Source organism: Phalacrocorax carbo, chromosome 5, assembly GCF_963921805.1.
Source record: "Phalacrocorax carbo chromosome 5, bPhaCar2.1, whole genome shotgun sequence".
NCBI classification, from domain to species: Eukaryota; Metazoa; Chordata; class Aves; order Suliformes; family Phalacrocoracidae; genus Phalacrocorax; species Phalacrocorax carbo.
The window spans coordinates 62,099,800-62,243,978 of NC_087517.1; positions in this window are offsets into that span (position 1 = coordinate 62,099,800).

The window sequence follows — 144,179 nt, forward strand, 5'->3', positions numbered from 1 at the left end:
TGGAGAGTTTGCTTTTTTCCTCTAAGAGCAATACCTCACAGCTAAGCTCAGAATACCCTTTACCACAGGATATTTCTCTGGAAGTTGTCAGGGAAACGGGAAGAATGAGAAGAATATGAGACAAAGAGAACATAGCTAAGTCCTAAAATGCCATCTTATTCAAAGTGAACACAACTAAAACGTCAGTTGCAATTGTATTGAAGACCTAAAGGAGTTACAAGAAAGTGGTAAAGAACCAGTTAAAATAAATTCAGAAAGTCTTGATTAAAAAAATTGAAGGCACAAGCACAGACTCCAAGCCATAAGGCCAGTAAAAAAAGTCAAGGAATAATCACTGTTCTTCCCTTTGGAGACTTCCATTATTGTTTCAAGACATCCTTATTCATAATGAAAATATAAGAACAGCTCCAGCTTTCAGGTACCCTCTTTAATAAAGAGCCTAGATTAAGAGGAAACTGGAATGTAAAAGAAATATACTTCAAAAGGCAACTCGTATCACCTAGGCATACCTCACTCCATTTTTTGGCTGCTCCAGATACTTGACAGTGAACACATCTTCATCCCTGACACTCAGCATGTTGTACAAAGTAAAATCTCCCAGATTAATTGTCTTAATTTACTTGCTTACTGATATCTGCATCTGTACGATGGTAAGTCTGGATGAAATGTAATGGACTGTGCTGTGTAAAAAAATCACACTGGATAAACCTAATGGTTCTTTCTGCTTTTGAGCTACAAAAAGAGGAATAGTCTAATCATCACTGTTTACAAGGCCTATTTAGAAATACTTTGGCAGCACAGACATATTTTAGAGTACTAGCAAAGTGTATACCTGTATAACCGCAGGTATTAAAGGTTCAACATAAGCTAATAGTAAGGATACTACAAGTTTAGAACTACAGATTAATCCTATACCCCTTCAAACCGGCAACGTAGATAGGAGCAGAACTGTCATAATCTGAAAGTAGGAAAACTTGTGTTTTGTTCATTGGCCACTGTCTCTTCTTTCCCCTTTCTCACAGTGTAACAAGCACTTACATAAAACCTCTCTTTGAACCTTTTCTTGTTTCAGTATTCTCATCAGTTTTCTTTCAGATTTCATTTGACTACCTGTCCTTAGCAGCCACTGAGGTATACGTTGAATAGAACGTCAATTTTACTTTCCTCCTCACATCACCCCAGCTGAAGAATGTCCCTCAGGCATAGAATTTGTTTCTGCACATTCATAAAAGTGAGACAGACAGGGTAAGGATCTGCAATAATGCAAATAAGGTAATCAGCCTATGCCTCAAGAATTCATTTAAAACAACAGCAAAATTTACTTTTTCTCAGTGATTTTGACATCAGGACTAAAGCGTTTCACTGGATATATACATATTCTATGAATATGTATATTCTTTAAACATCTGCTTTAATTTTCTTATATTCAGTCATCATGTCTGAAACAAGTATGTAACTACAAAAAGTTAGCATTTGGATTTACAGTACAACCAGTAAGAACAATTAATTGAAGAAAAAGTACCAGGCACTAATTAAGAACTACTGTTTTGAAGTAACTGACAGTATAAATGCTTTTCCTGAATTTCTGTGAGACTGTTTGAAAATTCATCAAAGCACTTCCACATAAAGTTGGGCTTTGAAATATATAATCAAACTCAACATTGGTATAGATCTCCCTGCCCATTTTTAGCCTGATTGCCTAAGGAAGCAAAGATAATGTAACCACCCTGTGTGTCAGCCTCCCTCTTCCAGCCCCTACACTTCAAAACTGTTGACCAGTTTCCTTCAAAGACAGAAAAGTGTTAATAAAGAATAACAGTATTTTCTCAAGCTTGAAAAATTCTTTTCCAGGTAGAGAAGAGATAAATTATTGGCTCTTCTGAGAGAAACCTGGGCTTTATATATTCTGTTTAATCAGTAGCTGGGAAGACAATCAGCTTCCACAAAGCTGCAGCACACACTGCCATGTGTGTGGGTTTCTTAGAAGGATTAGTGATACCCAGTGCTCTAGTTTAGAAACACACACTTCTTAGATCAGCATCACTTAGCTCAATAGCTCAGGCAAAAACTTGCCTATTTATAAACACTACAGAGATCACTTTTAGTAAAAAGCCCAGGCTAAAACATCTTAGAGCTTCAGCAGTTGTTGAGAAACCCCATGTTGAGTCAGGGTTTGAACTTTATAAAAGCCTCAGTTAATGCTGTAGACTAGATTACACCCTGAGGTGCAAGCGTCTTTTATCTCTAATTGCCTGAAGGGCACGATTTCCATTTAGAGTACAGAATTACAGAATGGTGGGGTTGGACGGGACCTCTTGATCATCTTGTCCAAACCTCCTGCTGCCTGCCGTCTGTACCTGAAATTTGTGGAATGAGTCTATCTTTGACTCGGCTACCTTCATATTTGCTTTGTTAGATATTTAAGTGAAACCATAAATATGTAGATTAAAAAGAAGCAGCTCACTTTATGCTTGGCACTTCTGCAAAGACAGCCAACAAAACAAATTCTAGAACGGTCTATTCTCTAGAAATAACCCAACATGAAAAAGTACTGAAAAAAAAATTTAAATTCTGCAGGACAAAAAAAAAAATCCCTATTTCCACATAACAACAGAGTGTAAAAACTCTTCATCTTTTAGATGAAACTCCTGCAATCCATGCAATTCAGCTACCACACATTAGCTTTTCAGTGCATGAGTACCTTGAAGCACACACTTGAAGGCAAGTGCAGCTGCCTTGGATGTTTGATAAACAATGTTTTTAGCAGGACAGGGGGAAAGGTATATTTTAAAATGTAAGTGACAATTGCTTTACTTTAGAGGAGCTCTCAGGATTTAAGCATCATCTTTCCAATTTTTGCAGACAAGAAAGAGGACCAAACAATCTTTCAAAACCCTTTATCTATTCCACTTTTTCCATAAGTCTACTGAAAACTCAACAATAATAACTTGTGGCTCAAACTGAAAAACACCACAAAGAGGACTCTCCATTGTAACGGAGTGGAAAAACTGAAGATACTCGAACATTGTCCAACATTCAGCACAGCTGTAATACTTAATAAAACATTAATAGCTTGATGCAATTAATCACATCCATATTTTCAGAATTAAACTCTTGACTGAGTTCAGAGGCACTTGGGTTCCACCTTAAATATTCACTCACTGTTAATTTAAAAACCAATTATCTAACCTGTAAAAACTTACAAATTAGCTTTGGTAGAAGATTACATTAGTTCGATTTTTATACAATTCCTGTTCCACAGAAGTTAGATTCCCACAGAAGCTGCCTGAAACTATTTGCAAGGTGACTCATGTATCTGGTTTGCATTAGAATTGGAACACATCAGCTGCCTTAGCTGGTACACAGCTGAAGCAATGAAGAAGAAAGCAAACGAAAGAGAGGTACAAAGAAGGCACTCCTTTGGCTCTGACGTTCTTCCTTGAATTCCGTGAATTAAGGGACCAAATCCTATGAAAACAAAAACCACTGAGTTCATAAAATCTGTTCACATTTAGCTTCAGCTGACTACACAGCTGTGTCCATTAACGTCCAATAGACTACACAGTCTGGGACTTGTGGACAGTGACAGTGCTACATTACAAAGCTTTTTTATCCAAACAAACAGAGATTTCCTCAGCCCACTTGTTTAGATAGGCATTGCCAATCAGTTCAGAAGTTTCTCCAGACACAGCACTACTGACAAGAACATGGGAAAGAACATGGGAAAAATTTTCACCCTCAGGGACTTGCCTGTGACTGGCGGCTGATAAAAGACTTTGTGAGAATTACTGAAGCAACATGTACTGCGTGTGGCAATCTGTCCCCTTCATGTTTTACTGAAATAAAACAGGCACTCAGTAGGTTTTCACAGAACTTATTGTACTTTTTTTTTCCTTAAGCTTAGATTCTTTAGCTACAGGTTTATGCAACTTCCCTGTCAACAGTCATTGTAAAGTCCAAGAGTAATGCACTTCCATGACCGAGGTCTTGCAGTGACAATAAAATGATGTACTACTTTTTGTCACCTCCTCCTGAAAAGTATATGCTTTGACTTGGTAGATAAGCTGTAGCAAACTGATTGCTGATGTATGAAATGAGAGCAATTTTTTGATGAACAAAGGGAAAACAGAGCACCCTGCAAGTTTGCTGCTCTGCTGAGCTATTCACTGGGCACAACACAGAAAAAGTAACATGACTTTTCAGCAGCATTTTAAATTAATAGTTTTTGTTTTAAATAATGTCATCTATTTCTCTCAGAGTTAGTCATTTACGGTTTTCACAGCCAGCCTCGGGGTAGCTCCAGTTCTGAAGACCCTACTCAGGCAAAACAGTATTCTGTTTCAATAAGGACTTTATCTTCCACCCTGAAACTCTGAGTCCCACCGCTACAGCCACTGTATATTGTTATTACATGAAACATACATTCTACAGTACTAGACCATCTTACTGCCTACTATGAGTAAAGCTGCAGGCCTAGGCCATTTGTATTTTGCCTTGCCCTGCTTGAAAAGATTTCAATCAGAACTTGCATATTGCCTTCTGATATGAACATGGAAAAACGCCTAAAGCTATCTGAATTAAATTTGGCACAAAACATTGCTCTGAAAGTATTATTTAACTAGTTTTTGCCTACAGCAAGGTTTTACAGCCAAGCTATAAACTGCGTAATAATAAGATGCCTAATAAAAGTGCTGACAGACCATTCACAGCTTCAGCAGTGCTCATTAAAATGCACTAGAATAGAACATTCTCAGGATGAGGGATTCTCAGTGCCAAGGAACACCTGACATCTTAATAAACATGCGCATTTCTCGGCATGTGCACTACATGCTCACTTTTCCTCTCTGGACAGCATGAAATTACATTACTTTCTGCAAAAATAACAACTTTGGAACAGAATATTAAAGACCTGTTTAGTACTAACATAAAATCATAACCTACCTTTACAGAAGAACACACAACTTTAACCAATATTTCCATAAAAATTAACTTCAAATGAATACTTTACTGAAGGATTTCATAATGGATTACTATGCCTCAGGGCTTTATTTTTTCTGGGTGTCCTAACTCTTCCTTTTTTCATAAATTCATTTAATTTTGAAAATACGCCCATGTGCTACAGTATTTCCTTTTAGTCATACAAGCCATTCCCCTGAAATAGTGTGAAAGGGCATAAGTATTGTTTTCTTGTCTAGAAGTCATATGTTCAAGTATTTGGGATACACAAAAGAACTTTGCTACTTGCTCCCAGGAATAGCAGAATAGCATCCAGGCTCAGATTACTAGTCTGAAAACACAAAGGCTGGGAGAATTTTAGCTCCTATGGAGGGAATTCCCAAAAAGCAGCAAACACAAATCTCATAGATGACTATGAGATTTATGAAATTATTATGGAATTATACAATCATATCATAATTAATACTTTTGCTTAACTCAACCTCTGCCTTACAGCAGGACTAACTTCAAGGATAAGTCAGCTTGCTTAGGGCCTTGTCCTGTTAAATTTTGAGTGTCTCGAGGGAGGAGGTCCTACACCCTCCTTTGGGCAACTCTGTGGGAGATTCACATCCCCATTTTCCCCCCTTAAACCACAGAGGTGCTCCTAATCCTCTTGAAAATAGCTCTGACATACGTGTAATCACTAAACATTTACTGGGCTCTAGTGCAAGAGCTAAACAGGTCTAAGCAAACCTTTCACAGGAGAGAGCACAGGCCCAGCTATCCTCCTTGTTCCAGTGCCTGTGAGCAGTTTGTATTACACACAATTTAATAAAAGAGGCATTGGAACAAGAACTGGAATCCCAGCCTACTCCTGGAATGGAATGAACACCACCCTCCGGAAACATACCTCATCCCTTCATACTGGTGGTTTTTTATTCAGAGCAGAACATAACACAAAGAATGTCCACTGACTCCTGAAATTCAGTCACAAATCCCTCCCATGTAATGATTACCTTAATACAGAAATAGAAGTTTGATACAAAGCCTTGCTGGCAGAACGCTGTTCAGAGAAGTGCTTCAATCCAATAACAGAAAGATACAGTAGATATAGTAGAAAGATCAGAAGAAGAATATTGGCTAAAGAGCACAGATAAAAGTGTACAACCTGGATATTAACAGTTAAATGAATTATTTAATTGAAATGTAAAAAAATATATTTTTGTTAAAAATTTTCCCAAATTCTAAAAAATTTTTTTATTTTTAATTGCCTACGAAGCATCTGGTTTCTAGCATGAAAACACAATTTTTCATACCAACTATTTATCTCTAGAGAACCTCTAATTGGACTGGCGGTCACAGAACAACACAATTTTCAACATTTGTAATGCAGGTGCAGGAAATCTGCTTTTACACGGCACTCTAGTCTGAAGTGGCAGGTTATTGAAACATCATTTCTAAAAGAGAAATAGGTACAACACATAAGGATGAGGACTGGAGCACCTCTCCTTTGAAGAAAGGCTGAGAGAATTGGGGTTGTTCAGCCTAGAGAAGAGAAGGCTGAAGGGAGACCTGATTGTGGCCTTCCAGTACTTAAAGGAAGCTTATAAGAAAGATACTTTACATATCAAAAGACAAAGCATTAATCCAGTTGAAACAAAAATCTCATTCTAAATCCTAGGGTTCATATATTGGTACACAATTTTTAATATACTGGAGTTTATAAATACAGGAACTTAAGGATATCCCTGTTGGGTCAGAGCAGCATCTGTCTCCAAAAGTGGCACAAGCAAATGCTATCTGCTGGAAATCAGACAAGCCCAGTCTTTGTATTTCACTTCTTCCATGCTTCCTGGTGTTTTATTAGGTGAAGGATATTAGAAAGAACATCCCTGCTTATTCACTTGTAATCTCTGTATGGACATGTTGCCCATGAATTTGAATCTGCCTCCACATCCTCCTTTAGCAACTAATTACAGAAGTCCCAGAAGTGCTTTCTTCTATGCTTTAAACCAAACTCCTAATAGTTTCATCAATACACTGCAGCTCAAACATTGCAGGATTTGGGAAATAACAGCTTGGTATTCCCCATGACCTTCATGATTTTGTGAACATTCATCATATCAACACTCAGCATTATTATGTCCCAGCTGCCTTTTTTCCAGCCTTGTCTCTTCCTTATAAGGTGACTGCTCTGTTCCATTAGTCATTTTGGTTCCCATAGACAAATATGTTGTGAAAATAATTCTTACAGACAGACATAAATAATGCAGGAGTTTCCTCAATAGCTCTTGATCAAGACTCAACTTCAACGCTTGGTAAATATGGAGATGAATTCTACTAAACCTAACCTTGATCCTGTGGCAGGATTACATCATTGATTTACCGTGTAAAACATAACAAGAAATATGAGAGGATCATACCACAGGTCAGGAGAACCCTAGAAATTTTAAGTCTGATCCCATCTTTGCCACCGTTTTCAGCAGGAAAAATTTAAAACTATCCTATGACAAATGCCATCTGGTTCTTCTTTTACTCATCATACAATTCTTTGATTAGTTCCCCAGATCACCACCATTTAGACTAATAGTTTTCCACTTAACAATAAATATTTTACAAAAACCTGTACATGTTCCTTTCTAATTCCTTTTCCTTTATGAAGGCGTCGTGGTTCAGCCCCAGTTGGCAACTAAACACCGCGCAGACGCACACTTGCTCGCTCCCCCCACCCCTGTGGGATGGGGAAGAGAATCAGAAGAGCAAAAGCAAAAGAAAAAAAAAGCTTGTGGCTTAAGATAAGAACAGTTTAATAATTAAAAATAATAATAATGATTATTATAATAATATTATAATAAAAAGGAAAAGGGAAAAAGGGAAAAAGCCAAAACACAAATGATACAACCACTCACCACCCATCGACTGCTGCCTCCCCAGCCAGCTCCTCCCAGGTAACATACTGGGCATGATGTTACATGATATGGAATATCCCTTTGACCAGCTTGAATCCGCCCTCTTAGTTGTGCCCCCTCCCCTCCTGGCTTCTTGTGCACCCGGCAGAGCATGGGAAGCTAGAAAAGTCCTTGGATAAGTGTAAGCACTACCTAGCAAAAACTAAAACATCAGTTTCTTATCAACATTATTTTCATACTAAGTCCAAAGCACAGCACTATGCCAGCTGCAGTGAAGAAAATTAACTCTATCCCAGCTAAAACCATGACAGAAGGTCTTCAATTGTTCTTTCTTTCAAAATTTCTCTGAAAATATTACATGTAATGCAGATCATACTACAGAACTACTCCAGAAAATACTACCTGTTGCCCTGAGACTCAGAGATACTAAATCAATACAGCCCTGGCCCCCTCTGCTCCGTGCATTTTGCCAGTGGGCAGGAGGACGTGGCTCCTAGGTCTGAAGTATCCAAGGTTGAGCCAGGAGGTCAGGCAAGGTGAGGATCAGCAAGGTAAAAAGGTGCACCCAGGGTCCTGACAGCCCAGAGGTCTTTGCTCCAAGCAGGTATGAGTCAAAGGACAGCAGCTGTGTTTTACAAGGAGCTCTTGCAGTCCCCGTAAAGGAGTTCCCCATTTTAAATGCCACGATCATGGATTTGTCACCATACAGTTTTACACAGGGCTTCTCCACAGTGCATGTAATTATAGCTTCAGAGAAAAGATATCAGTATTTTTCCATTTTCCCCAGTTCTATTACTTTAATTTTTAATTCAATATTTTTTGAATATTTAATTTGCTCTTGTCTTCACAAGACATTACTACAACTTAAAGTTCATTTTAAGTGCCTAAAAGCAAACCTGGTGGTTCTGTCAATGGCCCCCAATAAGGCCTCTGTTCCATATCATGCGCAGAAAACATTCTCATCATACACTATAATTTTTGTGTATGACGACCTTATATACAAATGGAAGATTTACTGGTGTTAGGAAAGACGGTTTTGTAAGGAGGCTATGCAAGCACAGACTTCGTTGTTTAATCAGGTGTTTCCTGCTCTCGTTTTTTTTTTTTTTCCTTCTATGAAATTTTCCTCATTCACTGTCCTAAAGGGATCCAAAAGGGCAGTGGACACTTCTCAGAACTACCTTTAACTGAGAATAATTTCTAAACAAAAGTGAGGTTAACATCAGTTCAAAGCATTTACAAAAATAGAGCCCAAGCCCAGAAATGTGAATACAAAAAAATAAAAAAAAAAAAAAAAAGAGGTGCACAGGAGGTGTACGGAAATCAATGCACCTCTGGAATTTGTAGTGTTGCAATTTCCCTGTGGTTTAAATGACAAAACTTTTCGACCAGTTTTGAGTACTGCACTGTATTGTGTAAGACAGTGTCCCTATACACTTCCTCCATATTTCAAAAGAGGGGTTTTGCCATTTATTGCCATTTCTCTGAAAAAAGAATAAATTTGGAAATTCTTGTCTTGCAGAATTTGAGTCTCAGCAGACCATCTTGCTTTTTTCTTTATTATATAATTTCTTCATTGCTTTAAAGAACAAAAATCTGCATACTAGCTATGCTTCACTTCAAAATAAATAAGTGATCATTTGAACTGCCAGAAAGAAAATACCAAAATGTTACTTACTTCCAAGCCTGTAAGCTGGATTTTCTTAATAGTACAGTTGCATTTTAGTTTGTCACAAATTTCTTTGCAGAAATATATCTACAATTCTGGAGCTTAGATTCTGATGAATACCCCATAAGTGACAGTGCTTAGACAGCAGGTCAGGCTATTCATGTCTCTGAGAATGCCTCTTCAGACTTCAGAAGCAGTACCAGTGATGTCTTCACTGTAAGCAATGTCTGTACTCTATAAGAAGCAATCACAGAAAATTAAAGCCATAATGACACATGCAAAAGAAAGTTTTTTGTGATACAAAAAAGTCAACTAGAAATACGTGGAAGCATTATGTCAACTGAACCAAATACCTCCATTTTATTTGCATTTCAGATTACCTGTTTATATATTCTTGCTCACCAAAAACCCACCACCACAACCAATAAAAAGCACGTAGCTATTTATAATTGGGAAGAGATGTTTGTTCTCATGTACTTTAGAACCTTTCTTGCATAAATTTTCTTCTGCTTGCAGAAAGCAGTTTGCTGTAAAGCCTGCTTGCCAAAAGATCAAATTGTGTAGTTTTCATTCAAGCAAAAGTCCCAGTGAGAATTCTACTTGATCAAGGACTGATTAAAGACTACAACTTAAAACCAAAAGGCTAAAATTTTCAAAATGTGCAGAGAATTTAGCTACTCTTTTTCTTTCAATGTTAATCAATGAAGTGCTTTGAAAGCCTCAGTCCAATTGGAAGATGCAGCTACTGAGATAATTCATAACTGCACTTACAAATTTAAACAATACCAAATAGACAAGGAACTGGCCTAAAGGGACAGGGCTTTCAGGAGTGTTTACCCATGTTCTTCATTGAATTTCACCACAGAATTTCCCCTAATTTTAATGGAGCAGAGTTCAGACAACATTTTCTATGCTTTTACAATATTAGCTGATTTATAATGGCTATCCCTTGCAGGATATATCTTCTAACTCGTTGTTTCAATCTACTGTTTTCCTTGGTTTACAGCATTTCATAGGTTCATAGGCCAATATATATTACACTTTAAAATTACTAATAGCAGAGCAGTACGAACCCCTATGCAATTATTGCCTCGATCAGAGCTGGTTTTGGTGCAAAGCCATCGATGGCACATCCATACACAGCCACCACAAGCTGAAATACACTGATAATGTGTAACAATCTGAAAACAATTAAGTTCGGCAAGAGTTTTTTATGCTGTCCTATACAGTCACCTAGACCTCTGCCACCCTAGAAGCAGCACAGTACTCCAATTCCTGATTTGAATCTATCTTAATGTGTTCTTTCAACCAACTGTGAAATGACACAAGTTAAACGAAGATTTTAATTCCAAGTGTTTCCCTAGTAAACAAACAGCACTTTCTCATTTCATTTTGTACCCTAGAGGCAAAATCTCTTTAACCAAATAGCTTTAAAGAAATGTAACTTACTGGCATTCTAGGTTCACAGAGGTTAAGTAAAAGCAAATTCTCAGTCAGGGCTATCAAAAGCTGAAGAAAACTCCTTAGTAAAATTTGCTCTTCCAGAAAATATTATAATACTTTCCTTCTACAGGAATCTTTGCATTCTAAGACAGGTCATAAGAGCTTACACACAAACTTTAACACTTACATGGTAAGCAGCAGCAGCAAAGCATATACTCCCACTCAGCTGCTCACGAAAGACAAAACACACTTTTCCAGTCATCCAAATGTGAAGAATTGCAACAGTCATTACTTACTGCCAACCCAAATGCATATATATTACTCACACAGTACTTGAGCCTCATGTGTTTTGTGCCATTTGTAACTAATTTATACACACAGACACCTGAGTCCTGGAGCCAGAGGTGTTGCAGGTGTTACTGATAGGCACACATTTTTAAAGCTGTGGGAGAAACAGGCTTGTTACTTCTTTCCTGAGTTGTTCCCAGAATAATGGAACCGAGTTGTACAAAGCTGAGAGGTTGTACGCAATGCTCTATTAAAAGTAACACACAAGGAATCATAAAGACTAGATAAATATTTCCTCAATTTCTACTAAGCATAAGCAGTTCTTGGGGCAATCAGTTTCCAAATCCTGGATGAATGTGATTACTATTAGATACTTTTGATTTTGGGATTGTGATTACAACTGATATATTTTTTTGGTAATCATCACCTTGCAGAGAGACAATGCATTGGTTCTCTTACTTGAATGTATTAAAATCATTCTCTGGAACACATTTCTGAACTAAGAGCCCTTGAAGAAAAAAAAATTAAAGGGAAAGAAAAGGAGCTTTGTGATTACAATTCTAAAAGTCAAGCAACTCTGAAAAGCTTTCTGTAAACTATTTTGTATTTCTAAGGTCTGAGACATCAGCTTCAACTCAAGATTACAAGTCCTGGCTCACTTGAGGCAAGTCTAAACAAGAGAATTTTCAGTGAATTTAGCAGTTTTTGGTCAGTCATTCCATAGCTACTTGAAAGGCTAAACCCTAAGCCATGGGAAGAAGTCTGTGAATGTAGCCTGGGACAGGCACAGGGACAGAAAAGTCATTTCACCAGTGTCCATCCTAACACACAGCTTCATATACCCTCACAGATAGCTTTCAAAGTTCATAGAATTTTACATCATTTAAAGATACCCCGGCCTTCTGGGAACAGTCCTTTACATAGCTGAAGTGGCATGAAGTAGCATTCATTCATGCACAGTTGTATCAACCAACCAGGAAGCATGAAAAAATTTAGGAATATTTTCCTACAACCTTCTTTTATAAATATTTACAAAATCAGGCTTGGCTAGTAAAATTATCCATTTTTCAGTAAAGAGTGCTTTTTGAATCATTATCAGTGGTTTTAATTTCTTTCATGGGCACATCAGTTTCAGTGCTTTTTATATCAGCAATTCAGTTTCAATATGAATTTCTTTCAACCTTATTGATGATACTATGAAATATCTGTACATCTCATCCAACTCTAGTCAGTGACAAAGTATCACAATTTTCTTTTTGTCTGCTCTACACTATTTATTAAGGAGTTTGTATTAACAGCTGTTTCAGTATATTTATGTATGAAGAATTATCTACTCCGTCGTCCTTTTTTCCCACCTTGCAATTGTACCACCACTTGTACTACTATTAAAGAGGAAACCTTGTGGCCTCTCTTGCACCAAGTTTATACAGATATTCAGTCATGAAACTTGCATATCACATAAGGCTGAACATAAGCCTAGAAAGGAAGACCCTTTGTGTTTAAGGATAACCACTAAACAAAGGAGACTAACTGTATCCTACACTTCTGGGGAAAAAGATCCCACTTCTCTGATCCCATATAGACCCTTCAGCCTCTGAAGTCCTTAGCAAGTTCACTCCTTATTGCAGTCAGCGGAGTCAGTCTAAAATATCGAGCAGCTCACAAGACTGGAATAAAAGTCTTCTACTGATGTAAAAACAGACTTTTCTAAGTAATACACCAATACCTTACCTATGAAACAGCTTTACTGTATGAAACACATGATTTGGATGGACTTTCTGTTTGATTATAAGCAGAATCTAAAATCTTGACTCCAATCCATTCCTGGATACCTGGAAGCCACCTTTCTTCTACTTGCCTTGAACTGCCATTGCAGATGAGGTCAAAATTCTTCTGCTAAAGCTCTACTGTTCAAGTTTTTAGTGTTTCCTTTTTGCAATGCAGGTATTCTAATGCTCATATTCCCTTTGTAGTTTTAGTTGGAAAGACAACATATTAAACCAAACTCCCAACTCTTGAACTTGATAATGTCCCTGATTAACTATTTGTCCTGAACTGCTCCCTCCAAGCAAAGTAAACCTGACCTGAATAAAATAATTTTTCTAGTTTTGCATGATGTAACAGCATCCATTACTCTATACACTGCTACAGACAGGCTTGCAAGGGCCTTTGCACTCCTAGAGCACTCATAAAGTAACACTTTCAAGAGGATATTTCAGCTGTGCTTGTGATTCTGACATACCTTTTAACACCTAAGCGTTCCTGGAAATTTTCTGAATATGTTATAGCAGAAAAGTTTATTTGGTCCTAGGGATTTCAGAAATTCTGTATGTGACAGGGAAGCAAAAAAGCAGATTATCTGTGAGCAACTGGCAAATGGGAGACTCAACTCTTTTTACCTATCTGGTATTTTTCCTATTTGGGCTCAAGGATAAAAAACTCTGGACACTTTTGTAATACTGTATTTACAAAGACAAGAGGGGATCTATATATGATGGACCTGCTAAAAACCACCAACACCCATTGACAGTGATTTTTTAACCAAAACATTAACAATCATCAAAGCTGATACAAACCATAAAAGTTAAATCTTGTAAGCTTAAAATAGGCAAGAACTCTTGCCTTGCCTTAAACATTTCACAAAGTCTCTTTTAGCAATATCTCTAAAGAAGGGGTTCTTCATGTTGCAGACACAAATGCATCAAAGGAAAAATAAGATAAGAATACGTAGTTTTCAAACAGAGGGAAAACATTCAAATTAAGTTATGAACACTTCAGTTCAAGCACACCAGGAAAGCACTCAGAGAGAGACATGAAACCAGCACACAGATTTTCTTTCACATTTGAAGGTGATCAAAGGTAACTGTACAAAGCTATATGTAAGCTAAGTGGCAGAAGATTAAACAACCTCTGGAACAAAAGGAGACACGGTTTTCCTGAGCTGCTTTGTCTGACCAGAACGTTTTTTCATTAAGCCTTTTTCCAATTTCTAGTTCAATCACATCATTGCCAGAGTAACTAACTGAAGCTACGCCTTCAGAGCACTCTGAAGAAACTGATGCCGTTGTTACAGCTCAGCTGCAAATCATGCATCTAAGGCAGCGTTATGATTAGGTATAAGGGAACGATGAGGAAAGACAGCTAATATATCCATATTTTAATATGTATCTATGGTACCTAATGATAACATGTTGATTTGAACAGCTACTCACTTCAATCTTCTAATTTACTGGCTGATGGAAGGACTAATTTATATTATGTAAAATTCAAAGGAAAGTTCAGGAAGACATCCAGAGAAGTACTGTATAAAAAGATACCCTCTTTCAAATGATTCACACTGATGCAGCTATCTGCAAGGCATCTCAAACAACTACCGATTTTGTTGATAGAAGTGCAGTTCATGGATCAATGCTGCTCCACAGAACACCCTGTTTACCGAATTTTCTGAGACCACGAAGAAAAAACTTTTTGATAAAGTAAATGACTTAGTAACAAATGTTGTTTTGAGAAAATAACCAGAACGTGTTTCATATGATTGCCTGCTTAATTGAAACATGGAACTGGTAAATTCAAACCGAATAAAGTAAATGCTTTTTCCTAGAAAGTCAAAATCAACAGTGAATTCTTTTTGCTATAGAACGTGAAGGCTAAGACTTCCCCAAATTTGTACAGGAGAAAAAAAATACAGGTTTAAATATTTTTTATTTTCCTGGGTTTTGTTTATTTGTTTGGTATTTTTTTTGTTTGGGGTTTGGGGTTGGTTTGGTTTTTTTTTGGGGGTGTGTGTGTTTCTTTGTTTTTTTAAGATGAAAGAAGAGCCACTCCCTCTCCACCCCAACAAGGGTATAGGCCCTGATGGTTCAAGGCTGATGCAGATCTCCCCTTGTAGTTTCTGTCAGAGGGAGCGAGAAATGAAGCACTCTGAGGCATCATCTGTTCAATCCAAAATATGGCAATTCCAAACTTCATAAGATCATAACTCCACAACTGCTTATTTCAAGCAGCATCATTGCAGACAGAAAACGGAGTACGAGTGATTGCTCTGTTTCATAGAAAAAGAAGACATCAACTTTTGCGGTTTTAAGTAAAGGCCTAAAAAATCAAATTTCATTAATTTATAGAAATTTGTGGATCAAAGAGCAGACTTTCTTTTTCCTTTTTAATCTCTGGAGTGGAACTCAAAGAATGGTTTCAATTTCATACAAGACTTTTTAGCACATTCTTCTAAGAACGGGAGAGTACCAGGAATGCAAGGTGTACCCTTTTGCAAGATATCACATATGTCTCTGAAAACTTATCAGTAGTTAGATGAGTTTGCAAGCGTGTTGTTTTAATTAGTCCACAGAATGCAGCAGTGCACCAGGCAGAGGTGCCCAGGCGCTGGCAGCGAGGCCTGTGGGGCGGCCGCCGTGAGCAAGGCGGGGGCTGGCCCGAGCCGGACAGGGCCGGTTCCAGCCGGCCCCAACCGCCCCGCCGCAGGGCACAGCCCGGACCCTCAGCCACGGCACGGGGCGCCGCAGGGAGAACTAATTTAAGAAAGGGCACTGAGGGGTGGGGGAAAAAGTGTGAAGAACAGCCCTATGACACTGTGTCAGAGGAAATGGATGGGAAGAGGTGCTCCAGGCACGCGAGCAGGGATTCCCCTGGCCCAGGCAGGAGACCACGCTGCAGCAGGGGAAAAGCGTGAAGAAAAAGGAACAACAGAGACAAATCATCATGGACTGACCCCATTCCCCTGCAATTCTCAGAGGGAAGCTGTTGTTTTAATCTATTTTAATTGGAAATAATTTAATTTCCCCAAATTGAGGCTGCTTTGCCCATGAGACTAATTGGTAAATTATCTCCCTGTCCTTATTTTGACCCACAAGCTTTTTCACCTTATTTTCTACCCCTATTCTGTTGACGAGGAGGGTGAGGGAGCAGCTGGGTGGGCACCCAGGAGCCAGCCAAGGCCCATCCACCACAGACAGATTGCTCTCTTTGATTCAGATGATAGAGAACCTTAGATGCACAGAAAGGAAAAAGTTAGCGGAAGAGAGCTTAAATGTAATAACAAATGTAGAAGAGCTTTCTAGCTCCACAGATGTGTGACCTAAAGTGACCTTATCAGTCCACTACTCTGAGGCATGACTAATTTAGATGTCCGTCTTGTGTATTATTTGAAAATGTTGGTGCCCTTCCAGCAGCAGTACTTCAAAGAAGCCTTGCTTCTTTCACAAAAGAGTATGTTCAGATTTGACAGGAATGCTTTAAAATAGTATCATCAAGGAATAAAGAAAGTTATTAAATCTTTCTCATGAACAAACTTCACTTTAACATGTGTACTATGTCTTTTAAAAATAGTTTAATCAACACTCAGAATAATGTGTTGTGAATCTGCAGGAGCTCTAGTTAAAAGCAATGCTTTACGTTTTATTTATTCTGTTTTGTTTTTTACCTTGGTAAACTTTTTATTTAACAGCTAAATGGAGCCATGTTAAGGGTACAGTCCCAGTATGCCCTTTTGGCCAGTTTGCTTCCCTACGACTGTTTAAGCAATATTTTATAAAAGATTATAATTGACATGTACGTAACTACCCTTTGACATGAATTTCAAAGCACTTAATATTTGTCTTGCTTTAGAAGTCAATAATAAAACTCTCACTGCTATCAATATCAGCAGAGCTAGGACAGCATTTAAAATATTCTTACTGATCCAAAAGTGATTTTTCTATCACAGTGTACAGCAATTAAAATCGACAAAAGAAATATCTGTTCTAAAGGATAAATGGATAACTCTGTTAGCCCTGATTTGCTTCCAGTGAGAATGTCCACTCTCTCTCACATTTGAAATGTAGCAACAAGTTGGTGCAGAAGGTAGAAATGCCTCTCCCAGTTGTATTAACTCCAAACACACAGAGAGGGGGGCAATCTCCAGAGTCTGGGGACAATTTTAACATGCATCAAAATCCCATTAAGAACAATTTGAAGCCAAAGTCCTGGAAGTTAGGCCCGTGATTTATTTTATTGTCAGTAATTGCATTTTAAAGTAATGTTATTAAGATGAAATTGCTAGGCACATGAGCCTGTCTTTGAAGACCTGGAAGCTCTGAAGAAGAGACAAGTATTTTCCCTTTTCCCTTTGTTCCTTGCTATACATAATTCAGACAAGAAGCCAATTGCTCTGAGAAGAAAAAAAAAAAAACACAAAACCCAAACAGCAACCTTTATAAGCACAGCCTTATATTAAAAATGTAAATTGAAATTCAACTGCCCATGTAACCTTTACCTCCCACTGCTAAAGTATCTGTTAAGCTACTGTCTGATGGAATAACCAAAAGGCTTGTTTCTCATTTACTGGGTGACTGGCTAGCAGTACATACATTTTCACTGTAATGGCAGTGTTGGAGTTTTTGGTTTGGTGTGGGTTTTTTTCTTTGAGGGGCAGGGGTTTTTTTTGGGGTGGTGGGGTGGTTGGGTTTTCTTGTGTTTTTTTGGTTTGTTTGTTTGTTTTTTAAACAATGCAATGATATGTCAGCCACATTAGAAAGCAAACTCTAACATAAATGTTTGCATAACTGTACTAAATTTAATTTTAATTAATTTACTACAATAAAGTTCAAAAGGATGACAGTACACATAAAATACAAAGTATTCTTCTCATGCTGCTCTTGATCGGGGGAGTATCACACAGCAATGGAAATTTCAAGCTTCAAAGTCACGTGTGAAGTTTGGAATATTTCTCTTAGACGTAACATGGTCCTGAGGAGTTTATCTCCTAGCTATCAAGTGCAAACTCAGGAAATAAAGCACATCATCAGTTCTTTGGCTTACATATTTCAGCTTGAGGTTATGCTGTTCTTGAGCAAAAATCATGTTACATTCTTCACAAACTCGGGCAAAATAACAGGAACTTTTGTATTTGATTTGGTGTTTTAATGGATAATTAATCCAAATCAGATGTTTTAAAGCAAGGAACACTTATTTCAGCTATGTATTTGATATGTTGACAAGTCACTATTCTAACTAGGCTTGCTTGGAAAAAAATCAACCTGCTGTGCTGACATGTACAAAAATCCAAACTTTCTGCCTATGAAGTTTCATTTTAGCTTTCGATTTTTAAATGTTAGCACTAAAGTGTTGTTACACAGATGAACATAACAGCTAAATTTGTCACTAAGCAAACTTTACAAACACTGAAAGATTTGAAACATACTGTCAGTATGAAGATGCCAGGAAACTGACAATGCATTTCTGAAAAGAAAATGTTGTCTCATTTTATATTTTTCTAATTTGCAAAAGAATACAGCTGTATAGAGTGGGCTGTGGCAGAAAAGCTGTGAAACAGAGATATGATTTTTTTTAATCAATAACTCATATAAATCGATGCTAGAAATGTAATTTTTAAAGGGTGATGATAATGGCAGTGAAGATGTTTTGATTAAGGAGCTTAGGATCTATTCCACAGCAGATAGGCAAAACTAACACTAGATGTACAGGCCACTTCCCATGACAAGTTAGGGGTAAAACAGTGAGAAAAGGCAAAGCAATTAATTTGCAGTCAACTTCTCGTTGCTAATATGCATCTGTGAAAGGAAAGAACACAAAGGAGGAGGACAGACATTCAGAGGCAGATACTGCCTGTGAAAATACCCTGGGAAACAAACTCTCTTCATTGTGAGTTCCTGCTACAAGAGAACTTTCTTCCCTGGCTGGGATCCTCTAGATGAAAATGTGACAAGATTTAGATAAATATATACCAACATTGTATGACATCACTGAATTGCAAGTCATTCTCTGTAGGATATCAAGGAGGAAAAACGAAACAAAACCACAGTGTTTATCCCTTTTAGAAGTAGGACACTATGACCTAGTCAAAAAATAAAACAAGAGCAGAGAGGGTAAACTGTCTAGTTTGTCTACATAAAATGAATGTCAACTTAGATTCAGAAACACTAATAGCCAAAGCTGTAAGGCTGTTTCTTGAAATGAGTTGCAAAATCATGTGATAGTACAAAAAGTACTGAAGGTCTCTGAGAGTTTAATGTCACTGTTATTCCTTTATGCACCTAACAGTTTTAAATTTCATTATCAAACTAACTTTCGTAGTATTGTCAAAGTTATTGGAACATGAGTACTACTTAAAGTTCAAAAGCAGCAGGATGCTTTCTAAGAAGTTTTGATTTTTTTGTTCCACGTTTGAAAATCTGTGTCTTAAAAGAGTTCACTCACCTCTAATATCTTCTAACACAATACAGGTTTTCACAGCCTAGAAGGAATTCTAAACATAAATTGGTATTAAAAAAAATAGTGAAATTGAGAAAAATTTCTTGAAACCACAAAACAAAAACAACCCCACCAAGAAGTCATTAAAGCATTTTTTTTCTGTTAACCACCTGCAAGAGCTGAAGAATTCAGTATTTACAACTACCGATGCTTACTTAAACAGACAAAGCAGTAACTATTCTTGTATGTAAGTGTTCTGAAAATTCAACTTTCGAGTGGCAAAAAAACCCACCCAAAAAACCCAAGGACTTGGTAAATACTGATTCAGCTCCTCAAACATTCCTGTAACATCCAATTTCAGACATTTTTCCCCATAGATTTTTTCAGAGATGGCAAGTATGATGATCACAGAATTTTACTTATTCAGATGTATTCATTCTACATTTAGTGGTTAGTACTTCAGAATGTTTATTCCAGGATTACTCTAGAAGACAGATCATTCTGGTTTCTCCTCCTTTCAGTCAGTAATATTTTGTTGAAATAGTTCTCTGTGAAAAACAGTGCAAGAATGATGAGATTTTGGGTTAGCTATTTCTGCCTCCAGGAAAACACATTGTATTAGAAAACATATTAACCATCAGTTAATGCTCTTGTGTCAGGGAAAGTCAATTATGATTTTGAAATAACATTTGCAGTGTGTTACACTAAAATGCGCAAAACCATCTCAAAGGCTTTTAAACCTGACTTGTTTCCCTGTTACAGTAGATGTGAATCACATTTAGCAACTTGTTTGTTAGCACGCTGTCTGATGGGATACATTTTGCCTGCAGAAACGTGCTAATGGATGTTCTTTAAATACCTGCTGTACACAAAGAACACCCTCATGGAGAAAGGTGCGATCTGAAAGTCATCCTCTACGGTCTCTTAGCAAAGCTTTGTAAAGCATCCTGCCTTTTATGCCCATACACCATATTTGCTATTTTTTACCCCCTGTTGTAATATATTTAGGAATGAATACATAGAAATAATGTCATGGGGTTTTCAATGCTTATTAGGAAGAGGGCTAAGTCTTTGCAGGTAATAAAGCAACCAGCTGCAGGCATGTAAACTAGCTCTTTTTCATCTATGCAAATATGCTCATCTATTGTTTCCAAACTCACATAAGAGTTTCTACAAATATATTGAACTGCAAGTCTAAATCTCAGTTCACTGCCAATATTTTTCACAACTTCATTGCCAACATTGTCTTAATGCCAGTATGGAAATTAAGAGAGAAAACCACAGTGGTGGCTGGGGCCGTCCTGGAGATGAACTCCTCCACAAATGCCTGGTAACAGAGACAAAAGTAGTCACATTTTCACAGAGGAACAGAAGAAAGAAGGTAGCCAGGAACTATGAAAAAAAAAAAGAAAAGGAACTCCGCCATAGCACCTGTGAGGACTGCAGTACAGTCAATATTTAGCCTCTGAGATGGAAGTCTGAACCCTAGCCCTCCCATCACAGAACACCTGAACAGCTATTTTGGAGACAGACCTAGCAAGTTAAGATGTTAGTTCCAACCAACTTCCCAACAGTTTACTATCACATGAGATTACACTGAAGACAACCAGATTATTTTATATTGCCACTTAAGGTATTCCATGCTCATCTTGCTCATTTTGGTTTTGACTCAAAAGACGTTAGAAACATTCAAACAATTGGTCAACAGTAATTTGGCTGCTCAGAGACGAGCATCCAGTTCAGCAGCAGAAATGAAAAGCTTTTCCAGCTATGCTCCAAAAAAATATCTGTAAGCCTTCAGAAATGGATCCACAAAAACTCATATGCTGAGTGGAAATTTCCTAATGCCAGTACACTGAGTAAGGAGGTGTGTAGTCTTACCAAGAAAGAAAATACACAGGAAAAGAGTATTTCTGAAATCCTGACTCTCTTCAAACACTTGGCAACAGTAGAGGCCTCTCTGTCACTCTGTGACTGCATCATGGAAATCCCTCTTATATCTGGTCACTTTAGACCTTCTTTCATTAACTGAGAGCAGTATCAGTCTTTGACTAAAAATATTGCCAGCGAAAAACCTGTTGACTCTCTGTTTTAAATGCCATAGCTTGAAAAGTAGAGTGCTATTCAAGATGTGAAATATATGTATCCAGTTGTCTCTGCTGTCAAGTGGAATAGGACAGTAGGGTAATTAAGGTTGGAATGGACCTCAGGAGGTCTCACAAAATAATCTCAGCTAGGAGATCAGATCAGGCTGCTCAGGACTTTACCCACTTGGGTCTTGAAAAGCTCCAGGGGTGGAGACCACACAACCTCTCTGCACAACCCATTTCACTGCTTTAGTATACTAATTGTAAAAAAGTGATACCCTTATGTCCAATACCTGTACTAAAAGAGAAGAGAAGGGAGGGACAGCAGAAAGCATACATTGTCACCATTGTGGTGAGTACTTTTAAGAGAAATTGATAACTATAACTGGATGCTATATAAATGCTAGTTTAAAAACTCATTATAAGACTAAGAAATAAAGTTATGCTAATAAATAAAGTTATCCTGAGTTTACAGAGCCCGAACAAGGCAGAAGCATGAATCAAGCACAAGACTGTTCAGCCCCATTAGTTCAAGAGACCACTTACAGAGACAGCTCTTCACGTACCAAACAAGGTGTATGCTAAAAGTACTGCAGCCTTTAAATAGTTGCCTTTGGATCATGCTGAAAAGTATTTTCAATATCTACCTCTTCTGCCTGCCTTCTGTGTCAGTCACTGTGGGTTGTATTCAGACTACTTCCTATAGATGCCTCACTCAATAGCCATGATTGCTGTGGATTTTTCGCAGAGTAGGCACTCTGCAAAAATAGGCCTAATTCTGAAAAAATAGGCCTAGTTCTGCCTGTATAGGCCTAATTGCAGACTTCTCAAAAAGCTTTCCATTTTTTTGCATTATTCTATGAAATATTGTCATTAGCATAAAACAGCCTTTAAATCTTTTGTTCATAAATCAAGATCTATGCTCCAAGGTGCAGTAAGTTTTCCAGACTTAGTGAGAAGACACAGTTTCATAAATGTATAGATTCTTTATGACAAGGGTACAAAAATTATAACTTTGCCTTATGCTACACATCATATAAGTGTGTGGGTAGAAACATAACTTAGGTACTTAAAATATGGAGTTCAAGAGAAAGTGCACCATATCACAAGAGTCTTGTATCAAGTTTCTCAGCAATTAGTCTAAATGGAATACATTTTCTCTGTTTATGTTAATGCTTCTCTCACAGAGCTTCTTTGATATGAGGACATTGATGAGGATGGTAAATGATAATATTTTATTTGCTCATGGTACAGAGTGAGAAAAACCTTTCAAGATTTGTAAGTACTATTCACATATTACAAGTAAGGTTTTTAAATCTTTAGAGAGATTACATGATTTCCCAAAGTCTCATAGTGAGATAATGGTTGAAACAAGAACAGAACTACATTACTTCATGCAGTATCCCCAGTTTTAACCTCTACTCTGATTTAACTCTTCCTCATCTAATATTAGATATTAAAAGTTAACAAGCTCAGAGAGTAATGACCAAGTTCCTGGAACAGAATCCAGTGAAGATGACTTAATACAAAGAAACCATTTCTGGATGAGGAAGTCTCGGAGACACAAGTGGTTGGGAGACAAGGAGAGGACTTTGGCAAAGTACATTCTTCCCTAGCCTCCCCCGTTCAGATGTCACTTGATAAAAGACACTGAGGAAGATGGATCTTTGGCCCGAGCAGTACAGCCATTTATAATGTACCTTCAGTATGTATGCATAAGAAGTATACAGAATTTCCTAACAGAGATTGCTAAATCACTAACAAAGGAGATAGTGGTGTAGAATTAGCACAATGGGACCATTTGTCTATTGGGAAGTTGCAAGAGGCCAACTGTTTAAAGTGTTTTGCCTCAGATTCCTAGACTTTTGTAGTTACTATAACAACACACCAGCACCACCTAAAAATGTTTTCTCTCCTTTCTTTCTTATATATGCACAAAACTAAAGTGTTTTAGAAAATGTGATCTAATTGCAGAACCTCTGAGCAAAGAATAATGTTGACCAAAGCTGGCACAAGTTGGCAATCTCACAGAGACAGGGCTGTATTGCACTGCTTTGTCACTTTATTTTCATTAAACAGTTTCAGCCTTGCCTTTTATTTCCCAGGATCCTCAAGAGCAGTGGAGATTTCTACCTAGACACAGATGAATTCACCGATAGACAGGCTTTGGACAGTATAGAAATAGTATCTTCACTCAGTAGCACAGGGAAAGCTTGGAGCTAAGAATGGACCAGAATAACAACTCCATATGGACAGGATTTGCATATTAACAAGAGTGTAAGTGGTTGCAGCCGTCTCGCCTTTGGAGGAGCCAGTTTCAGCCTCAGAGGAATAGGATATTACTCTACAAATCTGATTACATGTGGATTGTATCAATATGCCATAGATGGCAATGTTTTGCTGTCTAGGGAAATCAAGATGCTATTGAATATTTAATCTGATTATCTTATGGTGGTTTAAATAGAACTTCACTCTTCCAATAGTCCAATAAATAGCCTGGCTGATCTCCTGGAAATGGGAGAAGGAAAGACATGACAGTCTACCCACATTAATAAATGGCTCATGGGATCTGCAATGAATTGCCAAATTACAAAGAGTATTTTCCCACTTCCTAGCCCTTTTCTAGTATCCAGTCTCAGCTACACATTTGTTTAAGATCTTGACTAAAATGACAAGCATTATAAAGATGGAAGTATAGCAAAAATACTAGACACAAAGCTGACCTTTTCATGTGATAGTTACCTCTTATACCTGTGACAGTCTTTTTATCATGTAATATTTTAACCTATTGACCATAAAGAACTTCACAGTGTATATGGATAAATCAACTGATGCTTTAAAGGGGTTTTTGCTACAATATTTCTTATAACAAAAACCTCTAAATGCACATAGTCCAGTTTAGCACTGAGGCTAATCTGTTAAAAAGCAAGAAGGGAAAGAATAAGCTATTAAAGACAATACAGTACTAACATTCATTGTAAAGTTCTTGTGTTTATTTAAAGAAAAACATACTGCACTTGCCTCCTCCCCAGATACTGATATACCCTCAGAATTGAAAAATAAATTTTTAAGACATTTGATGTCTTACTGGTTGTGTTAGATATTCAGAGCAGGTAGTCTAAAGCAAAGAACAAAGGCTGCATAATTTGAACTTTAACTCATACTTCACAGGTTGATGCCTCACTCAGCCTGCAAGAAAAAGCAATTATTGCACTTGAGCTAACACCAGGAACAATATTATAAAAGGGGTCAGTGACACACGATTTCATTGGAGAAAATATGTGCAGTAAAAAATAGAATAAAAAGAATTAATTTTCTTAAAAGCACTGTAATTTCACCTCCCTGACTGAAGAACTGTTCAAAAGCAAAAAGGAACACAATGACATGACATTAGCTGCTTGAAATCTTACTCTGAAGTAATTCTGGAATACATTCATAATAAATGATTAAACTATTTTTTTTTTACTTAAATACCTCATTTTCCCCTATATGTTGTTAATGAAACGCTTTCTTAACAAAAACTTTAAGCAATGCTAGCTTCAAAACAAATAGTAAGGGTGATCTGTTCCTAAGCAATGCTAATTTAAAGTAATCGTATACAGTTCTGGTAGCTTCTGTTTTTAATAGTGGCTGCTTTTATTCTTTGAAACAATTGCTGTTCCTTTTGGAACAGGTAAATTGCTTCAGTGAGTGACAAGTTAGTCCTTTTGCTTTGAGACTGGAAGCTGTTCCTTCAATCAAAAGTAAGCTGGTTGGAAATAACTGATTTTATGCCTCACCGAGTTTGGTCTTGCCAGAATACAAGAGGACATTATCTTACTGCCTGCCACAGCTAAGGGGAAAGGCCCTATGTGACTGACGTACAAAGTGCTTAGCCAGAACTGGTGCCTGCTGCTTAATGAGGGGAACAGGGAAAGGGACAGAAATATCCTTTCAGCAGCTCATGCATGCTGTGGAGGCAATGACTCCAAAAGGCACCACAAAGTTTGGTTCTTGGTACACATAAGCAACCCCAGCCGTGTGACATTCTTTTCTTCAAAGTTCTTGAATCGAAGCATGTACTGGAAACATTTATGGATTATAGAAATATTTAACATAAAGTAAAATTATTTTAAAAAAAAACAACTCAAAACTTTCTCACTCACAATGCCCCTGCTTGCTCTTACTTTGTATTTTCATGTTTTCAGCAAAGTGAGTATCAAAGTACTTAGTTGAGCCCTTTGAAAAATCAAATTGTAACAGAAAGCATTTGCTTATGCTTACCCAGGTCTGACCCACTCTCCCATAAAGCACTGCTTTATTTATCAGGACAGACTAATTAGCTTCTAACTTGTGCTGTGTTCAGATTTGAGTGAAACAAAGAGCTGGAGAACTGCTAGAGACACATTCCAGCTACTGGAAAAGCAGCTGGGGCAGTTCTCATACAAATTCATCCACTGTGGGAAAAGAAAAGTTTAAGCCAGTAAATGCAGTATCAGACAGAGTTTGACCTTTGAAACTGTGTGTCAGCCTTGGTGGGAAAACAAATATACCACTTGTCATTAATGGGCATCTCTTCTACATGCGAACAACAGGCTATTGTATTACAGAAAAAAGCGATGTCCTCAACATCTTACACTAATACTCCTTGGGCGGGGGGACACACCAAAGCAAAAGCCCCAAAAGATCAATGCTCTAATTGTTTTAGTTTTTTAAAAAATAAATTCACTGTAACAACTTAAGTTTTAGGTTCTAGACCCCAGGAAACTGTAAAAGCATGTGTCCTTACAATATCGAAGCTTACTAATAAACGCATATAATAATCTAAAAATTGTGAGGGTGAAACAAGAATAGCTGGGAGCAGAGCAATGCAATGGTACAGCCTGTGCAAGAATAACATAGAAAAAACATCTAAAAACAAATATTGTCCTCTAATTTCTTACCCTCCCACATTTTAAATCTAATAATTTGTAGCTAATGATCAACACCTCAAATGATAATTTGATATACAATATTAGTTTGGAAGCTCAAAGGCTGCACAAGAATAGCTTGAGATGAAATATGTAAGAATGAGAATGTTATTCCAACTGTAATACATCTGCTGAAGCGTGTTTAGACACTAGACTGACTCTTGTCTTTTTAGAGGACACAACACTATGCTAATGTCAGGATAATGAATCATGTTGTATTATTAAACTAGCATTTTTAATAAATTTTTTTTTACTTACATCTTGATAAGAAAACTACTTGGAAAAATCATATTAACCAATATGTCCCTGTTGCCTTATCATAGGAAATAAAACAGTTTACTTCTGATATTAAACATGAAATATAAGTGTCTCAAATGATCGGTTGCCTGTATATATAATGGAATGTGTGTCTATTTAGATTACCTGATAGGTTATATGTATGCACTGGAGTAACTACATTAAGGAAAAAAATAAAATCAGAAAGTGGCAGCTCTACAACTGCTCTTATCTCTCACTTCCTAACTGCAGGCAGGCCAATCTGCTTAATCTAGAACAATCCGAAGTGACAGTCTTTCTTAGATCCTTCTAAGTCAGGTAAACTAATGAAGACACCCTTGCAGAAGCACAGTTTCTGCAATAACACACATGGGGAAAATGAACCTTATGTCCGGCTTTTGCAACAGTTGGAAAGAGAACAACAGAGATAAAAGCCTGCCTCACTATACAGATGCGATCCACTTCGTGTTCTGTTTTGTGTAACTACAGTATCTGCAGCATTTTGTGTCAGGGGATTCTTTGCTTGGCAACATTCATTAAGAGACTTTATATCAAGACACTGATGTACTCCATCTGTTTTGAGCATATTGCCAGTGTAAATCAGCTTAAAGCAAGTTTATACGTCCCTCGCAAGATTAGAAGAATTCTCATTTGGCATAAAAACATCAATTCTCATATGGTCCATTTTCAGGGATGCAAAGCAACTTGGAAAAAAGGCGAACAGATTACTTCAGAGTGCCAATGAGTTGCCTTCAGTACCCAACTCTCTAGTAGGTCAGTGGATCTACATGTCTGATCTGCTAGCAAAGATGTCGTTAAGGTCCTTTGATTCTTTGTCTCCAGAGATCTGTGATATCTGAACTACTGCCCTCTGTGAAGCTGAATTATATAATCCACCCATAAAAGAGAGGTTACTTGCTGAGTTTTCATACCTGTAATATGTCTAGTTTTGGGCCATTTACAAATCTAGCCAAATCACACTACACCACCATAGAAATCAAAACCTAGCATAAAAATATATCAACACAGACTCTACTTTTGAATCGAATGAAGTACCAGAATTAATCTTTTACCTTTACCTTTTATACTTTATCAGTTAAATTTAAACTGAGACTTAACACAAAGCATGCAGAAAGGAAACCCAGAGGAAAATTGTGTGTTTTCGTTCATATTTACTGAAGAAACCACACCACACTCTAAGGAGTGCTCAGACTCTGCAAAAGACAAAGACTACACCTTCAACAGCTAAGGTAAAGGATTAATGTCCACTTCTAATAGAAAGATGTTTTTAAGGTCTGTTCTTAAGAATTTTTGTTTTTATTTTGTATTTTTTTAAAGAACGAAGAATTATTAAGGACTAGCTAAATTGCTATTGGAGTTTTAAGAGCTGAAAAATGTGAACATTTTTTTTTCTTATAAAATTTAAGGGCAAACAACAAGTAAGTTTCTTCATTAATTAAAAAATTATTCACTATGTCTTCAGAAAACTCTACTGAAATAAAATATTCCTAATACAGATTTCTCTATTTGATTGATGACTGGGTATGTGTGGCAGAAAAGAGTCCAAATCCTTCTTTCCAGATGCCTGCCTAGTGTTTATTTTCGAAGTTACAAGATTTTTAAAGAGGAAGATGTCCTGCCCACCTCCAGTATTTCTGATTCGTATCAGACTTACTCCAAATCCCTTTGATATAGATAAAAGTGAACTAGAAAGATGTATTATTTTATTCAAGCTGAAAACAACAACAATCATTTAAATGGAAAGAAGAAAGGCAAATACAGGTAAGCATCTGCTTCACACAGGCTAACAGAGCAGTGGTGTATGTTCTATCTTCTCCCACCTGATGCAGAGATAGAAGGCAAACATTCATTTCTCAGATCACTAGTCCACGTGGATACAAAGGGCAATACTGTATCTTGCACTTGTAATAGCACGATCATGCCCTATTTTACAAATAAGCAACTTATCTCATTTCAAGCATCTACTAATTAAAATCTCCAATATAGATTTCCTTCAAGGAAAGTCTTCATACACCTACTACACTGCTGCTAACAGAATTCCAATTTATTCTTCAAGACCAGACCACAAAGCATAATCATCTATGTTTCTTTAAAAATCCAGTTATCTTCTCAGTTCATCATCCTTTTATAAATGACATTTTATTAGTTTTTTTAAAACCAATTTTTAAATATTCCTTTTTAAGTTGTCCAGGCATGTACATTTATTAATGTGATTAGACACCTAATAACCTCCAACACTTCTCATCTTTGATGGAAGGAATTAACAGCAAGGCAGAGATTCAGCAAGAGGCGTTCTTAGTTTCTTTGTGAGACCTCAAATTGGAGTTTAAATACTACTTGATCACTGAGCTGTCTGCACTGGGATAAATTCCATTGTAGGCAATAAACTTCATTCTTACAATGTTTTTTTTCCTCATATTCCTAGATTTACTTTCCCCCCCTGTTCTCTTACATAGTTTTTTATAGAACATCTTGCAAAAGACCTCAGTGGAGAGCCTTTGTTCATACCCATGTCTGAACTAAACTCTAATATTCTAATAGCTTGAACATTTTTTTCAAAAAGTGTTTTATGTCCATTGATACCCCATATTAAGTTAGAATAAATTAGTGTAAGCTTCTTGTCTACAGAACTATACTGGCTTGCATTTGCTGTAAATTTGGCGAACCCTTTCTTTGATGATATACAAAACTGAATCCAACTGCTGGAACTTGGATCTGCATAAAATGCAATGACCGTGCTGAGATTCCATGCTTCTCAGACTTATGATTGCTGTAGTTTAAACCTCTGAGTTTCAGGTCTGAAGTGTCCCCAAAGAATTCAGTGAAAATTTGGCTTAAAAAAAAAAAAAGGCAAGCTTCACATGACTTTCTGCCAAAAACTACATGGAAGTTTGAGTTTAATACAAGGTTAACATAAAAATATAATTTGGTGGATTTTTACCAACCTACTTATCCTCTATCAAAGAGAGAGGAAGGGAGACCAAGGACACAAAAAGCATTCATGATAACCCCATACAGCAGGAGACTGCCTGAGGTACAGAGCCCTTGGCATCAGACAGGCATGATCCCCTACGCCTGGAAACCTGAGGAAGAAAAAGGGATGGTGGTGGGTCTTCTCTGGGGCCGATATCCAAGAGGAGTAACAAGGCAGGGTAGGCTGTGCTATACGCACAGCAAAGGACTTGCATCAGAAAGAGCCATCCAACACATAGGAGACATTAATCTTTTCAAGTTGATGACAAATGCTGTAATGAAGAGCTCAAATTTGAGTCCCTCAGAGTAAAAGCCCTGGCAAACAAGGTGACCAGGGCTTGTAACAGGATCAGTTCCAGCTGCTGCCGTCTCTTTCCATTTGCATATTCATCTCTGGGATTTTAGTGTTTGTTGCTCTGATTAGTCCTGAGCCAGGAATTAGCATTAAAATTCACATTTGCAGAAAAACCAAGCACAAAACTGATAAACTAGTGAAGTGGTGCTTGTGTCCTGACTTTCAGAGTGTACAGACATACTGGCACTCTGGCCATTTCACATATTTCACCCACCTTGTTCAGACCACTAACCTTTGTCAGATCAGCCATAGTACCTTCAAAGCTGACTTCTGCTCTGAAATAACATTGAGTAGGACTCATGCCTGAGTTAGAAACTTATGGTCTTTTGCAGTTTCATAAATTCTTTAGTAAGGTCAGAGTAAATCAAGGAGAAACTGGAGTCACATATTAAGATTAGAATATAGTCCAATTACTATTCCCCTGGCTTGATTCCCTGTCTCCCCCTTTGATGTAGACAGTTGTAAATAAAGGTTTCTGCTTTGAGCAAGCTGGACTCAAAACCTTTAAGAGGTATGTTTCTCTGAGCTCAGCAGTTAGCGTGTGGAGTTGTGGGCTAGAAGCACAGTGTGTCTCAGATCCTCAAAAAATACAGAGGAAGGATGAAACTAGGATATATGGCAAAGAGAACAAACAGAAAAACAAGTGAAAAAACTGTAAAGGAAAGAACTCTTTGGAAAGAAATTTACAGAAATTGAAATAATATGCACTTGAATGGAAAGAAAAAAAAGTTTGGGGTCATAAAAGTGCTTCAAGATCCTTGGTTAATATAAAATGTCATAGGACTCACAAAAGTGAGTTATGCAACTGTCCCTATGTTTGCTCCACCTTCCACTCCTTCCAAGGTCCTATTCCTGCTCATGTAACCTCCACTTGGCCACTAAAAACATTTTACTGGGCAATTTTTTTGTTATACTTGCTGGTTTAAACACCATAATATTTCTACATATTACACACTATATATATATATACAGAGTGCATACGTATGCATACCAGATTAGGTAAAATCAATATATAAAACCCCTACCATTTTCCATTACAGAAATAACTTTTCAGCTCATTCCCGAGTATGTCACTGATGAAACCAGATACATAGACGCAGTTTATTTCTCCACTCAGCTCAAGAATTTGTGTGAACAATTTCATTATTTTTTTTTAACTTTGGAAAGAAGCATGGAACTAATTTATGTTTTTCATGAATAGTGCCTATTCAGAATAGACAAACTGAGAAATGTTGACACATCTGCCATTAATTTGTAGAAAAACAGACGATCTTTCTTCATCTTTCTTATTCTAAGTCTTATCACTGTTTATTATCAGACTTTTTCAACAGCTGATAATGACAACTAGTGAACATACTTTGCTGTGAACTTCTCAAGGGGTTTTGTTATTCTTGTTACTCAGCTATAATTTTTACAAGATCATTCACAGTGTTTTTCTGAATCACAGTTAACCATGGTTGATTAGTACAGTTGATTCCTGACAGATCATGTTCTAAAAAGGTCTAGCAAGCCACCACAGACAAGAAACCTTCTAGAGAAGGCTCCCATTAAAATCAACACAATACAAACCTATGCCCCCCATACTTAAATAAAATTAGATTTCAGCTTATAAATAAAAAAGTGTGACTTTGCAGATCGATTACTTGCAATGGGTCCGTTCCCAAAGATTGTGCCATTATGTATACTGCTGCTACCAAATTATCAATAAAACCCTTGTCCCTTACAATGGAACTAAAAAATCTTCCTCCTAAATATGACCTTTTTACACCTTATTCTCAAGTGGGCCACAAATACATCTGTCTTAGGAATCAGTTTGGCTTCAATCAAACTTAAAGCTTCAAGGACTGTATTTAAGCAGTATTGCAATTTAATAGTTCATAGAGAAAGAGCATCAAAATCACCTCTGGCATTTGCAGGTCTCCTGACATTATAGCTTGCAGACATGTACAGGCCTAAAACCTGTAGCACCATTTATTGAACTCTAGAAATTAAAATCTAAGCTTTCTTGAAAGAAAAACTCGATTCATACAACCTTTGAATAACATTTATTTTCAAATTGTAATTCTTACCAGAAGAAAATGTAAGAACACTGGGGCAAAATAAGTTCATTTCACTGGGTTTTTTCAGACTCAGGAGAATAGATAGATTATTTTTTCAGAAGAACGTGGGCTGCTTCTTCACAAAGAAGAATTACAGCAGGAAGGAAGCACTCCATGAGTTTCCCACTCAAGATGACAACTGTGTCTAAGTAATTATATGTCATTCCTATCTGTCAAACCCTCCTTTAAGTAATGCAAAGCCTCAGCTAAACAGTTCAAAAATAAGTCTTGGCCAGTCTAATACATAAGCAATCTTATTCTTCTTTATCAAGAATCAATGGCACAGAAAACATCTTGCCAACAGAAACAACCCACCCCTGAAATCCAAGAAAACAAATGAAGCCGAAGGCAACACACAACCACAGCATTAGTTTTCTGGGTCTTTCATTCCACAACAAATCCCTTTTCAATAGAAAGCTCTTTACTGCAGTGTGAAAAGGCAAGGAAAACAGCTTCCTTAAAATCTGTCTATCCACTTTGTTATCTACTTGTTATTCCTTTGCTTTTATGCTCAGTCTGAAATTTTGTCCTACTTAAAGGAAGGAACCATTTCTGGCAACAACGTGTCTTCTTACAACTCTGCAGAGACCTAAACCCATCCTGTCTTGTCATAGTAATGACAAAGCATAACAGTTTGATGCTGATGGGAAGGGACAAATTCTGTCTCTGCAGAAATATAACTGCACTGTTTTCAAAGAAACTCGGTGTATTGGGTTTATGTGGCAAGGCTTTGGTAGTGGGGGCTGTGGGGGTGGCTTCTGTATGAAGACACCAGGAACTGCCCCCATGTTGGACAGAGACAGTTCCAGCTGGCTCCAAAACAGGCAGCTGGCAGAAGCTGAGCCCATCAGTGGCACTGGTAGCACCTCTGTGATAACATATTTAAGGAAAGATGAAAAATGCTGGTCAGGAGTTATAAGAGAGAAGAATGTGAAAAGTGAGAGAAACAGCCCTGCAGACATGAAGGTCAGTGATGAAAAAGGGGGGTAGCAATGATCCTGGTGCCAGAGCAGCATTTCCTCTGCAGCCCATGGAGAAGACCATGGTGAAGGATGCTGTCTCCTTGCAGCCCATGGAGGACCAGGGTGGAGCAAATATCCACCCTGCAGCCCATGGAGGACCTCACACCGGAGCAGGAGGATATGGCCCCAAGGAAGATGCAGCCCATGGAGGGCCCACACAGGAATAGGCTCTTGGCAGGAACTGCAGCTGGTGGAGAGGAGCCCATGCAGGGGCAGGCTTTCAGGCAGGAACCGTAGTCTGTGGGGGACCCGTGCTGGAGTAGTCTGTTCCTGAAGGACTGTATGCAGTGAAAAAGGACCCATGCTGGAGCAGTTCTTGAAGAACCGCAGCCCATGGGAAGGATCCACATTGGAGGAGGGGAAAAGTGTGAGAAAGGAGAAGCAGAGGCAATGTGTTATGAATGGACCACAACCCCCATCCTGTGTGCACTGCTCAGGTTAGGGAAAGGAGTCGTCAGAAGAGTCAGGAAGAGAGGAGTGAAGTAGAGCCTGGGAAGAAGAGGGGTGGGTGGGAGCTGGTTTTAGTTTTGTTTCTCACTATCCTACTGTATTGTTAATTGGTAATAAATTTAATTAATCTCCTCAAGTCGAGTCTGGTTTGCCCATAACAGTAACTGGTAAACAATCTCCCTGTCCTTATCACAGCCCATATTTTTTTAGTTTTCTCCTCCTGCCTTCTGAGAATGGAGAGTGAGAGCACGGCTTGGTGGCAGCCAGCCAAGGTTAACCCACCACAGTTAGATGAGCATCTCAGCAAAAACAAGACCTAGAAATGCAGAGAACTTGAGAAGCTGGACTTCAAGCATCTTCTTTAGATTCATAGGAGAAACAAAGTGTGCAAACACCTCCACTCAGAGGTGTTCTGGCTCCTATAGCACAGACACAGCACAGAGTCTATGATATTCATATTGGGTTAGCAAAAGGCAATAGTTACACTGTGGCTCTATTTAAAATACCAGCACACTGCATTTTAGTCACAAAGAGCTGAATAAACACAGATTGAGCCTGACTTCCTAAAGAAATAAAAAAGTTCTGACTACTCAGTAAGACGGGCATATCACTAAATACACTTCTTTGTTTCTAGTAAACAGTTAACTGCATCTGGGTAAGAGAATGTGAATAAAAGAATGACTTTTGAAAAGTGATTGAAGCTGTCCTCTTCTTTGGCAAACACAAAGCATGAAAAGTAGTCACAGCATTTGCACTTTTTCCTCACTGGTATAGCCAGAAGTACTGTAATAACCTTTCTTGCAGGAGGAGACTACAAAAAGTATGTTTATTTTTATCAACAGGAAGATTAATACTCAGTTTGATGGTAACAAGCAGATATGTGGCCAGACAAGATTTCTGATACTTTGGGCTTGCTAATGACAGGGGAGAGGGGAACTAGACCAAACCCTACAGCATATCTTGCCAAAGATCCTGCAGTCTTCTTTCTTTAAATGATACCCTGTGAGATTTATTTGCTGAATACCAGCTAAAACTATGTATGTCCCTGGTTTTCATCAGCATAACAAAGCCTTTGGATTTCAAGCTCTTCAGGGAGAGAACGCATCTCTATGTGGTCTGTATACCTTGACATAAACTACATAAGTGAATAATAATCTGTGTTTCATAAGAGGCATTAGCAGATGAAAATCCCTCTATTTCAGAAAAGGTCTTTTGCTGAAAAAGCTCCTGTCGACAGTCAGTATGGTACTACAGAAAAACAAGACTTTGAAGGTTAAAGTTGTTATCTCAGGAAAACTATAGAAAGAAGAGTGATGTCAATGAAAGTAGTGCAGATTTTCAAAAGAGAAAAATGAGCAGAATCTAGCATAGTTTTATAAAAATACACACACAGTTTCCACCCTCTGATAAAATAGCATATTTTAATTCTATTCAGCAACAGTAATCACAAATCTTAGCATCCTGCCCACCACATTAGTAGTAGGAAAGCAGGTCTGAGGAGGTAGTGACAGATGTGTCATTAAAAATGTGAACTTGAGCGCTGGCCCCAAGCTGTCACTGGGTTGTGGCACTGAGGTCTCCTCTAATTGGTTATGCAGCTGCATTCAGATCACTGGGAGTGCATCTGCAGCAAAGCAGGTGGGGAAATCAGTCACATCACTCCTATCAGCAGTTGCTCCAGGTTGCACATTTACCGCAAAACTCTCCCTCTGAACTAACAAACCAAACAAACTAACAAAACCATGAAGCCAACACACACACCACCAACAAGAAATCTGAAGCACTGAATCCAATCTGGAATCACAGTGTTATAAGTCTCTAAGAGATTCATGCCGTGATCCTACTGCATTGAGATCAGAGTTGGGGCCCCAGGTTTCCTAATTCTTCCAAGTATTGTGCGTTAACATCCTTTTCACAAACAGAAACATTAAAAAAGATTAACAACAATTGGCAACAATTATGAAAGAATCAGAAAAAGTCCTATGAATGCATTACCAGATGAATTTTCAAATCAAATTGATGGTACCAAATCGAACAAAAATAGCATTATCAATGTCAGAAATGTCACAGGATTTTTGTGGGAGGTGTGGGGGAGCACAGCAGGTGAGGAGCGTGTTTGTTTTTGACAAGTCCCTTGAACTTAAGTTTACAGTGTGATTAAACAGTTACATGGATTACAGTTACTGTAAAAACAGTTACTGACCTCAGAAATGACTGAAGAAACTGTATCATACATTAAGGTGCAAATTTTAACGAAAACTTACCACACCTCATCATCTTAATGACAGGCTATACAAGTCTATGTCAAGCCCCTCAAAATTTTGCATGATATTAAACATGTATTTTAGCCATCATTACCTCCTGAATTTCAGGTAGTGACATTTATTCTTTGATTAGTCAAGACTCAGGCACACCTGATTTCCTGTATACAAACCACAAGACCTACTACCAGTAGATACTTCCCTGGGCACATGGTCTGGAATCAAACACTTGTTCAATTGTTTTGATTTATTTACTCTTGCCTCAGTTAGGTTTCAGTAATTGAGCTGCTTGTACTCTTACCGTGGGGAGATTAAAGTAATGGGTCACTTTGTTCAATCTCTTTAGTGCATCCAGAATTCAATGCTATGCAGTTCGGGCTGGGTGGGGGTGGGGGAATCAACCATTTTACCAATAGCATGCAACCAAAGACTGTACATAAACTTGTTGAGCTGCCTGAAAGCTATTTTATACTTGTTCAGCCAGTCTCAGGCTCCTGAAAACAATACCATAGTTCCAGTCTTGCTGTTCTGCCTTTGCACACGGTCCTACTGAAATACAAAAAAGAAAAACATATATCACTAACCATTTTCATTGTATATCCGTATTTTTCCAGAAAATACATGGATATATCTGAAATTCATCCTTTTCTCCCTCCCCCAACAATTGAATTCTTCAGATAATGATTTACTTGATTACAGATTGGAGTTTGGATATGGGTTCAGGTACAGCTTTAACCAAATTTACAATATGTGACTAGATGCCACAAGAAATAGTCCCCTCTGAATTTTCCCACCCCTTTTCTTTTTATTCTAAGTATGTGTAAAAGGAGTATGAGAATTGTCTCTTTTTTGTGCCAGTATGAACCTGTGGGTGGGGGAAGACCAGCGTGGAGGAACAGAGAAAAGAAAGAGCCAAAACTCCTAATACTAAGCACCTCCATACAGCTGGATGTATCCAGGCTACATATTCAGAGCTGTAACTGTTCTTACTGCATTTTCTGAGCCTTTGAAAGTAGGGTCAAAATCTCAGGTCTTAAGGCATTCTTAAGCATTAAGAATGCTTTATTTCAGCTTTGTTCCAGAAGCTAGTTAAAATTAATAGCACTTTTTGCTCATGGCAATTTTTTTTATTTATTTTATTACTTTATGAGTAAATTTGCTCTTAAGAATTTCCTCTGCAGGGGACAGGAAGACATTTTTTTTCCACAAGGAGCATTTTTCTTTCCTGAGGGTCCCAAGAACTAAATAAAAAATGAAAATTAAATCCCAAAGTGTTAAAAGAAGAATATAAAAAGTATTAAAAGAAGAATATATACATTTCTCTCACTGTGAAATACTATATTTTTTCCCAAGTTCAGTTCTTTCAATTCCCTAGCATTTCAAGAACAGCATGAGATTTGCAAAGGCAAGAGAAAACAATACAGAGTGAAAAGTACTGATTAACTTGTGGTGGCTCATTGAGTCAGAATGTGGTTCCCTACTGCGCTGTCTCTAAAAATCTTAAATCATCTTTCCCTCCCAGTAGCACCCAGAATAATTTGATCTCTCAAGGTAACAAAATTAATTCCTTTAATCCAAAGTAAAAGTTTAAAAAGTTTCTTATGGGTGGAGGATCTTGACACATTACATTTTTAATTGTGAAATCTAATTAAGGAGTCCACCTATAAATTACTAAACAATTGGGGTTTGTTTTTTTTCTTCTTAAGACAATCAGACACAGCTGTTTCTTACAAAACAGCCCCACGGGTTTATGCTAAGAAAACATTTTCTACCTGCTCTTATTTCACTGCTGTTTTCTCTATTACTGGTTCCAGTTTTAATTGCTAAATGGTATCTAGAGTGTGGTGGTCTGATAATTTTACTTCTTCCCCCACCCCCCACCCCTTTTCTTTTAGTACTGATCTAATTAACCCTAATTCATTAAATGAATATATATGGTATATATACACCACACATACATATACTAGAACAGGTATATTTACCAGAAAAGGGACAACAAAGGAACATTTGCGACACACAAATGGATTTCAGGAGATAAGGGTACCAAGTAATCATAGTATGTTTATGCAGTTTAAGGCACAGAGATGTAAATATCTAAATTGCTCACCAGGGCCATTAATTCACTCCCTTTACAGAAGTCTCTAATATCGTAACAATCTAGGTCCAACAACAATTCCAGGTATAGAATGGGGAACAGATCACACTTAAGTTATTCTAAGGCTTAGCTATTATCAGGACAGAGAAATGACTAACTGCTGTCTTGGGAATATGACATTAGAGCACATGTTTCTCTCCTGCTTAGATTAGAAGTTGTTACAGTCAGGATCCTTGAAGTATCACCACAAAGGAACATTCCCCACTAACTGGGAGCTCTCTCAGGATTTTCAGTATTTATTGTCTTGTTTCAACAGCAGTTGTTTACATTTCCACCAGTTTCTTGAGATCTTTATTACTTCCAAAAAATTAGGTATTGCTACTTTCATTACTTTATTAGTAGTATCATTAATCGGGGGGCTGGGGGGATGGGCGTGGCAGGTGGGCACTTGGAGGCAGTTCCATTACATCTTTCATGCATATTACCATGCCTGTTTTTCCCTTTCTCTGTTTCTTGATAACATGTTACGTATTTCTGTTTGGAAACTACTGTCATAGTGACTGTGTCTCCAAATCATCTGTATTAATCAGATTTTCTTCCATAACTGCCCCTCCCTTTTCCTCACTTTAGTCTTTCCTTCCTACAAAGTTTCTTCTCTTCATTCACTGTGGTTGTCTTCACTCTCTTTTCCAGGCATTTGGGTTTTGAGGAGTTTAACGCCAGCTCCTTCCCTGTTTCATTTAGTAGATGCACATAATCTCACCTGGCAGAGAAGGACCTGGGGGTGCTGGATGACAGCCAGCCAAACATGAGCCAGCATGTGCCCAGGTAGCCAAGAAGGCCAACAGCATCCTGGCTTGTATCAGGAATAGTGTGGCCAGCAGGAGCAGGGAGGGGATCGTGCCCCTGTACTCTGGCACTGGTGAGGCCACACCTCGAGTACTGTGTGCAGTTTTGGGCCCCTCAGTACAAGAAGGACATCAAGGTGCTGGAGTGTGCCCAGAGAAGAGCAACAAAGCTGGTGAGGGGTCTGGAGAGCAGGTCTTGTGAGGAGTGGCTGAGGGAGCTGGGGTTGTTTAGTCCGGAGAAGACGAGGCTGAGGGGAGACATTATCGCTCTCTACAACTACCTGGTTGTAGAGGTAGGCGTTGGTCTCTTCTCCCAGGTAACAAGTGATTGGACAAGAGGAAACAGCCTCAAGTTGTGCCAGGTGAGGTTTAGATTGGATATTAGGAAAAATTTCTTTACTGACAGAGTGGTCAGGCACTGGAACAGGCTGCCCAGAGAGGTGGTGGAGTCACCATCCCTGGAGGTGTTAAAAAAAATGTGTAGATGTGGCACTTCAGGACATGGTTTAGGAGACAAGGTGGTGTTGGGTTGACAGTTGGACTTGATAATCCTAGGGGTCTTTTCCAACCTTAATAATTCTATGATCTGTTATTTTTAAATTTATGGTTTTGTCAGTACCTCTCTTTGCATTCCTGTTAGTTGTTCAAATTCTGTCTTTTTGCTACCAGATGATTCTAAATTATTCAGCTATTCTAGAAATCCATTCCTAAGGTTTTCTTCATGTGTCCTACATGATGAACAAAAAAAATGAAAGCCAGAAAGAAGTAATAAAAGTCTCTCTGAGGGTCTCCATCTATTTTCCTGCAAGTTAGAAAGGACCATTAACAGATTTTTCCACTTTTAATTCTTCCTCCATCCAGCCTCCATTCCCTTTCCATTTCAAGTTTGCAAGTACTTTGCAATCTGTCCTGAACTAAACTCCAAACTCCACCACTCCAGAGTTGGGTTCATCCAGAGGAAGGGCTCAAAGTTGAGTGTAACCCTGACCCCTTTGAAGTAGAAGAGAGTTACAGACTTCAACAATCAAATCCTGCCATTTCCATGTCCATCCCTCATTATCATAATTCTCACACTGGTCAAACCTCGTTCCACACACCTTTTTTCACTTTTCTGCAGAGTTTTAACAAACACAAGATGGCACTTACAAAAAATGTGGCTTGCAAATGGATGCTGTAACACAGACCAACCTTATTTTGAAATGTCTTTCCATAACAGTGCAAGGCAATGTAACTTGCATCCTTGCTTTCTCAAGAGGAGACTGTTGCACAGCTACAGATCTTAGAAAATAATGTTGTTGCTCTCTTAGTTCAATCAACTTCTCATTGAAGACACATTCAAGATGGGGGAAACCTTACAAAATAATTCTATTTATTGAGACTTGTGCTACCTTATTTTTCATAACTTCTGGAGCTATAAGCTGAAAAAGCAAGCAAACAAACTTGCTTTAAGTCTCAAAATGTGTGTTTGCATATACACACATACATGTACACACATATACAAACATATGTATATGCAAGCATATATATGTGTGCGACACATACACATAGACATGCTTACTGATATAGCACTAATAAATACACAGTGATCCTGTACGGTCTCATTATTCGTGTAACCTAAATGCCCAGCTCTGCAGCTCCCCCTCTAATGTCAAGTACCATCTCTTACCTAGTCTTACTAATTTCAGTAGGTGTGCTCACAGTATAATACTTCACAAATAAAGGTCTAGAAATCAGGTACTAAAATAACATAACACTAATCAAGCTCAAATGCTAAAGAATGAAAGGAGTTTCTGAAGTTAGCTGTCATTAGCTATATCAGGAGACAGAAATGACAAACTGTTGTCTTGGGAATATGACATTAAAGCATAAAAATATTAAATTAAACATTGTTGTGCTTTAGTAAATGTCAACAACTACCTCAGTGGGAGAGTGACAGGCCTCTGGCAGTGGAATTCAGTATAAAGGAACAGATTTCAAAAAGAATCTGTTTTATTCTTTAAAAGGAACTGTCAATATAAGTCACAAAGGATGACAGACAGAAATGAGATTAGGAACAGCGTTTTAAAAAACCTGTCATCCTAGGAAATCAATAGGAACTCATTAACTAATAAACGATAACATCTGCTATCATGGGATTTAGTGTTATTATACAACCTTCTTTCCTGATTTCATTAAAAACAATAAAGATATTTAGCACTTTGGGAAGGCATGGAAGCAATGTTACTGAACTGTGCTCCACCCTCCATAAAAATATAAAAAAAAAACCCTAAAAAAAATCCAAACCCACAAAAACCTGAAAACCTTTCAATACAAATATATCGCAAAATAAGGATCATCTCAAAGAAAAAGATAGTAAGAACATTGTAGTCTTTAGGATTACTATTACCAGGGCAGTCAGTTTGGGTCTTATTCTGTGTCAGATTCTGTACAAAAATATATTAAATATATAGATATATATATAGGTCAACACTGGATACCTGAGGTGTGCAATGTACTTTATCCAGTTCAGGTATCTTCATAAAATAACTCAGGATGATAAGCAGAAATTCTGTATCTAACTTATTTCATTAGTTCAAATCAGAACTCACAACTGATCCCTTTATAATAGTGAGTCCTCAACAGAACATCACACTTCTGGACCTTATTATCATCTTTTCCAGCTGTAAATCTGCAGTGACATCCATAAATCTATAAAAGCTACTGAGCTTGAAACTAGTAACCCCAAACTATGTAAGTAATTTCTAGCTTGTCATTTTGCTCTGCATTTACTCAAAGTCTGCCTATGCCTAACTTTCTACTCTAGTTAGCTAAACTGACTTATATAAGCATATTGTTGGGGCGGGGAAACAAAGACTGCTTACCCAAAAACAAATTCTTAAGCTATGTATCTTAGTAGTGCCTATAGTTAGGCCCTATTTACCAGACCCACCTTTTGTGTTGCACATTTTCATGAGGTAGTACTGTTTTGATCATATACAGATCAGAAACCAACACAATAGAAAGACGGAGAGAGAAAATGAACGTTTAAGTGCATGTAAACAGAAATATCTTCTCTTCTTCACTACAGTTGTCAGTACTTTTTTACATGTACATACCCACCAAAAGACAGTAATACCAGCTAGAAAAACAAACAAACAAAAATATTCAAAGTGTGGATGCATCTAAAAGTTGTATTTTACAAAAAGCATTTACCACTTACATACTACCTTGTAATAATTTTTTTTCAATTTATACTTGAGCTACCAAATAATGTCCTATTAAAATACATAACAGTTTACTATATTCATAACACTGAACCAAGACCATTCTTGCATCGATACTAAATTAGGTGTTCTTTTTTCAGATTAGCTAGCAGATCTTTCAAACATGTAAGCTGAAGATGAAATTAAGAATATGTGGGGTAAATAGCCAAATGTTAGCTTTCACCTGTCAGGTTACAGGTACCAGGTAGAAAGTTCTGCCAATGCAAGGCATTTTGTGAGCACTAACTAGCCTACTTCATTTAAAATAATGTAATTGTTATGTGTTTTCATTAACAGCATAGATTTATTGAGGGGTTTTTCCTTTCATTGTATTAGGAAGAGGTCCCATGACCATTTCCAGTGTGGAATCTGTAGGAAGAGTGTCAAAGAGATGACAGACAGCAATAAGTGCTGTACTGTCAGTATTACCAACCTATGCAGCTGTTTCTATACGCCACCTCACATAAGAGCAAATGGCACTTTTTATTCAGGTTAGAGTTAACCTAGGCTACATATGCAAACATATTTTGCTTTTCTTTCCTCAGGCTATCTACTTTGGTGGCAAGTACAAAGGATGAGCTGAGGCAGATGAAAAGGGCCAATCACTAATGGTAGCCCATAATATTACAAAATACATATCTCATACACAAGACCTCGTAAAAGGAATGTCACTCTAAATGCAAGGTATCGTCAGCTAAATACCATTGTAATTGCTAATTTTGCAGACATATGGTTTTAACAAAGCTAGAAAAAAAAATCCTTATCTAATGGTGTAGTTGAAAACTATGAGCTGAGAAACAATTACTTAATCTGAAATGAGATTTGTTACATAAATCCATATAAAGCAGTTGCTAAAAGGGTTTCTACTTTACCCTCTATTAGTTCTCTTACATCAGTCTTCTTAGTGACCCTTTATAATGGAAGACATCATAACACCAGTGTAATTATCAAATGCTAAGGCCTTGGAAAATGCCCTGCTTCCTAAGATACCACTGATTTTAGTTTTAATTTTCTGTTTTGTTTCCTTTTCTCATGAACAATAATCAGTTTGCTGAATGAGACCTTTTCTCGCCCTTTCAAATTCCAGAGACATTTTGCTAATTACAGCATTCACCATGATGAGAAATGAATTTGCACTCTCCAGACCATTTTCATGTGTTATGAGAGGGAAGGATCAAAAGTTAGTTCCAGCTCATTACCTAACTAGAAGTTCAACCTAGAAAAAAGGAAACAGGAAGATGAGGGGTGGGGAGGAAAAAAATCCCCACATTGCTAGCTCACAGTGGTGAACCAAGCTAGAACACTCTAGCAAAAGGCTCTGTGAGAAATACTTCCCCCCAGTGTGCATGCTGAGTGAACCCCTGATGATAATAAAGCTCTCAGATCCACACAAATTCAAAAAGCTTATGCCGGCTCTCTTTTATCCTTACATCTGACAAAAATCAGCAGCATCTCTCTTAAGTGAAAGTCACATTTGCAAATAATGGAACAATTCTGCTTCTACAGTTTGTTTACTCTGGGAACCCTGAACAGTTCCTTGTCCTTGAATACTAAGGTCAAAGAGGTGTTATCCCTTTTTACAGTACACCGGATCATAAAATTTAAAAAATGAAATGTTCTTGTGTATGAAAATAGCATCTTAAAAGGCTGGCATCAATGAGCATCAGACGGTCTCCTGTTGTTTTTTTTTTTAATAAATCTTATAGAAGACAGGAAAATTATTTAAAGATTCAGTGGCAATGTTTCAAGATTGTTCAGATAGAGATCTGAAAGTCAGTTAAATTATCACAGGTGATCATTTTCATTATAGATTACAAAGAGGTTTTTATCATTGATATTGCTAACATACGTACATTCATACACAGGTAAAGTGACAGGGCAAAGGCTCCTCCTACTTGCTTTGACAGAGGACTAGTACACCAGGGTAATTTAAAAAAAAAAAATTGTGAAGGCGTTAGAAGGGGATGTGTACAACAACCTTCCCTGATAGACTACTGCCAGATGGAAAAGGTCTGGGTGCAGCAATGAGGCTTTGCACTTTGACAAAGCTCAGACAGGAGAAGACAATTCAATTTATATGTATTGCTCTGTGTGTGTTAAGAAAGAGGCACCAAAATTTAGTTTCCAGCAATACCCTACTAGAAATTCAACCTAAAGAGAGTAAAGAAGGAACAGTTATACAGCCCACCTCCTGCTACCACTGCACACGTGCACAGACACCTAGCATAATCCTCCAACTTTTTCCAGCTCCTTCAAAGCTCAGAGATCTTTGCACAAGCAGCACAAACGTGTAATCATTTTTCATACCAAATATATATTATTTTCTTTCAACTTTTCTTCAAAGGTCAGGTCTCCTAAAGTTCTCAGAATTCCTATTACAATCCTCTAAAGTCTTTTTACAATCCTTTAAAGTCTATGCATTCCTTCCAGTAAGGTGTTCACAAGCGAATGCAGCTGTACAGATAAGGCCCCATCAGTACACAGCATAAGAGGAAAAATTACTTCCCTCCTGGAACTTCTGTGACTACAGACCAGAACGATACCTACCTTTCTTTGCAATTGTAGCATATCCTCAACTTGTACTTTGGTGAGTAATCTAGGATAATCTACTGTGATGGTGATCTAGTGTAGTCTCTAAATCGGTGTCTAGCCAATTATCACTGTCTATTTGCTTTCCTAAGAGCAGCTTTTCACAGCATTCTTTTCAGAATTTCATCTTAATTTCAAGCCATTTCTCCAATTTATTATCTTCATTTTGAGCTATAATCTAAGACATTAGTAAAAATAACATTATATTATACATAGGACTGACCTCTGGTTTCATGTATTTGATTTTTTTAGAATAGCTAGAATAGTTATAGTTAGAATAGTTTTAATAATTCAATAATAGAATTCAGTATTTGGAATAATTCAGTAAATACCTCAATAGTTAGAAGAATAATTCAATAATTCAATAGTAAGAATAATTAGAGAATTAGAGTAGCTTTGATTTTCAGTACCCACAGCTGTGCATGGTCATGTCCAGGAATGCACACTACTTGGTGCTTTTACTATGACTCAGCTAAATAAGATCACCAAACAGGCAAAAACACTGATTCCCAAATGATATATGATTTGAGGGACCTCTTAAGGACACGCTGAGGGAAAACAGGATCCCGCTAGAGTCAGGGGATGTTCTGACAGTCAGGAGCGTCACAGTTTAGCCCTCTGGATTCAGCAAAACAGATTATATAACACAATGAGACAAATGCCATCCAACATTTTCAATGATGACAGATTAGAGAAGTTTCCACACATTTGTCCAAACTGTCTCTCTTGCCTGTGCTGTTTAGAACAAGTGAGACAAATCAGAAACAGGACAGCTAAAGGACAGAGGGAGAAAGTAAAGATAAAATTTTATTTTACCTGTAAAATACTTGAGGCTATTTTTATTATTACGTATTAAACCTAATGGCTGCACGGGTTCTTCTGGTTATCTCGGTGTTAAGTATTATGACAGTTTGGCACAGCAATGATTGATAAATGCTGTTTGTAGTCTCCTTGTGTACCCCCTACACAGAGGATGAGGAATCATACTTTTTTTCCCTACATTTCTACATAAACTTATTTAAAGCATAAAAGTAACTTTACCTTGGAAAATAGTAAATAAGACAAGACTCAATTTTATTTCAGTTGCAGACCCTGAAACTTGGTGTATTAATAAGAGTCTATCTATACCAGCAGACTCTTTTTAAGCCCTTAAAGCTGGGGTAAAAATTCTGGTTGTGTTCCAAAACACACCGATAAAACACCTGTTAATATCAGTGTGATTTAACTGAAGTCCCCCTGCATGAAAGTCACTGTCATTCTTCCTGATAAGACCAGAAATCATCCAGCAGTACATAAAGCTTTTGACATCTGTTATAACTATCCAAGAGCACAGGCTTTTTCAATATTTTGAACTAATTAATAACTTAGCTTATTTCACATATTATACATTAACTCCTTGCCATAGTTTGGGCACCTATAAAATTAGTACAAAGATTCCAAAACACTTCTCTACGGTGATAAGCAAACTAATTAAAATAGCTGATTCCTTCAAAAAGAAGAGCTGGAAAGTTCTAAACATCGATTGCGAGCCTTGATGTCAAAAACAGTTTTCAAATGTATTACGGGAACACTATGGTTGATTTTAGTTCTTGAGCCAGTATAAACCAGCCACAGATACAGAATGGAAAATGCTGAATAGAACATCTAGTACGGCCCTAAGCCTACACAACAATGTCCTCTGGGCTATATAAAAATATGACTTGAGTGAAAAGACAAAGTTTTCTATGGTTCAAAAAACTTAAGTATGTACGGTAACATAATGAAAGAGTAATGTGCCAAGCAAATTCAAAGATGGAATAATACACAATTTTTAGAACATAAAAACCCAACAAAAAAGCTTACACACATAACTCAATTCTCTTTCTGATATGTTTCATTTCTTTTTTACCTTTTTAAAATTATTTACATTTAGAAACACACAATTATTCTTTCAGCATATTTTCATCACAGACGATAGCACGGAGCCTTTACAATTCCCTTCACAGCATTCAGCCTACGGAACAAGGAATCAGGCATCACTCAAGACCACAATAGGGCCGCGTTCTGCTGTCCTTATACACACAAACGCTCAGTGAAGTCAGAGAAGAAATCTTTTGTATATCAGTATGAGGTACTGGAGCAGTAAACAGATATCTGGGAAAAAAATTAAAGTTGCCTTTGAAACAAGTTAATAGTCTGACATTGCATGCAATAAATATTAAAATGTTGCTTAAAAAAGAAATCCTGAAAGGAAGACTTTCTTCCCACTCACCAAAAAGTCAGACAACTTGTTGTGGTCTATGCACAGTCTGTAACATACGCGATTGCTAATGACTGGTGAGAAGTTCCATATTCTCACTAATTTTTTGCTAGTATCAAAGAAATTACTGAACTGAAAAAAAAAGATATTAAACTAAAAATTAAGTTCATCCATCACTCTTTATGAGCCATGAAGAAGTCTTCAGAGGGAATAAACCTTTGTGTGAGGGACTACTGCTATTGAAAGCTCTTCATGCTTGAAATACGTGAATACCTTAAAGCTTGTAAGCTGTTCTGTTGACATTTTGCTGTTTTGATTAAATTTCCTATGCTGCTGCATATAATGTGAAATGATAGTACATTACTGTTATATTTTAAAAGTACCTTTGCTGTATAAACCCATAAGTAGTCTACTTAAATTCTTAGATATATTATTACTGGCCTGGAGCTCATCTGAGTAGCAGTAATAGGCTTAAGAAGCATGTTCATTAGCACTACTATCATACAACAGTAATTAGCAATTACAGCACTCTCTTCAGGTTCAAAATATTCTAGGAGTTTCGAGGAAGATTTTATTTTTCAAGAAAGAAAGGGGAGTTTAATCTTTTCCTAATTTGAAAAAAAAAATACATCACAAAATACTACTGTGAGTTAGGCAAACAGAGGTATTTTAGAAACATGAGTTGAAGTGATTTGCCAAAGCCACAGCTGGAATCACCGTAAGAGTGGGATCTGAATTCAGGCTTCCTAGTTTTCAGTTCCTGTGTCAAGGTGGCAGGCAAGCCATGGCTGCATACTGGTCTTGGAGGAGTGAAAAAAAAAACCAAACCCACAACCAACCAAAACCCCGAGCATTATTTTTCCTAACACCTTGATCAGAAATCTGCATACAGTTAAGTTCTCAGTTTAGATGACCTGTGAAGCTGCCACGGCTGACAATCATATGGTATGTTTTGAATCTGTTCTGCATACAGAAGCTTTATTCTTGGTTAAAAGCCACGTATTTTTAAATATCAGTGATTCTTGATAGAAAAGGCATCCTGAAGATTTATTTCCATAGTAGCAATAATTATCAAAGCAAGCAGACAAGTTTCCTAAGAAAAACACAGCTAACACTCCTTTCAGAAGAGCAATTCACACACCCCCTTTGTTGAAGCTTCATTGGTATGCATTTTAGTATAGCAACACGGGCTAAATTCACAACTGGTGACTGTGGATCCTGACCTGTAACCTACTGTGCATCTCCAACTCTGACTAAGGTCAGTAGCAGCCCAGATTCTTTCAAGTGTTGCTGAGCATCTGGCAGGGTTGTGCCCAGTGAGAAGAAGAGTTTCAGAGAGTATCACCATCTACAGTTTCAGTAGACCAATATTGTTTGTGTGAAAGTGTTAGATGAATACTATCACTTCCATGGAAACGCTGAAGTAAACTTTTCTGAACTGAAACACCAGAGTTAGAGGGCTTTGGTCTCTTTCCAAACAAGAACTCCACTCTTTGTACACATCATTAGTTTGTTTTTCTTTGTGTTCCATGGGAAAGTTTCGTAAAAATATTTGTTTGTTTCCTAAAATGTTTCCCTTGATTGTTAAGACTGCAAGGTAAAACTACAGATTTTCCTAAAAACAGGTGTGGGCTTTGGGCACTTCCTTTCAAAAGAGAAGTGGGAGATGCTCTTCCTCAGTAGGTTGTTTTGCAAAAAGATGTGAAAGTTAACTGCCAAAGCAATTTACCATTTTAATAGCATTTGGCTCCAACAGATGCCTCATATACAAAAACAGATGAAGAACCGTTACAGTACTGCTCCTGACTTGTCTACAAACCTGAAGGAATAAAGAAAAAAGTGCCCTTATGTTTCACTGGCCTCTGCTCGGGATTTCCCAAGCTAACATATCCTAGCACCAGCTGCAGGATAAGAGTCCTTCAGGTACTTCATGTTTTAAGGTTCTCAAGACTGGTGACACAACATAAATGCCTGATAAATCCAGTCTCAGATTATGTATAAAGCTCAAGGAAACCATTACTTTACTAGGATAACAATCCATACTGTCAGTGCTCGAAAGAAGCCAAGCACTCTGCTTCTGAATTACATCTTCTAGAAGAAAAATGCACCAAATCAAAACTATTGCTCACTTCAAATCCTGATGGAAGAAATGTGTGTGTGGACTAAGGTATGGCTGTTGTAGGGTAAAGTTTAAGAAAAGTATACTTCAAGCAGAAGCGTGTGAATGAAGTTATTTTATTCAGCATTTTGAACCCACATCCTAGAACTAAAAATCCCACTTTGCATGGCAGATGACAGAAGTACTCTGCTAAAGTATAAAATATATTAAAAATTTTAAAAATCCTATTTCTACAAGCTACAGTAATAAATTACAGATATTTACAGCAATTTATCCCCCACCTCCTTTCAAAATTTAAGTTTGAACAGGGATAACAAACATATCTTAAGAAAAGCTGTAGAACTCCAAATCAGCTCTTGGTAACACTGTAACTGTCCCTCCCTTAATATACTAGGTGGCTTTGTGGTGATCCATTTCAGACATTTCCAGCAATCAAGAAGAAAGGAAAAGATGCTGCCAGCATCCCTTTGTGAGCTTCCAATGGATGACTTAGAATGATAAGAGGTGAACTCTAACTCATGCTGCCTGACATAGCAACTATCCTGTTAGGTAGTGTGAGACTCTCTCCTGTCAAACACAGAGAAGGAAGAATTGGAAAGAAACAGGCTACATTTTGTCAGCTTTAGAGTCCTTTCTGCCTTTAAACGGCTGCTAAAGAGCTTGTAAGTATGTTTGCCAGCAGTTCCAGTCAAGAAGTGTTCTTTGAAGGGAACACTGAAATCTGAGCCTGCATGTACATGACATAACTCTACTGCACAAACAGAGCAGAGGGTCATCTTCAATTTCAGAGACTGAATATAGGCTACTGGAGTGAGTCAGGTCCATCCAGGAATTCATCTTCTGTCTGCCAAAATATAACATAGCACCACTCTGACAGAGATGTTACAGGAAAGGGCACTTGCACATTCATCAAAATATTGTGAGTTAATGATTTTGGTGTACTTGAATTCAGTAATTCCTGCTGCAAGCTGCAGTGCAATAGAAGAAGCAGATGGACAGAGTTAATTATGGAATAACTTCACAAAAATAGTGGAATGAGACACGTTAGGTGCAATTTTTTCACAAGACACTGAGAAATCTTCCAATTCCAGCATTCTATTCCCTTGTCACCTTCTCAAAGATGGTCCTACTTTCACAGGAATAGATGACACATTTTCCTAGTATTTTAATTAAAAATAAGTTTTAATGAAAAAAATTATGCAAATGAAGTACTTTTAAAGTGTGTCCTGATATTGATCTCACTGACAATTGCTCTTAAATCAATAATTTTAGTTTCATGCAACATTCAACAAGTCACCTCCCAGAGAGCAGAGACAGAGAGAAGAGGTGGAAAATAGTGACAAAGAGGTCAAAGAAAGAAACAGAAGACAGAAATGGGGGGGGGGGGGGGAAACAAACTCAAAAACAAACCACCACACAAAAAAAACCCAAACAAACAAAAAATCGCAGCAATAACTTGCAGCCACCAATTATTACATCTATATAATCATAATGCTCTTGCTCTACTTTCGACAATAAACTTGTGCTTTCTGTGTCACACTATCCCAGCTCACTGCAAGCCCTACAAGAAACAAATTATATCTTGTTCTTCATCAATAAACAGCAGAGAGAAGGGAAAAGCTTCTTAGCATTCATTCAGTCATACCAGAAGAAAGTAAAAAAACGTGACCATGCTCTGCACAGGTGTTTTTTGTTTCACAATGTTTAAAGTTATACACATAACTGCAGTGTTTCTAGTTCCTACAGTGCATCTGCCATACAAAATTGGCTTCAGTTGTACTAGAATAAATTAAAGAACAGAATGCCTGAAAAGCATGTTCTCAGAAAAAAAAAAAAATAAATCTGATCATGAGTATTGTAGCTTTCTGTAAGAAAGCTAAAAAATATTTATAGCTTTATTTATTAATTTATATAATTTATTTATTTATTTATATAAAAATTATTTATATATATTATTGAATAGCTAATATTTTGGCAATAAAACACATAGTTAAAAATTCGCCGGTCTCAAAATTATATGCTGCCTATTTGATTTGTCATTTTTAATAAAGAATTTCTAAAAATTATCCTTGTGCAAAAAACTTTTTATCAATCTAGTTGTTAGAAATTTAATCTTATACAGCATATGAAAAAAATACTGTGCTGGAATTACACTAGTAGGTGGCAACTATGTAATGTGCTTGACCCTTTAAGGAAATCTATGCAGAGAATGTTCCTGGTCAAATATGGAGTACCATGGTTTAACCCCAGCCAGCAACTAAGCACCACACAGCCACTCACTCACTCACCCTGCAGTGGGATGGGGGAGAGAAGAGGAAGAGTGAAAGTGAGAAAACTCATGGGTTGAGATAAAGAGAGTTTAATGGATAAAGCAAAAGCCGCACGCACAAGCAAAGCAAAACAAGGAATTCATTCACTCCTTCCCATGGGCAGGCAGGAGTTCAGCCGTCTCCAGGAAAGCAGGGCTCCAGCACGCGTAACAGTTACTTGGGAAGACAAATGCCATCACTCTCAACATCCCCGCCTTCCTCCACCTTCATATGCTGAGCATGCCGCCATACGGTGTGGGACATCCCTGGGGTCAGTTGGGGCCAGCTGTCCTGGCTGTGCCACCTCCCAGCGTCTTGTGCCCCCCCAGCCCGCTCGCTGGTGGGGTGGGGTGAGGGGCAGGAAAGGCCTTGACTCTGTGTCAGCCCTGCTCAGCAGTAACTGAAACATCCCTGGGTTATCAACACTGTTTTCAGCACAAATCCAAAACACAGCCTCATACTATCCTCTATGAAGAAAATTAACTCCATCCCAGACAAAATGAGCACAGGAGACATACTTCAGCTTATAGACAATGTTGTACTTTTTAACCTAACCTAAAGGTAACAAGTAATCTTGAAAATGTTTCTAATTCCTGTGAAAAATTATTTTTAAAAAATTTACAATTTCCTGGTAATATCTCCATGCAGCACTTCATACAAAAGCAACTCAAAGCAGTAAGATATCTTCTTTGACTGTCAATATTAAAGAATACCTTCAAACTTCAACATTTGCCTGGTAGATGAGACAGTCCTCATACAATCTCTACCCCAAAACCAGAACAAAGCAGTCATGGTTATATTATGTGGTATTATAAAAATATTTGCCTACTTTTCATGTCATGTAATTTTAGACTGAATAAAATATTACAAGCCAAAAAATGTTTGAGTATAGATATGGGAAATTGACTACAAATATAAACTTAGTAAGACAATAATTGTCCTCTCTTTTTGTCTGATCATCACATTAAAACAAAACAGTATAGAAATACCTGGAAAACCCTCTGATGAAACTGTGAACAAATGTTTTTCTTCAAGCTGTAAAAGAAAAAAGAAATAGAAAAAAAGACAGGGGAGGGGAGGGGGAAGGCATCAGCAGTAGCATTAACCATTAAATATCTAGTTACAAGATATAAGAAAAGTCATGTTTAATTACCTTTTCATATGCAGCCTTGGATTTGACTGCATAATATGGGAATTATCTTGTATGGAACATCTGATCATCTTGGTGCAGCAATTTTAAGAAAGCCTAAATTCAGACTGGGTACTAGAGCATGAGACCATACCCTTAAAATAGTGCTAAAGGACTAAATGAATCCATCAAAAGTTGCTGCGAACGTTGTGACTTCTACTCCTTTGATGTTATTACATCAAGGACCTTCAGGGTTAGGCATGAGAACTATCACTTCAGGCATTTAGTATCTTCAGGTTGCCCAAATCAAGGGTAATTTCCAGGTCTTCTGCAATCATTTTTATAATGATCTCCAGGGGTAATCTACTTTCAGAACCAGAAGTCCATGCTACTTCCTTCAGAGTGCAAAAAGCTATTGACAGAGTATGCTCTGAAAAATACAGCTTTGTACATGAACTATTTTGCATCCTGTACATATTTACAACACAGCTCATTTATTCTTCTCAATGTGGAGCCAAAGCAGCTGAGTAAAAAAGAGGCTAGTTTTCCTATTCCATTTCATACACCAACACATTTTCTATTGAGGTCTAATTCCTGCCCCTAAAGATAATCACAAGAGTACAATTCCTCCCTATTTGTTATTATACTAACTTTTTAAGAATTTGCATTTTAATATGACCCCTTATTATTTTCAGTATCAACATAGTCTACGATTTAAAGATGGAAAAAGCCAATTCTGTATGCTTCTGTTCCTTTAGTACCAGCTCATTTTGTTCCACATCAGTTTTTGTTTTTAACTAGACATCTATACAGAAAGTCCAAGCAGCAATAAATTATTTGTTCCACCAGAGTTTTATCAGACAAGCTTTTCCAACTCATTGTATTATTCTGAGCTGAAGCTCAGTTTTTAAGATATGTGGCAAGAAGAGAGAATAAAAACACATGAAATGTCCTATCACTTAATTGGAAAGCAGCTCAAAGTTTGAAACAAAGAAAAATAAATTTCTTCCAGAATTTGTGCCTTTGTGGGTTGTTTGTGTTTGTGAGAACCAGGCCTACAGCTACATTATTATTTGTGTTCAAATTCTGGTTAGACACAGCAGAAATCAAATATGGCCACTTGATCATCTAATGCTCAATTCCAGCATTAATTAGAAGTCATAGGAAAACCTCTAGTTTATTCCACTCCCATAAAATCCTTTAGCTAGTTTTTGCCAGAAAAAAAGTTAAGCATGGCGAGCTTCTTTTCCGCTACCATCACCTACTGTGAGTCTTCCTATGTTTAGTTGTGGGCAGAAGCTTGAGCAAAGAGATCATTTCCACTTCTGCAGTCAGGTTTTGGATGGTTATTATAACAAAATAAAAAATGGAAAGGAAATTTTAGCCATTTCAACTGCAACAGTCTAAAATTTTAGGGGAAAATGTAGTAAAGTCTCCAAACAGAAAACAAATACCTTAATTTGTTTTCTGGTAAAGTTCAGGATACATCTGAATATCTTTTGAACATTCAGTTATCCTGTTCATCTTTTGTCTTTGTTTCAAAAGCATCCTAAGAATTATTTTGCATTATTTTAATATGCTAGCCTTATATTGGAAGACCCATGTTTCACACAGAAGACTTAAATGATCTTAGTGTAAGACTTGGGAGAGAGCTTCTCAGAGACATGATGTAACCAAAGACAATTAGAGGCTACTGTGTGATGCAGAAAAAAGCACGATTCCTTTTTCCTTCCCCAGCAGGTACAGGTAATAATTTGTAAGACTAGCCTGGAAATGTAAACCTGCAACAAAAGACCAATGACCAGTTCCCAACAGTTATGTCTGTATTAACATTAGCTTACTCCTGGGTTTGTGTCCAAGTCCTATTTCCCCAGTTTATACATCACTTCACACCAAGAAGGATATCTACCGGGACAATACAGGACAGAATAAAAGGAAAAAAAGCTAGGTGCAGTCCAGTGCCCTAGAGATGCTAAGGAATGAAGATTAAAAAAAAATTGACACAAATAGAGGAAAAAAACCACCAGAGCTTCCTCATGTTCTAGCTTTCTTGACCTTGACTTGGCAAGCACACGCACTGAGTGAAAGGTGGACATTGAGGGGGTCAGAGAGGTAGATTCCCAGGGTGCGCAAGACTATGCTGTAAAACTGTACAGCTGAATGCATGGGGAAAGGGTGCCATAAGTGGCATATGAACCAATTGTCAAGGATAATAGGGCATATAAACCAACCTTTGGTCCTGCTGAAGTGACACACAGATGGTGCTTGTGTGAGTGAGAGACAAGGTAAGACCAACATGGAAACAACAGTCTTATGGCACTTGGTTCGGCAAATTTAAGCCAAAGCTACCAAAACTATAGCTGATTTTATCTGAGAGATTACTTTTCTCCAAGGCCTCAGTCTACAAACTGGAGACAGTATAATACTTTCTTCCCCTTTCTCTTTTGGGCAATTACTGTTATAAAGTCTTCAAGCCAGTAACGGACTCTTCATGTTCCAGATTATTATTTTTTTAAACATGTCAACTTAAATAATATTTTGGGGCCAGATGCAATACACCTTCAAGGGAAAGGACTCTTTTCCTGACCTCAGGGGACTCTGAATGAGATCCTCTGTCTTCAGAAAACCTCAGGCAACTGCAGGAAACAGTAGGAAAGCAAAGCGAGCAGAAGAACAAAAGGGAAAAGAAGTCTCATTCCCCCAGATAAAAACAAAAACCCAAAACCAACAAAACCAAACAAAAACCAACAACCAACCAAACAAAAACCCCACACGCATGCAAAGCACAATGAGAAAAATCTCTGCAGACAACCCTAATTCTGCAAAAGCACTTTTACATTATTGAAAATCTATGTTGTAACAAATTGATCTGACTGAGAAGGTAAAATTCTAGGCTGAGGCAAGAGGGCAAGTCCCCCCTCTTCCTCAAATGAGCAAACAACTTTATTGTTTTACTAAAAATTACTTCTTATTACAAACACTTACAGTGTAAGATTTTAAAGCTATTGAATCTATACAATGAACAGGCATCCCCATTAACTTTTTTCAAGAGAAACAGCTATTAGTCTTTACTGTTTCATGCAGCATTCCAAAAATTGCTGTATTTCATCAACTTTGTCTATTTCAGAAATTTAGTCAATAACATCCTGAGTGAAAAAGACCTTAGCAGAAAAGAGGGTGGTTTTTTTTTTTTAAATCAGGCTGTTCAAGCTCTTAGGATCATTCACCTGCAAATAGAAAAAAAAACCTTTTTCTTCTGCATAATGCAGCTGGGCAAGCTACTGTCTAAGCACTAAAATTAACAATACAAGAACTAGGGCAGCACACATGGGAATGCATGGGGAGGCAGGTCACAAGATCATAAGAAAAGGACATCTGTTGCTCTTATTTAAGATTCAGGATTCACACCTGCCCTTCTACGCAAGAGCTAGGCTTCATTTTCATCCCTTTAGAATACAGTAACATAATATGCAGTTATTCCTCTTCCCACAAAATAAGTAATTGAGACTACCGTAAGTACAGTTAAAGAGCTTGCATGTTTCTGCTCCAGGCTCCCCCCACACACGCCTTTTAGAGTGTCAAAACCCTGACAAAATTTGTTTTACATAGTTCTATGCCGAGAAATTTGGTCTACTCTTCTAAATGAAGCTCAGTAAACAATACCAAAGGAAAAAACATCAAGAACAAAGCATTAGCCCAGCCTCTTCACAGCAATACATGGCGGGATGACAACAGGTAACAGGCACAAGTTGAAACAAAGTGAATCAGGCTGGCTATAAGGAAACACTTCAGCATTTTACCAGTAAAGCAGCGGAGCCTTCCAGCCTGAATTATTCAATGACCCTATGAAATTAATCATGATTCTGGGTTTGGTAGTTTTTGGTTTTAGCCTCATTTGTGACCTCACGTATTTTTGACCCTATACCATACAAACATGGAACTGCAGAAAGAATAATTTATTTCCTTAAGGGTTTTTAATGGATATCCTTGCTCCAGAATTAGTGTGTTATACACTTTAATTTATTTTTTCCCTATATTTGACAGATGGATGTACAGAAAGATTAAAATTAAAACTATCAATAATTTGAAATATCTAATCACGTTACAATAACACCTCATTTTATTAAGACAGAACTGTATATTTGAAGTACATCTATTCTTTTATTGCAACTACAACTGCAAGTCCAGACCAGATCTGGAGGGTCATAAAGTAACTATGCAGAAAAGGAAGACCACACAGTTAGTGGCTAACTGTGAAAACTGTGGTTTCGATACGGCAGTTGGTGATAAAGAAGAAACTGGAAGAAATTTAGAATTTTTGCTTGGAAACCAATTTTTTATGCAGCCTGTCTTTGAAAGTCTCAGTATCCGTGTTTAAAGTAAAAGGCTAAGCTTGGCATCCTGTCACAATCTAGCCCCAGCAATCACTGGGCAAAGTCCAACTCAGTGCATTTTTCCACAAGGCCACATTTAATCTTGCAAAGCCTTGCTTCATTTACTATAGTTCCAACTTCTTCATTAACTTTATTGTCCCACAGACATCAGTTTTCTTCACCATTCTTGATTTAAATCCAAGACATGTTCCCAGCCCTGATTTATCTGCAAAGCACCACAGTAGACAGCAATTCAGTGGAAACCAAAGTACATGCTTATTTAATTAGAGACAGTATCATAATGCATATGTATATGGACAAGGGAGCTAATTTGACATTGAACAAACAACAGGGAAGGAGAAGCCTGTGCATAATTTTCTGTGTTTTAAAGACCATGAATAACAGGAGTTTAATTATATCATGTCATATCTATATGCACATAGATCAGCAACAAGGCTGCTCCAGACAGCACTCTGCTCATTACATTAAAGATGTACTTTTATCTCATGCAATAAAAGCAGTAGGTTGTCATCTTTCTCATGGAATAACCCTGCCAAGAATAGCACATTCTAGCTGGAGAGTGTCACAGGTATATCTTGACAGGAATGGAAAAATACAGGAAACTCAGGTTCATTCCAGCTCTCAAACAAATTTTCTTCAATATGCACAGTTTTTCACACCAGCACAATCATTTCTGTCTTCGCAGCCAATATGTCCTTTAATACGCCTCTACTTCTCTCTCTTATTTGATTCTTTTTCCTAATCTCATTTCTTCATCTCCAGCTCTCATTCTTCTCATTCCAGTTCTACTCTCCTTCTCCAAGCACTAGTAATCTGGTCTCTCCAGGACACACAGTACCTCAGAGTACTTGCTCATTACCAGTCCCATTCTTTAGAACCCTCCTACTGAAATCAGACAGCATATATATATGTCCCTTATTTATTGCAGTTTCATATTTCCTACTCCCTCTGCTTCTTCCAGTCTATCAACATTTTTAGAATTCACATTGATAAGATTTTTGCATCTATAAAGCACAAAATTACCTCTAATGTGGAAATGAGACAGCAACAGCATGGGATGAGCCACGGAAGCACACAAGGGATCAGCATTCTGAAATATTTTCTCTCTCATGAATATTCAGGTTTTGTTCCCTATTTACCATAATTTAAAGTTGGGTGGCTTTTTTTTTTTTTTTAAATTTACCTATGAAAATAACTGTATTATCTATGGTTGCTGTAAAGCATGATTTAAAGAAAAGCAAGAAACATTATGTCCCCAATAAACCAGAACTTTTTCTTTAATTAATTTGTGCTTACAAATTTAAGAGTTCTTTTACATATCTAACATCCAGATGGTCCTGTAAATAAGTAAGAGCTTTGGATGCTGTTTTTAGAAACAAGTTGTATGAAAGATGCAAAGTAGAAATTGTACTGAGATGGGTGAGATAGTTTATTGACTATGCTGTAGAGAGGATCTTTTGTGATGCTAGTCACAAGCTAACCTACATTATTTCTAACACAGTTACTCTAATATTGTGGTATTTGATGGGAAGCCAAAGAAAGACACATGCCATCCAGGACTGCCAAGACTATTAAATACATAAGGAAAATTAAGCATTAATGTATTTGTCCTAATTAAAATAAAATATTATTAATATGTTATTGTTTTTTAATAAGGGAACACTCATTTATTTCTCGTCTCACACAGGCCACTGCTTGGGCTTGATCAATTCAGATGGATTTCTCTTCCTGGGAGAACTATTAGTAGAAAAGACTTCTATTTTTTCTTACGTAGCAAAGAAGGATTTATTAATTGATGATAATTCTATGCAAACAAGAAACAGTGAAGCAAAGTTATTACAGAGAACATTACATGTGGGGGTGGGGTGGGGTGTAGAAAAACTACAAACTTTTAAAGAAGCAATTTGTTTGAAAATCACCCAACTTACTCCTTTTGTACCCCACAAATCAAATAAAAGAACATTTTGGATGGCAATTCAAAGAGTTGCCTTCCAACAACCCATGCATTCCACAGTGAGGGTAGATTTTTGTAAAAAAAAAAAAAGATAAGAAAAAGATCTCTGCTTACCTATATCAGAGATATTTTTTCACAGTGAGCTTGCAAGATCACAAACTGTGAGCTTCAAAATAGCTGCAAAATAATTTTTTAACAATAAACAGAATACCTTATTTTGGATAAAACTGTCATAAACCATAAGGGAATCAGTATTTCAAATCTTTGAAAGTCTCTGTTTCCAGATTTCTTGTTTCTGGTGGAGCTTAACTTTTGGTTAATTTGAAAAGGCATTTCTTACTTATACGGGGAGATTTAATCTGTTGTGCAAATCGGTGGTCGTGCTCTCTTCCTCATGGTAGTACACCTGACCATGCACTAGAAACACAATAATGAGGTGATCAACATTTATCATGTATCAGTTTTTACTTATCCTATCTAGAAGAGACTGATATTAAACACATCAATCTCATAAAGGGGATACAGCATATGAGAAGAAAAACACAAGAGAAATCACCAATTTCCTACATTTGTGCAACAGCAAGGAAGCTCTTAGACAGGAATGCTCAGGTGATCTTTGGGAAGCAGGTACAGGAAATATGTTAAATATTTTTCCTGTCCCATATACATAGTTCCCTGGGTGTGACTAGGTACTGAAATCACCAGGCTTTTGGAAAAGGGATTATTACCTTGGCATGTATTTCTACAGAGACTCACACAAGGGGATTGAATTCACGTCTTGGCTATATACATGTTACTACAAGCTACTAGACTGACCAAATGTGAATGTTATTGTGAATATCTGAAATTGTCACTTGATGTCCTGCATCTAAAATGCTGCCCTGTAAATGGATAGCAGTAGTTTTTTCAGTAGTAGAAACAGGATAATAATGTTAGCTGTGACAGAACATGAGGATCAGAAGTATGTTCTTCAGCTTATTCTCTTTCTCTGATTTTTTTTAATAGACACATAGTTACTCTGTGGAGGGAGACAGAAATGGAGAGATATAGTCTCTAGATAAAAGCATGAAATTTTCCACCAACTATTTATTTAAATGTATAAAGAATTCAGTTCTATTGCAGTAAAAACAGCTATTTTTTTGTTTGCTTTGTAGTATCAAAACCTCTCGCAATCAAAGGCTGCAGCAGCCACCATTTTAATAATTTAGGGGGGGCAGTATGCAAGATTTTGCTTGTCCAGAATAGTTTAGATGGATACCTGTCAAGTTATTTCTTAAGACAATGAACATACTTCCTAGGTTTTTTTCTGCTGCAGCTGAAGAATCACTTGGTTCATATAGTCATGCTTGTAAATATATGCAATGGATAATTTAAAGATCCCAATTTAATTAACTTATAAAGATAAGTAAATGTGTATGAAATAATTACTTTTCCTCATTTTCTTTTTCCAGTATTCTGCTCTTCTGCAAATATTAATAAATTCACCTCTTTTAGGAGAGCACATTAGCTCAGCATGCTTCAGCAATGCTGATGTCCTAATGCAAATCAAACTACTATATATTTAAATGTTTTCTTCAGCAAAGATGTTACATTATATTGGAGTCCTTTGTCAAATCAAAATCTCATTGATAATCCCATTGACTCCGTTCAAGGTGACGAAAAAGGAACATTCATGACTTGTTACCAACATGTCTATTTAATTTTTATCCAACAGAAGACTGACTGAGTTTTGGTAACTATCTAGCACCGGTGAAAAGCAAAATTGTGACATGTCTCTTGCTGAAATGGTGGAAAGCTGTACTGGCAATTACAGCTTTTAGGGCCCTGAACAAGACACCGCTTGAAGCACTGCTGTTGCTTCATGCAGATTTTTACAGACAAAAAGAACTGAGACTCCTGTGGCCTCGAACTAAAGATTAATCTTAAGTATACACAGTGGTATTAGGAATTACACAGAAATCCAGACATCACCATTAACACATTGAGAAAAAGCAGTCATAAAAAATGGGGGTGGAGATCAAGATGTCTATTTATTCAGGTACAGGGTTTATAGATCCATAGGAAAATCTTTAGTATTAGTATTAGCTTAGTATATTGCCAAGACAGGGGTATAATAGATTTTTTTCAACTATGTGTGATATGTGGCAAAAATATTTGCAATAGATAGGGTGTGTGGTTACGATGCAATTTAAATGCTATTATTAATCCTATGGTCAAAAAAAAAATTAAATACATTGAGCCTACTACAATTCAGAGGTCATTTATGAAGAATAATTATTGTGCAATGAGGTAGGACATTAATTTACAGAACACCAACTTCCTCTCTTCAACCTCTTTGTATACCCTCATAGGGTACACTAAATTCAAAGCAATGCTATCTATTTGCTAAATGGCACACAGTGCAACATCCACACTGCCAAAGACTTGGGTACCAATGCATGATGTATAGCTCTTAGGCCAAAAGAAGGAAAATTCTCCAAATTTCTGCTGCTTGCGACTAATGCCTGGCACCATAGTGCATAGCACTAGGCCCAAGATTTCCTCTGACCTTCCCACGCAAGCCCTTATGGCACTGTAACCGTACTAGGAACAGTAAGGTATTTTTTCTAGTTCAGAGCAATGAAATAGTGTCAGGGCTGCAATATGTGGAAAATAGCAGTTAGATTGGTATAAATTTACACTCTAGCTTCCTGATTTTCAAGTTCACTATGCAGGCCTATTTTCAACCCTTTTTTAAACTAAGCCTGACATTTATAGAATCTATAAATAAAAATCAATACTACTTTGAATGAGTATCCCTTGCACTATTATACTGTGAATGTCTTCAGAACAAAACATCAGTGGTGTTTGTCTTCCAAGGAGGTATTAATTTAATTCCAGAATATTAACTTTCTACTTATTACAAGAATGTTAGTAGCCATCTTGGTAATACCTTATGAACATTCTAAATAAGCATTTATTATGGTTAGCACCACAGGTGCCTTGAAATTTGTCCTTTAAAAATTTTTCTCTTTCAATTCTTCAGGCAATACTTTAGCTGCAAGCCTACCTGAAGACATGCTTTTTTAAGACTGCATTGGCCCTTACTTCTCTTCATTTTTGCCCCTAAAAGAGGATTAAAGCAAAACATCAGCCCTTAGCACACTTTTCAAGTGTGAAGAGAATGTTATCTCACACCGATTTACTCACCTTTTCATACAGTGTCTGGTCATATAGAAGAACATAAGAGGTACACTTCTGTATCAAAAACAAAGCAGCATTTCTTCTTCAGAAATAACGAGAATGGTGTTCGAGATACTAGGAGGAAGATTCAAGCTTTCTAAACAATTTCATTTATTTATTTTAATCTTATTAAAATGATGTTAGCTTTTTTCAAAGAAACACCTCTGTTACCAGAAAAGACTCTACAAGACGCAGGTTCAATCTGCATTTTATTCTTTTCACTGCCCATAAAGCTCTTGTGAATACACTGCTTAATAGCCAAATATTTAGTTGTATCATGATAAGCATCACTTACCCATTCTTGATTCACATTTGGAATGTGCCACTGCCTAAATTACCTTAAAGATTTTATCCTCTATGATGATTGGTAGAGTTACAATAACAACAGAGTATCTTAACGTACTACTATAATCATCCATCTATCAATAAGGCCAGAGTCATTGTGCTTATAGTGACCCGTTTATCGAAACCAAACAATTAACTTGAAAGCTACTTTCAAATGTATCTTCAGTGACTGAATTAACTCTGCTGCAATGTTTGAGATTACTTGATCTGTAAACCTGATTGTCTCTTTGATGTATTTATGGTATTTACACTGTACATACAGATTTACCAGATGCCTACATGCTTAGCTTTCACAGAATATTTGAGGTATAAATATTCAAAGAACACAGGCTATGTGTATGCAATGTGGCATCATTATGGTATAATTTATGTGGCTATAAAAGCATGTTGTATGTGTCTCACTGAAGGTATGATAACACTTTCAGGGTACTAATAAATGCGCAGCTAATTAAGGCTTTATTTCCATCTTTCCATATCCCAAATTAGACTAGCTATTTAATGTAATAAATAAATAAATAAAGCCTCAAAGTTGTTTGGCAAATGAAGATGACCTGGCACAGAAGCACAGAAACTAATCTAACCCTGCCTGTGTTTGACACAATGCTTTCAAAATACAGCTTATTTCAGACTAAATTCCGGTTACGCTTTCCACACTGTTCATGCTTTTTTATTCTGTAAAACTCAAAAGCAAAAAAAAAAAATCTGCATATGAAACTAGTTCTGAAATAATTTTAAAATAAATAAAGAAACTTCTATACATTTTTCTATCTGTCAAGCAAAGCCAATTAAAGTATCCCTGTAGTGAATGTAGCTTTAAAGTCTGAGTTTTCTCCTGAATTACTCAGTGACCCCGCCTTCTCTGACTGATTCATCATAATCCTCATTATTTCCAGCTTCCAATTTCCTTGTGCTTGGATGGGTTCTTCCAGCAAACAACCATTCATTTGCAAATAATACAAGTTATACATTGCCATAAAGAGATGACATGTGGGTTTCCCAAACTCAAACAGGTCTCCCAAGTGGAAGGATGCTTCCTAAAGCAGCAAAAAAAAAAAAAAAAAAAAATCTATTTTTACTCTCTACTTTTACTGCTCTATTTTGGCTCTTGGCTAGCTTTTCCTTTTAGTTTTACTAGAGATAGTACTTTATACTTTTGATTCCACAGTATTCTTCAGGATAAAATAAAATAAACGCATTGTGATTGGAATGGATGGTTTAATTATTATAAAACACTGTCCATTAGCTTTAAAATAAGAACACATTTTCAGAACTTGATACCTCTTGAGCATGCCAGCAAAGATTTATGGTTTTGGTAAAGTTAATAAATTGCTATTGCAACTGAACGAACATGCGATTATTTTATTTTCTCCCCATCAACTTTAATACTACTATGTCCTTTCTACAGTTGGGAGAGTTTACAGAAAACTTCATACTCCTTGATAATTAGACCATCACACATATCCCAAGAAAGATCAATTTTATTGGGTCTCAGAGAAAGTTTCAGGAAATTGGGAATAATAGCAGTTACAAACATAGTTGTAACACATACAGTTCTCCTTTATTATACTCTAAGGAACATTTCTTAAGAAAAAAATCATAATTTCCATAAATGTTTTAACCTTCTTAGGGAATTCAACTTATTGTATATCTGCTGCAAAGTTCTCCAAAATAGTGAAATACATAATATCTTACTAGGCCTTATGAGCCTTAAAGATCATTTAATCATGATTCCTTGGCTTCAGATCTCCAAATACTAAAACTGCTGAACACACTTGCCCCCTGCCTTCTTTCTCCCACCCAAACTCCAGTTCATACCTGCCTAATATAACGTCTTGAATATCCAACTAATATATATATACACACACATATATATAAATTTAATTTTCTAGCACATCGAGATTGGTGATTATATTTTATGAAGTATTAGGAGATGCTGATTACCTTGTGAGTGTTAGACAAGTCAAACCAGAATACTTTATAGCCAGTTTCTGAATTACTTAACACATCTCTGGTTTTGAACAAGGTGGCATTCCCTGGAAAGTGACACTTACAAATATTAATGCCTCGTCCCAATCAGAACATCTGTTCACTTGTATGTAATAGCGAGTATTTTTTTCAGTACACTAACTGTGCCTATAACTTTGGCATTGATGAATTCATGGTGTCCTCAACTATTCTAAACGTTTCCTTTTTTGAACAAAAGTCCCCTTTTCTGAATATAAAATTAGTTTATAAGTTGCAGTGTTTGCTCAACACAGCACATGCAATTTCAGGCACTGGTAAAGCTATTAGTTTCTTTGCTTCTATATTTTCTTTGTGGAAGCGCCTCAACATAACTGATATCAGCGGAGAAAGCAGCCATGCTGTCTTATAGTGCCAGTAAGCATATTGGCATGTCAACTAACAGAAAATATTATTTGTAGACATTTGAATACAAATAGCATTAACAGGACTCTTTATTCTAATTCAGATCAGCAATAAGGTTCATGTTATATGTTTAATAAAACATTTTAAATAAGACTTTGGGAGAAACACTGTCTCACAAATTCCCTTTGATCACTTATTCTATACGGGTCAGGTTAGATTCGGTCTGGTCTGTCTGACAGAACCATGGAAACAGTTGTCTCATTCTTAGTCTTAGGACTTTTGGGAGTTTCCATGCATTCCTGTGCCTGTAGTCTAAATACTCTCATACGCTAAGTACACAGGCACATGACAGAACTACTACCTCAAGATTTCTAGTGTCTTTCAAGTACTTATTCTTTAAGTGCTGGTACTCACTTCTCAACATACTTTCCCTTTCCTACGGCAAACTGAATTTTCACAATGGTCAAAAGGAAAACATCCCCTTTAATTGAAGAACATGTAAAAATTAATACAATCTTATTACCATATCACCAAATTGAAACCAGAATTATAAGAATGAAACATGGCTACCGTAGTTCTAGTTTTTGAAGCTGGGAAGGTATCATTGTGAATATGTATTCTGACCCCTTATATAACACAGACACTAATCAATCTGGTTTAGAAAATAGATTCTCATTAAGAGTAGGCCGGAAAGCTCTCCATGTTTAAAGAAAGATTTCCTCCCTTTGTTTTTTGTCATCTCAATTGTTTTATTTCAAAAGACATTCTTTTATTTCACAAAATATAAAGTACATCACTAGCTACGAAAAAAAAAGATACACCTAAAAAATTACAAAAGATATAAGGAAATCTACTTTATATTCTGACATAAATTCTCAGGCAGCTATCACACATCATTTCGCATCTCTGCAGCCTGTTCATTCACTGAGGATAGAGGCAGTATTTTCTACTGAAAATGTCAAGACGCCACAATTGCACTCTTCATCCACAAGTAAAGCACAGCAACCAGCAACTACTGGTTACTCAATTAATTTAGTGTTAACTTCAGGAAATGAAGTGTTGAGCATGTGGAGATATTAAAACAATTATGTATTTTAAAATATCTGACATAAGCTGGGGCAAGAGAAAAATCTCCTGTCATGTGTCTAACAATGAGTAACCGAGTAACACGAGGCAATACTATATGTTCTAGCAAAGCATATGTTATCTGATGATGAAATAATTATGTTCCTGTCTACATAACACATGCCTGAATATGCTCTAACTGAAAAAGCAACGCTTTAGAAACAAGGAGGTATAACAGATGACAATCATATGTCCTCAAGCTGAAGTTATTCCGTGTCTTTGAAGAGCAATATGTTGTAAACAGAGTTACCAAAACATATTAGCTTACAAAATTATACAATAGCAGAGCCATAATTGGTGTGAAATTAAAGAACTGTGTATATTTTTAAACAGTGCATTTGAAGATCGTATGAGCACACAGTACTAATGACAACATATCCACAGGAAACATCAAAATTCAGTGGAGTTCAGAGAAAAGTCAGAAACTCAGATGTCAAACTAAATTCAACTAGTCTTGAAGGCTGCAGGCTCTTAGAGACAGACTTTTGTTTTAAAAAGTCATTGCCCACTAGCTTAAAAGACAGCCAGAACAATGCATTCAACCTGGAATCAAACTTTAACAACACCTGGACATCTAAACTGCTACCAAGTGCGACACAGTGCTATATAGCAACCATGCAATACCGAAAAACAGCTCATCAGTGCCCTTGAAACAAGGACCTGGTTTAATAAAATCTAGAATCTTAGAATTATTAAGGTTGGAAAAGACCCCTAGGATTATCAAGTCCAACCGTCAACACAACACCACCTTGTCTCCTAAACAGTGCCCTGAAGTGCCACATCTACACATTTTTTGAACACCCCCAGGGATGGCGACTCCACCACCATTCTGGGCAGCCTGTTCCAGTGCCTGACCACTCTGTCAGTAAAGAAATTTTTCCTAATATCCAATCTAAACTTCTCCTGGCACAACTAGAGGCCATTTTCTCTTGTCCTATCACTTGTTACTTGGGAGAAGAGACCAACGCCCACCTCACTACAGCCTCCTCTCAGGTAGTTGTAGAAAGCAATAAGGTCTCCCCTCAGCCTCCTCTTCTCCAGGCTAAACAACCCCAGCTCCCTCAGCCGCTCCTCACAACACCTGCTCTCCAGACCCTTCACCAGCTTCGTTGCCCTTCTCTGGACACGCTCCAGCACCTTGATGTCCTTCCTGTACTGAGGGGCCCAAAACTATTCAAGGTGCGGCCTCACCAGTGCCGAGTACAGGGGCACAATAACCTCCCTGCTCCTGCTGGCCACACTGTTCCTGAAACAAGCCAGGATGACATTGACCTTCTTGGCTGCCTGGGCACATGCTGGCTCATGTTCAGCTGGCTGTCAACCAGCACCCCCAGGTCCTTCTCTGGCAGGCAGCTCTCCGGCCACTCTTCCCCAAGCCTGTAGCGTTGCATGGGGTTGTTGTGGCCCAAGTGCAGGACCTGGCCCTTGGCCTTGTTGAACCTCTGTGCTCCCACTTTTTGGGGTTTCTTTTTCCTTCCTCATTTACTTCCGCCCACACCCCCCCCCCCGGCAGTCAAGAACTGACTGCCTAATAACACTTCAGGTCAGAAATAGACTGGTTTTAATTAACTTTAAGAACTTTGACTGGGCTTGGATGACACAGTTTCAAGGACTTAATATGTTCTGTATCACGCTATTAACGCTGAATACAAGTTCTTGAACTGGAAAACCTTTTTTACAAAAAGTAGGACAGTATTGACTACCTGTTCTGTAGAAAAAATTCTCCACTTTAAAGTTCACCCTCCACCTTTGGCACAGACAGGTGGTATCTGCAAAGGCTGGAGAGACAACAACCTTGTTTTGATAATAAGGCACTAGATGAAATTAAAAGTAAAAGCCTTTATTAGGTAAGTCAAGTACAAACAGCTGGCAAGAGCACCTCAGCTTTTCCATTTTGAATGAGTTTTTAGTTACTTCTTAGTATGACACAGTAAATTATTCTAGCTGGTTCTGCCATCCTATACTGGACAAATAATCTTTTGGCAGAAGGAGATATACAAAATCCATAACAACTGTTATTGTGTATGGATTCTGTCTGGAAAAATAAATTGTTTCTGATAAGATTTTTCATAAGTTAGAAAACTTAATTGGAAATTTCCATAAGTAAATGATCAATTTAATACTCATTTGCCTTCTTGCTGGCAATAAGCCAGTCCCTCTGGGTGAATTTTTTGGCAATGATTGAAAATATCTCTCCATTAATTTCTTGGAGCCAATGCCTTTCTCTGTTATTTCTCTCTATTGCAGAACAGTGAAGACATGGTAACTGCTTTGTATTCCCTGGGCAAGAGGAGTTTTCATTTCATTTTATTTTTTCAAGACTATGCAGATTCAAGTGATACAAAACCCACCTGAAAGTAACTTTGAGAGGGGCATAGAGCAAGTAATGAAAAAGACAAAGCCTCATAAGATGGCAGCTTTCCCTGCTGCAATTGGACTGCAACTTTCTGAACACTGGATAGTAATTTTTTAATATCTCCTCCATAAAATGCTATACTGTGTGCGCTACAACAATCACTGGGACAAAGTTAAAATGTGAGCTCATTGTTGGAGATGCTAAAAAATTATCTGAACACATTTTTGTTGTTCTTTTGGTTTAGTAATCTTGAAAAGTATCTTCTAGGAAGTAAAAGCTAGCGACAAAATCTACCAAGTCCTGGTCTTTATTATCCTATAAAGATGAGTAACTTGGGTTTCACATATTTGTCTTTTAAAGTAGGTGTATGTAATATATACCTTGCATATTTTGTATCCTCCGATTTCACTTATTTGTTCTTGTACTTTAATCCCTTAAGACACATCATTTTTACTGGTTAGGAAATATGTCAGAACAATGTAGGAATTCATAAATTTCCTTCCTCCCTCCCAGAGGGGCCCAGGTCGTCGGACAAATAAAACACTCTTCCTCTGGTTTCACTTTCTTATTTAGCTCATCCAAAATAGAGAGAACCTGGTTTATGTCTGTTTTCTGGAGGGTTTTGGAAAAACAGGAGGAAGATTTAAGTTCTCTTGGGGCAGGGGGAGGAATCAACATACCATCCTCACAAAAGAGATTATATTTTAACCCTAGCAATTAAGTACCAGAAGCACTTAATATTTCAGAATTACTTAAATGATTGTAATCCTTTTTCATGGGTTAAGGGCTCACCGTTAAGTCAAGGACCAAGTGTGGTTATTATGCATTTTTATTTCTAGAACATGCATATATTTTAAACAATATATTTGTAATACATCACTACTCTGATAATACAAAAGGTTTTCAGAAATTAAGAAGTACTTCACTAAATAATTTGCAAAAAATAATCATTCATTATATGCTGTCATTTCACAATGGTACAACTTTTCTGAGTACTTTGTTAACAGTATACATTTTTTTACCAGGAGGGTGGTGAGACACTGCAACAGGCTACCCAGAGAAGTAAATGCCCCGTCACTGGAAGTGTCGAAAGTCAGGCTGCACAGGGCTTTGTGCAACCTGATCTAATAAAACATGTCCCTGCTTCTAGCAGGGAGGTTGGACTAGATGAACTTTGAAGGTCCCTTCCAACCCCAATTATTCCATGTTTCTATGAACTACTTCATTAGTTTTGGAAACAAACCAGTTTGAGAGCAATACTTCAGCTATATTTGTGGCTTATTTATTTTAACTGATCTGCCTTCAAATATCAGTTTATTCCTTCTTTTCTGGGTTCACCATAGTGAGGAAAAAAGGCAAATCATGAATTTTTACCTAAACGATGATGTAATATGAACTCTTATGCACTTCACTGCTGAACTTACTGAGATGAATATGACCTATAAGGTATACTACTTGAATAAAGCAATAACAAAGATCAAAAACACTTGTTACAGTTATTTTTCCACAGATTTCTGCCTTAGAGTTTTCTTGCTCACATTTTCTGTGGGTTTATATTAAAAATACATATTTATATAAGCACATACATTTCTGTTGGACGTATAAACAGGTAAGAAATGTTATGAAGAAACTACACTTAATATAAATGTTCTTTAATATACTGCCATGAAGCAAATAAGGGTCACAGTACTTAAAAAGGAACCTCTTATAGAGAGTGAAGAAACAAATTTATTAATCGCTTAGGCTTGAAACATTCTCTAAAGCCTGATGTTTTTCTTTCTGAAGCTTCTCAACACAAAGAAATCTCAAAATCAAATTAAAACACAAATTTCTTATTACTATATGTGAAAAACAAAAAGTAACAGTTATGTAGTTTGGCACAAATCATCAGTAAAATATTTTTCCTTGGAGGATAACGTTATTCTAATATAAAAAATGAGTCAATGAGCATACAGAATGGTGACTGAAATAAATACACTGTACACAAAACTAAGTGCATTGCAGAGCATTAACTATAGACAGAATCTGACATGTAGCTTAGGAAAAGTAATGAAACAAAATATAAAGTTGGGGTTTGGTTTTGTTGGTTTTTTTAAAATAAGTAATAAAAATATTTTAAATCATTACTTAAATTAATAATTCAATCACATTATTCAATAAAGTATATATTTAATAATTACTTATTTTAATAAATAGAAATATTTTCTTTTGCTTGTGTAATTAGAGAGTTTAAAAGTCATGGCTGAGCAACTCTCACAAGTCACCTACACAAGTCAGTGCAGTTCCCACTCTCAACTTTCAATTGTTGTTACACCATCTACATAAGTCTTAATACTGATGCTATTCAAAAGTGTCTGCCTAATCACTAAGTTTCATTTAGACAATACAGGACAGCAGCACTTTAAGAGCTGACCTGCCTGGCAAAGACGGAGGGAATTTTTCCTTCCTAGCATAGGATGAGACTGATCTTCACTCTTTCCAAAACACCCTACTGAATTAGATGAGTGGAAACATCTGAACTGGAAACTCTCCAGTACAAGAGATAGCTGTCAGCATTGCATTCACACATGATCCAATGAAATCCAGATTTTTTTCCAGTCTCCTTCAGACACTGAAAATGTCTGCTCTCCCAGATTTGAGGAATGGATGCCCTGAGATTTTTGTTTTCTTTTTTATCACTATCAACATTACATTTTATGGCAAACTTTACTTCTAGGCCTCAAGGGAAAATAAGCTGTCTCTTCCAATACTGCTGGATTGTTTCACTATATATTTTACTGTTCTACAACAGCCACACAAGATTCATACATACAGGTTTCCACACCAAAATAAAAATTAAAGGAGTACCTAATTTCTCCCTCCTCTTGCGTCTCCCTCTGTTGTCATGGCACACAACATGTTCTGTTACTGGCTAATTGCCACTAGTAGTAATCTACACACGAAGCCCTTAATAGGCATGCACGACTTTTTTCTGCAGTCTTCTCATAAGATTGAAATAAAGATTCAGCCTAACACATCCAGCACAGTCCATTAAACATTATTTCAATATGAATCAGAGCATAAACCATCTTTTACCTGTTCAACTAAAAAAGTTACTTTAACGGTCATATAGGCTTTACTCATGCTAATGAATTAGACCAATCTAAATATTCATAAATTATTTAGTTTCAGCTGCCTGACCAGAGAGGAACAGAATACTTTTTTGAATAAAGGATATCAAATTATAAATTAGTAATAAATGGGATAACCCTAATACCTCCTCCCCCCACGCCTTTGTTTCCATGAATTGCAGGAAGGCAAAGACATTCTTGTCATGAAAGACAGAGATATGAAAATATTTCTTAAGGCATAAGGCAAAGATAGCTGTGCCCAAATCTGTAGGTTTGTGGCCACAAGCAGAGTTTTTATTTCCTAATATTTGCTTAGTGTAACAGTGAAAAAAGTCATCCTGTTGAGGCTTTTACAAAGATTATTTCTCAGCATTACCTATGTTACATATTCTGGTTTAAAACCTTCCACTGTAGAGATAAGTGAGCAGACTCTGAAGCACTCTGTCCATACTCCCTTAACTTCAGTGGACAGATTGGTGGAACTGTCAGGGGTGGAAAGGAAAAAAAAATCACCTGATTTTACAGTGATGGCTAGTTATCTTTTCTTCATGGATACCTCTATAGCCACGACTGCCTGATCACTTCTTCTGTTTTCTCTTACTGAATTTCACGGCCCATTTATAGTATAGGAAGATTACAAAAGCAGTGCATAGCAATTTTAGAAGCAATAATGCAGCCTTTCAAACATTGGCACAAGAAATCAAGAGACAGAGTTAAAAAGTGTTTATTACAAAGAGAAAATGACAACTTCTAACATACCATGTTTCACTTGTGATTTTATGCATTAGTTTGATTTGAACATATTCAGCATTCACTTCTACGCCTCATTTATTCAGATGTTGATAATATACAGATTCAGCTTGCTAATGCAGCAAAAACAACCTTATCCATAGAAGACATCAGCATGAGAATTAACCTTGAGTGACAGAAGCTGATCTGTACTTAGTAACTACTAATTAGCTTGATTTTCTCAGGAAATGCATCTGGAATACTTATTCTTCTTAAAAAATAAAAAAATAAAAAATCCCAAACTGAGGTCACCTGCATGAAAGGAAGTGGTAGGTAGTTTGTGGTGGTGGTTTTCATTTACCACACAATGGCAGGAACTCAGTATTCATAAAGCAGAGCACAACAGGCAGAATTTGACTCAGACTACTCAGTCAGGAGTCCACAACATGAGTAATGGTTGAGCTGCTGGCACTTTCCTGGATGCTCTCCTAAGCCATTCATTGTATTTCATTTCAGAGTTCAGTTACACAGGGAGTTTAAGTAATTTTTGGGTGTGAATGAAGACAAAAACACTACTATTCTTGTTTAGCACTCCTCCAGAATGTATTTCTACAGAAAAGTAATAAGGTATAACTGTGGTAGAATACACACTTAGCATCAGGCCCCACAACCTCTTGTTTAATGTCAGAATATACCACAATATATATAGCAATTTGTTTAGAAACAGATAAAGTTTTAGAGTACACAGAAATTTAGATATAAAATTGATAAAATATTATAAAATTGTGGTGCTTAGTTTAAGTGTCTAGCCATTAAACAGCACTGTTTATCTGCTCACAGCTTTCACAGAGCTGAGCTGGATATAAGGTTTGGTACAACGCCATTGTCAGATTCCTATTTTCTCCATTAAATAACTCGGCATGTCTTTTCCAAGCATCACATATGCATCAATTAATAGTGCCCGTTTATTTCAAGTTCTTAATTCCAACAACATGACAGGGGGAAACGCAACTTCTGTAGTAACAATCGTGTGGTACGACGTTCATTGCTAACGCCTCGCCAATGAGAGGGTGATAAGCCCCTAAACCCCCACGAGGAAACTGTAAGAATTTCAAGTCTTCTATTTTTTTTCCTGCCAGTTCAGGTTTTGGTGTGGAGAAAAGCAGCTGCACATACGACAATCTGATGATCACATTCACATTGTAGTCGCTTTGCCCTGGAAGACCACCTGTATATTATATTGTCATATGCTTGAACTAGATACCCTTTCAAAAGCGCTGTTCCTCAGATAGACAGCAAGAAATCAAAGACAGGTGGGTTATTCAGCAAACAAGGAGGTCTAGGCTACGTTCCCTCGACATCATATCCGAACAGCAGAGTTTCTGTTTGTGTATTTGAATTGATAACCTGAGAGTTATTACTGTAGTTCTGTATGTATAATAAGAAAACATTTTTAGCTAAAAATGCAAAAATTTAAATTGGTTCAATCTGTTCACATGAGAAGGAGAATCATGTAAACCATATAAATCCACTTAAATCACACTACTTCATATATATATATATAAAAGCCCTCCTCACACAGAAATTTCATGAGGTAGTTTAGATTTATACAAAAACTCTGAAGAGGTAAGAAAAGGGTTTAAGAAAGCTGATCCTTTGGATACCCTGCTTACTACCATAAAACAAGAACAAAATAAAAGAGCAACAAAAAAATCCCTCCACTTCCAATGGATAGCTCAAAGGTAATTCAGTCAAATTCAGTAGGAGGCATAAAGTAGATAGCCAGAATATACCTTGCTATAAATTTCAGCTGCAATAGACTCAGTGGAAACCTCTTAAAAGACTTAAAACTACAAAAATACAGACAGGAAGAAATAAACCAGTACTGAGCAACTTCAGTTTCCTGACCAAGAAAAAAACAACCCAAAACCAGCCAACGAACCAACAACAAAATCCACCACACCCTCTCCACATAACCATTGGTTACACATCTTTTATTTTACTACAAATATAAGCATTTGTGTCTTGGCTTTTTCTTCTAAGAAAGCAGAAGCAAAACTGTGATTCCACATTCCCAGTTGCATTTCTGCATGTTAGAACAATGTAAACCTGCTCTACTTAACAGCATGAATAAGAGTACCTGCCACCCACCCACATGATACGAACATCATAAAATAAATCTTACACTCGGGTTCCCCAATACATAAAATGCTTCCCTTCCTGATATTTAAGATACAGATGTTAAATGCACAGAACACCTGCAAGTGACAGAGAAGTGTTCTTATTTTACAGTACACTTAAGTCCATGATTTATAGCAAGGCACAATACCCAAATATTACCGCTATGGAATTAAAAAAACCCAAACCTTAGCCCACCTGTTCTTTGCCTGGACCCAAAATGAAGTCCAGATGCCCTGTTACTTCCCACCACTGACCTGCCTCATTTTAAGAACTTTACCAGGAATAAGATGCACCACCTGTACTGCAAAAATGTAGTCTCAGTACTAGGATTCTACCAGGACAAAGTATTTTATGAGCCTCTGTGAAGTAATACTGTTCATGATCACCAAATTAAGAAACAAGGCCTCAATGGACTTCAAACATGAGGCTAAGAAGGGATTTTGCTATATTTCATTAGCAACAGAATTTTAAAAGGTAATTATTAGCTAGTTTTCTCTAGATAACACCATAGTTTTTAATATAAAGATGCCTCTATTGCACTGATCAGCTGCAAGAAAGCAGGAGTGATACTGGATAAGAAGTTAGTACTATACACACACACCCCAAGTCACAAAAGCTTATGAAATCACATCTTTGCAATTTCACTGATCACAAGAAAACTTGCAATTACAAAGGAAGAAGCCAATTTTCTTTTTAAACATCTGTTCTAATATATCACCAGCTTCCTAAGTAAAAAGCAGCAGTCTTCTGAAAAGTAAATATTATTTCCAAATTTTGATAGGAGAATTGCTAAAGCTACTATGAAAAAAATTAAATTATTCTGCAAAGGAGAGTAAACTAGTGACACAATCCAAGATGTGAAAAGCAGAACACAGAAAATCACAAAAACAGATATAATGCATGTTTTAAAGCAACAATACCAAAGCCTGACCCTCCATTAAATAAAACTTGCAGAGGAGAAGGAAAGAATAATGAACTTCCAAAGACAAAGATACCACGTAATCACATCTTTCTTCTCGATTCCATGTAAATAGTGAGGACTCATTTTAAACAAAAGAGATAATATTTTCTTATCTGGTTCTAGAATATCATACTTAAAATAATCAAGGTAAATCACATCATATGTGTTCACAGCTTTACTCCTTAATTTGCAACAAGTTTCTCAAATATATCCTCAGAACATATAATCTCTAAAGAAATAAATCAAATATGCAACATTTACATGGAAGAGCCATCATGTTTAGTTGGAGGGACTCAAGTTTAGAGAGACTAGAAAATTATTCAGTTTACCTGAACATTACTTTTAACTTCCTTCAATACACCCCTATTTCTTTGAATCTGTAGTGAAGGTACATCCACAGTCAAAAAGAAAGGAGCTACTTTACTGTCAGCCCAGAGCAGTTGAACACCTGCCATACTGGGTGAGACCATGACTCACCCAGCCCACCAGAAGCTCATTAAACCATTCTGGTGCTTACTACAAAGTAAATAAAGCCCAGTTAGAGGTTCCAGGGAGGCTTTCCCAAAAGGGTTAATTGTGCAGAAGAACATGTTGCAGTTTGATACCCTGCAATGCATGAAGGGCAGGAGGCTGGGAGTGAGCCAGATAGCAGCCCCAATTGGTTAGAGAAAGTCTCTCCACCTCGTTCCACCCCACAAGTTGTCTTCATGCACCAGGCAAGCAGGCCCTGAAGGAGGGCCCTCAGAACCAAAGTGGCTGCTCCCTTTCCCCACCAACTAAACAACACCCCAAATTTCTGTTCTGGGTCAGTGCGCTACTGTTCTTGCTGCTGCCTTATTCTGAAGCATTTGTTTCTTGGAGTCTCCAACCCTACATCTTATTTTATGCAGTGGCACCTGCAAAATGAGGAGATGACACAGGAAGTGCTCAGCTGTCAGAAGAAAATTCTTAGTATTCTCTCCTTTACCCTAACTCATTGATATTGACACCGGGAATTTTTTGCAGCCATACTGTTTCTAAACTTTGGGAATACAAAAAAAATTTTAAAATTAACGTAATTACTTAAAATACATTCAAAACAGTTGTCTAGACCTTATGAGAAGAATAAACACATCCTACTGTGTCAGTGAATTATGAAGCAAAAAAGAAAATCTATTTATATAGCCAACATAAGGCAGGGCAGCTCATTCTAAATTCTGTTCTTAAAAGCTCAAGTATTGCAAAGACATCTGTCAATTAATTAGAACAATTTGTTAGTGAAAAATAGCAAGTTAGTAATATTAATTAGTAGCCAGCTACCTGTAGTTAGTTACAAATTTGTAAACTAGAAGTTCATCTACAGTAAGTTCTCTTTGACTAACAGGGTTTTTATTTCCCAGACACTGTTGTTTGTCTTACCATAGAATAGTAAGACTAGTATAGTTAAGAGAAAACAATGATTCATTTTTGTCTCTTGAATGCGAATAAAGAAATTACCACTTCATAAAGTGAAACCTACCCTCACTTTCAGACTATTGATAAGAGACTGTGTTAAACTTCTATGTATTTACTAGCAAAATGCCAAGCAAAGGCTATTTATTCAGAGAAAGAAAAAAAAAGTGTCTGAACTACTTCAACAAGCTGTGGAAGAGACAAGAATATTTTAAAAAGTAGGGAAAATACAATAATGAAAAATCATTAAAAAGGAAGAAAATACTAAAGATTTACCAGAAGACAACTCTTTAAAGTGAGTTAATGATCACCTGAAATGACAAGTAAAATAGTCTTTTAAGCTTTTACTTTATATACAAATCAGGTGCAAAAAGTGCTCAAATATAGTGCTGTAAAAACTGAGGAACATACATGAAAGATTGCTGGCTATTATAAAACTATTATTATGCTACAAAACAGCAAACAAGCATGAGAAAATTCACTTCATATGTGAATAACAGCAGGGACAACACCTCTGAAAGTTTTGATATATATTATCACCAGTACTGACAGACCGGCATGATAAGTTACACCATGCTGCGCTATCCCTAAGGTGTGCTTCAGGCACCTATGCAAGACTGTATTTTGACAGCTAGAAGTTAATTCAGTCAATAACTCTGGCTAACGAACTTGCCTATTAGCACTATTTTTTAAAAATATATAACTCATAACGCTGTCTCATGTAACAAAACTGAAATTAACTTACATCACATAATAATAATTTCTTTTTGTTACGAGACATCAGTGAACTACTTGTACAAAACAGTTAATGTTTTGCTTTCAACTAGTAATTGAAACAGTATAATTTTAAAGTAAATAATATCTAACTCATAAAAATATTTTCCAATTAATTTTTTATTCATCTTTAGAAATTTGGTATTTTCAACATATTTAATAGATAAAACCTCTCATGTGACAATAACTTTTCTTCTATCTAATTTCTGTGTTTGAAATGTGAAGGAGCCTGGAATACACAAAATATAGAAACCAAACCCCATTAAATACTACATAAGCTGACAGCAAAAAAGGATCACAGAAAATTGTTACTACTTGCAATAACCTCTACTAGTGACTGCTTCATTTCTCATAGAATCATTTAGGTTGGAAAAGACCTTTAAGATCATCGAGTCCAACAGCTAACCTAACACTGCCAAGTCCACCACTAAACCTAAGCACCACACCTACATGTCTTTTAAATACCTATCTACAGTGTCCCTAAGCACCACACCTACATGTCTTTTAAATACCTATCTACAGTGTCCCTAAGCACCACATCTACATGTCTTTTAAATACCTCCAGGGACAGTGACACAACCACTTCCCTGGGCAGCCTGTTCCAGTGCCTGACAATCCTTTCAGTGAAGAACTTTCTCCTAATATCCAATCTAAAGGTCCACTGGCGCACCCTGTCCTATCAAGTGTTACTTGGGAGCAGAGACCGACACCCACCTCACTACAACCACCTATTTCTTTATTTAGAAAATAAAAAAGAGTCAAGAAAGTAATAAACTAGTGGTTTTAATGCTGTTAACTCTGTAAGTTCCCGGCTTCGAAGAGTTTTGATTGCTAATTACACAATTGCTAATTTCTTCTCTCATGTTTGTAAAGCACTTATGTGGCACAAAAACTGAAGAACAAACTATAAAAGCATTACCAGTATTAGTGGCAGATTTTTTTTCTATCTTGTTATTGAAGAAGACAAGATTTATTTTACTGTCTGAAGATCAAAAAATGAGAAAACATTTTGATAACTGAGGAGAACAAGTTTTGTATAGCCAGCACTAAAGTTGGGCTATGAATTGACAGAATCTCCTTTGCACTTGACAGCTTTCATCACATTAGGGAAACGACCCTCTCAGCAGTTTCAGATCAAAATTTTGATCTCATTTATATTGGTGAAATCTTACAGCAATTCCACTGAAGTCCGTAATCCTGCCAGAATATCTTTGTAGTAATGTTAAAGTCTGTATTTATTTTGGCCCAAGGTGTTCCACCAACTTGTACAGCACCCTGCCAAAGGATTGCTGATAGCAAACCCTCCTATAGCAAGGGAATATCCAAGAGTTCAGGGATATTTTTTAAGTGAGAGAGAAAGAAAAAGACAGGTAATACCAACCTTGGGGGGGGCGGGGGGAGGGTGGAGCAGGGGGGATAATAAAAACCCCGAAACATCCCTACACCACCCCCTCAAAAAAAAAAACAAACAAAAACAAAACAAATTTTCCCTCCAAAGACGGCACAACCTTAATTCAGCTGCCTTCCTTTTAAGGTCAGGTGCTGGTAAGGATATTTAAAATTATCTCTCTCCCAGATTAATCAAGGGACATTCTTAAAATATGTATCCTGAGATCGGTCTGAAATATTAAAGGAAAACTTATATAATGCAAGATATTCTGACATCTGTTGTGGTACTTGAGGGAAGATGGCAGAGGGAAGAAAAATATTGTTTTAATCCAACATTTCTCCTGTTAAAAGAAAAATTATTTAAATGATTATTATTTAATTTATAATTTTATTAATCTGTCCTTGTAGTAATGAATATTACAGGAGGAAGAACAATTTTTACTTCTATTTAAACTACGACCGATATTGCCTGCACATGCGCATTTTTTAAAAAATAGAAAGTCATAGCAACAGGAAATACATTATTTCATTGGCTTTGATGGTAAGTAGACTTTTCTTTCCCATACTAGAAGCATGGAAGTTAGGAGAACAGTTACATAACATCTGAATAGCTGATTACAGCTTTGTTCTGAACTTAAGACTACCTCCTGAAGCTTCTGTTATGTACTTGGTTTTATTTTACATGTCCCTGGTGCTCAGTTTTCCATACAAAAGCCACAGACACCAACAGCTGTTTTCAGATTAATTAATTTTTCCTTCTTGAATATATAGAGGAAGGGGCAATTACTCAATAGTTCTGCCCACCAGTTCCCCACCTTTTTTCTCTCCTCTCATTCCCATCAGCAGGAGCAACCTGGAATTGGTTACTCCCCATAATGGTTGGTTAGGGTGACAGCACACTTTGAAACACATCCACAAATCCATTTTCTCATCAGTAGTGTTCTGGGAAGGGCATGATATTACAGAGGCAAAGCAGAAGAACAGTTTCTGGCAGAAACACTAAGCACTAGAGAGATGCAGAGGCAAAACCAATGCTTTTTTTTTTTGTGTCAGAGCTCTGATAAGTCATTCTTTGCCTGTTACCGGTCACCTGTAGGACGATATAAAGAACATGTTATTTCAATCAGCTTGTATTTCTTCATGTACAATTGCTGAAGTAAAAACAAAAAAAAGTTTCTGATCAAAGTTATTTCTTGTGGAAGGCAACTACTTAAATCAGAGAACAGAGAAGTGCAAAAGACATTCGTAGTCATCAGAAATTCCCATGGAAGTCCTCCATGATTGTACAGGGATCAATAGTAAGACGAAGAAATAGAAATAGATTGGTGCAGACTGATAACCAGGATACTCCAAGGAACTACTGTCTTTCCAAAGGAATTTCTCTCTCTTCTCTCTTCATCTTTCCCTATCTTCAAGCCCTGGTTTCCCTGTTGATTCAGAGTTCTGAGATTCTGTTAATGGGAATTTTATCAGACTAAGCATTTAATTGATTTTTACCTTCAATATCATGTAGCACAGTCTCCACATGAGGGGAATTAACGACTGACAATTCCATGCGCTGTTCTGCTTATCTATTACATTCTTCGCTCTTCTGCTTCATTCTTTTCACAGAATGTATTTATTACTCTGCTCAACACATAAAGCCTTTTCCCAGCTACATCAGAGAAAGCTAACAGAACAAATACTGTTTAAGCCCCCAAAAGTCTGGTAAAATTGTAGGAACAATGGTGAGTCTCATTACATGAAGATGAAAGAAGGAAGAACTAAGGGCTTGAACAATCAGTATCTTGGGCCCAAGCTATTCTGCTAAGACCTTGCAAAAGCCTTAGCTCCTTAATGGATGTGAGGAAACAAATTCATTCTGATACCAATACTCACAATTCTGCATGAGATTTTAAGCTATTTTAGAATAAAAGCACTATCTCAATGCCTGACATGATTGTGACAGGTTTCTGTCCTCTCTTACAGGCCAGCATGTCACAGTTAATTGCTACTTATAAAAAGTGTACAATCTTAATGCTTCCATCAAAAAGAATGTCTTGGAAAATAAAATTCAAAATTATTTTATATACACCAAAGATGTCTATGTTTATGGAATGCCTTAACAAAAATCCAGTGATGCACAGGTTTATTGTACAGTTCATAAAGAAGAGCACTGATTCTCCAACAAACCTTTAAATCTTGTTTCCATTGATGTGTTGCTATCAGATTAAAACCTGTGAAGTACAAAGCAAAAAATATTAATATTAAAGCTTCTCCAGTACTCGGGATTATTTTGCATAAGAAAGTAACCATACTAATTACAGACACTTTTCATTTGAATTGAGTGCACTGCAGCCTGCTATCAAGCAAAGAGCTTGAAGATATTTGAAGTACTGTCCAGGAAAAATGAAGAGTCCTGTTAGTTGATATACTTTAATTGTAATCTAAATTTTCCTCTCAATGAAGACTTTTGAACACCTCAGTTTATACTCATTTGACACTCTGAACTGTGTGTTGATTCATTTTCAAACCATAGAAACTAGGACACAACTTACTGTACAATGGACATGTATGTTCTTTTTTAGAATACCGGAAAGATCACTTGGAAATAAGATCAGGCTGTATGTTCAGACTGAGGTTTCTTTGCAGGTGTTCTGTGCTCTTTTTGAGATCTTTGGAGTTCTTAAGGAGTTTATTTTTATGGTAGACATGTGGTGAATACTACATTGCTGATTTAATTAATGCCATAAATAAGCTTTGCAAAGCTGAACGTTGAGGGAAAAGAAGTGGCTTTAATCACTTATCATTGTTTAAACAACTCCAAAGCTTTTTGAGCCAGATTTTTTGGCTTGAATTTAATATGTAACTGATCCTAACAAGAATTTCTAGATACACATTAATCAGATTATTACCTCTACTGACTTACATAACACATAGAGAACATAGGCTTAACACAGTTTAACCTAAGGTATTAAAATGTGAAATTCAGAATAAAAACCAGAACAGTATATTATTTTTGCTGCATATAGATCTGTCATGACATTACTTAAATATCCTGAAAAAGAAGGAAAAATACATTCAAATAAGTATTAGGCCTCAAATTAATAGCAATAATATTCTGGAAATTAATATATGTAAATATTTAACAGAAAAATATTATAATGTCTTTACCCCATTTGAGAAATAACTTTACAGGAATCAAGTAATGTTATTTTCAGAGCCAGTTCAAGGATTCTCAATAACATAAGCAAAATTGAATTTTGCCAGCTCAAAAATAAGAACCAGCAAGAAAACAAGCTATAATCACACTATGCTGATCCAGAAAAGACAAAAAGCAGAGCTAGATGGAGTGCCTTGGTCTATGAGAGAGGAGGCAAAGTGGCAATTTTTGATTATGAGAGCATTTCCTCCCTGTCTTTTTCTCTGTAGAAAGGTGAAGTGGATATCCAGGCCACACTCATTTTGCTTCCCTAATTTCCTGTGTCTAGAAAAGTCTCTATTTACTCCTATAATTTGGAAGCCTAATAGTCACTGTGCTGTATGATTTAGAGCCTGCTGCAACTGATCAAGAATCATAGCATCTTTCTGTCGACAGACATAGAAATTGGAAGATACAATATGCTAAGTAATAGGCCCAATGTGACTGTTTGTTACATTTCTTGCATATAAAGTAAAAGGAATTATTTCATTACACACCTTAATGTTCAGTACTTACACTTTTAGTTCATCCCCTCATTTTTCTTTTGCACACACAATATTTTTGTATTTTAAGACTGGTCTTGAATATTAAACTCTTGGTAATGAATCTAGTTAAAATTTACATGGTTTGACATAGTATAAAAATATAGCAGGGGAAAAAATTAGTCAGTCTGGGGCCTACCAAACTTGGCTTTCCTCTTCAGAATACATGACATGAACACAATGTGGGCATTTCATCATTTTAGTAAGTGCTAAGTAGATGGGCATGTACGTCAGTGTGTATCCCCCTTAAGAGGTCAATGCTTGCATAAACCCATACACTATCTATTATGAAAAGCGATGGGCTTGCTGTAGATGTGTTTAAATCCAGAAGTGACAGGCACCTTGAGGCATACACTATCACTGAGTAATTTTAAAGCAGTTTCATTGGCAAAATCTTGCAAAGATGGGGAGAACAACTGATAATTTGGTATTACATATCCTGTTCCTCACCTGTAGGCTGTTTATTTTACAAATAGGCCTTTCCAAGACTCTGTACCATTCAACCATTCAAATGGTGACATTTACCACAGTAAGCTAATAGATTGATTGATTATTTTTAAAAAAAAAAAAAAAAAAACACTAAAAAAAGTATAGTAAACCTAAGACTTTGATACCAGTTCCCACAGCATTCTCCTGGTCATGGCTTGGGCAGGCATACTCTTTGTGGGTAAAAATCTGCTGGATGGCCAGGCCCAAAGAGTCATGGTGAATGTAGTTAAATCCCGTTGGCAGACACAAGCGGTGTTCCCAGGGCTCAGTATTGGGGCTGGTTCTGTTTAGTATCTTTATCAATGATCTGGATGAGGTGATAGAGTGCACCTTGAATACTGTGTTCAAGTTCGGGCCCCTCACTACAAGACAGACATTGGGGTGCTGGAGTGTGTCCAGAGAAGGGCAATGAAGCCAGTGAAGGGTCTAGAGAGCAGGTGGTCTGATGAGGAGCAGCTGAGGGAGCTGGGGGGGTTTAGCCTGGAGAAAAGGAGGCTGGGGGGAGACCTTATCATTCTCTACAACTACCTGAGAGGAGGCTGTAGTGAGGTGGGCGTTGGTCTCTTCTCCCAAGTAACAAGTGATAGAACAAGAGGAAACAGCTTCAGGCTGCTCCAATGGAGGTTTAGATTGGATATTATGAAAAAGTTCTTCATCAAAAGGGTTGTCAAGCACTGGAACAGGCTGCCCAGGGAAGTGGTTGTGTCACTGTCCTCTGGCAGTATGTAAAAGACATGTACATGTGGTGCTTAGGGACATGGTTTAGTGGTGGACAAGTCAGTGTTAGGTTTATAGTTGGACGCAATGACCTTAAAGGTCTCTTCCAACCTAAATGATTCCATGATTCTATGATTTTGAAATAGCAGACATTTATTCTGTAAGTGTCACCACTGCATAAATCCCATCTGATAGCAGACAGAAGAATCAAATTCTTCTTAGAATTACTTGAGAATGAGATGAACAGGAATTGCACCAGTGAAATGGAGCTGAATTAGGACAGGTTTCTAAGGGATATGAAATAGTAATTCTAGTTGATCCAGGTGTAGCTGTCATATTTAAAAAGAAAACATCTAAGAATGCATTGAGGGAAAGCTTTGCTTACTTAGTTCCTAACCTAAGCCCATGGAAGAAGCATTCACAGGAGATGAAAACAGACTTTAAAAGAGTTTCTTTCTGCTCTGTGAAACATATGTGCTGTCTGTTTCTGGTAGCCAGCACTTCCAGTAGCACACAGTAGATTCAAATGAATTGGCTGCTAATGGGCAGAAAAATCTGTTGAACAGAAAACATATCACCTCATGGTTTTCTGGACTTTAAAGTAGGAACTGCTACAACCAGCTATGCTGAACAGGGTTTCCTGCCTCACTCTTCCTCTGAAACTGTTTTTCCAACAAATCAAATAATTTTGATCTTAAAGAGATAATTTGCCTACAGTTTGTAAATGCAAATAGACACGTCCATGGATAACTAATGTACCTAGACACAGATGATTGGATACTGCTAAACAGATACCAACGCTAAGAAACAACATTCCAACATCATACAGAGTAAAAAGAAAATTTTGCTCCCTTAACATTCATAAACATTACAATTTAAAAAAACAAACAAATATACTTTTCAGTACTACCATTACCTCTCCTCATTCTTTAGTATTCTTAGACACTACTTTTTTTCAGTAAAAATTTTTAAAGGGCAAGGCAATGATTTGCTATATGGGAGGTAAAGAAGCTTAGAGTTTACTCTCCTATGACTATGTTCAATTAAAGAACACAAAAAAAAATACCCCAAGGAAATCAGTCTGATTGGCTTAGATCTGAGTTGTTTATGAAAATGTCTAAATAAGAATCTTTTCAATAATACTTTTCCTTGACTAGTGAAAAGATAATTACCCAGCACGTTTATGGACCTTAAGCTTGCATATGGAGGTCAGTGCACTATTTAAAGAAAACTGTGGACTAATTGTTTTTAAGTCATCATCAGGGAATTAACTAAATCTTACTGATGTGCATCTTAGAAATTTGTCATCATGCCTCTGCAGTTTATTACATTCAAGAGACAAAATTACACCAAACTGAGTTTTAAGCAAATGCTTTAAAAAATGTTATCTGTCCCATGCACAGTGTGTAAAATTACATCATTAGGTTTTTATGCCCATTTGCCCAGTCAGAAAGGACTACAAGGAGTTCAAAGAAATGGGAAAAAATCCACCTCTGAGTTTTATGTGCAGAGACTTGTGAACATAAAGAGCTGAGAAGTCCATTTTAACACAGTATATCTCAGTAAAAGTAAAATGCTTTATGGTAACTTCACCAGACTCAACATTTCAGATGTTCAGACTTGCTCATCTCCAGTTAACCAGGGCTGGGAGGAGCATTTCAGTGAAAGAATATGCTTTTCTTCCTCAGATTTCTCCAGAGAAGATGGGAAAATAGTGAGATAAATTTAGCTGGACAGAAGTGAGAAAAGCAAGCATTAATTAATGCACTACAGAAAAAAACAGGGAGGTTTCACTTAGCAAGCTTTCATACTGAACTGCAGATAGGATCTAGAGACACTGATACATGTTAATTATTTTTAAATCAAGTTAATTTTTCCTTGAAATACTAATGCAACACTCTAATATACATCTTTGTCTCCACTAACTTCAAAGCGTTGAGGTTAAGCTTCATCAAATCTTTTACAGTATTATAAGTATAAATTATTAGAAAACATGTAAACTGAAGTCCACCAAGGATAGATGGCAAGATATAGAGCAGATCCCAGAAACTGTGGTTGCCGGTCTTCTACTTTAAGGGAAAAAATGCTACAGCACTTGGGTACAGAACATCCAGCTCACTAATACAGATTTACTAGGAGAGATGACAACTCCTCATTAGGGCTGCCTAGTTTAGCGTACCACTCCCATCTACACTGGGGCTGCATCAGCCCTACTACCTATGAACAAATTACTTATCATCAAGGTTATGCACCCAGTAGATTTGACGCCTTCAGCTAAAAATGCCTGAGAAAAGGCAAACAAGTGCTGATGTGAATAGTTTCAAATACTGAGTCTGATTTTCCATTTCCTTACATCTTTTATCATTTACATGTTTGAAAAAAAGTATCAGATCAAAACAGACTCTTTGGAAGTAGTCATGCTGTTTTATTCACACTTTGGAAGGTTCTAAGGTGTCAGAGACTATCTCACTGACCTCAGCAATCCATAAAAGAGGCATCAGGAGACATTTTAAACTAAAAAAGCAGAGCACTTATCTTCTGACATTTCTTCTTGAAGAAATTGTTCACAAGAAGAAAAAGAATGTGTTAGTGTACTCCAAGAGAGGAAATGTACTTATGAAGCAAATGATCTTATTGAAATGAAGTCCCCATCTAAAATACACTTTCACCTATAATCTCAGTATTCTTGGTTCTTATGAATAGGATTTTTTGTAAAATTTGCCTTTATTGTTAGAAGAATGCACTTAATTAACTGGAAAGTAAAAGTAGATAAAAAGCTTAGAAAAATACTTTGAAAAGTACTGAGTTTCCAAAATGTGAGACACTAGCAGGAAGAAATATGTAGAGAGTTGTTTATATCTGTATGCACATCTGTCTGTATATGGGCTTAACACACAGGAACAGCTAATGTTAAACTACAGATGACATAAAGATTTGATTAGGTTTTTAAAATAAAAATTTGAATAACACCTCCCACCCAATTTTCCTAAAGGTTATTTTTTAAGACTCAGCTAATGTGATTTCTTTTTTCAACTGCTACCCCTCTTGTCTCTGTTTTTCTATTATACCATGGGATAGGAACAAAACACTACAGAAGGCTTTGGCAGAACACTAGCAATGGGGAAATAAAAAGTTACTGGAAAACATGTGAATGTTTTATTCTATGTTTTTGTGATTACACTTCAAACTTTCAACAGTATTTTCTTGTACTTAATTTCCCTTTTTATTTTCATACAAAGAAGATATTTGGCGTTTGGCAGTTGAATAGCCCCCCCGTAGTTTTGAATTCATACACTGGAGAGATGCACGGATAAACTCCCATCTTTCCTGCTCTAGATGTTTGGCTGGGGACAGCTTTCAATAGCAGGTTAAGAAAGCAACAGTACATCAATCCATAATGTAAGAATTATAGTCTCTGAATAAAACAAGAAATATACCTTTTCCCACAAGCACTAAAATATTTTCAACTTTTCAACAAATCAATAAGTATTTCATTTTGCTATTTTTAAAAAAACTACTCACAAGGAGACTTTAGGAAAAAAAAAAAAAACACAACTGTAAAAAGTAGCATGAAACCAATGGTCCTTTCCCTTACAGCCGAGTTTACAGCAATTATGGCTCTTATATGGGGTGTGAGATGACTCTTGTTCAAATACACCTCATATCTAATGTCTCCATGATGAACTTCTTTCTGCCTTTTACAAGACAGGAAGAATGCTTTTACTATGCTGCCAGAGATCTCTCAGAGTCAGTCCTCTTTGAGCTATTCAGTTTTACATGAAACACTGAAATATTCATTGGAACAAATAGAGAGCATGAGAATGAGCCTATAGCTTTGGGTTTAGGGCCCCTTAGCTGGCAGGGGCACCCCTGAGTGCCAATACCTTTTCAAATGAATATTTAATTATTTATACAAAATTGAACAGCTGCAATAAGAGAGGGAGAGATCTCCTGCCAGATGGGTTAGAGCACTTTTCAGAGCCAATTTGAGGTAAATGATTCTAGAAAAAGCACTAGACCTATTCAGCCAAATCCAGCAGCTGAAGGAATTTTCTTCAGTGAGGAAGCACGGTAAACCTAGCCCTGAAATGAGGTTTAATAAAATAGCATTATAATAACGATAATATTTACAATGCTGATTAAAGATTTTGGTTTAAATGCCTACCGTATTCTACTATTTCTCTCTCATACAAACTGTGATAAGCCTTTTTCTACCATAAATCTTAATTTCTATATGTAAGATGTTTGAAGTTATGAAAAACCTAAAACAACAGTGAAGTTTTCATTTTACCTATTTGTTTAGTCTTTCCTTTTACTATTACAGTAATCCATAATACTTGAAAATAGATGGCTTAGCTTTTCATCATTTTAATTATTGCTTATTTATTTATCTTTCTAATTAAAATCATAAGTCCTTTTTGACAAAATAAAGTCTTTTTTGCTTTAAAACCCATGATGGTGTAAGTTAGGCAAGGTAAGGCACTGTGTTTTTCTAAAATCAAATAAAATCACATTGAGCTTTTGAACAGAGCTTGAAAAACTTTTGTACCCAAGTCAATATTCTGACAAATATAGGTCAGGTGTGTCAGACAAAACCATTTCAGTAAAATGAGTCTACAATTGCTGAGAGATTCAGTTGTCTACATTTTTGCAGGTCCAAACCAATTTTACCACATTTTTAGCAATGTCCGAGAGGTTATGTGTAGTTTCTCTGGCTGCAGAACCATTCACAGACAGAAATGGGAACAAAATCTATTTCCCAATGCTCAGGACACAGTTTAGGAATCCCATCCCTAATTAATTTACTTAATCCCTTCTTGAACCCACTGATACTTTTGATCTCTACAGTGTCATCTTGGAAAGACAATAATAACAACACAATTGAATTCACTGCCTGGGATTTTGCTGGCATCTGTTTCATTGACCATGCTCTCCCAACACAAACTCTGAATGTGAGATAAAATGCTGTGAAAGAGTATCTTTGCATAACATTCCTTCAGCAATTTTCATTCTGTTTTTTAATACTAAATTCAATATTTAACCTATTCACAAAAATGAAAATAAAAAATTTTAAAATCCTCTCAACTGCCACAAACATGTAAGGGAAGTAATTGAAAACCTAAAACTAGCTGAAACAAGCTTGGGAAAATGAAATACAAGTGAGTGTACCACAGCTTTAAACTAATTAAGGTAACGCATGAATTTATAGCGTATATAATGGATGGCAGCATACACTTTACAGTTTACTGAGCCCTATCGATAAAACCATCAACATTTTTCACCCAGACAAGGTTTCATGTTCTTGTTAAACAGTGAGCTAAACACATTCCATCTTCCTCTCTAGGACACAATCATAGCCATCAGTACAATTCTAAAGCTACATTCTTCCCTAAATGCCAACCATATACAATAGAGAACCTGTCCACTCGTTTGTTTTTCTATTTAAAGCAAGCGGCAAAAGTCTTGTGTCTTCACAGCAAACACACTAGAAACAATTTGTCAGCTTTTGCAGTTAAACACACACTATGGACCCTTTACTGCATACTTTGTGAAACAGCACATTCTGGTCAATCCATCAACATCCAGGACGTTTCAATATTACGAAAAGCTATTTAGGAAAGCTAGACCAAGTGAAGCTTTGTTCTCCCTAGTTATCTAAAATGAGCAACAAATTTAAAACATCTTTTTCATTTATAACTCTTTTCCTCCCCACCCTCCACCACAAACCTACATTCACACACACGCTTATACTCTTTTTTTACCCCTTTTGTATTTAACTGATTTTCATGCAGAATGAATAAAGCTGTGAAACTTACTTTGTGTTATGAACGCCCCAACGGAACCAGAGACAGATCAAAGTCAAAATTGTGTAAGCGCTTTAAATGGAGTATATGTCCATCATGCCACTAGTTTGGTTTTTTTATTTTAAAAAAGTAAGAAAATTCTGAGGTGAAGAATGGACAAGTCAAAGGTGCAAGCAGAGATAAAACTTTGCATATATGTGGAAAAGAACTGCAGGAGATTTCAGTATGTCTTCTCTCTATAGCTGCAGACAGAGGTTACATTTTTGTTGGTACTCAGTTTCTGACAATAGCTGATTCAGAAGCAGCTGTTATGTTGAAGCATTTTCTTAGCTATTTTCCATTGCCTGAATTAATTAACTGAAGAAATCTGAGGACTACTGGCCTTGATAAAAACATGAGACATGAGAAAGATGTCTTCCAATAAAACACAGCAAAGTTGAAATTTAAGAGAATTTTGTGAATAATCTCAGATTAAACAGTCAGTCTTAGAGCCTTAGTGCAAATGAGTCAAAGAGCAGACGAAGTTTTAGGTTAGCTTTTTTGGGTACTCTGTTAAATATGGTGAGAAAGTAATGAATAAAAGCAATGATACTACACTTCTTAAAAAGGATCCTCAGACACTGGAAGATAGGTTCTAAAGTGCCTCAAAAAAAACCCCTAAACATCTGAGACAGAATGGCCCATTTAGTTCCAAGGCAGAGTTAAACAAAAGCAGCACATGCAACAACTGTTACAGACAAGACAACCAGTGTTATCCACCAAAAGGTTCGAGAAATGCAATTGATTTCCAATCGTTTGCAAGTACAAACAAAAGCAAAATTGGCACCACCTGCTCAGATAAATCTCCTACTGCGGCAGCTGAATGCTGTTGCAGCTTTAACGGTGGTATAACAGTCTATACATTACCAAACCTGTGTCAACCCTAATAAGTGATTAGAAAAGTCACAGATGATAAATAAGAAAGAGAATGGATGTGCAGAGGAAAATTATCCTTACTCAAGAATATGCAAATATATAATGAGGTGAACTCACTGGAGCTAATACAATTTAACGGTATGGGGGGAAAGGCCACTTTCATTGGGTTAAAAACATGTCAAACCTTCAAGTTCATCATAAGGTTTCACTCAGGGCAGAGAATGGAAAAAATTAAGAAAGCATTTGGGACTGTGTTCTGAACAACAGCCAAGTATCAAAAAAAGTGAAACTAACCCAAAACATGTGACTTCTTAGAAATTTTTTATCTCTTGTAGAAAAGACTGAAAGCTTTTTCAGCAAGAGCTTATAAAAGTTGGGAATTCTGTTCTGGAAATCACAAAATAAAGAGAAGAGACAGAATAATAACTAGCATTAGTGATCAGAAAAGACAAACATTTACTTATGCTTGAACCCTCCCAAAATAAAATGGCTAAAAGAAACATTGCAGTCCCTGATAGGAAAAAAAAAGGTTTATTATACTAATGCATTTTAAGCTGCTGAGAATGCTACTGTGCAAATATAAGCAGTTAACGTAAGAATGCACAAATCACAGATAACCCCCAGGAAAAAGGACTAGCGCAGTTTTATTTTTAAATAAAAGTATGAGTACATTTGTACCAGTGGCAAATGCACCACTATTTCCTTAAATGCATAGTCAGCTTTAGCTTTAGAGTGTGGTTTTGAAGTTTTGTTCTTTTATATTCTTCAAGTATTCATTCTTTAATTACACGAAGAAAAGCTTAGCTATTGGAAAAGACTTGTCCCTTAGGTATATGAAATATGATAAACTGAAATGTACTGGTCATCGGTCATCAGTCCTCAGTGCAGAGATCTTTTGAACATAGAGCAATCAATTTAAAACACATTATATGCCTCCAGTGTTTCTTTAAAGGAAGAAACCTTACAAGGAAGTATTTTCTAGAACTGAATGTTTGTATATATGATGACTGATACTGAGCCACAGTAGTTCACAAAATTCAAGTTTCTAAAACAACTGCAAGAGGCAAAAAGATTTTTATGCATACAATTTTACATGTTTCTTTTAAATTATTTTCTTTAGGAAATTTAAGATCCAGGAAGAAAAATCTATAAAATACTTGGGTGGGGTTTTTGTATGGAAATATAGAAAGAACTGTTGTTTAGTGTTATTAAGCTCTACTAATGCTTTCATTATAATTGTAAAAAGTCAAACATATGTAATTTGTCAAATATTGAGAGAACAGCCATTATGCTGATGCTCTTCATTTGCATTGTTAAAAAGCAATTGTCGTTTTCTTAGTAAGAACAGGAAAATTATATCTGGCAAAACATTTCCACACCCACAACAGAGCAATGGATCATTTCCACCAATGTAAAATGAAGTTAGATATTCCATTAACATAGGCAAAGCAGCTATGCATCATCACTTTGAGTTCATGGTCAAAAGGAAACCTGTACTGTGTGCAATTTAGTGAGTAACATAATCTAATACATGACTTTATCAATTGCCTAATTTAGTTTTGTGAAGCTTGAACAAGGACAGAAAAGGAAAGTGACTCAAATGCTGAATTTCAAAGAGATAATAAGAAATAAAATGCAGTAATTTGATGGAGAACAGATATTATTGCCGCAAAATTAGTAAAACTGAAACAGACCACCACCAAGCTACACCAAGTTAAACAAAAATTGTGAAAGCTGGAAATTGTGTTCAGTGGAATGGTGATGGCATTTCTTAAGCTATTTTCATTTATTTATTTTCGGCACTAGCTAACCCATTCTCCTGGCATGAAAATTTCCTAACAGACAGAATTTTTAAAACTCTAGGTTTGAAAGCATCTAATGATCTTGATTGACATTTTCATCATAATCAATGATTAAAATCTATAACTACTAAACAGAGAGACAAAAACAATTAACAGAGAGACTTCATATTTTGCATCTATTCTGACTGATTCCCCTCACTGACTGCATTGTCAGGTGTAATTTTTTATCTGGAAAAGAAAAACTGAATAAGCAATATTCTTAACTCAATAAGTGCTTATGGTGACATCTTCAGTTTAACCATCAGACTAGAAAAGTAAGAGTAGTGTTCGGTATTAATCAATGTTTTCTTTGCAAAGTTTCCTTTTTTCCCCCTAATTCCAACAATGTGACAAGAGCTGTATAATGCATTACCCACAGTGTCTCAAAAACATAGCTCAAGAAGCCCAAGTAGCAAATTCTACATTGTTCCATCTAAACAAAAGTCCAGTAACACAAACCCAGCAATAATATAATTCACAGATAATACAAACCCAGCAGTGAAATTTTGTAATGATGTTAAATTGCTTTTCTGTCATAGAGATATGGAACATTGATTTTTTCCCCTTGATCCCAAGGAAATGAGGATTACAACTTCACGCTGTTTATCTCCTCCAATAGCTTTGGAACACATTCCTCAATTTTAACAAAATTTGACAGCGGGATATGGCCTCAGAGATATTATGTTCCCACAAGTTTTGTGACACTAAACAGATGGGAAGAGGAGAGAGATCTTTATGTAATCACATTACATATCCCACTGAAAGAAAGGCTTCAGAGTATACATATGCTTTCTTAAAATAAAGAGTATTTCCAGGAAAGAGAACTTATGCCACAACCAGAGAAAAGAATTGAGACAAAGCATGTAAGCAGACATAAAACATACATACACAGGCAGTTTCCTAGTTCTGGTGCTTATGAAGCTAACTTGTGAAGGAGAGGCAGCAGCGGAGACATCATGTCCGTTTGTTATCTCCTACCTGATTTTGGAGATTTCCGGTTCCTAGCAAGTCTGACAACTTCAGTGGTCGGTAGCGATAACGCTGGCAGGTTACAATTCATGATTCATTGGTGCTGTTCTGCAACATCACTGTGGTAAACAGAGGTCAGAACAGGACTCTTTTTCATTTCAGATTAGATTTTTTTACAGCTCATAACTGTATTCTGATATCTTTTAAATTGTTTTTCTCTAACACTGTAGGACTTTAGCAGCAGATGACTATCTCCAATGTTTACAGTATGCTGTAAGAAAGTGTCAACTTTGCATACTTTTACCCTCCTTTTTCTGAGGTTACTGACTAATAGTGCTAGTAACAATTTCTGTGAAGCTATTCTAATATATGTTATTTTTAAACAAACATGTAGGAGTCAATACGCCAGTGGAAAGCATGAGGAGCAATCCTGTGCTCCTGTTCCGCTGTGGAGAGCTATCTCGTGACTATGTGGGGAGTTCGTAGCTGCCATTAGGTACCTGCTACAACTTATTTTAAAAAAAATCGTAAAATATTTCACTTCTTAATCAATATTAGAGTATGAAAGGTTGGATGATGTATACACCGATGCCAGCATACAGCTGAATCTCCTCAGAGTTACACAGTCAGAGTTAGAGGGAACAGAAGTTCCTAATAAACTTATTCTTTTTGCTTCCAAGTAAGCTGCATCTGCTCCATTTTCTTTGACTTGTCCCAAGTGTACAAAGACACAAAACCACCTTCCCCTCCTTAGCTGAACTTTGCTCCATCTTCCCTGACAACTGTAATTTCAAAGCAGGCTAAGTGAAAATAACAAAAAAAATTTAAAAAGTACAAAAGCAGAACTGAAAACTGCATTTACAATAAGTACCAATATTCTCAAATTCAAACATATTTAAATCATAGGAGATAGTTTTCATGCATAGCCAGATAGTATTAAGATAAGTTACTATCTGGATTTTTCTAGACCTACTCCAGTGAAATTTGAAGCTGCCACAACAGTTTTAAAGGGAATGTCTCTCAGTTTGCACATGAAGTACAGAATATTGATAATAATTTGTTGATTATTAGTAGTTTATATGCTTTGCAAACTTCTTCAAACCATCAAGCCTTTTCTATACAAGGTTGTTTCTAAATGGGAAGCTTTATCATTTGCATTGGTATAACTTCCTGGAGAAAAGTCGTTTTCTCCAGTTTAGCTGAGACTTTTCCTATGCTAGATAACCAAAGCTAAACCATAACTGGCATTCTTAAAGGTGTCTGCATGAAGAATAACAGTATACAGTTACAGGACTCCAAATTCATGCCACAGCTGATAGATGTATAATTTTCTTCATAGGCAAGATTAGAAGGGAGCATCACGTAGGACGATAGGTGATTTTGTGTAAACAGACAAAAGTGAATTTGTCTAAACAGACAAATAATATACTATGTTTTGGGGAAAATCAGGCAATGAACCCTGTGTACAATTTGATTCTACTGAGTTAGAAATTTAAATATTGCTAATGACTTTCATATTGTATACAGGGAGGTTATTCTCACAACCTTCTGACCATCTTCCTGTCTCTGAACAGCAGGCCTCTCTTCAAATTTCAGTGGTACCCTGTGCCCCCAAAACTTTCGGAAAAAAGTGCTTTTCAAATCCTATTTCATTTTCTCTTAAATGACATGTTGAAGTGTGTTTCACCCTTGAATCATCTGTTAAGGAAAGCTTAAATTGTGTTTACATTCTTGTCCTTCCAGTCAAACGATAATTTAAAATTACTGATTCTGGAATCAAGACGGTGTAAAAATGTCTCATGACCAAAAGTTATAAAGCTAACTTTGAGAGTTGCAAATACAGAAGCTGGAAAACTAAAAGAAAGACTACCTTGAACACTGAAAAAAATCTGCATTTCTTAATGAATGCCCTCAGACAGCTACTGCAAATATGTCTATACTGCATGCAAGATGAGTTACAAAAGTATAATGAGATGTGCAAGCTAATTTTAAGATGTTTAATCTGGATACCGTTTATAAATCCACTATACAGCTCAGAGCTCAAATTAAGTTTTCCCACCCAAAAGCACCTCATTTGGCCTCTGGCGAGGATCTCACTTGCAACACTGAGCACGAGGTATGTCTTATACCTTCTCTGACTTAACACCTCCTGTCCCTTCTGCTTACTGTGTATAATCTCTATGGCGTTTAGAAAACCTGTAGGACAGTAGTTCAACACACTTCATAGTCTAATTTTGAAATGTGGAATTCTGAGTGCTTAATATGTGGAAAGCATACACAGTGAATGAAACAACCAGACACACTTCATTTTCAGTTTGACAGCTAATCTTCTTTCAGTTCTGTCTGGATATCTTGACTCTATGAAGGTTTAGGGTTTTCTCCTTTAATATTCAAACTCTTGCATGTCATCCCAGCTGCTCTCATCTCAAGCTTTTGCATGCCAAAGATTCAGTAGGTCTCAGTCTTCAACCTCTCTGAGAACTAAAGGCATGTCTTTGAAAGATAGTTTCATAAATGTTCTCAGTTGGGTAGTCTCTGTTCAGGATTAATGTTGTTTCAAAAGCAAGTGCAGCACTTCTGCCAGCAGAAGACAAATTTGCTCTCTATTTTGAGCTTCAGATAAATCTTAAACACAGCTGAAGGCATTCAAGTCATCAAATGAGAGCACATGCAGCACTTGCATAATATCTATCAGCATATGGCTAGCAGAGCCTGCTTAGGTCACAAGGGTGGATCTTCACAAAGTAAATGAGCACAGTTTGTTCAGATTTTTAGGCTCGTTTAAAAAAAGATCTGTTTCAATTCCAGGACTAGTTATTTTCCTGTGTGAAGTCCTGGCAGCATACCATTTTTTTAGAAGCTGTAATTTGGAACAGTGGCTTTTTTCCACTAATGGGAAAATCTCAAAGGCTTTGGGAATTTAGTGAGGATTATATATACACTTAAAAATTCACAGGATTGTTCCAACTGTCTGAACTACCTGAGTTTGAACCATTTGTTCTTAGCTTTCACAAAACCAGTTGGTAGGCATGGTTGTAGATTGTTTTTGAAATCAGGTATCTCTTACTGCTGGCTACATTTTTATGAGACTTTTTCTTTTTCAAGGTCAGTTACAGGAAATAAATTTGTAATTCATTTTGTTATAACCATATCTTTTCCTGAAACAGTAAGTGTGAAAACATGCTTATTTGCTTTGCTAGACATTGTGTTTATTCCTAGATATTTTGAAAACATACATTTGCACAATTTTGTGTCCTCCTTTATAATCTGAGTTCAGTCCACAGCTGTTTAAACAAAACAACCCATAAAAGAATCACTGGACCAGAAAGATCTTGAAGCCTGCACAGAAGCACATTAAGAAACAGGCCACAATATGGATAATCTATGTGTAGGCAAGCAGAGAAATGATTATGGCAAATTTGGCCTTTGAAAGTATGCCAACCATCCAACTAAAAAATTGAGAGAATAGAACTAATACATAGCATGTTATTTTGTTTTTCTGTAATTAAAAAAAAATAAAGTCAATTCTTACTTGGTAAAGGTGGTTTTGCATGGATTTGGAATAACATTTTTTATTTTGTCTAATTTATTGTAACTACGTGACTACAGGAAAGTACTCATAAACATATCCTCAAAATTACAGTTATGAGTAAGTCCCATGCAAATTAATTATGCTTCTAGATCCTTCCAGCAGCTTTCAAGGTCTCTCTCAAAATATTTTGTTAACTATTGATTTCCCAACTTTCCTAGTTGCCTTTGGGAACAGCATACATTTTTGAGGAATAACATGGTCTACCCAGCTGTAAATGAAAGAAACAAGCATTCGAGGAAATATGGAGGAGGTCAAGACAATAGGAAACACCTTAAGTACTTTCTAATGAAAGTTTGTGGTTCTTTCATGAAGCTGAAGACCTGCTTCCTGGGTTACTGTGATAACCTAAGACATCTCGAATTGGTGGAGACGTTTCTGACAATACATATACATTTTTATAGTATAAATCTTTATATTTAAATCACTGTCCTGGTTATGGGCATGCTGCAAGTTAAAATCTCATACTGTTTCTTTGGGACACCTCTCAGGTGATAGGGGTAGTTCCCACACCACATCCTAGATGGACACAGTGAGTTTCTACTGGTACAGCTGCATCCGTAATTTGCACCCCATTTTTCCTGACCACATCAATTCTGTAAACAGCTGTATTTATCAAAAAATATGTTTTCACTTCTTGGGAAAGCAGCATTCCTTAGAGGGATGAAGATACCTGTTTAGGAAAATCAACTAAGTAAAAAAATTCCATGTGCCTCTTTCATATTTAAAGTACACATCCTCCCATAAATGCTTCAGATTGTTCCAGCAGAAACTTCCCTTACAGGTCTGGATTCTCCACCCAAAAAATCCTCTTTCTACATGTGTACTCTACAAGGTAATGGTCTACAGAGGTTTTCAAGCTAGCTGAAGTTATAGAGCAACACTGGAAAAAAAACCACTGACACATCAAGCTAAGCAAACCTACAAGCTTATAGAACTAAACTGCTGTCAGTACTTGAGTTGATCCATTTGTAAGATAAAGGTAGATAGGCTAGCTGATATACCCCTGCTACACATGGAATTAAAAGCATTTTACTGCGCCATTCCTGTTGTTTAATTTTAAAGCATCAAATAAAAGCTTAATAAATCTCTAATTATGTTGCTTTATTATAAATTATTTAAAAGACTTTTCACATATTCCACAGTAAACTGAAATCCTTCAGTTCTTTGGCACACAAACATTTCAAATATTTACAGAGGAACATGCCAGAAACCCAGTTCAAAGGAATTTTGACATATCAGAAAAGTTTTCCCAAAATATAATCTCAAACATATGGTTCCTTTAGCTCATGCCTTTTCTGAGCCCAGGCTGAAATTGATAGCTAATGAAGAACGAACAGAAAAAGCTGCAAGTTTAATTTGAAAATTAAATACTCTATGAAAAGATCAAGTTTCTTCTTCCATTAAGGAAGAAATTTGTCTTTAGCTCCAGTGAAAGCAGCATTGGCTTCCAAATGGTGCCAGTTTTCACTCATACAGAGCTTGATATTAGAGATACAGTGAGGAAGATACAGTGCACCACAGAACATAAGATTTTAAATGTGCTTTCTGTTTGCTATTCATTTTTAACATTCACCTTGGATCCAAACCTAAGTAAGATCCCTTAAAACTTGGGAGCTGAAAGAAACAAACAAAGCAATCTGTGGTTTTAGAAGAAATTTTGATAATATTTAAAGTCATGCTTAGTCTTTCCATTACTTTTTTTTCAGTCAGAAAAATCAGGCCTCCTTAGTGTTAGCTGTTAGGTACTATGTTATTCAAATTCAAAGGTTTCCTCTTTACTCTGCCTTGCTTCTTTATGCCCAACAGTGCTTTCAACTCATCACTCAGTGTCAGACCACATACCAACATAGAATCATAGAATGACCTGAGTTGGAAGAGACTCACAAGGATCATCAAGTCCAACTGCTGTCCTTGCACAGGACAACCCTAAACATGTGTAAGAGCACATCTTCTCAAAAGAAAGTCCTCATATTTGGGCTTGAAGTTGATAACTGCGCTGGATTAAAAATGTGCTCTGAATAAATGTTCAGCATGATGGCTCCCTATAAGCTTTACAGCCTATTATGAAGGAAAATCTTCTTTCTCATCCAAATTCAGAAAAGATCCAAACCTACACTAAAGAATCTTCCCCAGCTTGTAGTGTTTCACTTTATTATACCAAAGCAAGGAACCTGATGGTGCTACAGCAGCACAACAGCTACTTTTAATAGCTAATCATAAACTGCACCTTTTTCCTTCATGCCATCATCAGCTGCACGTAGAGAAGCCTGCTTCTGGAGCAAGCTTGTTATTTCCACATTATTTATTTCCACTTCATTTATTTCATATTAGGAGTAGGCCTGTTTGCTAATTTCTGTGAAGACTGAATTGAATATATGCCTAGTAATTGATATTTGCTGCTCCCAAAAGCCAGTACAGTAACGCAGCTACATTTGTGAACTGTTTAAGAGTCACATGCATCCCTTCCCCTTATTCCTGAACCTGGGCTAAAGAAAAAAAGAAATTAAAAAGACTACATATACAGTGAATATTAAGAGGCCCAAACCAGTTAGCTGTTGCAATTAGCAACACTGGCAGCCATGTGTAAGTGAAAATACATTAGTAAAGGGTAAGCGGGTTTCTGAGCAAGCAATATTCACTCCAAGTTCCTGCTATACATATTATATAAGAGAATTGCTATATTGAGATAATCTCTATTTTAGCATACCTTTAGTTTTAGAAAATGACTTCACTACTAACATTTGTAGCTAGTTTTATAACTATAAAACTCGTAAAAAGTGTCTGACCTTTCTGGGTGGCACTACAAACTTGTAAGCTCTGCCAAATATAGCAGTGAGCAGTTCAAATTGTCAACCTAAGTTCCATTTGTTCAATTTTTTATGTCAGCTCAGAGGTATTTTTATGAAAATCAGGGATTCAAAGGCTCACATCAGAAAAAAAAACATTCTACTAAGCTTCAATAAAAGGATATCAACTTTTGCTTTTAGGATGCTCTTGTATAAGATTTATTTTCAAGAAAGCATTTACATTAAATGAGGTTCTAGAGAAGCAAATTATTAAATCATTTATTAACTCTAATCAAACTTGGTCCAGATACAGAAAAGATATTTTAAAATGTTGGTAAACAAGTTGTAGTCTCAGTAAAAAAACTTGGTTAACAATCTCATAGATTTTGGTGAAGGTGTAAAATAACTTAGAGATGAAAAACAGATGTTAGTGAAGTTGCCTGAGCTTTCAGAGAAACACCAGTAATAAAAGTTAGAGAATCCCCTTGACATCCACTGCAGATCTGACACAATGCACTGTTTAATTAGAGAGTCTGATGGGATGAGGAGTAACACTATCAGCTCTGACAGATTCTTCCCTTTATTAGCAGCGAAATCTTTTACCAGAGAGGAGTAGGCATACCCTATTCCCAAAGAGAGTGCAGCATCCAGCCGAAGAGACATTGGCAGATGCCTGCCAGGCAGAGAGGTGACAAGAGGCAACTTCTAGGCAGCGGCACTAGTAGCCAAGGGGCTCTTGAACCAGAACTGCTGGGGACAGAATAAAGTAGTCACAATTATGTTGTCTTTATCCTGCCTTCCCTCTCAAACAACTTCAGAGGAACCTGAGTCAGACAAAAAAAGTCATACACCAGGGCCCCGAACCAAAAAAACAAGGGAACTGTTCATAAATGATTACACTCCAGCTCAGGTACGCACATGAGAAAGCAAGACTGGTGTTCACACAGAACTGGAGATCAGGGTCTCTGATAAACATAGGGCTAAGATGAAAAAGTATTCCAGATGTAAATGGATCTGCGGTCTCTGTTAACAAGCAATTTAAATATGTAGCATATTTTTCAAATATATGATACAATCATCATTCTTCACATAGTTATGCTTTTCCTGGAGTTTTGGGCTGGTTTCAGAAGAGGAAATGAGCACAAATCCCCTCTTTGGCCAGATGTTTAAAACACATATTCTGCGTCTTCTTTGTAGTCCCTGTGAAACCAAGACATAAAACTGGAAAACTCCCCAGTTTCTCTACAGTTCAGAAGGCTCTTCCTCCCTGAATGCAAAATGGCTTTTCTTTCATAAAGCTTACTGCCAGAAAATAAAATTCTTGGACAGTGCCTACTTGCAGAATATTTATACTTTCACAGGTCCCATATTCACAACACATTGCTGTCTGAATTACAGTAAAATTCAGATATAGGAGAAATAACTCAGATTTTCAATAGATTTATCTACTTAATAATCTGAGCCTAAGTTGTTACAATATTGGTATGCAATATCAATAAAAATATCAGAATAAAATACAAATTATAAACTAACAGTACTAGATGAAGGCACAAGTTTAAACACTCAAAAGTCAAGACACTTCTAAAATATGACAGGCAGTTAGTGATAACTTCTCAGTTATCACACAGCACTATGTAGCAAAAAAAACCCCAAAACAACAAACTTAAAAGGGCAGCCTTTATGATTGTGATATGAAGTCTGGCAACACATCACCTTCTGTACTCTCTCTTTCCTCCCCATTGCTTTTTCAGGTGTACCAGGAGATCAAAGCACTTTAACCCAAGTAACTTGCAACAGTCGTTAAAGAATTCCCCAAAGGGACATATTACAAACATAATCCCAGGATGACAGGGAGGAAAAGTGATCAGAGATTCATACTGGTTAAGTATTTGGTCTAGATTTGTCCAACAGTATTTTTTTTACCTGTCCTACTTCTTTTAACAGGCTTAGAGAGGTTCCGATAAGGAATGTTTTTAAATGGCTACTATTTTTTCTACAGCTTTTATTCTATACATTCAAGATGTTTATGGGAATCTTAATATGGCTTATCTTGACTTTAATAACTTCTTGGCTTGCTATTTCCCATTGGACTGACCATTCTGAGGAAAAGTATGTTTGTCTCCTTGATTTCTTTGTTTTATCTGTAAAGCTGAAGTTATGTGGGAAAGAGTGTCTCTAAGAGCAAAACATTTATTAAATTTCAGAACATAGCTCTGTAGAGGCCAGAGGAAACTGCCATTCTTATAGATATTTGCTAATGATAAATCTATTTCTTTTTTTTTTTTTAAACTGTCTCCTACTGTCTGTATCTTTTCTTCCCCCCTCACTTGATTGACAGGACTGCACTACAAACTCTGCACTACTCAACTCATTTCTTCCTTCATCTCCTCGTTCTCAGGTTGAATCCCTGAATCCCTGACCTTACTACCACCTTCCACCCTGCAGCAATATTACTTATCTCCATTGGTTTCCTTATAGGCCACTGATACCTCCACCTCCCAGCAGAGACCTGGCAACACCAGAGAACTCAACATAATATACCCATGACATAGTTTTGTCCATCCCAAATGAGTCCTGCTTAGAATAACACAACTCACGCCATCTGTGGGTATGATTTACCAATCGAAAACCAGTGAAATACACATTCACAATGAAGGTAACATTTCTGATATTATGGTCATATAAATCCCCTAGTTAGCAGGAAAAACAAGATTGCACTACATGGGGAAAAGAAGGGGGTGCTGGTCTTCCACAGTAGGGCATAACGGGAAAAATTCTTCCTGGCAGGCAGAGAAGTTTTGCCTTAGATCACATGTGTCATTGAACTGTGCTTTCTCCTTCCTGAAATACAACATCAAGCTCTATTTACAATGACCATAGAGGTCACACCTATAACAAAAGTTAAACTAGATACTGAACCTTAATAAGGCACAATTTGACGTAAATAATCTATTTTTGAGTCATCTGCACAAATAGAATACAGCAGCTACCTAAATTTAGCTTTAGCCTCAGATGAATTACAGCAATATTAAATTTAATCATATTCATTGTCTCTGTACCATGCCAGTGGTAGAAACTGCAGTATATGTTAGAGCATACCTCATTAAAAAAAATAGCTTCCAGCTACCGAAACTTATATTTGCATTATTCCTAAAATTGCATTCCATCATAATGACATTTGAAGTGAATTCAGAAAAATTGTTATTGTTCAAATGAATTGCCTCCTCTTATAAAGAAAAGATTGCCACAAGCATAATTAATCTGAAAGTACATCACACAATATTTCTAGTACTTACTGGTAGTATTAATGAGATTTACTGTAGATTAAATTGGAAAAATTGGGAATAGCAGGTTCACAAAGCATTGTATTCATGTGTTCCAGGAGATTTCAACAGACTGAACAACAACAATCTCTAGAATACCATTATGCAAATGCTTCATTATTTTCAATTAGTTTAAGTTAACTCTATATTAAGCATGCTCTCAAGAGCAAGAAGTTGGATGTGAAATGTAATTTTTGTTTTGATATCAATATTGTTATCTTTGAACCTTTTTTTAATGATGAGCCAGAATTATTTGACACTTGTTTACCATCTTTTAAATCCATTTGCTTTTGTTTGGAAAAAAAAAAAGCAAGCTGTCTAGTCATTTTAGCAATAGAAGACACAGTATCATTGCTGTTTCACGTCACTGTGAAGTATTACTGGCTATAAAGGTTAACAATTTCTCTGTCATCCAGTAAACTGGAAGTAAAGACATTATGACTGGGGAGTTTCATATATATGGTGACAAAGGTAATGAAAATAACAGAACATGGTGGATCTTTTCCTGTTCAAGCGTTACTGACTTAGCTGCTACATTTCAGTGGAGCCCCCACTTGATTCTACAGCCATAGAAGATACATCTGAAACAGGTCTTGAGAAGTCATTTATGACTTCAGTCCCATTTCAAGGCAAATATGGGTCACATTCAAGTCCTTCCTGTTATTCATCTACCCTGACTTTAAAATGTCTGAGAATTAAGATTTTTAAATCTTTGCTGTCTTACCCGCATCTATCTTCCTGCAATTTAAGCTTAATAATTCTTGCTCTGTCAATCATACACATGGAGAACAAATTATGTCCTTCTGCTAAATAATCCCAACTCATTACACTGTAAGATGTCTTGTCTAGACTTCTAACCTTTTGTTGGTTGCTATTTAGCTCTCTTCAGATGGTTCATATTTTGCTTCAGATACTAGACAAAACTTTGGCCTTATTATGCTGTGTGAAGCAGAGACATTATTTTATGCATCATCTAAGCTATAGTCTTTTTCAAATAGAACCCAGTATGGTTCCTGTCCTTCCTGCAATAATTTAAAACTGTAGAGTCACATTCAATTTACTAACCATTGTAACACCAAAATCCTGTCCTGAACAATTGTTACTAATCAAATTATTTTCCCATCCTTATTTGTGCTGTAGTGCTCTCATTCACAGCATCTTGCACGTGCTATTATCAAAATTAATACTAATTTTAAAATTACTACTCAAATTTGCAAAAATTATTTTCATAGTCAAATGTTATTCTCCTGCACGTCTGTACACCCTCTCAGCAGCCGTAATGAGAATTTATTTTAAACAAGAATTCCACTCCGCTGCAAGCAAAATAAACCATATGGAATAGAACAGATTTGGACTTACAGATGAACTGGTCTAGGAACTGGCCTAGGGTTAGGAATCAGATCTCAGTTCTTCCTCCCTCCAGCTCTGTCACACACTCAGAAAGCAATGATGAGCAACATTCGTTCTGTAAATGCCTGATGTCATCTGTAAAAATAGTGATAAACAATTCATGTTTATTTTTAGATACCTTTCTGATATAGTTACAAAACTATGTATATAAGATAATATTTATAAATAATATGCCATGCAGTTATTATGTTTGTATAATAAAGCACAAAATTATTTTAATACCATCTGGAATGTGCAGGCAGAAAAAAAAATTAAAGTTGCGATGGAAATAGATTGAGATTTTAAAATAATTCCAGAAAATTCAGGTTACAGACTCTGATCCAGGATTTGGATCAGAAAACCACATTGCTGCCAGATATCCTCACTCCACATTTTGAGAGTGGTTTGAGACTCTGTTCTGAGTACAGGAAAACACTTCATTAGAGGTTTAAATCCATTGCTGTATAGCTGAGTATACAATATCAGTGTGACCACTGGACTTAAGTGCTTCCTGAATGAGTGTGATTTAAAGGGGTTTCCTTAGCAGAGATCCATACAAATAAAAGGGAAAAGGAACCAAGATACAATTATTTTCCTGCTGCTTTAAGAACCACAGAATTACAGAATGATTATCTGACAGATGCTGAACACATGAAGACAACCCAGTTGCTAGTTTTCCTCCACTGTATGACATGACCTAATGATCCTTTGGTGCTTTTTATTTGTACTGTTATCTTTCCAATAAACAGCATGAACTTGTTTCTTCTCACCCCCTAAGTAATCATTTATGACAATTCAACTGGAATGATGTGTTGGTGATATTTCTCTAGCTCCTCTATAGAAGATATGCTGGAACATCTTTATCTCACTGACTCATACGGATATGGCCTGTCATCTCCAAAAAAGTATGAAATTGAAGAACCAGGGCACAAGTGCTTTCCAATTGTCTGCAGCATTTATTGTGTCAGTGAAGTTCTGGGAACTCACACATCAAATATCACAGCAATGGCAAGACTTCAGACTATTTGGAAATGTTTCACATTGGCTCCTCATAGTCTAAGTTTCTCACTTTCCAACCATATGTTTGTTTTGTGATTCTTATCCATTATTTCCTCTCTCTGCTGTGTAATTTTCAAGCTTTTCTTAAATACCTAGTGCTATGGTTATACTTGCCTCTGGTTTATGTCCTGAAAATGTCTGTCTGTGACTCTAAAACCCCTAGACTGTCCTTCCTTACCCACCACTCAACCAGATTTTACGGATATCAGTTAACTTCAGGCACCAAGCACCCAGGATTGAGTATAAGTAACAAGGAAAATTTTAAAGCTTAGGCATTTGCAGCAAGACGGCTTTAACTGAAGTATTGTTAAATATTAAAAAGTTCAAAAAATACTAAAGCAATCTCAGGTTAAAGCAAAGGATGACAAGTCTCATATAAAACACTCTTCAACCTGCACATCTGTGGTGGGTTAGCATTGGCCAGCTGCCAGATGCCCACCCAGCCGCTCCCTCACTCTCCCTCCTCAACTGGACAGGGGGAGAAAATAAGATGACAAAGCTTGTGGGTCAAGAAAAGGGCAGGGAGGTCACTTACCAATAACCATCACTGGCAAAACAGACTGGACTTGGGGGAAATATAATGTATTGCCAATTAAAATAGAGTTGGACAGTGAGAAACAAAGACAAAACAAAGAACCCCTTACCCTTACCCCACCATTTTCCCAGGCTCAGCTTCACTACTTCATTCCCAACTCTGCCTTCATCTCCTGAGCGGTGCAGAGGGATGGGGAATGGGGGGTTGCAGTCAGTCTAAAACAGTTCCCTGCTCTGAGGTGGGCCCTATCCCAGGCTGCAGTCCTTCAGGATAAACCTGCTCCAGCATGGCTCCTCCACAGGTCACAGCTCCCGGCAGGAGAGCCTGCTGCAGCAGGGGCTCACCATGGGCCACCGGTTTTTTCAGAAAATAGCTGCTGCAGCGCAGTCTCCTGCCTGGGCCAGGGGAATCCCTGCTCGCGTGCCTGGAGCACCTCTTCCCATCCATTTCCTCTGACACAGTGTCATAGGGCTGTTCTTCACACTTTTTCCCCCACCCCTCAGTGCCCTTTCTTAAATTAGTTCTCCCTGCGGCGCCCCGTGCCGTGGCTGAGGGTCCGGGCTGTGCCCTGCGGCGGGGCGGTTGGGGCTGGCTGGAACCGGCCCTGTCCGGCTCGGGCCAGCCCCCGCCTCGCTCACGGCGGCCGCCCCACAGGCCTTGCTGCCAGCGCCCAGTGTGGCATTATGTGCCATAACTTCCACATTACATACTGAACTAGGCCCTCATGCTCCTGATTTAGAAATTATTTATGATATAGTCAGTTGTACTACAGAACAAACCTCCTGAAAGGCAGAAGCTCACTGTCTCAAACGCAAAAGTTACTTCCAAAAGGGAATTGGCTGGGGCCCATGGCCCTGCTCTGGAGAAGGCTAAAGACAGAGCACTAATATTACCTGCCGAAGGAGATAATATGGTAAAGCTCCAAATTGAAATCTGGGGTAAAAGAAGATATTAAACTGTCAGCTACCGCTCAAAGCATGAACAGTTTTGGGTTACCTCTCCCAAAATATTTTAGATGCTTGGAATATGTTGCTAAAAATAAAAGGTTAGAGCAAACCATTAGAGCTCAGGACACAACAATTGGCACAAAGGGCTACACACCACTGCGGTGGAGATTACAGTCCACACATCCACCTGCTGCCTGCTATAAATTTAATGAAGGAAACGTGGTTTTTTCTCATCAGTGTAGAAAGAAATAGGAATTACTTCAGCTGAAGAGTAGTTAGATAGAGAAAAAAATTGCCTCTGTAACTACCTTGTTAAAATTGCTTCTCGTCTTCCTCAGATGGCATTCATTGCTACTGCAACCTTTTAATAACAGCTTGGGAGACCAGACATAAATAATTATTGCTAGTGTGCAGAACAAGTCATACCTGATCCATTATTTAATTATCTGCAGATAAGGACATCACTAACAACAGTGTTTCAGAGACAACTGGTTGCCTTCTGTCTGTTGTGTTTAATTTTTAATTGTGAAACTGCATATGGCAATGAGTTAATCTTAAAATAGGCAGTTACCATTGTGATAAATTGTTCTGTAAACATAGCTTGCGAAAATAATACATAATGAGCTTCTCTTGTCTTGTGCAGGGTTGGATAATTGTGAACACTCACAAAAAGAAGATTTATGGACATTTCTGTTGGATAAATATTTTTAGATCATTAATGTTATTTGCTTTGAAATGACTGTCTTCTTTTGCACTGAAGAAGGAGGTTACTTTGTTTCTCTGGTTTCTTGCATGGGTAAATTTAACAGGATAGTTAGGCATGAAAAGGTTTTCCTGTCTTACTCTGATTTTCTGCAGGTTACTGTCGCACCATTCTACTTGTGTAACTGCTATGTACAGCTGAATTTGCTATGACATTCATTATGAGATGTTCCCCATTCTGCCACACAAGAGAACAGAAGGAACAATCTGTCTTCCTGGTCTTACAAATCACCCATTGTCTAAATGCTGCTATGTTCAGTAGGCATGGGTCTAATTTTTAAGTGTCTGGGCTGTGCCTACATACCATGCACTCTTTTCTGTCCTTGATTTTACAGAAAGACTTACCCCCTGAAATCACTGCTAGATAATAAAAATGTCTCCATACAAATCAACCAGAGAGTAGTATGAAAGTCTCTTCCAGTGGCTGTAAGTCTAGCAGCAAAAAGTGCACCTCAGAGCGCTTGTTCTCATTTCCCACAAGTAAACAGGAAGATTGAAGGAGTTACAATTTTTCTTAAAAACACTGTAAGACTTGCATATATTCATGTGCTTCAGAGAATACTTCCCCAAAAAATACAACAGTGGAGGAAGACATATCTCTTTCTTGTAAAAGTCATGTTACTACACAAGACGGCCCATTTCATGCTGGACAGAACAAGGGATGTGTCGGTGCCTTTTGTATTAGGTGCATAACCACAGTGCAGAGACAGGAAGTAGACCTCTAAGATATAGGACGTCTTCAGTTTATACAACACTTTTTTTCCATAAACTATGAAAATGCAGAACAGAACTAAGAAATCTAAAGGAACTGTGAATAACTACAGAAGTCTCTGCACTTGCCAAGTTAAACCTGTCAATGATCAGTGGCGGGGCCAAGGTTTTTTACTTGGATTGAATCATCAGTTCAGCTACATTTGAGAAGCTACATTTCAGACAGCGGTGTTCCTTTTCTGGAATACTGAACTATAAAAAAAAAACTTTATTGAAATGGAACATAGCACATAATGAAAAGAAAAATTAATTTTTACAGTAACTAACTAGGAAGTCTTCTTCACAGAGACAGTGTTGAAAAAGGCAACTGTATTTAAGAATTTGAGTTAAACAGAAATCTTTCCCACAAAATTCTCCATTAATTTCTTTACTTTATCTCCAATTAAAGTACTGTGCTTAGATAAAGCAAACCAGATCCTGAGCATATCTAAACAGAGAAAACTTCCAGCAAATACAAGAATTCTGGTTTACTAGGTTTTCTCTTGCACGGTGCATGCAAGGTATTACACTTGTAACAGGCTGCAGCTAAGACTATGATGTTAGAAAGATGGGCTTAGCAAAACACTGATATCTTCATCTTCTGTAGTATCATCTAGGAGAAGACCAAAGTTATTTTTATCCTTAAAAATTAAGAATTTGAGATTCTAATATGTATTTAGAAATTGGTCTACCAAGAACAAGAAAATAGGTAGAAATCTTTTAAAATTAACATTTAGAGGGACAATGCCTAATTTTTTGTCAAAAAAAATATATTAAGTATAACCTGTAACTGTGTTTTACTTGTCTTTTTCCAAATAAACAAAATTACTTAATCTTTAGACAAACTTAAATATAGCAGAAGAACAGTATTTGCTGTTTCCTCCCCTTTTCCCCCATAAAAAAGGACAAGAAAATAAAAATTATAATATTCTTTTGGCAGAAAATCCTGCTATCTTTTAATTTTTCAATCTGTTTCTTACACAAAATATTTTATCTTACCTAGTATTACATATTCTATGAAAAAGTAGAATAACTTCAACATTCAAATCTTTAACTGAATATAATCCAATAACAGCTAATATTATGTTGATGTCAGTCCACTGAGGCTAGAAAAATTTAATTTAGCATATTGCAGAAAAGCATTATTTTATTTCTTAAGGTCATATCATGCCCACAGGATTTATGCTTACATTCAGACAATGCAAAGTTCTACTAAGTAGCATTACAAAGCTAGGCTTGTCCCCAGGTGTATTGCAGATGGATTTTGGCTTAGGGTGAGGGATAAGTAGTCAGTTTTTGTGACAGGGTGAGGGGTAAGTAGTATAAGTTTTTGTACCAACAGAAACACAAAGGTGAGAAAGTAGGCTACTCAGGTGAGGAATTGATAACATACTGATAACATTAATTTGTAACAATTACTCATCCAGTAAAATATAAGACAGGAGATGTATTTAAAAAGGTTCTCTCTAATGCGTGGCTACTAGCCCTAGGCCTGTGTTTTAGTCAAAGGGGAGAGAAACACTACAGAGATGAACTCCAAGTGTCAAAGTTACTCTTTGGAGAAACCTCTCCTCATTGACTTAAGAAACTACTCACCCAAGTACCTGTAAACTGCTCATAAGCACTTAAAATAAGACAACTTGCAAATGTCTCAGTTACTATTCTTGAAAAAAAAACCAAGTTTAGCAGTTTGTCTACCCCATTAGGAAGTATATATAGTAAGTACATAGTAAGCTACTCCTAATGTAGAGAAAAAATGTTATTCCAGTTATGTCAAACTTCTAGCTGTGGTCTACAAAAACCTCTGAAGGCCTAGAATAGCAAAAAAAAAAAGTATTTGTAGGAAAACACAGGTGATATATGATTCTATGAAATAAACGGCATATTGAGGTTGGTAGGGCAGACTGAATAAACCCAATAGGGAGAGGAAGTCAGAGGAGGCAGGAGACAAAACACATGAATGAATGACATCCAGACAGCCCCATCTGTACCTTATCTGCCTACACACACACTCTGCTGCTTATTCCTGCTTCAGAAGTTTGAGCCTAAAAAGAGAAACCTTGTGTCTTTAAGCCACCCTGTAGCTATCCAATCTAGGTCTGCTCTATTTTTATTAGTCAATTATTCCTGTTAATCAATTGGCTTTGTTCTATCTTGGGAGACATCAGTTCAAAGAAGTTTCTCTCCTTGGAGACTAAGCTAGAAAATCAATTTCCCTGTGTTCTAAGTAGGACAGTAGGAGCAGGAAAAGAAATGGGATTCAGGATAATCTTTCCATCCTGCAGTGACTGCTGCAGCCTGGCTTTTACACAATTTGTGGCACAGAGCCTGACCAACAGGGATTTTATTCAATTCAAGCTTACTGAGTGCAGAAGCCAAGATCCACTACAAGAACTGTACAGGACTTGCTCTCCACTCCTCATGATGCACATTGTTCATATAATGGTCTGTAGACATTATCCCCAGCATTTAAGAAGGGCAGAAAAGGTGAGAATCAGATTCCCTAGTCACAGTAGATTCAGCTTTCTCTGCAGTCTGTTCCAAGGGAAACAATCAGCAAAACCCACATTCAGACTACTGAGAGTTATTTTCAAAAAAATCAATCCACAAAGAAGGAGGAAAATTTAGCAAGAGGTTATGAGATAGGAAATAAGGCCTAAGAAGAATAACGAAGCCAAATAAACACACAGAAAAATAAGAAGCACTGAAAAGTAGCACAGTGACAGAACAAGGATTTATGGATTCACATTCTCCATCATCCCCACTGATCTTTTACCTGAAAGTAGTCACTGAACTCAAGTTTTCATGGGCAAGTAACAGACAACTCCAAAGCATAAGAGTACATCAGAAAAGTGAGACCTTACTTGGAAACAAGCAGGAACTCAGGACTGAAAGAAGTAAATTTATCTTAGTATTATTCCCCTGGGTAACTCAGTTTTTCTTTCTTTCCAACAGTAGCAGCTTTTAATAAACAGGGAGTGCTCACATGCACATACATACAAATGGAGGCAGGCAGCTTTATTTGGAGCTTTTTTAGACTAGTTTGTACGCGTTCTGCCTATTAACTTTGGCTATTTATTTTACTCACACAGCATGGATGTGGTCATTAATATTAACAACAGCGTGGGGCAAGCTGGGGTTCAAGTCCTATTCAGAAGAAAGTGACAAGGAGACACTGTCAGTCACACAAAAGTGGCACTAAATCTAAATATGCAATGAAAAATATTATGTAAGCAAAAACCACAGCACAGAATGCAGACTATACAACAAAATACACTAAAAAATATCCACACTGTATTCTTTCTCTCACCTCCCTCTCCCCTCCAAAAAAACAGCAGTTTTCTTGTGCCAAAACACTATCACTTCTACTGCTGTCCTTAAAACTGCTTTACCATCAACTACATATGTGCCATTTTCACTGAGCCGAAATCCTGAATAACTGGTTTCACTGTGTCTGTGAAGGGGAAGAATAAAACCGTTCCTTGCAATTGTGCACAACTAAAATTTAAAATGCCTTCTCACAACACTGCAACTACAGCATCACTGTACAATGATTTCTGTTTGAGTGGGCTTACCATTTCATTGTGGAAAGTGTTCTAGGTAATTAATTAGATTTACTTTGCACAGACCACCTTTGAGCACTAGAACAGTGGCAAGTGTTTAAGTGACTGACCAGGCACTTTGCACTTGGTGAAAAAGAAAAGCAGGTTCCTTCCCATCATCAATTTTCCTGACAGCCCATCTTCTTTCTGTGTTATCTCTTTCAGCCTTTTATGAGGAAGGCTTCAGTAAAAGCTGTGTTTCAGCTAAAGGTTTGCTGTCACTGCAAGACTATCTAAAAGAAAAGCATCACCTGGGACCAGTATAGAACTTAGAAATATTACTGGAGGCTTTGGGTTGTTTTTTTTTCTATGAATATGGAGGAAAACGCATATATCCAGACCTTATTTTCCCTTTCATAATTTAGTCTAGTCTGATAAATACATTTTCATCTTGTACTGACCAATTATATGAAATGAATACACTTCTATGACTGCAGCCAGCAGGCTTGGCCTCGAGCAACGAGGACAGTTTTAACAGACTCCTGAAAGAGTTCCTATTCATTTCTTTCTCTCTTGTGATAAAACATTTAGCTCTCAGGCGCCATTAATTTGAACCTTGGTGTTATGTACATGTTATGTACATGAGCCAGCTTATATAGCATGTTCACATTTCTAATTTTACAGAACAGTGTGTGTAATTCAGCACAACAGAATTTGGGCCTCTACCTTTAAAGCTAAAGGTATTGCCTGAAGTTAAGTTGACATTTTGGCACACAATAGACTATACCAGTGTTATCAAGAGCAAAAAGAGAATTTTGACCCCAAAATTCTTTTCTACATGAATTTGTGTTGAATGGCAAGACTTAGGGAATGTTGTTTTCATACTTGCTAGTAGGGAAATGGAAGAAATATGTTTTTTCTGTCTTGCTTTTTTGGATACATATGGAAGGCAACAGTGCTGGAAATGATTTAATTTTTTTTATAGGGTACTTTTTAAAAATGTAGGTATTTCTGAACATGGTCATTTGTTCACTCATTCTTCCACTACCCAAGTTACTGAAGCATTCAGATTTGTGCCCCAAGTCATTTGTGGAAAAGTAGAGACAAAGGCTTCTGCTTTTCATTTCATTAAATTACCACCCAAAACCAAATAATGATTATTTGAAATTATGAATAAAAGCCTTCTTGACTCAGTTGGTTTTCAGAGACAAGGTTTCACTGATAATTTCATCTTATTATTTCTTTTGACACCAGGGCTTCCAAAAAAGGCTGACAGGCAGCACCTGTATTGCTAACATTAATCACCTTATATACTAGAAAGTAAAACCTTCAGTTTTTCAGCCCTTTTGTATACCAGGAAGGAATAAAAAGTACAACTCAAAATTAATAAATAAAAAAAAAAAATTAGAAAAAGACATTTCTTCTTCCTTGTGGATCACTTTTAAAAGAGAGTGTATTTAAGATCACAGTGGATTGTACACAGAGGTTCCCCTACATTTGAAAGGGATACAGAGAAAATTAAAAGGACCACAGAACTTCTCAGTATGCCCTTATGCTTTAAGATGTGTTCCAAGATTCTACATCTAAAACAACATTCTGCAATCTCACCCTCCTTCATGCCCAACAGACAGCTTCAATTATAAAACCTGCTGAGATAAGGTCTCTGCTTCATGAGACTAATGAACATTTGAAATTATTTACTGAACTAATGAATATTGAACACAGAATAGCTATTTGTTAGCTGATTTAGTCACCTCTTACTCCTTAGAAGTTGTTGTCAAAATGCAGTAGTTTGTAATGGAAACATATTGATACAATAAAATTTTTTACTCTCCAAAAACCAACAAGAAGTATTCGCTTAAATGGAGGCTTATTTTGCCCTGGTTTAATGAAAAAGGAATGTTCCCATAATACAAAGGCATTAGATACAACTAGGGGTGATTTGGGGGGTTTTGGTTGGTTTTTTTTTTAAACAGGATGTAAGACCTGCCACTATATTCTGCTGATTTGCTGTGTAATTTTTATGATGTCTTGGTCATGTAATTGTAGCTCCTCTTTTTGCAACTATAATTCAAAACGAAAAAATTGAATGGCATCTGAGGACCAACTGGGGATCAACGTGGTTCCCAGTAAGCCATTGTTTTCCTAGTATATTATCTCAAGAGCAATATTTTAGTTTTAACAGTTTTAACATAAACTAAATGAAATAACCACAGCGTCAGTTTTAGTATAGAATACTGCAGGACATTAAACTATGAGGACATCGGCAAGTTAATTGACACATTGCTAGGAAAGTATTATATTTGAAGAAAATACTTTGAAATGTGGATTTCAGATTCAGATTACATCCACATAAAAGAATTTTGGAATCAAATGCAACTAGGTTTTAGTAATTTATTAATAAAATAAAACTGTGGTGGGAGGACAGTATTTCAAAATAAAATGGGTATAAATAACATTGATGGGAAATGCCCTGTTTAATGTCCTAATGACAAAAATAGCAAACTGTCATTAAGCATAAAGATAATGCAAGTGGAAGTACTGGACAAAGAAGCCTACATGAACTGGAAGAATCATTTTAAGTAGTAATTTTGGAATTACATTTTAAAACAGCAATTTCTGCATTTCCCTTAAATCTACTTGAACAATAAATGCTGTCTCATCCATGAAAACTGCTAGATGACAGTAAAGAAGATTCAGATTCAACTGTTGAACTTCTGCTGTCACCTTAGGTCAAACCACCTGATCTCCCCAGCAAAGAACTTCAAAAGACGCTAATAGAATTTGCTAATGAATTATTTTTGCTAATGTAACTGCATAAACTGAGTACTAACTCCCATAAACAACATTTAAAACCTCTGCCCCTCTCTGCCCTGCAAGTCTTTATCTCCTGTAATTTTCTTTCTTTGACCACTTTATGCCAACGCTCCTGGAAATAAAAGGAGGAACTGGGTATGTCCAGGTCTTCTGCTGATGCAATTGTAAGAATACTGCACAGGAGGAAGGTACAGTCAGTCAGCTAGAAATATGCTAAGCGATGAATGCTAACTAACACATCATTGAGAACTGACAATTTTGTACTAATATCTTTGATTTAAAGTTTTGCCACCTCCAGCAATTATCAATACCAATATGAAAAGAAAAATCGTGATCAATGGAGCAGAGTCTGGCTGGAGGCCTGTCACTAGTGGTACTCTCCAGGAGTCTGTGCTGGGTCCAGTCCTGTTCAACATATTCGTCACTGACCTGGGTGATGGGATAGAGTGTAACCTCAGCAAGTTTGCTGATGACACCAAGCTGGGAGAAGTGGCCGATACACCAGAAGGCTGTGCTGCCATCCAGCGAGACCTGGACAGGCTGGAGAGCTGGGCTGAGGGGAACCTCACGAAATTCAACAAGAGCAAGTGCAAGGTCCTGCACCTGGGGAGGAACAACCCCCTGCACCAGTACAGGCTGGGGGCTGAACTACTGGAAAGTGGCTCTGTTGAGAAGGGCCTGGGAGTGCTGGTGGACAGCAAGTTGAACCTGAGCCAGCAACGTGCCCTTGCGGCCAAGAAGGCCAATGGTATCCTGGTGTGCATTAAAAGGAGTGTGGGCAGCAGACTGAGAGAGGTCATCCTGCCCCTCTACTCTGCCCTAGTGAGACCACATTTGGAGTCCTGTGTCCAGTTTTGGGCCCCCCAGTTTAAGAAGGATGTGGAACTGCTCGAGCAAGTCCAGCGGAGAGCTACCAAGACGATCAGGGGACTGGAGCATCTCCCTTATGAGGAAAGGCTGAGAGACCTGGGTTTGTTTAGCCTGGAGAAGAGAAGACTGAGGGAGGATTTAATAAATACCTATGAATATCTAAAGGGTGGATGTCAGAATGATGAGACTAGGCTTTTTTCAATAGTGCCCAATGACAGGCCAAGGGGCAATGGGCACAAATTGGAACACAGGAAGTTCCAGCTAAACATGAGAAAAAACTCCTTCCCTGTGCGGGTGCCAGAGCAGCGGCACAGGCTGCCCAGGGAGGCTGTGGAGTCCCTTCCCTGGAGACATTCAAAACCCGCCAGGACGCGTTCCTGTGCCCCCTGCTCTGGGTGTGCCTGCTCAAGCAGGGGGGTTGGAAAAGATGATCTCCAGAGGTCCCTTCCAACCCCTACCATTCTGTGATTCTGTGAAAAACCTCTGAAACTGTGGAATAATGTTGAAAATAATTAATATCATTTTTTTTTTTTACAGTTCTAATTTCCAAGCTATTTTCTGCAATGGCAAAGTTAGAAAATTTTCTTTAAAAAAGATTCAGACGGAAGTTAAGTTCAATTCAAGACCTTATTTTTGTATTCAAAACAAATTCTAGCTGCCAACACTATCCACTGTACTGAAAGTATCAAGATCAAAAGGACTTTGTGAGAACAAAGTAACTCCAGCCTGATCATATCTTTTGTACACCCAGATCTGATGTTCCTTTAGCAAGCAGTAACCAGCAAATAAGCAGTTAGAAGAAAGCAGCGACCGTTTAGAAAATACCAAGATCCTCCCATTTTGGCCTGCAAGACTTCTTTTAGATCATTATGTGATGGGGTGCACGGTTTCAGCGTGCAAGCTCCTTTATAGCTGGCCAGCAGCTGAGCCACCCTCAGCACCTGATGTTGTCTCTACTGCTACTATAAATGACAAGAGGTCTGGTGGACTTAACTTGCAACTGAAATTAATTTCTAAATTTCAAATTTCAGCTTTTGATAACTCCCTAAAAACAATCTAAACATCCTGAATAATTCTCTCTGAAACAGGAAGAAAAACTTTTTTTTCCCCTAAGGTATCTTGGGAGCCGGCAGAGCTCTCAAATCACCCTTGCGGGACTCTAATTTTGATTTTGTTTTCAGCTGATTTTTTTTTCCTTTTTAAATTTGTAATAACCAACTGTTGCCAAAGCACAAACTCTTGGTACAGGCTGTGCAAAACTGATTTCCATTTACACAACTCTGCTACAGCCAAGTCCCTGGTAAGTGCACAAACAGGACCTGGCATAGCTGTCTGGCAAGTCTTTGGAATAGAAATGGTCCTCAAAAATGCTTCACAGGAAACACTTGAGCCTTCTGCATCCTTCTGCCCCCAGCTAATCGTCTTTATACCCAGAGGTATGGCATGCTTCCTCAGTGACCAGGTACAAGGGTACTCAAGCGTTATTGCATTATACAGTCATGTAGAATTTCCCCAAAACAATTCTTCCTGTGACAATAAAAACACAAGTGGATTTCAAATGGGAAAATCCAGTTTAAACCAAAAACCAAGACCCTTTAGCACTGTCTCTGCTGAGACCTGGAATGGTTAGTGGAAGAAGGCTGGGAGCTATACTGTCAGACAAATGAAAAGTAAACTGGGTAGAGGACATGTCTAAAGTAGAGCCTTTTCTCGGAGAAACCTAGCTTAAAGATTTAAGACACTCAGCAGTGAGTGTCTAACCCTTTTAAGTAAAGTAAGGGTCACCAAAAAAGTAATTTCCATAGGTGAAATAAACAACATGAGGCTGCAGGCTCAGGCAGAGGACGCAGGGAGGTGGCCACTGTTTAACTAAGATCCCACTGAGGGGTGGAACAAGCGGGAAAGACTGAAGGCCTGCAAGACATTCTCTACAGAAGGACAAGACAATACTGAAACATTTTTTACAGGTGGAAGACAAACATTGATAGGGCTGCAAATGGAACCTGTGTTCCTCAGATTTAAGAGAAATTTTAAAATTAATTTGTCCATGCACAAAGAAAAAATCCAAAGTACTTCATCATGCAGTTTTGAGTATTCTTTTTCCATGCATAAACACAAATTCTTTGAAGTAATGGGTACAACAAAAACATATGATGTAATAAATCACAGAATTGGGTGGGGGGAGGCTACGAAAATCCGAAGAGGAACAGGAGACTGGGTGTCCTGATAAAGAGCTAACTATGATGATTAATTGGGTTAGAACTAGTTTACTCATGCCTGGGCAAATAAAATTAATCTGGACGCTTCCTTTGTTACCTTGTATAGCACCCAGTGAGATTATGAGAAAATGCATGAATTAGGAACACACCTGAAATAGACCCCAGAAACAGACTGGATCTGGAGCAAGAGATCCTAGTTATTTCCAGCACACAGAAAATGTCTTGACTCATCTCCAAACATACCTAATGGTGATCTGATTTTCCATTAATGTCCCCACTATAAGGAAGGAACTTCCCATGCAGGTAAACGACCCTCAGATTGGCCTACTTGCACAGCAGAGGAGGTGCAGGCTGGCTAAAATCTGTTTATGTGGAACAGTTCAGTGATGATACCAGTCACCTCTTGGATATGATTCCTTCCAGTGTAAGAGGGGATCTCCCACAGGCTTTATTGGCTGCTTGTGCACCTAAAACAGTAGTATGGGAGAAAAAAATTGAGGCTGACTAAACACCTTAGGCAATTAACTCACTGAAAGGAACCTCTTTTTAAGGTATTTGTCACTGTAGTTCTGACAGGATTGTACGACCGAAAAAGGGATTGCTTACACATGCTCATCAAGCCAACACATTACTACAGTGTATCTCAAATTGTGTCTGGAAGAGACTATATCTGTTTAGTATAAGAACATGTTTGTACATAAATTTAATCTGCCATGACTGTAAAACCTGGAGAAACTTGAATGAATATAGGCAATGCCCTAGAACTCCTGTACAATTTTAATTGGTGTTGTAGGGCAGGAAAGATCTATATATCTATATCATGAGTGGGCATATTCCCAAGTGCTAAGTCAGAGCCTTTAAATGCACATTTATTTCAATATTTTCTGAAGTCTCTTTTTAATAGGTGGTATTTCCCAGTTGCTGTTCTTCCTGGCTATTTCAAATTTAAGTAAATCTAACAAGCTGAGAGAATACCTGAGGTACGGCCTGCCCTTTCTCTGGAAAAATGGGTCTTTCATTTTGTATATCATTCACAAATCACTGCAGAGCTCACACAAAGTCAAAGCATAAGCTTATCACAGTGAAGGTGAAGCAGATTTGATTTTGATTAGAAGTTAGATATGGACACCACCTTCAGTGCGCTGGGTTAATAACAACAAAGTCACGCATTCAAAAGTTAGGAGATTATTGAGCACCTTCAACTTCTATTCGGATCCTAAGTAATCCAAAGGTATAAAGCACGTTGCTGTATTGAATCACAGATGAAAAATACAGTAAAGCACTGCATAGTATCAGAAGACATTCGCTGATTTAACTGATTTAATTTCTGTACAAGATGCTATGTGCTCAGAAATGGCAATGCCTTGGCTATCAAACACAAGCTGGAAAAAAAGGTAAACATTTCAAAGTAGTCATTGCTATTAATGTATTCAATTGCTGTCAAGGGAAGTTTCTTCACTGTGTACACCCATATGAGTAATCTTGGTTTGGGTCATCATTACAGGTCCCAGTTTTACCTGTACATGCTCTCCAAGATTATTATTACAAAAGAGGAGAAAGTAATTTTTTTAAAATAGTTTTATTAAATTTAAAGGGATCTTCATGATGTTTCAGATGCATCTATAGAACTATTCTATACTTTCCAAAATATTAGAGATCATTTTCATATACATGTAAGTTTTATCTTTCATTCTTTTAATAACACAGATAGAGTTAAAAATCCAGTTACTCTGCATATATAACTTGGTACAATTCCACTGTGAAAAAGCTTAGAATGACCTGAAATATTTTTCTTTGAAAATAAATCATTTAATTGCAAGGCACCCTGACTTATAAGCTAAGGAAAAACAGAAGTGGCTCAAGCTGGGAAAATGTAAGACAATAGTAAAGAGCCCCAAAATACCACCACAATTATTTAGCAAGTATTCCTATTCATTTCCAAACCAGCACTTCAGTTCTTTTACTATATTAAACAAATATGTGTTATGGTCTGTGGCAAAGAGCCAGAAAATTATGGTCATATGGTTGACTTTGAAGCAACTGTTGTACCCTCACTGTAATAAAGCCATTTTTATTATTAATTCCTTATTCATAATAAATCATGGGGTTATGACATGTAAGGGTCGTTACAAACAAAACAAAATAAAAGCAAATGTTTCAATTCATTTATTATCAGACCTTATTATACAGAAAATTATTGAATTTAGAAAGGAGATAGTTGTATGAAAATATAAACGAGCAAGTTGGAAGGAATTATTGACCTGAAAAGTGAAATGTTTTCTTAAAATAGTTAAACAAAAACTGTATCACTTACTTAAAATAAACAGCTCTGCAGGGTTGAACCATTAGCAAGGTGTCCTCTTTTCTGAATTCTACAGGGATAGCTTTCTTACTCTTTAAAAACAAACAAGCAAAAAACAGGCAAAAAAACCCCAATATCCTACAAGAGAGATGGAAATGGAGGACAAAACTTAATTCATTGTGTTCCCAGAATTTTATCTGTATGACCAAGACTACCCAATACAAAGGCCATAGCAAGAACCACTGTCATCTTTTTTCAAGCTAATTTACACTCCACACTTAGATCTCTTCCCATTCATCCCTACTTCTGTCACATTAAACATTTAGTTTGTAATTATGAGAAACTGTTCCATGTGACAGAGATGGTAAGAAATAATGTATTGTAGCTTGAAGGGATTGATATAACTGTGATGATTGTGGGCATTCCCTCGCAACTACAATATAAAACTTTCATACAAAAGAAGGATATAACAGTATGAAGATCTAGATGAAGATAAACATTAAAGAGAATAAATTTCAAGTGAACGTGTTTATAGTTATATTGGGGCATTTAAAGACATCATATATATTTAATGGGTAGTGAACAGGAGTCACAGAGTGTAGAGTCCTTAAAGGCAGGCTCTTTGACTTGGGTATTAATTTATCATGGGAACTCTGCCATCCTTTGAAATGGTTCACTGTGCTCTCCCATCCATTTTATGGACAGGTTTAATTCCAGCAGCATAAGAAGGGTGAATGTAGTCATGATCACGCTTCCCTTGAAATATGCTTGCAAAGGAAAAATTAGTAGTTTGTAAGTATACTGGCCAAAACATTTTTATTTGCATCCCTTAGCACCTACCCAAAAATATTTATGTTTACAGAAATTTTAATAGATCTATAGTAATGCAGATGTTTTACTTTTTGGTTCTATAAATACTGAAAAGAATGCACGATTTCTATCCTGTGTGATTTAATATATTTTTACTCCTTCAAAAAACCTCAACTGGATCTCATAGAAAATACACCAGAAAAAGTTTTCAAGTATACCTCTTCATTTTTATTCTTTGTTCAGTATTTGGTTTGTTTCAGTGTAAATATTTCCATTTGTTCGAGGTCTAGAAATATTCTTTAAAAGGAGCATTTCAAACTATTTGGCCCTGTCTTCTTATTCTTTAGCCACCAAAAGTGAGATCTGCTTGACATCATTCACTGATTTTCACCTTAATTAATTTCGTTTTTTATTTTTTCAGCCTTATTTTTCAAAAGCTTCTAAACCAAAGAAAAGTGGGAGTCTAAAGCGTCGTTCGCATTTAAGCACTAACATTTCTGAACTATTGATATTCAGAAAAGTTAAAATGGAAAAGAAGAAAAAAGGAAAACTCCCTCAGATAGTCAGTTTATTGTCTTCCTAAGAAAAACAAAGAACGGAAGAAAAAAGGAGAAAATTAAAACTCTGAGTTCCTCTGAGGGAAGAAAGCAAAACTCTTGGAAAACATTTCTATTTCATTAATGATTCTAATCTAAAATTTATCTCAAAATTGCTTTTCCATTTATGACTTTTTTTATTATCTTTCCTATTGTGATTTTACTACTAGGAGCAAAAGAAATTTCCAAGATTCTCATAAGGTAATAAACACACAGAGGTGCCTGACTTGAACAGCAGTGATATTTTTATGGATGGGAGAGCAGAGGGATTCTAGCAGATGGAGGTCCCAAGAGTGCTGCAATAATTTTGCCACATCTCCTTCTCTGAAAACAGTACATATGTATGGCCTCCATAAAAGTGGCTAAGAAGATAATAAGCTGCTTAAATTAGTTGTTTATCAATAGAGGAATCAGTATGCAGAGGACATTGTCAGCAGGACAGATCAGATCTGGGCCACCAAGAGATCTCGAAACCTATTTATCGGGTGTCATCATCTGTCCATTACGTTCACTAAGGCAGAAATTAAGAAAGCTTCCAAAAAGCATTTTAATTCTTTGGAACATGATTAAGGCTCTGGTGTCAGTAAGATCAAGAACTGAAGTCAGGAATCATTAGCACTGTCTAAAAAATCTGAGTGAAAACACAAGGTCAGAATGTTAAAAGGCTAAATTGCTGAATTCTTGAACTACAAATAATATTTGTCTCTAAAAATATTTGCTGCAGAGCTCCTAAGATATGAAATTAGAGTAGATTGCTTTTGAAAAAAATTGTTGGTGGACAATGCCTTTCAAACCATTTATATACATAAGACTCCTCAAGTGAATAATCAAATTTACAAATATGCAAGCATATCTCCATAAATATGCAAGAACAAGCACTTGTACAAAATCAGAGTCCTGCTTTGATTGTTATTAAATCATCTCCCAAAAACAATGCTAGAAGAATACTAAAGTGGCAAATGGCGATCATGTAAAAGCTAGCAAGCCCCAGCATGAAACCTATTTGTGTTTAGGTACTAGAATATCGTTAGGATCACATTTTCCCAATGAATCATTGACTAATTACATTTACAGATGGATTGTTCTCATTAACCAAGAAGCCATTAAGTATTTTCAGTATTTTTTTAACTACTAAGCAGCTCCATAATCTACTTACTAAACACTACTCAAACTTCAATGATAAAATTATTTTTTTATAAAATCCCTCATGGGATTTTATAAGATACTTTTCACAAACACTAATGTAGTTTCCCAGCTACTGGGGGGTGAGGGGATAGTAGAGATCATTTGGCACATGGGGAGCTGACACCTGCAGAAGTTATGATCAAAAGTGCCTTTTAATTTGTGGATCCAATTTAAATGCCTCCTATTGGATTTTTCCGAGTAACTCTCATATAAAACACTACTCTGAACGTTCAACGCACAGTTTCCTTTGTTTCTGTTGCTACTAGGAATGCTTAGCGCTTTGCAACCAGATCTCTAAACCTCAAAGAATACAATTAGGAAGTTCGAATAACACAAAGTTGTAATTTCTTTGTTAATGGCATTTTGTGAGCTATCAAAATATACTATAGAATGGATTTTCAATCTTTTTTCAGTTAGCTTAATTTTGTAATCTTTGACAAGCGTCTACTTCAACCTAGAAATTGCCAAATTCGATGTTCCCCAGTCATCCGGTTCAGTTAGACAGTGTCACGGCACCCCTGCGATGCTAAGGCACCAGTAGCAGGAACGTGGGCAGCAGACATCTCCCTGTCCTCAGTTCCCACCATCTGGGACTGATTGAGGGAAACTCCTGCTCCAGTTCTGCAATTCCAGCCTCGAACATACCCAGTACAGATGAAAAGACTTAAAAGATTTACGCTGCCAAACTAACACACCTTTACTGCACATGTGCAATCTGCAATTTTTTGAAGCCCTGTAAGCTGGTTAAATTTGGGTTATTTTCAGCAAATGTCACATTCTTGATTCCCTGCCAAATTTCAATCCCTGCTCCAAATTTCTCCCCAGCTTCTTACAAATGATTTTTTAAAATACATACAAAAGAGTGGTTTTGCCCAGGCTTACTCTCAAAAATATTTGAGTCATTTTACCCAGAATTTTCTATGCTATTCCTAAGAAAATTACTTGGGCGGGGGGGGGAGGGGGGTTGGGGGGGAAATCTGCCCAAACAATTACAGTCTGACAAGGCTATGAGCATAATGCTATCTTGAACATAAGTATCACCATCAGTTACATCTATAATATATAAATGAACAATGTGGGGAAAGACTTAAACAGGGTCTTGAATAAGCAATCCAAATGAACGAAGACATAGTGTTGTAAGGATCGCAGCATTGTTACTGTAGAGTTACTGTGGGTTGCTCATCTGTTTCCAATTTGTTTTGATGAAGCAAATTTTACAGGGTTTTGGTCCAATTTCCTCTTTTTCAGGCCATCTAATTAAGTACAAAAGAATTCCAGTTTTATGATATGGCTTAAAGTGGTTCATTAGTTTTTATACATTGATAGTAAATCTGCTAACACGTCACGATTCTGAAGGTGATCAGAAACACGGAGGCTGGCTCCAGATTCGCTCCCCTTTACATCAGAGGAAGCTTCAAAGAATCTTAAGAACCAAATACAATGATAGCTATGCATTGCAACCAAGTATTAGTTAATCTGCTAATACCAAGATTAAATACTTTATTATTGAAAATACAGCCACATGCCATAGTCTAATGAGGTGCAAAGGTACATAAATTATTCATTATAATTGCCAATTTTGTATTTTAATAGGAACAGTAATAAGAACCATCTTGATTCAGCCACAGCCCAGTGATGCTCAGGTCAGCAGTGCTTATATGGCTTAAGTAAATGAACTCCAGGGTACTGCTAAATGACCTCCAACCTCACTTCTCTCCTGTTACTAAACATGCACTTGGAACTGCACATGTAGAGATCTAAGAAAATACATATTTTGCCCTTTTCCATAAATTACAAAGATCAGCATGTGAAAAATACTGTAAAATTGTTGTTTCTTGAAAGCCATCAAGATGTTCAGCTAAGCAGTGATAAAGCATATGCCATCTTGTCCCTAGAGGTCCCAATTCAAATGAACCAAGAGTAGTATAATGCAAGGCAATATACACACTTTGGCGGGGCATTGTGGACTGCCCTACACACCCAGCAGTTGTCATTGTTTGATCAAGATATTATTCTACACACACTATCCAGACATTGTTTCTATGGAGAATAAAAGCCACAGTTTGTACACACGGAATATTATTAAAGGAACTACACTAATGGATCTTTATGAGAAAGTAATGTCATATAATGAATCAAACCATAGAGCATAGTTTTTCTTTAAGAAATGCTTTAAAAATAGTATTTGAGTAGTAGTACTGCCTTTCTGCCATGCCTATATACAACTGCTTTTATAACTGGCATGGAGAGGGGGTCCTGGATTACCTGAGCAAGGTGAATATTAGAATTAAGCCAAAGGCAACGAAATACATTGAAATGTGGTTACAGCACATATAGTATAAGCATAGCTAGGCACAGCTGTAAATAGAAGAAAATTATTATACTGTGATGGCAAAACACACACCTACACATCTGGACAAGACTTCAAGAGATTTTCAAAAGCAAAATGAGAGGCATTTTCTTTTCTAGGGAGGTTAATGAATCTACTCCAGTAGGTGCGCCCCAGTAGGCGGAAGTGAAAGTTATGGAGCATGCACACACTTGCGCGCTCAGTCATATAAATGTCACATTAACAGCTCACTGCATGTGTTAGTGGCCCAACAAAATCATCACTCGTTGCAAGTAATATGATAATCGTGGAGTGGAATACATCTCTTTGAAGTGATCGGAAACTGTTCTTTTGCTTCCTGATACTGCCAAAATTACACGGCACAAGCAAAAGTGTTTCTGTTCTAACAAATATTGTCATGCATAGAATGAGTAAACAATACTACTGTCTGACCTCAAAACTAATGACAATACTCTCCTTGCAAGCCTTGTCCTCCTAAAAACAGAGCTCTCATTCTATGCTTAGTGCTCTTTCTATTAAGCTCTTACTCTCGAACCTATGACTTGTTTGTGCATCAGACAAGGCCATTTTTAAAGACTGAATTTATGACTGGCTTGAACAGAAGGAAAGTTTGCTTACCTACTGTCAGCCGTATTATCAGACTACACAGTCACCGATGAGACAAAGTGAACAAAGTTCATGTGCTACAATAAAATTCTAGATTGAGGATAGACTCATGCAACTTAATTGAGATATATTTTAAGAGCAAACCATACTGGTTCTTATAATCTACTTCTCAACAGCATCAGTGAATGGAAGGTGTTACTAGAGTTAAAAAACCTTAAAAGCCAGCCAGAAAATCACCTCTAAGGATAATGAAGGAAAATAAAGACATGTGCTTAAGGATAGATACAGTAGGAATTCAAAACAGGAGAAAAAAAAGACAAAAGAAGAAAAATATCTGATGTCCCTCAAGTCGGTTCAAAGTAGCAAACACTTAAAGTATCTGCTTTAAGGACTCTAATAACTAAATGTTTACAACTTCACATCCTCTAAGAGGTAACACTGACACCGAGAATGCTTTTAAACAGTAGTTACTCTTAGAACAATGTCCAGAATTTGCCCAGAAGTTTCACAAAACTATATGGCAAATTCAGTTCAGGGTATTCAGATATGACAGGGCTGATCAATCCTTTTCAATGAGAAAGAGAACTTACTATTATAATAATATCAAACTTTTTTGTATTTTAGTCTAATCTTCCCACAAAAGACGTATACAAGTAAATGCACAGATACAGAGCACTTGAGTCTGCATTACCTTTCTTCTTTCATTTCAATTATGCATTAATTTACGTAACATTAATTCACAACAGGCAAGCTGTATTTATAAACCAAGGAGTGTATAGATTTCCTACTTATTTGAAAAAAAAAAAACCAAACCCACATAATAGATATAAATTATATCCAATACTTTCAACAGTTTCTTACAGTAAGATGTTATTGCATGTAAAAAAAAAAAGAAAAAGAAACACACACAAAAAAAAGACAAGCACAAATAAATTTGTCTGTTTACAGCATTCTAGCATTCACCAAGCCTAAAATTTCATCACATTTGAGCTTATAGGGTTTCATGAATCATTCATGAATGAACGCCACAAGCTGCAGAAATATCTCACATATGTAAGTATTCGCCAACTAGAAAGGACAGTCAGTTCTCAGACATGGTTTTGTTTTCAGGTAGCTCGCTGTGATATGCGATTGCTTACATAGGTATATTTTGATCCCTGAATTTCTAAACTATAACTTCTTAAAAGATCATCAATTTCTAGGATATGCCAGTATCTTCATGAGTAATCAAGAGCCATCCAGTTATTCACAATCACAAATTGTGTGACCTTTACATAGTATTTCAAGCTCTATTTTTTTCAGTTCAGGATTTAATGCAACCTATAGCTAAGTGACAGAGCTGAGCACTAAATGTCACAGAAGGGTACACCACAATGACTGAAACAAATGAGGGGGTGGCACAGCACCTTCTGTTCTCGCTGCTTCTTTTCCCAACATGCACCCACCATTGGTGGATAAAAGGATTGCCTTAATCCTTTCTCTATTTCATGTTCTTTAGTTTAAAGTACCTCTAGCATGCCTTAAATTAAAAAAAAAAATGTATGAAGGGAAGTGGGCACAATTTTATATTAACTATCTTCCTATTTGAGACATCCTAGAGAGAACAGCATACTCATAACACAAAATGACTGACATACAAATCTAGAACTTTTCTTTCTCAGTAGTTCATAACTGGCAAATTCTAACTATTCATTTTGTATATGCATGATACACAGAAGCTTAAAATTTTTCTTTGTGTTTATTATCACCACGTTCACAACACATATTTCAGAAGTAAACAACATGAATGTATATTTTCATACAAACAAAGTCAATAGGCATTTTTATATTGAAAATTAAATTACTTAAAATAGTTAACTACAACTCAGCAAAATAGTAAAATTAGTGGGAAATTCTGAAACAGAATTCTATTTAAAACATAATTTTACATTTTCTAATTGAGACCCTCTTATATAAATTTCTTGTCTCCCATCCCTTGAAAAATTAGGACACAGGGTTATTTTAGGAAATTCTAGAATACATGACTGCTAGGTCTGTTTGCAGCACTAGTGCTCTTGCAAATCAATATAAATACAGGATACAGCATTCTATATAGCCAATAGTACAAAAAGCACGTTTTCAGACACCATAAATTTTAACTTTGAAATTTATTTTACAGTTATCTAACAATAACAGGTCCAAATTGGTTTTTACTGCCATAAAATTGCACTTTTTGAAGCCTTTTATCTCCCCACATTGCTTCTGATGACTATGATGGCATTTGTGGTTCACCACCTGTCACTATCATATGGTGATGCGATGCTAATAATAAACATTATGCCTTCTGTACTGTTTGTTGAACTTGGTTATGTTATATGACTTTCTGTTCTGGAACATTAAATGTAGCATTTAAAAAAAAGTTATTAATGTTTCAGCTGGAAGATTGCTATTATTTTAATTGCAATCTGGTGTTCCTTCTCCTCAGCAGAGATGTTTAATTCTACTCAGGAGAAATGTAGACTCTTCACAAAAGAAAAAGGTCATGGAACAATGGCGACGAGTCACTTTATTATAATAAGTGAGGATAGAAGTAGAAAAAATACAAAATTCTTTCTGTTCTGGCATGCTCTTCAACTCTAGTTCAATGTTTCTAAGCAGAAATATCTCTATTTTCTACTCAGTAGCTTCATAAAACAGATTTTAGCACAAACCCATAAGTAAACCACAAAGCAAAGGTATCCACCTGGTTCCTAGCTAATAATTTATAATGGACAGCACCAGCGTTGTCCCTGTCAAAGTCAGAGATAGGGAATTCTGCTATACTCCTGAACATAACTGATAGATATTAATTCTTCAGGAATGGATATACAGTCTTTTAAAACCAGTATTGAAATAAGTTGACCTTTCACAATGTTATTACCACATGTGCAATTTAAATATGAAATATAGTTATTCATGGATAAGAGACAAGGAGTAGCAATTCATCACTCTCCTGATCCACACAGACTTGTAAAAGACAATCTCCTTGGGGAAACAGAATTTTCAAGGATAGTTGAGCCTTAAAGAAATACAAAATTGATCACAAGTAGTGTAAACATAATAATCCAATATGTTTAAGAATTTATCCTTATCTTTAAATAACAAATTTAGGTATGCAACTAATTCAAAACTAAACAGACCTGTAAGTTTAACAGAGATATCCAAAAGATGAAATAGCATAAAATGCCAACAGTTTTCTGTGGTGAATTCACAAGCAGCTAAAAAGAAACTATTTTTGAAATCATGGAAATATTCTAAATCACATTTCAGGGGACATTGCACACTTGCAAGAGTTACCAGTTCTTTTTTATTAATAAGCCAATTAAAAAAAATAAATGTAGACTTTAAACTGTTGCACTTAAGTGGAATTAGACTTCTAAATTTTCTAAATTGCTTTCGTAACAGTTTAAAGATGATTGCTTCTTGTCATTATGATTGTGATAAGAAATATTCAATTTTTCTTTTGCAGATGCCATTCATTCGTTTAAACTCATTTAAAACTTAACTGAAGTCCCCTCTGAGTCTTCTCTATCAGTTCCGACCCTTATTCAGCACCCAGGAGCGCCACTGGCTTAGGTCTGCTTGAAGTGCTTGGTGCCTCAGTTTACGCTGTGATCACTTTAGGAGGAAGACACCCAACTTCACTATAGCCCAGAGCTATGAATCTAAAAATCAACAGTTAGCTTTATAGTATGTCCTCACAGGACCCAAATTCATCCAGCCTTGTGGGGATCTAATCAGAGCTATTCTACATAGCAAGACACCCAACAAAGCCTCAAATGCAGAAGAGCCAGGCTTGGTTAGAAATATAGAAATAATTTGAAACAGAGAAAGCTCGGAGAGGCTGGGGAATGCAGAGCAGAAATGAGAAGGGTTTATTCATAACTGTCACCTGCCCACTGTATCCCTGTTACTGGGTCCTTGCATCCAGCCAGCACAAGCACTGCCTGAGTGACAAGCTCTGCTCAGTGCCCTCCATTTCCCAGGACTTTGTTTCTTCTGAGGGATGCCCAGGCAGACACAATTTCCCTCTCCCTCCAGAAGGACCTGCCTTAGCCAGTAACAAAGATGTTTTGCAGAACATTTTGCTCTGTGGACTACAGTTCCTGTGGAAAGCAATCAGCATAGAAACTCTCCCTGAACTTGCTAAAACCGTTAGCCCTCACTTGCCAGATTTTTTCAGAGGCAGGTGTTGCCTCATACATATTTACATATGTTTGTGGTGATACTAATTCAGTATGCACAGGCCAGACAAAAAGAGCTGAGAAAAAATCTCTTCTTCTGGCAATCTTGTAACCCAAATCTCAAATTTATACCTTTGGCGTGTAAAAGTCCACTGAAATAGGGAAGACTTCAAAGGGTGCATAGAAGTTAAGAGCTAAACTACAGGGAGACAGAAGCAGCAGGGACTAATTCAGGTGTGGCAGTTTTTAAGAAAAGGTAACACTGTAATTCTATGTCTCGCCAACTCAATGATTCAAGCAGTAATTTGTGTCGTGAAGGAACTTTCTACCCTACATCAATAAGCAGTGCCACACCCAGTCAGCTGTGCTGAAGTATGTCTCTTTTAGAAAGCTCCAAGCTCTTTTTGAAAACTTATAAATAATAGTAATAAATTTATGACTCCCTTTATTTCATGGAACATTATAATCACGTTAATCCCATCCAGAAGTCTTTGTTTCACTTTTGACCCAGTCTAAGAAGCACTTTTTCAATCTAATTTATAGCTCTGCAATTTTGACGACCACGTACAATGAACAAACGGATTAAATAAAGCTAAAGAGAACTGGCCTAGCCATGGCAGTCTTAAACACAAAATAACGAATAAACCATTAGAGTGATGGAAAAGAGTGGCTGAGAAATCTTGTTTCTCAAATCAGCGTCAAACAAGTAGCTGTTCAAGGTAACTGATCCATGAGTCAACCATGATTGCATCCAAGAGCTAAAAGAAAATGCTTAACCTGTTGCTATGGAGGTTGTGAGAAGTCCTGCCAGCCTTGACTTACAAGGATAAGGAACACAGAGGACAAAACTTGGGAAGAAGAAAGGTCCTAAATGGGTCCCTCTCTTACCTTGAATATTTCATGCATAGTGATATGCAGAGGCAAGCATGTGAAGGTCTCTACAAGAGATTCCTACAGTCAAAAGACTAAAGCCTGGAACCATTAACTTACAGCCCAAGATCCTCTGGGAAATACAAGGCATCACTAGAACGACAAACATTTTCTTTTCAAAGATTATTCTACATTCTGTATTTACACAGATATTTCTATATCCACAGGACTCTTCAGAAAACTTGATATAGAAATTAAATTTTCATTCACATGTATAATTAAGAATTAGTAGACCTAAGTCCTAATGATATGTGTCATCCTGAGAAAGTGCTTTGAAAATGTCAAATGACAGACACGCTAAATTATTCCAACTTTTCTATAAAAGAGCCTGAAAAGAAGAAAAAAAAATCCAACATGCTTTTCATATATTTGCCTAGAAGAAGAAATGTCTTGCATCTTTAACACACATTATTTGTGAAACCCTCTGGGTTCAGAAATGCTCCTTACATCTGCATTCCACTGTCATCCTTTGTGCTCCAGCATTTTTATGAATTGCATCTGTAGCTCACCGTATGGTTGACATGTCATGGAAAGTTCCTGCCGCTACATTTGCTTACTTCTATTGTTGAAGGTTGAGCTGTTCAAGGCCACTGTTCAAGTGACTTCCTCCTTGCTCCTTAGAAAGAAATATAATTATTCACATTCTCCGATTGTCATTAAATTGCCTTTCATTCATGTTTATTTTTAAAAAACGTAAACTCCATTCACATCAGGTTTGGATTGCAATCCATATAAACAGAATAGCCCTACTACACTACTGGCACTTTGACATACACTAGCAAGAAACTGCATTCCACATTTATTTTTGACAAGCAGATGTTGGCTCAGCAGAAGTCCTTTCTAAGCTGCCCCACTGCATATCCTTTTTATCATAAATCATTAACAAACTATGCAGCTCGGCATTGTGCATTGCACATATTAAATGACAGCTACCTATCAACCAGTTTGTTTTCTCTCTGTGGCAGGAGAAGAACCAGCTTTATGTCATTTGGCATGTTATTGAGCATAGATCTTCACAGATCAGTGCTTAAGTTTAATAGATGCAGGATATTGCGGATGAGACCATATTAAATTAAAGAGCTTCATACTGTTTGTTTGTTTGTTTAACAGTCCAGTTACAAAATACAAGGCATTTCTAGTGCCTAAATTAATGCATCACACACATCAAGATATTAACAAAGATACTTTCAGCACTGAATGGTCTATACTTTTGACTAATTTGTGCAAATGTGTAGGCATGAAATACCAACAGGAAATACTCAAATACCTTATTCAGTGGTGATAGAAATCTCTCAAAGAACTTATCTGCTGAATGAATAATTCATCAGCTATGAAGAGTATCAAACAGTTGGATTAATATGTGCTAACATTACTGAAGGTTAACATTTCCTCTCCAAAATAAATAAAAAAAAAAAAAAAAAGAAAAGAAAAAAGAACAGATATCTCTCTTGCCTTGCACTTTGAGATTCACCTGGCCAGCTGTGGACATCTACAGTATATAAAATTTCTACATTTAAAAAAGAAGTGCCTACACCTCAGCTAGTCATCTTAAGTTCCATTTATAGGCAGCAGAAAGAAATCAGAACTTAAATTAACCTTACCCTAAGAATGTTTTTTTCTTTCCCTTATCTTCAAAGGAAGCTCGAGGCAAGTAGCTCAGACATAGATATCAGACACAGATATTGCACAGTAGACATGAAAAGTGAGGTGAAAGAAAATACAGTCAGGGATCCTGTTCCAGAATTTGTCTCAGTAAGGTGGGCAGTATTTTCACGTTTTCCAACTCTTTAAAAAGAGCAGTTTTGTTCCTATATTGTTACAGAACTGAAATATTGTATGGACTTGGTCTGGCAACAGATACCTTGCCATGAGCTCCCATCGCTGTAATGTAAGCGGACCTCCAAAGTGGGCAAAACAAAGATGTGGACCTGAACTTTACATTTTTGCTTTAAAATTTAAAAAAAAAAAGAGCTGAAAAACCCAGATGTCATTATCTGAGTCTGAAGTGCTCGTGCTGCAACCAATACAACCGAATAATGTCCAACTACAGAACAGTTTCATCGGTACTTGATACGTTTTGGGGCTTCTGCAAATCAAGCTCCTCAAGATGATATAGCCACGCTGTGTCCCAGTACAGTTATTGTGCTATTTATAACTAAGACACGCATAAAACGTATAGCCAGAGGTCAGCTGAACTGTCAGAGAGAACAGCAGTCTAGGTCCTACTGCTAAAGCTCTTTGTCCCGTCCCTTTCACTGACTCTCTCATTTCCTCTCATTAGCAGGTTTAGCTATTTAGTGCCGCAGCCTACAGCGGCACCCACAACATTACCTGAGAAAATGTCTCTCTTCTTTGCACACAGAAGTAGAGCACTATCAGCCATTTCTTCCTGCTCCAAGGGTCAATTTGAGCTTCACTTTTTCTTTGTATTTTTGACTGATGTTGCCCAACAGCATATCAAACAGTGCTATTTGTATAAAGGAAAGACTTACTATTATTGTTTTCATTTGTTCCATGCACTTACTTCAATGCTTGTAAGTGGCACAAAAGAACCAGCTGAGAAAAGCATAGCAATACCTTGCGTATTTTCTTGAATAGGCATGACCAAAAAAAAAAAAAAAAAAAAAAATCACACTTGCCTTTTTCTAGGCATCCTGAAATTATTCTGGGAAATAATGACATACTGGTTATTTTTTACATCATCTTTTTTCACTTTCACTCTGTCAATTAATTTCCATTCCATTTTAACTAATAACTTAATAGTGCTTTAGATGTGCTTATCACAAACCTGAGTTAAACACATGCTTGGCATGGCAGTGAAAAGGGGCGGCATCCTATCCATGAATGTGTGCTTATCTGAACCTCATATTTCACTTTTATATTCTTCCTGAAAGTTGTCAGATATATTATGTTGTGTCCAATAAGTACTTTATAAACATCATCTTATTTAACAAGAGCAATCTTTTCCTGTGTGTCTGCATAAGGTGATACACCTCAGCAAATAAAATTTCTGATTGAAAGATTATTTCTATATCTGCTTTGTTTTCCTTACAATATTAGTTCTTGAAATATTGAATTTCTTACTTCATGTCTCTACAGCACTTCACCCCTACTGACAGCACAGAGAAAATTTGACTCAAACATTTTAGTCCTATCTGGAAATTAACTTTCTCGAGGCAATTTCATTCTTTTCCATTTAAATACATCTAGGCAATTTTACCGTTCATCTGGATAAGATGAAAGGAGGATTTTTGTATCATTGCTGAGTTGAAGCCTATAACAGAGATTGTCATAAATTCATGTCATAAAGACAGTATAAGTGTGACTTCCATTTCAAGACATCAGTCAAAACATTTCCCCCAAACTTTGATTTACACGCACAGCATTAAAACACAGCATAGATTCCCCAAATTGAGATTTAAAGCATATAATTTCCACTAGGATAGCTCCATACCCATTACCTGGCATAAATTCACTTCAGTGTTGAACCATATTTGTGACATGCCTTACAATTTTTTAGTTGTTTGGTTTTTTTTTAAACAAACTTGGATTGAGCTTTGGGCTAACAGAAGGATTAGAAAAATTGTCACTTTTATAATTTAAATAAATAATTTTTTACTGATACTCCAAACCTTCTCAGCTTTTTATTTTTTACATGGAAATGACTGAATAGTGCTTGCTATTTCACATCACTTGAATCAAGGACAATCAATTAAATTTAATACAAACCACTAGTGCAGGAACAGTTATGTTAACAATACCTAGAAATAAAGTTGGCAAACATAATGTTCCTTGGGGTTCCATTCCTTTATGTGGTTTTGCAAGGAAGGCTTGAGGCTTACTTTGAATCCTCCTTCAGTCAGAGGACCGCTTTAAAGAATTTCCAAAGTACCCAACTTTCTGCACAGACCAGAAAATGAAATCACAAATTTTATTCAGTATCTGCAGGGAATTAATATTGCATTTAACTTAACTATAGTGCAATGAATCAATTTATCTTTTAAAGGAAAACCTGGGTTTGGATATCTTTTTTTCCTCAACCTTTAAATTTAAGAAAAACACAATAATAACTTTTACAATAAGATTTGTCAAGCACATATCTGAAATCTTAATTTCTGATTTTAGAAAGGATAGTGCTGTTAGCACCCCATCTGTAGTACCCAGGTAATTAGGGCCTTGCATTCCAACTAATCAGGAACCACCTGAAATAGGGACAGGTTTTGACTGAACATGAAAAGTTCTAGCTATTTTGGCATAAAATACTCATTGGATTTTTATTTCTTTAATTTGTCGGTGAAGACAAGGTAATTTGATATCAGTTGTCAAAAATTCTTTCATCCAGGAAGTAGTACGACTGCTAATGGACCAAACGAAAATAACACATAATGTGCATGTTTTACAGCGATTTAATGCCAGAAAATATAGTTAAAATCAATTTGTAGTCTGACTACAGTTCCAAAAATCACAGCTCAAACTGGGAAGATAAATGCTTCTCTGAGACCCTAATTGTGTGGATAGCAGGTAAAAAACTGGGTCTGTTATATCAAGCAAATTTCCCGACGTCAGATATGATGATGATGTATCTTTGTTCTCCATTTTGCAAATGGTACCTAGTAATACATTCTGCAAATGTTAAAAAAAAAAATTAACTCAGAACTGTTTCAACGTTATCTTCCCCTTGTTTTTGGCAATATGTTATTGCAAAACAGCCGGTTTCAAAACTTAATTTCTCATGGACAAATAGTTTCTCAGAACATTCATGTCTTGTGGACAAACCTTGTTATTACACTGATTCCATGCTGATGAAAAACAGTAGTCTGCAGCTCACCAGAACATGTGTATTGAACCACCAGTTTAATAATTAACAGGTAATTAGACTAAATTCACAGAGTTGAGAGAAATGCCTTAAAGGTATTCTGGGGAGGAAAGTTAAGGAAAGATAACAGAATTAATATCTGTTTGTATGGATGTTTCTCTAAAGACAACATGATTTTTTTTTCTTTCCTTGTGGCACACTTACCCTCTAGCAAATCACTAAAATACCATGAATATACAGATTTCCTCTATATTTTAAAGCCATCAACTAGTTGGACTCATTTATGCATAAAACTGATAATTACATGGTAATTATTCAGAACAAAACACGGTGTTTTACACCTGCTGTCTTTCTTACACTCTTCTTTATCTCCCTCTTTTGGCAAGGGTTTGACTTAGGAGAACAAGTGTCTTTTGGGGTTGATCTTACCTTCTTCAGATGTAGTCTTGCACCAAAGGACGTTTCACCCACAACTATCGGCTTAAAAGTGTACCTTCATAATGTAATACATCACATTGTGCTTTATCTTAATTTTCCATATCAGCTCTATAAGTAAACAATAGTCCCTGTCATGAGTATGACTTCTTAAAAGTATTTAGGGGCATATCTGGATAGATAGTAAGTGTTTTAAAAGGAGTGAATTCATCAAAATCTGGAATATCTATTCAACTTTAGTTGAAGTCAGGCACATAATTTTTACTTCAATGCCTATATAGGATGATATTAAATGACAATTCAACTATTAACATATCTATGTAGCTCTGTAAATATGGTCCCCATCTTCAGTCAGTATAAACTGAGAGATAGTAGCCATACATGCATAGTCTATGCATTCTTATGTTAAAGAAAGCCATAAATTATTTCAGTCAAAATACTTTGGGCATGCATCATAGAAACAGTGCTTTCAAATCTCAATATGCAAAGCAATACAGCACGTCACATGTACTACCTGTTGTTAAACTCTCCTTGTTTCAGAAAGTGTTCAGCCTCCAATAGCAACAGCGCAAACTATGCACCATACCTTAAAAATTCTAATTTATACACCAGAATTAGTGCAAAAATACCACATTTGTGGGAGGGAGGGAGGGAGGGAGGGAGGGAGACAGACCTCAATTTCTTCTTCTATATGCTACTTCTATTACAGCTGAATTCAGTGAATGAGTTGAATACTGTAGCAGTGTGTTCCTGCTTCTGATTTCTGTATAGAGAATATCTAGGAGGACTGTTCATCTTTGCACTCAAATGACTGGGCCTCTGCAACCTGTTTAGAAATTGTGAAGTGATTCAGATCTTTTCTTTATTTTGTAATCTGATTCACAGTGGAGATTTTTTCTCCAGATTAAGAAAAGCCTTTGTTTATCCAGATTTCTTAACTCTTGATACTATGTGCAAATTAACATCCATTTTACAGCCTCCCCGCTAATTGTTATTTGCAAAAGGATTAGTGCTCTATGCCAGCAGTTGCTTTAGTTGTTATATGAATATTCATTAGGATTTCATACATAGCACCCTCAGTATTTACAGCTTAATTTCTTTATTTTGTGGCTTTGTTTTCCTGCTTTACCCATCTGTACAAGTAACTACCGTTATCACAATCACTATCACTATCACAATCACTATAGCTATCTATGCTTTAATCAGAAGATCTGTTTTGTCGCTGCTCCTACACAATCTTCTGCAGGTGCGAAGACAAATTACAGTCTTCACAGCTTCTCATACATTTTCTCCAAAGACACAAAAGTACTTCTGGTAGCCTCAATAATGCATGAGTTACTTTACAACAACGGGGGGGGGGGGGGGGGGGGGAAGTGTTTACATGTAGTTTTGATGTAACTATCAGCAGTACTCCCAACGCTGAAACAGATTGGCATGTTTAAGGCACAAGTATCAAAAATGCCAAGGCCAGGATGCACCAGGCAGGCAGCCAGACTGGATGGGAACAGCACTTTTTCCAGGAGTGGTCAGATTCTCAAATCCTATGGTGATGTTATAAAACACAAAAAAATAAGTATAAGGTTGGAATATTTCCAACTGTATTTTATAATAGTAGAAGTATGTTTGCCTAAATATATGTTTTACTGTCACCAACTATACCTTGAGAGCAATAGAAACCCAAATCTAGATTACTTCATGATATTCTGATCCTTGATTTGGCACATGTGTTATTAATAGACTCCTCAAATAACTGTAATTTCCAATTTGATCTCAATTCACTCTTTATTTTCAAATATTGTTTCATGGAACTATTCATCTTTTATAAAGTGTTTCTTTTCTAATATCTAGATTTATGCTTTTGTGTGTTTTCCTTAGCCATTTCAAATTTTTTTCCCCGTTAATAAGCTTTGCTATCCACAGTGGCTTTTCTTCTCATAGTTTTATGAGTTTACTGTTTCTTAGTCATCTCTTTCTTTCACTAGATAGTCTTACATTTTTTATTACTGCTTTATCTTCCTATCTCTGTTTCAAAAACCTCTCTGAAAGCCTGATTTATTGATACAAATATTAATGATAGCTATTTCATACTGTTAGCCTTCTTACCATGAATAGACAACAAAATGCAATTGGGGAAAGCTGAGTACATCTGATAATGAAGCACCTTGATACAGAAGAAATGTTACCTATAGAAATTGACAGATTTGTTCCATATGCTACTATACACAGATGGAGAAGTCAACTATTCAAGAATAAACATATCCAAACCTTTCTAGGTTGAAACAAACCTATTTGACCACTGCAGTTCCTGGCTGCACCACACATTAATTCTACTCAATCACCATATATTACCAAAGCCACAGTAAGTAACCTTATGGTCAAATCTTTGCAGTAAACAGCTATGGTTTTACATAACAGAATCTTTAATACCATTTCTGTGTGATTTTAACTAGTAAAAAGACATCCTTGCTGATGGGTACACAGCTGATTTTGACAGGCTACGATGAATAGAAGCCACCTCTATCTTGATGCATACAGAATTTTACTCCATGTTAATTAATCTAAGACAACTAAGTGCTGTAAAGCAGTCTTGATGTCAAAATCTCTCAGTAGTTTTCACTTCTGTCTAGTCAGTAACCAGTAACATATGTGTTCAGAGTTCAGGTACCTGCTCTCTGCCTGCGCATCTTCACGAGCTCATGTTCTTTTCAACTTGAAGCTGCAGCTGTTGGTGGTTTTGAGCAGCTATGATCAAACATAAGGTGAATAAAACTAATTTCTATGGTCCCTGCTACAGCTTACAGATGATATAATGAATCTTCTCAAAACTTCTGAAGTTACTTTCAAGGCTATATAAGCAACATTGCTGACACTGCAATTCATATGCCACCCCTTAAAACAGTTTTTGATGTGTGGTTCCCTGTGTCTTTTGAAATGGATCATGACTGTATCAACATGTCTTTTTTCCTGTCTCTATTTGACAGCCCCATATTTAAGGAGTGGAAGCTGACAGCCCTACGAATAGTTTAGGCTTCTGGTATTTAGTGATCTGGTAATCACCACCTTAGAGAATTACCTCCACTATGCCATATTATTCTTTAAGAACTGAAGCTGCAGAAAATACATGAAGTAGCTGAGAGAATTGCAATGCGTAACACAAACTGCTTTCTCTAGCAGCTTTTCTCTAGAAATACAACACAGGTTTTTCCTAATACAACAAATATCTAGTTAGCACTGCATACACATACAAGGTACAGTTTGTGTGCAAACCACACAAGAGTATGTAAAGGAACATGTACTTTATAAGAACATTATATGCTATAATCCAGCACTTCATTTTATGACACATGGAAGATGTTTTATTTCAGTTCACCGCTCAGAATAAACCATCTTGTAGAAAGAGAGTATATATTCAAATGTGCTATATAAAGATGAAAAGACATACTCTTCCAGCTTACCAAATTGTTTAGCTATTCTCCCAATCTCAGTGCCAGAGAAAAGGAGAGGATTCAACCCAGAGGTAAAGTAGAGGAAGGGAACTGAGTTAACAAATGAAAATCTGAGACCCTTTCATGGGACAGGGTGGATGGAGTGGGTCGGCTATAGGATACATTGAGACACCAACCTTCCTAAAATATTGTTATCATCCCATTGTAGTGACCATTTTAAATGCTTCCTACCTCCATCTGACTTAAGAAGAGGCATGTTTTTGAGAATTAACATTACAGGAAGATATGATGAAGGAGCCTGAGGAGTATGAGTAAGGGCCGGGAAAAAGTCCTGGCAAATAAGTCTTTGGGGCTGAGAAACCAAAGTGACTGGAAGCTGTGTTGGGGACACAACAGTGTCTCCTGTTTAATTACTTTCACTTCCAGTGTATGAATTTGCTCATTTTTTGTGAATAAAGAGGATCACACACAAAAGCTCTGGAGCCAATTACTTATTTCTAAGCCAAGCTAGAAGAGGTCGACAAACACTATTGTAGTTGTGAGGTCAGACAGAAGAATTTTAAAATTATAGGTCAATCTAAATAATTTGAAACTCGCCTAAATACCAGTAAATTAATAGGAGAAAAAAGGCTTCAGTTCCTCTTATCTGCATTTTTGTTTCTGCTTTTGTTAACTCCTGAGTCATATTTTCAACTGTTCTCTGCAGTCAATTCAGACTGAAAGGGCAATTCTTTTAAAAATGAAAGCTGAGATTCTTACATCGTCAAGTGCCTCCAGCAAGTGGAGAAATATTGCAAGACTCACAAAAAAAAAATAATCCTAAAGAGTCATTTTATATTAAATCAGAAGGGATGTGAGACTTCTATAAATTCCATTTACAGACTCAATTGTATTCCTATTTTTCCAAAAGTCACAGTTTTCTAGAGGGGAATTATTTGGAAAGATAAAAAAGTAGCAGTTTCACTGATATTTTCAAGACAGTTTTCATTACCATCTGGTACTCATTTTGTCTATCTAGTGACACATCACAATGAGAAGACTGCTTTATTTACTCTTGCAACTGATGTCAGAATCCTAAACAGTATTTTAGCAGTACTGGTGAACAAAGTAAAGTGACAAATGTTAATTTATTCATCCATGTTACAGCAAGACATCAGGAAAACTGAAAAGGACAAAATTCAACAAACACTTGTTCATGTAATTGTGTGTATGTATTGGGATTGCGTGGCAAGGTTTTGGTAGCAGGGACAGGGGCACCACAGGGGTGGCTTCTGTGAGGAGCTGCCAGAAGCTTCCCCCACGTCCGACAGAGCCAATGCCAGCCGGCTCCAAGACGGACCCACTGCTGCCAAGGCCGAGCCCATCATTGACAGTGGTAGCACCTCTGGGATAACATATTTAAGAAGAGGGAAAAAAACCCTGAACAACAGCAACAGCAGCCAGCACAGTGAGTAAGAATACATGAGAGGAACAGCCCTGCAGACAGCAAGGTCAGTGAAGAAGGAGGGGGAGAAGGTGCTCCAGATGCTGGAGCAGAGATTCCCCTGCAGCGTGTGAAGTTAAGCCCAGGAGGAAAGGAGGGGTTGGGGGGAGGTGTTTTAAGATTTAGATCTTATTTTCTCACTACCCTACTCTGATTTGATTGGAAATAAATTAAGTTAATTTCCCCAAGTCAAGTCTGTTTTGCCCATAGCGGTAACTGGTGAGTGATCTCCCTGTCCTTATCTTGACCCACGAGCCTTCCTTCATATTTTCTCTCCCCTGTGCAGCTGAGGAGGGGAGAGATAACTGACAGCCAGCCAGGCTCAACCCACCACGGTCTATTTCCTGAATTTCCTAATAAGAGAAAAAAATCCAGAAAGGCAATAGGAAAGAAGGATTTGGAAAGCAGTAAGTCTGAGAAAAAGAAACCTGGAAGAAGACTGCATCTGCAGTTCAACTTAAATGGCAATGCGGCAGGGCAACAAAAATAAAGCTGGTGCACCTATGGACAGCTCCATGAGTGGTGTGAAAGCACCAATCTGTAAGGTTCTGTAACGCGCTCCAGATGATGCTATTGCTCAGTAGCTATACAGAAATGTTAAGATTAGACACTAAGCAAGCAATAACTGAAATCAGCATGAACGTAGTTGTCCAGAAATATTTGACAAGCTAACCTCTTAGGAAGGGGAATTGTTTGGTGTGATACCTAGGGCTATAACAGCAAACAATGGGATGAAATTAGGAGGGAAGATTCAGGCCAGATATCAGCAAAACATCTCAGCAGAGTTATTGTACTGTGAAATAATCTCCCAAGGGATGTAGCTGAAACTCCATTGTATGGGAAATTGAAAACTATCTCCAATTAGAGCAAGAAACTTCAATGCAGCAAACAATACTGCCTCTGTGGAATGATGGCCTGGATTGACTTAACAGCTTTTTTCCCAATTTCTATTATATTCCATTGTAGAATGCACAATGTAAGACAGTTTTAGAGGAAGAATGTTTTTCTCAACAAAAGATATTGTTTTAGCTTAGTATGCTTAACAGTTTATACATCTATCACTCCACCAGTCATTACTATAGTATCTGAATATGCCATATGGAGAAGGATTTTTTTTTTTAAAAAGAGATCCTGGCCTTCAAAATTCTGTTTGATCTCCCATTTTAATAGCTGAAGCAGATCAAGTTGAAACTGCATCTGAAGAGATGATTAGGAACATTCATTATATATATCAGCATATCAAACACAGAACAATATTCCTGCCAGTTTAAAAATGGATGCAATGTTTATCACGCAAAGCTAAAAGCCCTTTAGAAAGATGGTAAACTAAGTGCAGCAGTCCTACAGAGAATACACTTTTCAAATCTACATGTGCACGAACAGTTTGTACAATACAGCTTGTATTTTCTTCATATTTTCTTTCCCATCGTGTACGTACGTTTTCTGCAACGCCTTGCTTTGTATCTGTGTGGAGCTCCTTGGGTGACCCTACGAGCAATAAAGTCATGTAGAAAACACTCCAAGGGGCATGATCCTTCCACACAACATGTGCAAACCACTGATATGATTGTTGGATGCAATCTTTCCTCAACAAGCTAGAACATTTCACTAAGCACAAAATGAGAAGCAGCAATAAGACTTGGTACACGTAGAATTTTTCGTACATATATATGTCTCTGATACTATAATTTTCTACTACTGTTCACATTTGCCTTCCCTTCATTCAATATTTTCTGCAGCACTGCTTCTGGTCAAACTCTGATGTGACTGCAACACGACGAGATACAGGCAAATGTCAGAAATGACTAATTATTTTACACTATGCATGAGCAACTGACAAAATAAGAAAACAAACACAGCAATTTCATCAAAATTATATTAACTACTTCACTTTCTTTTGCTTATGGATCAAAGGACCCTTTGTCTGATCTACTGACTGATTCTGAGTCCTGATAATAGCTGCAATACTAAGGAACTAAACTAAATCTCCATGAGAACAGAAAACAGTCTCATCTTGACAGCTGGCCATATTCAATAACTGGTATGGTTATAAGCAGTATCGCAGAAAAGCTAAGGTGGATTAAAAAATTTTTTAATAGGCACCTGAATTGATCTAGAGAAACATTCTCTCTTTCGACAGTACATAAGGCAGTACATAAGTACCTAGTGTGCATATTTCAAATTAAAATTCAGTGTAAAAAAAAAACCCCACCCTATAATATTTTCCTTTCATTTTCATTGATTTTCACCTGCTTATACCACATCTATATGTTATGTTACAAACAACACTAAATGATGACCAAAGACAAATCCACCTGATATTCTGAATATATTTTGTTCCTATTCTAGCAACAGCTGCAGTGGGCTCTTCTCCATGCACAAGAATAAATTGGTCTAGCAAAGCAACATGGTATGTACCTGTTTCTGAACAGATTCAGAAGGCTCCAGGCTGAATTAACAGCTGGCCACACATTGTCCAGATTTCAAAATCTTTCAAGAGATACACTATGTTGCAAATTTTACACTTAAGGTATGATTTAATAGCTCCCTTATGACCTATAGAGTGTGATATAGGCAGGAGCTGTTACAGTGCCAGGGATGAAACTCTAAGCACATTTTCCATGTGTGGCAGCCATTCAGCCTGAAACAGTGTTAGAAGCGACAGAATATTATAACAATATCAAGACCTCAGCTCCCATTAGCTACTTGTTAAAAGGCCACAAAAGCTGTGTGGACTTGCATCCTTAGTTTCCTAGGAAACTTTTCTCTGTCACCTTGGCTGTTCCAAGGTATCTTGGAAGTATGCAGCTGCAGAAAGCATTTTTGAGCTGATGAGTTGTGACCGGTGCTGTCAGTCTCCCCAGAATCCTCCCCATGTCTGGAAACATTAGTGATTTCATGAGACATGTTCATGACATTCATGCCAAGTAGTTACTGCAGTCTACCAAATGCATTTAAATTATCTATAGCAAATAGGTGGCACAAGGGCTGGTACAAGGCTTATATCCATTCCTTGAAATAAATGACTTGAGAAAATCTCACAGCTTTCTTGGGCTAAAGGTGAGTTTTCACTGTCTCCAGTAGCTATAGTTTGAGGATCCACAGAGACCTGGCAG